Source organism: Sprattus sprattus, assembly GCF_963457725.1.
Source record: "Sprattus sprattus genome assembly, chromosome: 13".
Classification (NCBI taxonomy): domain Eukaryota; kingdom Metazoa; phylum Chordata; class Actinopteri; order Clupeiformes; family Clupeidae; genus Sprattus; species Sprattus sprattus.
In genome coordinates, this window is record NC_137911.1 from 5,818,334 (window position 1) to 5,947,500 (window position 129,167).

The 129,167-nt window shown below is 42.0% G+C and overlaps 11 protein-coding genes across 17 annotated transcripts in view; 5 read left to right on the plus strand and 6 right to left on the minus strand.

Annotated features, from left to right (window-relative positions):
* Positions 1-27,278: 27,278 nt before the first annotated feature.
* kcnk3b (potassium channel, subfamily K, member 3b) lies at positions 27,279-29,516 on the minus strand (the record flags this gene model as incomplete). Its single annotated transcript, XM_080849531.1, has 2 exons — positions 27,279-28,198; positions 29,234-29,516. 2 exons carry the CDS (start codon positions 29,514-29,516, stop codon positions 27,279-27,281), a joined length of 1,203 nt encoding a protein of 400 aa, XP_080705657.1.
* Positions 29,517-31,053: 1,537 nt separating this feature from the next.
* Positions 31,054-40,528, minus strand: ezra (ezrin a). Its single transcript, XM_080850309.1, has 13 exons — positions 40,493-40,528; positions 37,192-37,275; positions 36,216-36,311; positions 35,457-35,731; positions 35,197-35,280; positions 34,738-34,884; positions 34,282-34,378; positions 33,877-34,040; positions 33,532-33,662; positions 33,148-33,308; positions 32,537-32,629; positions 31,808-32,086; positions 31,054-31,431 (listed from the first exon to the last, which is right to left on the minus strand). The coding sequence occupies exons 1-13, from the start codon at positions 40,502-40,504 to the stop codon at positions 31,267-31,269; spliced, it is 1,788 nt and encodes a 595-aa protein (XP_080706435.1). The 5' UTR covers positions 40,505-40,528; the 3' UTR covers positions 31,054-31,266.
* Positions 40,529-41,584: 1,056 nt separating this feature from the next.
* tagapa (T cell activation RhoGTPase activating protein a) lies at positions 41,585-45,140 on the minus strand (the record flags this gene model as incomplete). The annotated part of the gene is given in 11 exon segments (XM_080849696.1): positions 41,585-42,705; positions 42,838-42,946; positions 43,192-43,360; positions 43,485-43,594; positions 43,693-43,854; positions 44,008-44,144; positions 44,313-44,385; positions 44,761-44,814; positions 44,956-44,999; positions 45,002-45,030; positions 45,136-45,140. Coding segments are annotated over 11 exon segments (2,013 nt in total).
* A 2,207-nt stretch (positions 45,141-47,347) lies between these two features.
* nenf (neudesin neurotrophic factor) lies at positions 47,348-50,233 on the minus strand. Its single transcript, XM_080849666.1, has 4 exons — positions 50,025-50,233; positions 49,874-49,934; positions 49,093-49,196; positions 47,348-47,664 (listed from the first exon to the last, which is right to left on the minus strand). Exons 1-4 carry the CDS (start codon positions 50,166-50,168, stop codon positions 47,488-47,490), a joined length of 486 nt encoding a protein of 161 aa, XP_080705792.1. The 5' UTR covers positions 50,169-50,233; the 3' UTR covers positions 47,348-47,487.
* Positions 50,234-50,845: 612 nt separating this feature from the next.
* Positions 50,846-53,621, plus strand: pacc1 (proton activated chloride channel 1). Its single transcript, XM_080849550.1, has 8 exons — positions 50,846-51,032; positions 51,565-51,661; positions 51,812-52,021; positions 52,261-52,415; positions 52,498-52,640; positions 52,775-52,916; positions 52,994-53,101; positions 53,183-53,621. Exons 1-8 carry the CDS (start codon positions 50,997-50,999, stop codon positions 53,345-53,347), a joined length of 1,056 nt encoding a protein of 351 aa, XP_080705676.1. The 5' UTR covers positions 50,846-50,996; the 3' UTR covers positions 53,348-53,621.
* Positions 53,622-60,769: 7,148 nt separating this feature from the next.
* Positions 60,770-73,671, plus strand: znf106a (zinc finger protein 106a). 2 transcript variants are annotated; one of them, XM_080850598.1, is made up of 19 exons: positions 60,770-61,605; positions 62,761-64,608; positions 64,917-65,334; positions 65,422-65,491; positions 66,114-66,268; positions 66,407-66,467; positions 66,552-66,908; positions 67,223-67,994; positions 68,305-68,351; positions 68,743-68,894; positions 69,089-69,223; positions 69,570-69,686; positions 69,783-69,974; positions 70,120-70,182; positions 70,346-70,465; positions 70,624-70,695; positions 70,836-70,907; positions 71,025-71,171; positions 71,488-73,671. In XM_080850598.1, exons 1-19 carry the CDS (start codon positions 61,364-61,366, stop codon positions 71,542-71,544), a joined length of 5,097 nt encoding a protein of 1,698 aa, XP_080706724.1. In that variant the 5' UTR covers positions 60,770-61,363; the 3' UTR covers positions 71,545-73,671. The 2 variants fall into 2 exon arrangements, with proteins under 2 accessions (XP_080706724.1, XP_080706725.1); XM_080850599.1 differs by having other exon boundaries at positions 68,746-68,894.
* A 1,110-nt stretch (positions 73,672-74,781) lies between these two features.
* On the minus strand, positions 74,782-83,066 carry capn3a (calpain 3a, (p94); the record flags this gene model as incomplete). 2 transcript variants are annotated; one of them, XM_080849585.1, is made up of 21 exons in its annotated part: positions 74,782-74,808; positions 74,905-74,963; positions 75,221-75,337; positions 75,479-75,557; positions 75,635-75,703; positions 75,987-76,051; positions 76,159-76,216; positions 76,419-76,496; positions 76,938-76,974; positions 78,098-78,306; positions 78,529-78,540; positions 78,672-78,841; positions 79,087-79,247; positions 79,455-79,532; positions 79,653-79,747; positions 79,986-80,069; positions 80,229-80,397; positions 80,646-80,779; positions 80,883-81,001; positions 81,604-81,673; positions 82,815-83,066. In XM_080849585.1, 21 exons carry the CDS (start codon positions 83,064-83,066, stop codon positions 74,782-74,784), a joined length of 2,142 nt encoding a protein of 713 aa, XP_080705711.1. The 2 variants fall into 2 exon arrangements, with proteins under 2 accessions (XP_080705711.1, XP_080705710.1); XM_080849584.1 differs by having other exon boundaries at positions 76,383-76,496.
* Positions 83,067-84,171: 1,105 nt separating this feature from the next.
* Positions 84,172-92,981, minus strand: ganc (glucosidase, alpha; neutral C). Of its 3 annotated transcripts, none has more exons than XM_080849788.1 (24): positions 92,771-92,981; positions 92,488-92,550; positions 92,295-92,397; positions 92,072-92,199; positions 91,589-91,765; positions 91,304-91,325; positions 91,140-91,191; positions 90,964-91,060; positions 90,671-90,854; positions 90,432-90,576; positions 89,616-89,851; positions 89,399-89,525; positions 89,074-89,153; positions 88,852-88,995; positions 88,653-88,749; positions 88,427-88,528; positions 88,000-88,243; positions 87,587-87,651; positions 87,346-87,422; positions 87,189-87,263; positions 86,867-86,980; positions 85,706-85,818; positions 85,295-85,398; positions 84,172-84,571 (listed from the first exon to the last, which is right to left on the minus strand). In XM_080849788.1, the coding sequence occupies exons 1-24, from the start codon at positions 92,803-92,805 to the stop codon at positions 84,465-84,467; spliced, it is 2,691 nt and encodes an 896-aa protein (XP_080705914.1). In that variant the 5' UTR covers positions 92,806-92,981; the 3' UTR covers positions 84,172-84,464. The 3 variants fall into 3 exon arrangements, with proteins under 3 accessions (XP_080705914.1, XP_080705913.1, XP_080705915.1); XM_080849787.1 differs by having other exon boundaries at positions 91,140-91,200; XM_080849789.1 differs by lacking the exons at positions 84,172-84,571; positions 85,295-85,398 and having other exon boundaries at positions 86,801-86,980; positions 91,140-91,200.
* A 319-nt stretch (positions 92,982-93,300) lies between these two features.
* LOC308374275 (transmembrane protein 87A-like) lies at positions 93,301-100,564 on the plus strand. Its single transcript, XM_080850013.1, has 20 exons — positions 93,301-93,424; positions 93,987-94,047; positions 94,148-94,242; positions 95,410-95,526; positions 95,628-95,675; positions 96,099-96,152; positions 96,272-96,383; positions 96,528-96,589; positions 96,739-96,922; positions 97,077-97,176; positions 97,386-97,479; positions 97,694-97,765; positions 97,912-98,020; positions 98,164-98,222; positions 98,348-98,451; positions 98,981-99,063; positions 99,185-99,249; positions 99,482-99,534; positions 99,837-99,867; positions 100,045-100,564. Exons 1-20 carry the CDS (start codon positions 93,320-93,322, stop codon positions 100,084-100,086), a joined length of 1,650 nt encoding a protein of 549 aa, XP_080706139.1. The 5' UTR covers positions 93,301-93,319; the 3' UTR covers positions 100,087-100,564.
* A 796-nt stretch (positions 100,565-101,360) lies between these two features.
* On the plus strand, positions 101,361-121,580 carry vps39 (VPS39 subunit of HOPS complex). 3 transcript variants are annotated; one of them, XM_080849582.1, is made up of 25 exons: positions 101,361-101,475; positions 101,948-102,066; positions 102,408-102,473; positions 102,591-102,655; positions 103,101-103,143; positions 103,242-103,336; positions 103,475-103,573; positions 103,663-103,755; positions 103,901-104,084; positions 105,597-105,717; positions 106,629-106,749; positions 107,155-107,284; positions 107,387-107,529; positions 107,666-107,806; positions 107,922-108,063; positions 108,875-108,961; positions 109,997-110,070; positions 110,336-110,552; positions 110,724-110,852; positions 111,621-111,723; positions 111,917-111,962; positions 115,837-115,986; positions 118,331-118,465; positions 118,569-118,660; positions 120,132-121,580. In XM_080849582.1, the coding sequence occupies exons 2-25, from the start codon at positions 101,994-101,996 to the stop codon at positions 120,211-120,213; spliced, it is 2,631 nt and encodes an 876-aa protein (XP_080705708.1). In that variant the 5' UTR covers positions 101,361-101,475; positions 101,948-101,993; the 3' UTR covers positions 120,214-121,580. The 3 variants fall into 3 exon arrangements, with proteins under 3 accessions (XP_080705708.1, XP_080705707.1, XP_080705709.1); XM_080849581.1 differs by having other exon boundaries at positions 101,376-101,855; XM_080849583.1 differs by having other exon boundaries at positions 101,376-102,066; positions 107,158-107,284.
* A 3,731-nt stretch (positions 121,581-125,311) lies between these two features.
* Positions 125,312-129,167, plus strand: part of galnt16 (UDP-N-acetyl-alpha-D-galactosamine:polypeptide N-acetylgalactosaminyltransferase 16) — a gene marked incomplete at its 5' end in the record, with an annotated part of 19,775 nt that continues 15,919 nt past the window's right edge. Inside the window, one exon of the mRNA XM_080849891.1 lies at positions 125,312-125,518. Coding sequence (XP_080706017.1) covers positions 125,312-125,518 — 207 coding nt within the window. The remainder of the gene's footprint in view (positions 125,519-129,167) is intronic.

Consider the following 129,167-nt stretch of genomic DNA (forward strand, 5'->3'; position numbering starts at 1 on the left):
CTTTGACGTTAGCTATTGTGATCTGTCCTATGTCGATAAAACAACGAAAATGTATGTATTGTGATGTAAATCCCTGCCGATGTAATTTCTAAAAGAATAGGCTGTATCTTCAGACTAATCAGTTTCAGTGTCATCCCTGTCTCAAGGAGATGTGTAAAGTTAGCCTTAGTAGTTTACAACCATGGGAACCTAACTTGGCTAGCTTATAATAAATGACACGTTCCAATGTCATTACACTTTCTAATGAAAATTCTGAATTTGTAGCTTTTTGGTGTTATAATATAGTATTAGATCGCACGTAGGCGACTCCACATTCAAACACTTAGAAAACATTGTAGGCTCAAAACACGATCTGTATTTCTTCTAAATGTAGGATATTTTCGATGTAAAAAGGTGCCTGGAGTGTCTTTGCTAAACTGAACAGAATGGCCAGACCTAAGAAACACTTGCAAGTTAAGGGGTCCAGGAAAGTCCCTTTTCCCTGGGAAACTCCCTTTTCTAAAGTTTTAGCAAGACGTGCACTTGTTCTGTTGGCACAGAGCCATATAAGCCATCTGGATTTTATAGCAACCTTGCAATATTTAGATAAGACCATTCTGATTGGGTTTGGCAAACATGGAACTCAGGCCACATGTAACAACCAATCAGAATAGTACACATGTATTCTGAGGCCTTTAAAAACAGCCTGTTGCATGTGTTTCGTCAGAGCTCTCCCGGGAAACCTCTCTTGTTGATATCTTTTAGTGAAACAATAAATCTTCCAGATTTATGCAGCCAGCCTCCGTCTTCTGATTAAGAAAATGATTTGAAACAGATAAAGAGATTTTAGCTACAACATAAACTAAATGTTGTCATTCTTTTGGTTGAATTAGCATTCATATCCGATATCACAATGAATAAAACTATGCAGTCATATTTCTGTAAAATCTTTGAATATTCTTACCTCGGTTGACATAATTCGCTGTTTTCTGATCACGTCTTCACTGACTTGTACGGCATACAAGTGAATGCAACGCGAATTCGAACATGCACCTATCGTAAATGTGTTTTTACGACACTGGAGTAAATGTTAAATACTAGTAAAAACCTTTAGGGGGAGCTCCAAGGGAAACCTGCATATTGGGCCTTTAAGACTCTCAATATGACTGTAAACAACCACCTTAGATAATTTGCAAAGTCATCAAGCCACAGTTAAGGCGTGTGTCCACCACTGTGTTGATTGCTTAGAAAATAACCTCTGTCGGCGCAAAAAAAAAAAAACGTGTTTGGTGGACACAGGCCTCTAATGTGAAAGGCCTGATGTCAATAGAACGTTTTGCATAGACTCAACAAACATGCATATAATCCCTTAAATGTTCCTCCCTTGTGACATTTCCTCTCTGTGTTCTCAGATTGATAGAAGTGCCATACTTCTCATGACTGACCAACAGCTCAAACCCTACAGCCCTTCATATGGCGATCGACTGGCGGTGGTCAGCTTTTGTATGCGGTGTGAAGGTGGCAGTGGAAGAAAAGCCAGGCTTTTCGACCGTTTACGCAGCAAGCTGCAGAGGAGGACAGAGAGAGTAGATGAAGAAGAAACCAGTTCAGGGCAGAATTCTGCATCTAAAAATGCTTTGAAGACGATGAGGAAGGTTGAGTTAGGATGGATGAATTTCGATTAAAAAATGGATTGCTTCAAGCAAGTTAGAACGAAACGCGGAGGGGGCACAAGAAAAGTAACTGTCTCCAAAGATGCTGAAAGGGAAGATTTGATCAAAGAAGCCATTAAGCTGTTCTTTCCCTCCATTTTGGGACCAATAACTTGTTTTGATGTGGACCTCAAAGACTAACAACGGATAGCTGTTAATGAGGGAGTAACAGTTGGCCAATTATACTCCGACACAAAACTACCTCTTCTGAGGTTCTACCTCACCACAAGAGAGACAACCGACAGTCATTCCAATCAGAGGGATGAGTGAGACCCCTCTCTCTCAGGATTTTATCGTACAATCACCACCTGCAAGACAACCACAAACTTTAGTTGTTGAACAAATACAAGAAGAGGTTGTGGATCTCTTGGACTATGAGGATTTGGAGATTGAGACTACTTTAGTAGACAGCGACATTGGGCCTCATTCTCGATCTTTTTCTGTAATTCTTCAGAAATGTTTCTTACACGACTTCGCAAAAACAACGTAAGAGAAACGCTTCCGCTGCATTCCCGCACGCTTGAAAATGTGTTCATAAGCAGCCGAAGTCTTCTCAGCTGTGTTCCTTCCGATTAGTTTCTTAGATTGATGCGCGTTCTCGTGAAAGTGGATTTGCATACATACACGCCCCGCCAGCTCCTTATTAGGGCATGCAGCCATTAACCAAGTGTGCTGTCGGATTTTCCCAAATCCACATGAAAGCAACTCGTAACAGGTGTTCATTAATAAGGTGGAGATATTTTCTTACGTTGAACTTCCGAAGTCCGTAAAACACATTTAAGAAGTCACTTTTTTGAAGCCAGGTCACGAGTAGGCGTATAAAATGCAGTAAGTGCATGTGACAGTTCTTAGAGATTGAGTTTAGTGTTTGTTTAATTATTCACTTACATTTGCAGTGTTCGTGTACATTTACATTCACATTCAGTCATTTAGCAGACGCCTTTGTACAAAGTGACGTACAAGGGAGAGAACAGTCAAGCTACGAGCAATAGAAACCTAGTGTAACAATAATGTAACAATTCTACCTCGTAGAATCATGACTATAAATGTGAAACGTAATTGTTTATGATACAAATATTCTCGTGTTTATTATTATAATAATTATTTTAATCCGAGGATGTCTGTAGAGTTGACGTGAACGCAATCCCCAACGGGTTCTCACAAATTCAACCGTTAGCCTAACCCTTTTAACACAGTTTTTTCAAACATCATTCCTCAACGCGATTCCTCAAATAACCACAAGAGGGCCCTGTGGAATCGCATTTGAGAAGATTCCGGAAGAGTTACGACTACTATTTCGCGTTCTGAAAGTCTTCTAAAGTTCCGAAGAAATCGCAGAAGAAAAAACTATGGAGAATGGCAAATGTTTTCCTAAATCCACCGAAGTGGAGATCCTTCTGAAAGTCTTCCCAACTAATGTCGAGAATGAGGGCCATTGTCCCTGAGTTGGAACAAATCGAGACATCAGAGGACTCCTGTGATGGTGATGAGGACAGTGCAGTTGCCTCTTCCTTTAGGGAGCAACTTAAAGAATGGGCCATTGATTTTGGAGAGATGCTGTGGATGCCTTATTGAAGGTCCTGAAAAGAAATGGTCATCCAGAGCTTCCTTCCACTGCAAGAACCTTGTTGGAGAGTACCAATGAAGTGGATGTGGAGACTGACTCTGGAATGCAGTGTGTTCAGTTTGATGTTAGAGGGCAGATTCTGGAACATCTTAAAAAGTACCCCCAAGCAGTGCTTGAAGAAATAGACAGTGGAGACATCTCCCTGAATGTTGATGGCTTGCCTCTTTTTAAAAGCAACAACCAATCTCTTTGGCCTGTTCTCTGCTGCATCAATTTGTCACCCAAATCTATTTCCCCCCTGTCTCTGGCTTTGGTGTCATCCAAACCAACCTCCCTCAACTTCATCAGCGAAACAGTCAGCAAATTGGAGAACGTGATGCAGAATGGCTTGGAGTGGGGAGACAAGGTGATACGTGTCCAGATAAGGTGCATAACTTGTGACGCTCCTGCGAAGGCACTTGTCAAGTGTATCAAGCAGTATTCGGGGTGTCAGGCGGGGATCAGCCCGGGTCGCTGGCGTCGTGCACCAACGAGCTACGGAGTGAGCTAATACACGGATCCAATTGTGGTTAACTGTCAATATACTTGTTTTATTAAACAACAAAAAACCAACGCACAGGAGACAAACTAGAAAGTTCAGACAGTTCCAAAAGCACAGAAGATAACTCCAGAATGTAAAACCAAGCAGCGCAAAAACGGCAGTTCAAAAATCCCAAAAGATACAATGTTCAAAAACGTCAGTCCATAAATCCCAAAAGATACAGGTGGTCAGAAACGGCAGTCCATAAATCCCAAAAGATACAGGTGGTCAGAAACGTCAGTCCAAAAATCCCAAGAGATAAAGTTCAAAAACGGCAGTCCATAAATCCAAAAGATACAGAGTTCAGAACGGCAGAGAAAATCCACAGGCAAAATACAATTCTTTCACGAGGCAAAAAATGCGGCAGAGAACCGCAAACCGAGAACAGAGAAACCAATAACTCACTTGACTTGACTCCTAACATCGCAGAAAAGAACAAGTGAAAAAAGCCCAGTACTTATACCCCGCTTAACAAGCACCAACACAGAACAGGTGAGAACAGAAAATGAGAATCAGGTGGGCAACAGGTACACAAAGTAAACAATCTCCACTAGATGGCGCCAAAGTCATAGAATCTGTCACCGAGCGTGACATGGGGTACTTTGGTTGTGACAGGGGTTCTGGGATGGACGGATGACCTATCAAGAGGTTGAGAACCTCACACTGAGGACTGACCAATCCTTCAGAGAACTGGAACATCACCATGAAGGAAAAACATCACCTTTCTCCAACCTCTCTATTGACATGATCACATCCTTTCCTGTAGACTATATGCACCAGTGTTGCCTTGGAGTAATGAAGAAGGAGACAAGAATGTCCTCAGGGCAGATTAAGGAGGTGAGTGTGAGACTTGAGCAACTGAAGACATCTATTCCAAACAATTTCGCAAGAAAGCCAAGGGGTTTGGAACATCTTGAGCGTTGGAAGGCCAGAGAGTTCCGTCAGTTTGCTCTTTGCACTGGCAAGTTGGTCCTGAGGGGAGTTCTTCAAGACGACCTGTTTGAGCATTTCATGGCTTTCAGCGTTGCAATGTGCATGCTCATTTTTCCAAGCCTGGTGCAAGCCCACTGCTTGTATGCACAAGAACTGCTCTCATTTTTTGTACAGCAAGGAAGGTTTTTGTATGGGGAGTGCTTCCTACACTGTAAAAAAAAAAAATCGTAAAAAAACGTTTTTTTTCTGGCAGCTGGGGTGCCAGAAAATTACTGTACCATAAAAATACGGTTATTTCCCGTAATTAAAATACAGTTTTTAGTTGTAATTTTACCAAGATTTTCCGGTTTTTTAACATTAAATAACAACATTTTCACATTTTAAAACAATTAAATGACCTAGAAAAATGGTAAATAACCGTTGTATTACGAACATTATTCGTAATACAACATTTATTTTCCATTTTTCTAGGTCATTTAATTGTTTTAAAATGTGAAAATGTTGTAATTTAATGTTATTTTACGGTATTTTTTCTGGCGCCCCAGCTGCCACAAAATTACCGTTTATTATAATTTTTAGTGTATAGTCACTTACCTGATCTTTCAGCCTTTGAGAATATGCCTCTCTCTATCACTTGTTCACACACTAAATCCATTTATTGGTCTCATAATTACAGAAATGTGCTGTTAAATTAAATTACCCATGAAGATGGTAGATTAACATTGTTATACGAGTAATAATGCTTACATTTACAGAAATGTGCTGTTATTAGTTGGTTTTAATGGCATTATTTGTTTAAAAATCCTGTATATAATTTTTTATGAGATGTAATATAATAGTATACAACAATAATTTGATTAATCTTTAAAAACAAGTTAAAAAAAAATGAATATTTAAAGCACTTTCAACTTTAAAAAAAACTATACTCACCTAATAACACCATAATTATTTTAATTTTAAATGGTTTGAACCAGTTTTTGGCCAGTCGGAAAAGGGCTTAAATGAATTGTGTTTGAACAAGACTAAGCTGAACAAGAACAACTGCAACAAATTTCCCATTCTCTGTATTTTTATTCTGTATATATATAACAAAAATAACTAACAGGTAACCATACAGCAACTGGTTCTGAAACAAACAAAAACAAATATAACTGAATTGGAAATGAAAGAAAAAAAGGTTAAAAAAAACTAAACAAAAATCCACAGACTCTTGATATCTTCTAATATCATTTCCAACTCGACTGCAAATGTAAATGTTTTTTTCAATAAGGCCCAATACATCAGCCCTTCATCTCCAAGTGGCATAGCAATCTTGTCACTTCTTGCGACGATCAGATACTGCTGGGCAGCTCCGCTTGGGTGTCCAATGCACACAATGCTATGCTGGTGGCCTCTCGATGAATCAGGATTCTCAAGCAATGATGAAATGCTCGTTCTAGGCTGTAACACAAAACGTTTGAATTACTACATTATTAAACCAGCATGGGGAGGAGACCACAACACAACATCAGGAGGTTCAGTGATGCAACCAATAAGTCATAAGTAACAAACATACTTGCACAAAGTCCATGAGGTAGGAAATGGCTGATTTAACACGGCAGAGACTCCATCCAGCCCCTCGTCCTGATGGCATTGGTGGAAGAAGGTGTGTGAGCATCTGAAGTGCTTTGAAGCAAAGCATGTCTACATGAAAATATTAGAATCCAAATTAGATATCTACCATTACACAAGGTTAAAGTGCATATGACACATAAAACATAGTACTTTGAAGTCATGTGTAAACCCGATGATTGAAAAATTAAGTTTGTACACGATTTCAAAGTGTGGTTTTCGCGACGCTCTTCGACAAGCAGTGCCGGCTTATCTGAAACCTGAAGTCTGTGGCAGAAAATTGCTCAAAATTGCTGAATTCTTCACCCTCCATCGATAGCTGTGTGGTGTGGGAACGAATGAAGTCTACCGCCACTGCCATCACAGGGTCACCTGGCGGTAGACTTCATTCGTTCCCACGCCACACAACTAGCGATGGAGGGTGAAGAATTCAGCAATTTTAAGCAATTTTCTGCAACAGACTCAAGCAGAGATGAGATTGAGGAAGACTTCGATCCGGATCAGTTTGTAAAGGTAATTGTGAGCATTGAGCCGTATCTGGAAGACGAGCCAGCAGAAGAGCCGAGTTCTGACAGTGATGACATAGCTAGCTAGCCTCGCTGCTAATAAGTATAACGCCCCCCTCATTGAGGCAGATGTACTGTTTGCCTCCAGTCTCTTAGCTCTTTCACAGCTGTTGTTTGTTAGGTCAGCCATTCTAAATAGGTTCTACACATACGTGAAATACATTCCCTATTTAATGGCTAGAGAGCAATGCTCCCAGCATTACTTCACAGCAAATTACTTTAGTTGTCATTTCAAGCTTGCTGGAGAAGGCACTCTTGTGCGACACACATTCTGCACCCACTTCTCGCGTACTTCCTCGTCTTTTGGAAATTTGAAAAGGCTAAAAGAATGGGAACTGACGTTCGAGCAATATACTGCAACACACCGTGAAGGCATATTTACAACTGATCCTTAAGAAATAGCCGGTGGCTCCCTGAGAAAATGTGTTTTCTGTCAGGAAAAATGGCGACCAAGTGCAACAGAGTACCTCCGTTTACGTAATTTAAGTTTTTTAACGCAGGGTGGAAGTGAGTCGCTTGGGAAGTCGGTAGCTCAGTGGCGCTGCATTCAAATGATGATTTTAACAAGTCAAATGTGTATATTTTTCCTCAACATATATATATCGATTGTGAAATACCACCTTCGTTCTATTTATTAAAAAAAAATAGTATTGAGGTGTCATATGCACTTTAAGTCATCTTGAACAATTAAACTGGCTTCAGTTATTATCCATTGCATAAAAGTTATAAGTGCATTTTCCCCCCTATCTTTCTGAATGCGAACCAACATACCATCACTGTTGCTCCTGGTGGTTGAAGGATTTTCCAGATCCTCAGACAACTCCAACGCAGCAACCTTCATTAGCTTAGGGATGATGTTCATCTGCCATTTGCGAAGGAAAATATCAGCTTTCCCCTCAAACTGGCTGGGGTGGGGGGGGGGGGACAGATTCACTGTAGCTAAAAATGAATGAATCCGCTGTGTGAGGCTGGATCAAAGTAGTAGTGATGTGTCGTTCGTGAACGATTCGTTCATTTTGAACGAATCCTTACAACGACTCGAGTAACGAATCCTCTCAAAAAAAAGATTCGTTCTTTTTCTCGTTCATGACCGCGCATCGGGACAACTGGGACTGTTGCATTGGCTAAGCCAAGGAAACAGAAATGATTTGTTGAATGCAGGTCACGTAAAAATGATCCAAAGACCCGTATCCAAGAGACCCAGTCGGAAAAAGAACGAATCATTTCTGTTTCCTCTAGCTGACTGTACTGAGCCTATGCAGGTCACGTGGAAAAGGATCCAACAACCCATACCCGGCAGATGAACGAATCATAGATCCAAAGACACGGTTGTCAAAAGAACGAATCATTGAACGAAACAGACACGTTTGGCAAAAGAACGAAGCATTGAACGAAAGACCGATATCCGTCAAAAGAACGAATCATTGAACGAAATACCCATATCCGGCAGATGAACGAATCATAGATCCAAAGACACGGTTGGCGAAAGAACGAATCATTGAACGAAAGACTGATATCCAGCAAAAGAACGAATCATTGAACGATATCCGGCAGATGAACGAAACGTTGATCCAAAGACGGTCGGGAGGTGAACGATTAGGTCATCTGCCAGATACAAGTATTTGGATCATTTTTCACGTGATCTGCATAGGCTCAGCATGGGAAGCTAGAGAAAACCGAAATGTTTCGTTCATTTTGACTGGGCTCTGGATATTTTTTCACGTAACCTGCATAGGCTCAGAAGAGGAAACAGAAAGGACTTATTAACCTAGTTCACTTTCGAGTGTCTATGTTTAGTAAGACGTGAATGATATTCGTTCACAAGAAATAATTACAGGTTTAGTTATTTTAACTTTTTAAAACTTTACTTACAGTTCAGTGCAGCGTAATTGTTTGCCGTGATCATTAAATGCTTATGTGATAATAAATGACCATTTCATCCAAACTTTCATAATATATTATTTGAATGCAGGAATTAGTATCTGCTGGTTTACATGTAGTAACCTCCATGAAAATATGATACGTGTTTGTAGTGGACGTATTTACGCCAGTGAATTGGCTATAAAATTTAAAAATGTTGAGTAGCCCCCCCCCCCCCCCCCCCCCCGTTAAAATGAACGAGTGACTCGAAAAAAGATTCGTTCATTTTACTGAACGAGATTCAAAGATTCGAGTCGGTAAAATGATCCGAACTTCTCATCACTACAAAGTAGTGTTCCTTTTCATGGGTTGAAGGTAGAGAGTGGACATGAGGCATTAGTCAATAATACCAACAATACAATGGCCCTTATTTCTGAAACAATAAACATTTGGTACATCAGTAAAATGTGGGGTGGGAAGGTAAACATCATTTTTTTTCACTTACATATCCCTTATTGTGTTCCTGGATTTTGACACTCAATTTAGGAAACGTGGTGACAACATTCTTGTCAAGACGCACCTTGTCATCACTGGATGGGTAACTGAAAATAACAGACAGCATCAACCAAACCATTTCTAAACACACATTGAAGAGTTCAGAAGTCCACCTGACCTTTTTTGTGGTAAATTGGAAAAAACACAGCTGGCATGATTATCGTATAGTAGGCACTGAGAATATTTCCCTTTATATCATACCTACATTTTCACAGAAGTGGTTTTTGCACCTGAACTCTTCAATTAGAAACATGTATTGCCATCAGTTATACTCACACTTCACATGTATTGACTAAAATATTAATTTTAAGTATGAGATATATAAGAACAAATTTCACTCCACTGTCAATACTTTTGAATCTCACACTTTGACAGTGTCGTCAACTTACAATCCTCATCTCTCCTCAAGATTGCTGACAGCAACCCTCACAAGTAGCACCCTGTTTTTTGTGCATATGGTACCAGATTTCTCATATTCTGTGAGTATGTTTGGAGCTTTTGATTGAATTAGTACTTTGAGTGCCTCCAATCCACTGTCGTCCAGCCTGTCATGGGAAGGTAGAAAATGTGTCTGTCTTGGCAGGGGAGGAGGCTGGAGAAAAACACAAACCAAAGCAAAAATGTATGAGCCATTGGTGCAGTTTAAAATCCCTAAACAAACATTTAAAACACATATTTTCAACAGGACTGCACAATTACTTAAAAAATTAGCAACAACTATTCAACCAAAGTTTTCTTATCTTACAGCCTTACCGGACATATCAGTTGAATTTCTGCATCCGCTAGCTCAGAACCCGTCCAGAAAAAAATAACTGAAATGTATCAAGTTCGTTGATGTCTGTGTTACGATCTGTATCAATAAACTCATTGAAGTCGGCATTATACATGAGAAATCAATCTATATATACACTTCAGAAGGTAGGCCATCTTGAGATTTTCATTCATCAAGTAATTTCTTCGCATTTCTTAGGTGGTAACTATCTTGCAGATCTCTCTGCCATCTAGGTAGATAGATGCCAGTATTTTTTTTAAAGCTAGCCTCCATTTGCTGATAAAGAGAAGAAAAACAAGGTTTTAGTCATTATTCACTACAGTAAAAAAAAAAAAAAAAAAACAGACAGCCACTTCTACCATTGCCATTGTTTTGCTAGCTAATCAAACCATGTAGCAAAATTAGATTGATAGATAGTGCCGTATTTGAGTAATGAAATCTTACCGAACTGTGTTTTATTTGAACCGTTCAAGGCTGGTTACTCTGTTGTAGAATTGAACAGAAAAAGAAAATGTAGCAGGTCAGGAACAGACAATACAATGACCAATACTCAAGCTATGCATTCAAGTTCACAGGAGATTGCTCCCGAATCCATTGTGCCTTGTCTGTGGGGGGGGAACTCGAACAAACTAAACTTAAAAGGCATTTCACAACCAAACAACACAATAACATGTAATGCTGGTGTGCCGTGAGACTTTTTTTCCCCATAGAATACATAGATTGTGCTTCGAGAGAAAAGGGTTTGGGGAAAACTGATTTCCACCACTGGCGTTGCCCCTGCTCTATGGTTATGATATAAAATGGCGCAAACTAGCCAACACGATATGCTAAATAGCTAGCCTTAAAGCTATGGCAAAAGAGTATCTATGATATGTGCTTAAAAGAGCCTTCGTCATTAGAAAACGCAATATGTTACTAGCCAGGTTTCTACTTTCTCTCAATCTGCATGTTTTCAATAGCAAATACAAAATGCCAACCCATTTTACAGATTAAATTATCCAGGTTGGCTAGCTAGCTAACTTGAACTGTTAATGTTACCTTAGCTAGCTACTATGGCTTACATTACCTAACGACTACGAACTGAAGGTTGTCAGTGCAAGCTAGCTAGACAAAGTTAGCCAGAGCCTCATATGGTGTTGGCTACACTCACATTACGGCCCCCATTCAGCACACCAGCATGACAACCTATACACAATGAGCCTTTCATCGTCAAATACAATGCCAGGGTATTAAGCTTTTTATTTTTGAGAACTCAATTAAAGTACAAAGACATTTACCTTTAGTCTTCTGCTGTCGTGTCAGTGTTGAAACTCCGTGGTGACCAGTGCAAGAATGTTCTATTTGGGCGCGCGCAGACCCTACATCGGCCTCAATGCGGGAGGCGTATGAGAGCATAGACATAATACATGTATATGTCTATGTATGAGAGCATAATCTGTATGCTAACGGTATACTTTTAGCAGAGAGGCTAGCTAGCTTAAGGTACTATGTGTCTTAATGGAGTTTTGGTCTACGCGAAATCAGCAACCTAAAATAATATTTGAGAGCTTCAGTTAAGACCACCAATACCAAGCACCATCCGTGTAGCACATAAACAACTAACCGAGTCAATGTAGACGTATAAAAAGTCGTGTAGATAGCTTAATTCACATAAAATATTTCCCACTAACAGGCTACACGCCGCCATCTTTGTTCAGTTTCGATATTTTTGAGTGACTCACTCTCAACCAATCAGAATGCTTGATTTCATCTACCCGTGTTACAACAGTAAATAAACTTATTTCTAATGGGTTTTTTCTGTGTAAAACAACAGAAATATTGTGTGTTTTCACAGTTACAGTGATTTCATGCTATTTTACATTTGTCATGTAAAATCAGTCTCTTTTTGTAAATTGAATGGTATTTTAAAAATACAGAAAAAAATCTGTAAAATAAACAGTGAAATTCTGTTTTATTACATTTTATTTTTACAGTGTAGTCTACAACGTCCACTCCATGCTGCACCTTACTGCTGATAAGGGATGGGTATCGTTTGGGTTTTTTTCGATACCGGTACTTAACCGATACTTCTAAAACGATACCGGTGCCTAAACGGTGCCAGAACCGATACTTTTTTTTTTTTTAAATTAAAGACATTAAAGGCTTATTTATTGCCAAGGCAAATAGTTTTCTTCAAATTTAACAATATATTAACTGTTTAAGGTATACTATAAATAAAAAATAAATACAAAACACTTGGGTTCAAACCTTTTAACTTCAAACTATGAACAATATATTAACTTTTAACAACTGTTTACAGTATACTTAAATAAATATCAATAAATACAAAACACACTCTGTACACCCACTTCACACTTCAGTAATTATTTTGCAGAAATATGAGCATATTTACCTTCAAAGTAAAAAATATATTATTTTGTTTGCATTTATTTAAACCCACTGCTTTCGTGAATGTGTACTGCCCCTTTAAGAGTTTAGGTTCAAGGCAGCTGTCATTTCCGTTTAGTCTTCAGTCTGCGATTTCTGATCTGCCTTTGCCTCTTGCCTTCTCTCCCCCTTTACACGCAATTTTGTTGTTGCATATGCTGCACGTCGCGTTGTTTGAATCTTTTTTGTGCGAAATACAGCCACACTTTTGATCGTTTACCTTTCGGCATTTTCTCCGTTATATTGATGGCTAGCTCTGTTTGTGCTTGCTCAGTGAAAGGCTGCCTGCTCTTCGCTGTCATTAGACTGTTGCAATGTTATTGTAGCGTCTGAGTTAGTGCTCTCTTAAGGACTCACACTGAGAAGGAATATCTTTGGATGAGACGGTAGCTCTCCGTTTAATAAAGCGTATCCAACTTCTGCTTAGAAGAACAACCACACTTATCTTGAAAACGAAACCACACACAAGTCAACCCATTACCATGGCAACTCCTCAACACAAATCCCGTTTCCACCAGTCCCATATGGAATGCTACATTATCACCAATGAGCGTGAGCGACACAGGCGAGAGTCTACATTGGGAGATGGAGCAGTTTTATATGTGCCCCACGAAATCTGTTAGCAACCCAAAAAAGTATACAGATCGTACTCAGAAAGATCTACGCCACTAACGTTACTTCTCGTTAGCTATCGCTAGTTTTGTTAAATTATTAATTTTTTAATTAAAAAAATATAAAAATCGGCTCAGGCACCGAAAGGAAGCACCGAAATCTGCATTGCATTTCGGTCCGGGTAGGTACCGGTTGTATGGAACCGGTGCCGTATTGGTACATTGGTACCCAACCCTACTGCTGATGCTAAAAAATTTGGCTGCCTGGACAACTGCAGTGCATTCCCCTTTGAGAATTATCTTCACCATTTGAAAAAACTGGTCCGCTCGGGAAGAAGTCCTCTGGTCCAAATTGTGAAAAGACTAAATGAGGGTGGAAGTCTCAGGAGGGAACTTACTGAAAAAGAAGGCAAAGTAAGTAGCAAACATCCAAACAACATTTACATGCTTAAGGCGAGACACTACAGGTGAATAGGGTAAAAATGTTAAATAATAGGTATCACCATGAAACTTTCTCAGTTGATTACTCATGTTTAGATTAGAAAAAAATGTATTACAAGTTTTTTTGTATTTTGATGTTTGAATATGCAAATTAGGTATTATCTCATTAAATATGCACTCATTTGCATAATGTTTAAAATAAAAAATCTGATCATGGGATAAAGCCAGGTTAAAAATTCCTTTTCCCTTTTGTTGACATATTAGATGGGGGAAAAAATTACAGAGGGATTTATGGATATCTACTTTTGTTTTCCTGTAAATCAGAAAATACTGTCAATAGCCTTTAAAAATCGAATTTCGCCATGTTTTGGGGGATATAATGTTATATAATTCAGGTTAGGAATAATATATTTACAAATCCCTCTGTAAATGTCTTCATAATATAGTTAGGTACAAGACTGGAAAGTTTGGTGTATATAGGTTGAACTGAAGTGGAGATTTTTTTCCTTGGAGTATAAGAAAAAACTCATTTTGAGAAAATCGCATTTAAAGATTTACATTGTAAAATTCCACACATTTCTATTAGAAAAGCATTCCTTGCAAGCAAAACAACTAGTCAGGCCCATAGTTATAACAATATGCAACATCCCAAGGACATGAAAATTGATAATTTATTAACAAAACAGGTCTTCCAACTGTAGACAACCACACACACACACACACACACACACAGATTTTCCACAAGAACGGCAACCAGAAATGCTATACAACACTTAACACAAAATGTACAAAAAACAGCCACCCTAGTGTTAACAGCCTAGCTGTCCATGCCTCTGATTGTATGGTGTCAGCTTTCGCCATTCTGTTTCCTTAATTGTGGTGATGGTGACAACAGTGCTTTCAAGCCATAGCTTTTCCATCACAGCAAGCATGGCAGAGGCCCCCTCATTAAAAGTTGAGATGGCCATGCTTGCTGCTGCCTCCACTCTACTCCTCCCAACAAACACTGTTTTGGGACAGCGAGCCCATATGACGGAGTTGAGGCACTCATTTGAATTTTGAGTGCCACCATGCTGCATGCGCTGCAGCAGGCTATCGCTCGACATGTGGTGGTAGACAGGGAGAAGCTTCTGGCCCACATCCTTGGACAAAAAGTTCCCTGCATGGGTACTGTGGCTCTCCGGTGTTTCCCCATTTTCCTCAACTCTCCTGTGCCATCACCAGGATGGGTTGCACCTGTTGTGCAATGGTACCTCATCAGTGGACATGACGTGGAGGACACCAGCCCATATCTCATTCTTCATGCTGTCAATTGACCCCTGGTTGTTTAAAATTGCCCCCCTGTAATAATTTTGTAAAGTTTTACATTTTTTGGCCGTTTATTTTCCCAGACCCTTCCCCCCAATTTGCGTTCAGCACTTAACTTTCGAAGGGCTGTGCCCATGCGCTTATGAGCGTGGTTTATGCATTCTAACTTGTCAACCTCATGCTCTGGGTATGGGTTGAGGGACACCACACCCCTGAATGCTGCGCTATCCCCATCTGACAGCATCTGGGTGTACCTCAGCTGGTGACGACTTATGGACCTGGCCCACATCCTCTTCGCTGCCTCCTGCTCCATAGCCTTGCTAGAGCCCTGAAAGTTCTTTGCACAATCGTGCTTTTCCCTCCAGCTCTCAATCTCCTCCTCTGTAATCTTTCCCTCATGCCTGGCAGTTTCTTTGAGGGCACATCCGTGGCAATATGAGGATAGGACCTCAAAGTCTATCAATAGACCAGTGAAAATGTCTATGCACACCCCTATGCCATAGTGTGAGGTGAAGCCCCTTTTCTGCCAGGTGCCATCAAAAGATACACTGATGTTTATGACTGCATCTTCATCCTCCCTCAGCAACTCTGCCGCATCTGGATTTAAATCAGCATAGGCCTGCCTGACTTGCTCCCTGGTCCTGTGCAAAGACTCCAGACCTCTCTCAATTTCCGCTGCTATAATGAAATTGATTTTGTATCAAGAACTGTTCATTTGGTTTGGTTTTATTGATACAGGTCACATTTCTTTCACTTGTGGCAAAAACCTTTTTGTTTTTTTGGATAGGACCAGGGATTAGGTCAAGAACAGTCACTGGGGCAGTTTGTTAGATAAGCTGAAAGTGATACATTGAATAAAAGGAATAAACGTCAGCTGTCCCTTATTTTACACTATGCAAAATTGTGTGATTGCTTGGCAAATAGCCTACTTTTATCCAGGCAGAGCAAGGCAGACCCATTACTCTGTGCCTGTGTGTGTATGTGCGCACGTGCGTGAGAGCGCCCTTCTCCCCCATAACTCCCTCCCTGTGTGCAACTATGGGCCTAGGTTTGCCCAGTAAACTAATGTTGTCATAAGGTAAAGATATCAGATGGAAAATAATTTCACTTCAATGTCCTGCCATGTACTCATTTGATTAGAAGGTTTATTTTCTTTGTTTTTGCCACTGAATCGAAACCTTAACTGTAAAAGTAAAACTGACCAACACAACATAATGAATGAGATGACTGTTTACTCTATTCTTATAAATCCATCCTTATTCCAACCATAGAAAACAAATACTGTTACAGAAATGTCATAAAAATTATGTCACAAGGTGCTAACCATACGCTGTCATTAGAAATTCTACAAACTGCTTAAACTTTGACACAATCCTGTATCCATACCTGTCACTCTTTTATCATGCCTCTGATACGTTCTAAGATGAAGGGCAGGGATCCCCAACATGCTGATCTTTTTCAGCGCTGCATAGCCCATCCCTAGCTCATGTGCCAACAGGACCATTCGCACATTCACGTCAAACGCAACATCACTTCGGGTCTCCTCCTGAAGTCGCGTCGACGTGTACACGCTCGTACGGTACGGATCCCCTTTACAAAGACAGCACTCTAGCAATAGATTACTGCAGAATCCATAATTCTGGGGATCTATGTGGATTGCAAGCCCTGATCCAGCACAATTTGGACAGAGCAAATCTTGTATGAGGTAATTTAAGCGGCCGACATGCACAAGCAGCCACTGCTGTGTGGCACCTGTTTGCGCTTCATCTTTCTGAATATCACCCCCCCAGGTTTCCCATTGGAAGCTTCCGTTCAGACGCAGACACGGCACAGGGCAATTCATTACTTATATTTTCTTTTTTTACTTTCTCTAGCGATCAACAACTGTTGACGTCTTTTTCTCAATGACATTGTTGCTTGCGTTGCTTTTCATTCATTAAAAAAAGATCCCGCGGAAAGCTAATCAAGGAAGTGTCAAACCATACCACGTGATGCGTCTGAACGAATCACGTTATCAGAAACCACCACAAACCAATGAAATTGCGTCCTTAGGTTTAAAGCCCCATTTTTACAAACATCATTGGTTACTGATGGAAAGGAAATGTCCTTATTTGGATTACATAGCGTTGTGTGGGAGAAACAGAGCTTTTCAATGATACCATACATGACAGGCATCAGAAAACAGCCGATATACTGCACGTTACGTTAGAATACTAACTTTCCGGGAAACCTAGGATAATTCTTACGCCGCGAACAGACAAAATGTGAATAAATATACACATTAATGAATAATTAGGATATTTTCTTTATGATAGTATGAAAGAATACATGTTCAGGGAGTGAACTAGCTCAAAATCTCAAAATTGACCACTGCTGAAAAAAACAATGTTTTTGCCAGCCGTGTCTCGCCTTAATGACAAAGCATGCTGTGAGGTATTGCCAACAACCCCAGAAAAAATGATGGCGCACAAATGTTCCTTTGTAGGGTGTATAACCACCTTGAACCCTACACCTCGAGTCCCTGTGACTCTCGCCTTTATGGAGCAATACGGACAAACATCCGAAACACAAGCATGAAGCTGTTAACAGAGATATGCCTCAAACAAAGGGCAATCATGTTTGAGGAGGAATATGGCTCACGAGTGTTCTTTACCATTCTCCACTCCTTTTCATGAGACTCTACCTTGGCCGCAGCATCGCCCCAGTCTCCATCACTGACGCATCACCTCAGTCTCCATCACTGACAGACCTGGCAGCAGCATCACCCCAGTCTCCATCACTGACAGACCTGGCCGCAGCATCACCCCAGTCTCCATCACTGACAGACCTGGCAGCAGCATCGCCTCAGTCACCATCACTGACAGACCTGGCAGCAGCATCGCCTCAGTCACCATCACTGACGCATCACCTCAGTCTCCATCACTGACCGACCTGGCAGCAGCATCGCCTCAGTCACCATCACTGACAGACCTGGCAGCAGCATTGCCTCAGTCTCCATCACTGACGCATCGCCTCAATCTCCATCACTGACATACCTGCCAGCAGCATCGCCCCAGTTTCCATCAAAATGTCTTTGTACTTCAGGTTCATCGTCTGAAGTTTGTCGTGGTGCATTTTCTTGAAGAAAATGAGGTGGATGTGGCACCATCATTATGGTTGGAGAAGAGCAATGGGGTACGGTGACTCATTGAAAATTGCATAATATTTTCTAAATTGTTCAATGATGGTGTCATACAAAAAAAAGCATACACAACAATTGCAAATATCGAACAGATTCTGAATTGCTATTGGCCGACTAATAATGTCAGCGTTCTTGCAAGACGCTGTGCTCTGCCTGACAAAGTACTTTGGAAAAAGTATAAAGTTCGAGTTTTCTCTACAACAGGTAAGATGTGTCTCACCCCCATAATGACAAATACATTTGTTGTGCTCTAATGATAAATAAAATAAAACAATTTAAACCTAGAATCGCCTTTGACTGATAGCATATCTGTAATTTACATTTAAATTCTAATTGTTGCACCTTTCCATTAACAGACAGCTACAGCCTGGCCAGGGAGAGGGCAAGAAAGGGGCAAGTCACCTCTCAGGTGGAAACGGTGGAGATGGTTTCGAGGAAGATAAACGTTCCTGCCAGGTACCAGGAGCCAGATAGTGACGGTAATTATCAGGGACGTGCACAGGAATTTTGAGGGGCAGTTGCTCTGGCCTGAAAAAAGGGCACCACCCGGACACCCCCGGCATTTTTAACTCTTTTCATTTGGAGAATAAATGGTACTGGTGGGGAGCATGCGCGGCGTGAGAGACCGGAGAGGATAGAGCTCTACATGCTGTGGGCACAATTAACTTAAATTTATGAATTGAAACTCTTCTAAAGCGATATGAAACATCATCCGACAATTACTCTACTTTGCGCAGAAAAGGAAGTCAATTTCTAGCATATGAACACCAGATCAAGTAAAAACCCAGACATGCCTACAACTGCGGCAAGATTTGACGATCTGGAGTCCAAGATGGATAAACTTTTGGACATGCAAACAGCAGCAAATACACCTATGGCATCATTGGTTAAACGATTAGACTCCAGCGACAAGAAAGTGGAATTAATTACTAGCGAGGTACATCAGCATGGAGTCCAAATAGATGTTCAACAAAATACAAGGTCAAAGTCGAAGTCAGAGTGTGTTTATTATTGCATGTACCAAATTGCTTCAGCACAGCAAAATTCTTATGACTTGGCAGCATCATTCATCTACGCAGTAGACGTCATACATATAACATATACCAACAAAATAACATTAAACTCTATAAACACTATGACAATAAAACTTATAAAATGTAACATTAAGATACAACAATTTAAAGAACAACATATATTATAACAATATAACATATAACATTAACATTCAACAGTTACAGTACAGTAGAAGGGCTAGCAGCAGTTTAAGTGTGAATTGAGAATAAGTTAAAAAGAAATGTTAAGAATAAGTTAAAAGTTTTTAAAAATTGTGCAAATATATCTATGAAGTGAATTGTATGAGTGGGGGAGCAGGGAGTAGGTGGAGGTGGCAACTGTTCAGTGGTTCAGTGTTTCTGATTCAGAAGCCTTACAGCCAGGGGGGAAAAGCTATTTGTGAGTCTGGTAGTCCGTGTTCGGATGCTCCGGTAGCGTCTACCAGACGGCAGCAATGAGAACAGTCCATAGCCTGGGTGGCTGTCCTTCAAAATCTTTTTTGCTTTCCTCAGGCATCTACTGTTGTAGATGCCTTGCACGGAGGGGAGATGGCTGCCGGTGATACGCTCCGCCGTCTTCACCACCCTCTGCAGGGCCTTGCGGTCGGCAGCGGAGCAGCTACCATACCAGGCAGTGATGCAGCCTGAGAGGATGCTCTCAATGGTGCATCTGTAAAAGTTTGTTAAGGTTTTTGAAGACATGCCAAACTTCTTGAGTCTCCTCAAGAAGTATAGCCGCTTCTGTGCAGTTTTGACTGCTGAGCCTGCCTGCATGGACCAGGTTAGGTTATCCCTGATGTACACACCGAGGAATTTGAAGTTGGAGACTCTCTCCACTTCAGCTCCCTCGATGTGTAGGGGGCCTGACCCTCCCTCTGCAGCTTCCTGAAATCCACGATCATCTCCTTGGTTTTGCAAACGTTCAGAGACAGGTTGTTGTCTTGGCACCATTCTGCCAAGACCCTTACCTCATCTCTATAGGCAGTCTCATCGTTGTTAGAGATGAGACCCAAGATGGTAGTGTCGTCTGCAAACTTCAGGATGATGTTGGAACTGTGTGTTGCCACACAGTCATGCGTGTACAGGGAGTACAGGAGGGGACTGAGTACGCAGCCCTGGGGGGCCCCGGTACTCAGGGTCAGTGAGGAGGAGGTGTGGTTGCCCATTCTCACGGCTGTGGAACATCGATCTACTCGAAAACAGGCAATGGGAGAAAAATCTTAAAGTTTTGAACGTACCCGAGAAGTCGGAAAATCCACTTGGAATGATCCCCTTTTTGGTGAATCTGTTCAAGGCCGAGTGGGGCCTGACGTTGGACCTGACAGATTTCGAGAAGGCCCACCGCCTGGGGTCAATGCAATCACGTCGCCCGCGAGCAATCATTTTCAGACTACAACACTTCCAGACAAAGTTGAAGATTCTCCACGCCATTAAAGAACGCCGATCTAAACAGCAAGATTCCGGAGAAGAGTCCCCGAAGCCTTATCGGATTATTCCCGATAGCTCGGTCCTAGTGAGGAAAAAGAGGGATGCGTTGTGGCCTCTAAGGGAGAAACTTCTCAAACTGGACATAAAAACTAGGATTTAAGTACCCGGCTATGTTTGGAGAAATTAGATAATTGGTTAGCTTACATTTCAGTATTTTACGGGAGCTGATGGACCTGGCTAGCTAGCTAGCTAGCAAATGAATTACACTTGTGTATCGTGTAATCGCTACCGGTAAATAAACGAAAACGTATTCAACCTGAATGACTGATTAATGATATATGTTACACATCACAAACACATGTAATCAATGTTTTTTTGGGGAGATTAGATAATTGGTTAGCTTACATTTCATTATTTTACGCGAGCTGATGGACCTAGGTAGCTATATGGTGTTTAGGAAGATCAAGCTTGTTATACTTTGTGGATAGCTCAAGCCAGCACAGACATAATCGATGGTTTTAGGTGAAAATTAGAGTATTGGTTATCTTAAACTACAGTGTTTTACGCGAGCTAATTGACCTAGCTGTGTAATATGCACCCTCTGTCAAACGGTTGTGGTCAGTTTGCGAGGGACTGAGGGAAATTAAGTTTACGCGCTTAAAATGTATGGATGAAATGTATTATGGTTCATCCTCGCAAAATGCTATGAAACCGAGGTTGATTTCTCCCCATACTATATTAATGGTTTTCCGCTAGGGTGTATGGCTGTATTGTTTGTTTCCTAGACATTACTATACTGTGTTTAGGTTAGCTAAAGCTAGCATTGTCACAGGCACAAACGCACGTATAGGCACACACACACAGCCCGCAAAATGCAAGCTGTTAATAAGTCATTGGGATGGCCCTTAAAATGACCGTTGGTTTGCTCAGAGGACTAATATGCTAATACTAATTTTACATGTTCAATTATATTAGCCATGAGCAGGGCGTTACCAGATGGGTTCAAATGAACTCTGTCCTTACGGAATATAGCCATGGAGCGGCTAATGTTTTTATGAGTTATAAAACTCATGCCCAATTGCCGTAAGAATGACCCCACCAATTTATTAATGTTCCTACGTGACTTATCGAGCAGACCTGGGGCGTCACAGGTACCTCTCATCCACACTCTACGTGCGCAGATATCCGAAAAAACGATCTGGGTAACTGGGAACATGGACATGACTAACGATAAATCATTAATCACCCGGCGTATAAGTCCAGTTCCCTTGCTATATCCCAGATCGTTCCCTCCGAGGTGAATGACAAGTACCTGTGGTGCAGTCCGTTTGCATTTCTCTGCTTCAAGCAAAGGTATTAGCTGGTCCCACTTCATACCCCTACGACCAAGCCAATTAACTTTACCGAGAAGAGAAAGCTCGGGAACCGGTACGGTCTGGCTATGTCTCTCGAGCCAGTGAACCCAAGAATCGCCAATCAACCAAATTGTGGGTAAAGCCGTCATGATGTATGTTTAAATGAATAGAAAATTCTTGTGACCTAGACCTTTAAAGTCCGTTGTGTGCATTCGTGGACATAAGAGATATGTATGATTGGATTAAATATTGCGTGTTTAATAGTTATTGGTGTAGGTAGTGTTCCAAGGACTGTCATAGGTACATACAATGTCACACATTTGATATAACATACTGTTGCTATCGGGTACAGTGTTGCCAATTTAGCGACTTTGTCGCTAGATTTAGCGACTTTTGGACACCTGGCGACAAAAAAAATTATCTAGCGACTTTCAGGCTCAATCTGGCTGAATCTAGCAACAATTTCACTTGTTTTGTGAGTGGCAAATCAGTTGCCCCGCGACACAGGGAGGGACAACGGTGACGCATAGTTTGGATGTAGTGACAAACATTTATGTGCTGTAACAAACAGTGTTAACCAGTATGTGAGTAATGTGGGTTTTATAAAAGCATAGCATGTGTAATGTGTAGCTATTTCACTCCGTTTGTTAACCTTTACGGCTGTCTGTATAACCAGCAGCAGACATAAAGGAAAGGGAATTAACCCCGAAGGTAAAAACATGTAATCTACTTCGACAGCGGAGCATTTTACTCCCCTGCAACCTCTCTACAAACTTCCATATAGACGCAGTGTTGATGTATTTGAAGTGCAAATAAATTACATTGGCAGTGTTGAGGCGGATTATCATCAAAACATTGGCCGTGCATAATAAAGAAGGAGAAATGCTGCCTGTACGAATTAAAATCCACTTCACGGTCAGATACGGCGGTCAGATGCAGGGTTAGGTCAAACCAAACCAAGTGAAACATGCTAAAACAGTGCCATCTATTGGTAAAATGTGGGTATAGCGCTATTTTTTTTTTTTTAGCATTACAAAAAGGTCAGTTCCGCCTGGCCACGTGTTTACGTCACACGCGGGGTGGGCGTGGTTACGTCACGCATGACGTCATGACGCAATCTGGCGACTTTTCAGTGAACCAATAGCGACTTCTTGTGATTTTTTTTTTTGGCAACACTGATCGCGTATCTTTCCACTGTACTCTTCACTGTACTCGAGTCACAACTCACACAGTTTGAAAGACTTGAAAACTTGGAGACCAGAAGACCAGACAATCCTTTTTGAAGACAAAAGCCTCTGTTGAAGTTACCCAACTTCAGCAGCTTACACATCCTCCATCCAGCTAAGGTCAGTTAATTTACTTGATTTCATCACAACTTTTACTTAATAGTAACAAGTAAACATAACGTTAGCGCACAGTCGCATAGCCTGCTGTTAAATGCTGTCAGTGTGCAAAACTACTATTGCGCGTTATATTAATATAATATTGCGTTATGGATGAAATTTAGCAACGCTCAGTCAAGTAAATGCAGCGACACGGGGATTTAAATCTATCCTACTGTAATGAATATTTCCGCGAGGGGATTATCGCTTTTTTTCCTGTTTTAGATGCGTGGTACTGTAGGTGTACAATTTCGGTCAGCGGACACCTGGGGTTAGATACCACCCACTTGGAGTTAGACGTGCCTTGCCTCTGTCACCGGTCACATGGGTTAGACGTGCTTTGCTGCCCTTTTAGTTGTGTTTCACTTGCTAGTCTGTGCCCTAGAATGTGCCTTGTATTTGTTGTCTTACAGGTGTGGTCAGCGAGCAGTGCGTTGCGCTTGTAGGAAGTCCTTTACGGTTCCCAAGTGCGGTGTGCAATCTGTCAGCGCGCACCTGGGTCTCAGAAAGATGTGCCTTGTATTTGTTGTCTTACAGGTGTGGTCAGCGAGCAGTGCGTGCGTTGCGCTTGTAGGAAGTCCTTTACGGTTCCCAAGTACGGTGTGCAATCTGTCAGCGTGCACCTGGGGCTAGTTGCAGGTTTACTGTTTAGATATGTTATATGTATATCATGTTATATGTATGTAACCTTGTCTCTCGTCTTGTCCTGTCTCACTAACACCCCACCCATAACCTGTACCTTGACGTGGTGAGTGGGCTTTCAACTAAACAGGTTTAGCTTTGAGTAGTGTTAGTTAGCAGGTTTTTAAAAGCAAGTTTATGTAGTATTATCTTGTATATCTCCACAGGTCTCCAGAATTAAACACATCAAGACTCAGTTAATTTTGACTGACCACAGCAGACCCTCCACCTGAAGACTGGCATCTATCTTCCTTCAATCACCTACACTAAATGTCTTACATTGAAATAAAAAATAAATCCTGTACATTTGCATAGTTCTGCAATATTGTCTATTCAATTTTAAGTAAATTGTGCATATATGGCATCAGCTACAGTGCTATATGAACATTGCTTGTTATATCTGGGGCATTGTGGCTCTCTCAATTTCCCCCTTAAAAAGCAAGCAAGCAATGTGAAACGTATTGACATATCTACTGACGGCTGTTATGTTTTAGTATGTTAGTACATAACTTCAATTTCCGAAAGAAATCGTCGGGATGCTGTTCGCCCTGTCGGGGCTTATTTTCCCGACAATGACCTGCGTTCTATACATTATCCCTTACGTAATGTTCTTCACACTTTCAGCTTTGAGGACAAAATAGTGTCGATATTTCGAGCCAGGAAAGCATTTTTCGAGGTCATCATATGGACTTTTCTCTGTTGTCTTCCCCTGACGTGTGGTAAAGTGGGCATGTGGATGATATTATAATGTTCTGCAAATCTTTGAAAATCTATTTTAAATGTGTAATCCCGTTAATAATCCCAATTTTTGCTAATAGTATCTGTAATCTTATTATTCTGCAACTCTACCGGAATACAGTAACCTTTTCTGTATCCTAATTACATAACGCCCTTTCATTCTGTTACTCCCCAAGCCTGCTCATCATAACATTAAATCGTTAAGTAATTTACGTCCTCATCACATTATGACCTATTTGTTTAAAATAAAAACTACTATGCAGACATGCATATTTTAATGCATGATTGTTTGTGTGGGACACACACAGACTTGCATGTTTTCAGTGTCTCTGTGTGTGTGTGTGTGTTTGAGTAGGATACATTACCATTAGCCAGTACAGTGAAAAGGAGAAAAAAAGAAAACTGAATTCATGTGTTGAATCGCCCTGTGTGACCCAGCAGTCAAAACTATTTTTATCCTTTGCAGGGATCTTGAGGGCTATGAGCGAGCCAGAACACAGCAGATGCTGTCGCTGCAGGGGAGCGATACAGGCATTTGTTGAAATGATGCCCCTCCTTTCACAGTTTCAAGCAGGTCTAATGGCTGAAGGTACCGTCCTGGACGCAGTGCCCTCTCCTTTTGGCTTCAAGTAAACATGGCACAGTCCCTCAATACACAGGCCAAACATAGCCTAATCTGCCCACCACCCTCTGCAGGTTTAAGGAGGAAATGTGACTCCATGACCCCCTCTGTTACATAAGGCCTGGAACAGGAAAAGGACCTTTCTGGACAGAACTGTGAACTGTGGATTCATACAGTACTCCTGGAATACATGGGGGGTTTTGAGAGAGTACAAGAGGTCTGGAGATGTTTGCAATTGAACATTCATTTTTTGGGGGGGGGTTGTTTGTTCAATTCCAAAATTAAAGCATGGCATATTGTAGGAATCCTCCTAATGTATTTGCTGTCATTAGATACTGGTAATAACATTTTTGCAACTATTCAATTATTTAGTACATTTTTAACAGCTGCACAAATGAAAGGGACACCATGCATACATTCCAATATTTTATGAGGTGGTTTAACACTTTGTAACATACTGATAAACATTCATATAGCCTACAGCAGGGGTCTTCAACAGGGGGTACTGCAGGGGGGTCGCGAAATCTTTGGTTGATAAGACATTTTTTTTTATATTTAAAAAAAAAAAAATCAACCAATTTTTTCCACCACAAATTTAAATGTGATCCGAATCAGAATTGTATTTATTCCCTTTAAATTTACATGAACATAAATCTAGCGAACGTATACATTGATCGAGAAGACGTTGTCTTTCAGTCCAATTGACACATTCAGCTACCCACAGGAGCTCTCAAGCTGGGCACCGGTTCACTCACAGCACCTTTCATCCAAATACAACAGCACAGGCAATAGCCAATCAGATCGCGTTTCTGCTCAAGTCTAAAGAGCACTAAGATCAAAAATAAAAGATGGCGGACCAAACTCCATAGCTGGTCTTGTTTGTACCTATACATTGTTAGTTTGATATTTCTTTGCTTGGATTTAAAATAAATAAATAAAGAGAAGTAGAGACTGTACAAGGTCAAAAAACGTTAATTGTAACTGGAAAATAAGTCTGAGAGGATTTGCGAGGTGTATGAGCCCCCTAGCTAATGTTAGCATGCTACTACCTACAAGCTTAACAACTTGCTAGCGGTGTGATTGGTTTGTTGACCTGTCAATCTCACTATAACATCTATGTTGTCAACACAACTCCATGCGCCAGACTCCTCCTCCGTCATCCGTTGGATCGTGTCAGTCAGGAGTTATTGAAAAGAAGATACATCTCACTAATGTGGGAGGATGTGTGCCATCCACAGATGCTTGAGGATTCACGGTCCCTTTTTTATGTATGATGAAATAAAAACATATATCTATGAATTATTTTAATAAGTTGTTATTAATTGTTAGCTCAGAATTGTTTGCAAGATGTATGTTTATAAATGGCAGTGGCACGGCCACCCTGTACCTTTCTGGTTGTTAAATGTTAAATTCAATTCAATGTTAAAAAATGTTAAGTTAAATTCGTTGTTCAAAAATGTTAGGTTAAATTCAATGTTAAAAATAAAAATGTTAATGAATATATTAACCTTTGTATTATTTGAATAGCTTCATATTGAATACACAATAACAGGGTAGCTATGTTTATTTGGCACTAGGCCCAGTATATTATAAACAAAATTTTATGCAATTTATATAGTTGGGGGTCTCTGCTCATCTCGCCATCAGTTTGGGGGTCCCTGGCCTGAAAAACGTTGAAGACCCCTGGCCTACAGTCTAGTGCCATTACTTACATTAATACATCAGGCCCTGAGGGCTACCAAAATACATGTCAATTGTTAGGTCATGGACAAATATTTAACAGCGCATGATTGACATATGTTTTGAGAGGTTATTGCTGAAATAAGTAATTTGAATCTTTGAATCTTCTTTTAGCATAGCACCTTTTAGCATAGCAAGTGTAACATAGGTGTGCACCACCTGTTAAAGTCTGTATTGTTAGACTGAACTGCGTCTCAAAGTGCACAGGCTGAAAGGTGTGATACTGTGCAGATCAGTGGACATACAGCTGATGGCCGAGCATCTGTGCGGGCTGCACACACATCCACTCACCCCCGGCCCGAAGAAGTCCCCGGGTGACACGTCACCCTGCTCCATGAGCGCCTCAGTGAAGGACAAGTCCTGCGGTAGTACCCCCAGCTTCTCACGGCTGCGATACCACAGGCAGGAGCACATTGTCTGGAAGTGGAGCACCTCAGCATACACATCCCTCAGGCCACGCCTCTTGTCCTCGGGCCCAGGATCAACCCGGGTGACCGGAGCAGCGTGGCTGGATCCTCTGGATCCTGGGTGGCAGTGCCTTGGCATGGGGACCGGGCTCGGGCCTGGGCCCCTCTTCTTCTCCTTGGACAACAGAGACCGCTGCTCTGCATCCCGGCGCTCATCCTCAGCATTCATGGTGAGGAAGCGCAGCACTACGAGGTTGAGGAAGGCTCCTATCACCGTCAGGCCGGTCAGGATGTAAACAAAGCTGAAGGCCACATAGTTGGGGTTGTTCTGAAGTGCGTTGTCCTTCTGCAGTGCGACATAGTCGCCAAAACCGATGGTGGTGAGGGTGATGAAGCAGTAGTAGTAGGCATGGAAGAAGCTCCAGCCCTCATATTGCGAGAAGGCGATGGCTCCAACACACAATGTGCTCATGCAGGCAAAAAAGCCAATGGTAACCATATTGGCCATGGAGACTTCTGTGTGCCGCATGCCCAGGCACTTCTTGGTTTTGTGCAGCAGGAAGCGGACGAAGGTGTTGATTCTCTCACCCACACTCTGGAACATGACCAGTGTCAAGGGGATCCCCAGGAGGGCATAACACATGCAGAATGCCTTCCCGGCATCTGTGCTTGGAGCCGCATGGCCATAACCTTGGAAATAAACAAAACAGACAGGTGGTAAAGTGACCCCTGCTTACTCTGATTTCGATTTAAGCACATTACGTTAATGCAGTCTAAAAACAAATGCAGTGGTAGTGATTTGAATTCTTTGAAAATGTTTCTCCTGTTGAATAAGTTGCTATTGAAGATGTGAGTGTGACAGAAGCAGACCCTGGAATGGAGTCTGCCGCTTCCTAGGACAGACATTTTACTGATGGTGTTTATCACTTCACAAACACTTTAGATTATATTGTCCTGAACACATTACTCGCATCACTAGCCCCTGGTTTATTGCCTCTGACCATATGCATTGTATTGATGCACAACCATGTTTTCCATTTCAACAGCATTTAATAATCTGGAAATATTATCTATAACTATAAGTAACCATGCATTATGCTATTAACAATATTAATGGTGTAGATATAATCAAGCAAAGGAAAAAAACTATTGCATCAACACTTATATTGTGTATTCTATGCGGGCAGATTAATTGGCTTTTCACAGAGTGGTGCTTAAGAAACAGGCTGGAAGAGGAAAGTGATCTTATAATGTCAACATCTTTTAAAAGGGCAATATCCGTTTCACACATGTCAGTGTACAATAGGTCAGACCATCTTTTCTAATTTATTATTTAATCCAGCCTATGTATAAACTTTGAAAAAGTAATTCACAGCTGTAGCATCTCACAAAAGATGGTAATTTAAAGTCCCGGTCACGGATATGTGTTTTTTGGTATTTTATATAATTAAACACAGAAAGCTGAAATGCCAGTGTACCTGGAAGGATAGAACAGGTGAAAATGGTCTCAGTAGGAAGATTGTTAACACCCGTGGCGGTGTCTTTCCACTGTACCAACACGTTTGAGATTAAACATAGCTTTCATAGTGTCCTTTACAAGAACAGGGGATTTGCATGTTTAAACTGTTCCGTAGCTAATTCTGAAGATCATGCATCTGGTTCATTCACCCAAAGAGCGCTGTATATTTGTCTGAATAAAACAGAGGTTTATATCAATCTCTTTACCTATTGTTGTTATCACAGTGATAGCGAAGTAAAACGATCCGGCAAACTTCCACTGAACCCCAGATTTGTGTGGCTTCAACTGCAGCACCACTTTCTCTAACTCATCGAAGCCAGTTCTGGACAGGTTGTATTTTCGCAGCAGTTCAAATTTGTGCAGATCCAGTTGTTTTTTCTGGCTGTTTTCTTGCCTGGATTCTAGTGCATCGAACACTGATGCACCGATGAGTAAATACGAAAAAGTGCAGATTATTAGTACGAGGGTCCGAACGTTTTGTCTCTTCATGATATAATTGACTTGACCCTGTCCTCGCAATTCAATCCTGGTCTCGGACACGAAACAAATAGCTGGTTCATGACTTGTTCAACTGCATTCGAGAAGTTGATGCCTGGAATTATTGTTTTCCATTCACTGCTGATCGAAAGCGTGTTTGCCCGGAGCTGTTCCTTCAGCACCACCCCCGTAGAAATCGGTGCCTTAGTCCGCCATATGGTCAGTAAGGTATATTTGGGTGCACTTCAGTGATGACGTGGTCTGAAAAGGACACTGTCATGCCACAGGTCGTGATGCTAACTATGCAAAACAGCATACAACTGCTTTTTGAAAACAGAAATATACTTCAGTAAATTGAAGTTAAATGAGCTCACGAAGTTTGTGTTTGGTAATTTTAAGCAAGCACGTTGAGCATATAGGCTATAACGATCTTGATAATATATAACAAAAAAAACCTACTGCAGCTTGGAGCCTAGTAAACTCTTGGTATTTAAAAAAAAATCATCTTTACATAAAGCAATGCTGAAATGTAAAGACCTTATAGTCGTTGTTAACAATAAATGTTATCTAACCTGCTGCAACAGAGGCTGCATTGGCTCTGAACAGTTTCCAAATGAAGCTGAACAGAAGCCACCGTCTATTCAAACAGATAAGGTTTCCAGGCTTCATAAGTTGTTGTCTAGCAACATAATTAATGCTCTCGTCCGTGAGTAAATATCAGTGGTCACTCAGCCAGTCCTTGCTTTCCAAAAGCAATTTTGTTGTCTAACTTCACTGTGAAAGGAAAAAGCTTTTTTCCTTTTATTGATAGCAAACCAATTTTCACTTCACAGGAGGATAATTGTATTCTTTTTTTATCACAGAAAAAAATATTCAATTTTAAAGAACTTGTTGGTTAATCTTTATTGTCTTTCATAAACTCAACACCTCAGCCCTTTTCATTTCAAATATACAACAGCAACGGGGCAAATGCTGTCATAGCAGCAGCTACAACACCAGAGCCTTCTAACATGGAGGACATATCAATTACTCAAAGTCAGATGCTTCAGAGATGGTAGGCAGGATAAAGGATTATGTGTAATTAAATAATTTTAAACATGGATTGTATCAATATTAATCGAGGGACAGGTGATAGAAAATGAAACTAAACACACAAAAACTTTGTGTTAAAGGAAATTCAGATATTCATGGTTCAACTGTGATAAAATAAAGTCAACATATAGTGTCAATGGCATTCAAACTCTGGTGCATATTCAGTAAACCGTTACATCATGTGTGGACAGTAGCAACATATTCACATCATTCACTTAAATTAAGATAGAAAATGCCATTGTGTTTTGTAACTGCAACACTAAGAGTTTGGTGTGATTGCTGTTTCCAGTTACCCTACTTCCATAGAAGGCATACTTTTCTTTCCTATTTTCTTGAGACACACATAAATCTTCATGTTCTACCAAGTTAACTCATGGGCTTTGATATGAATGTGCTTTAATTATTTAAAAATGAAAATGGTAGAATACTAGGATTTTGCAAAGATTTTCATATTAAGACAGACTTCAAAGAAATGAAAAAAATCTCTTCTACGTAGAGTGAATATACAACCACAAATATCTGACTCCTAATACCTTAACTTGACTTGTGTGATGAGGGTCTAGATCTGCTAGGTTGGTTTGTGTGTGGAAAGGGTGAGGGGCAGACAACTGGGTTGGTTCTGTGATGGAGGTTCCTACAACATGTTACTAGCTACCATCACAACACTGCATTACAGTGACTCAAACTCGTCTATCCTCTGCTTGGTGTTGCCCAAGCGGATTTGACGCAGCGTCTTGTATTTGTCTCGGCCGGCGCGCACATTCTCAGAGTGCAGCATGTCATTTGCTGTAGCCTTGGTGTCATCACGGGCTGAAGCCAGTTCAGAAGTGAGAGCCTGTGGACATATGATGGGAGAGTTTGCATGAGTTTTGCCTATTATATCTAGTATTTGCTTTCCATAGAATAAAATATGAAAACAGGGAGGTGCACTGGAAAGGATCCACAGAGATCTCACGTATCTTTTAGAATCTTTTATCTTTTCACCTTTGTAAGATACTATTGCTGTTTGGAAATGTTGTAGTGTTAAAAAATATGGATAAAGAAACCTGGAACTTTGTGGTTTGTTAACTGATCCTTTGTATATCCATTTACAATTTTGTCACTGAGATTTCATGTTTGTGTGTGCATCTGTATACACATATGCATAAAGGTGTCACTTGGCCTTCTCTGTGTAGGGCACTATAGGGAACCCCAGAGCAGACGTGTCTCACCCTGAGCTGATTCTGCACGCGCTCATTCTTCTCAGCCTCGGTGATGCGATCCTCCTCGTAGGGGTGGTCCTCGACGCCCTCCGTCTGCAGCTCAGCACTGTAGTTGCTGTTGCTCTCCTCGTGGTCCTCATGCTCCTCGTGATCTGGCTCGTGGTTCTCATGATTCACCAGTTCGTCCTCTTCTACCGCCGGGGCCGCAGCAGGGACCACCACAGGGGCTGTCATCACCATCTGCAGCTCCTCACGAGTCTTCACCAGATCATCCTGCGCCTCCCTGGCCTGAGCGGAACAGGTGGGAGGGATAAAACAAGAAAAGGAAGTCGAAGGAGCAACTTGTTAGAGTTGTCTTTAACGACCTGATCTCAGATAACTAGGTCGCTATAAATTCATTTGCATTATAGACATGAGGTGCATTCTAATTCCTAATTTTCATGCTTCTCCGTCCTCGTTCCTTGGTCACGTCATGCGTTGGAAATAATCCATTAAGGACGTCTCATGTTGTTAAATGCTCTCAGAGTAACCCGCGGAACAAGGAAAGAGCACCTATAAGCGAAAGAAGTGTGAATGAGCAATGAGCTTATTTTTCGTGTCTGTCCTTGATTCCTCCATCCTACTTGCATCCTTCCTTGTTTCCTGCTAGGACATACCAAAATGAAGGATGAAAGAGAGGATTGACAAATCAGGAATTGATATCTACCCATGGTGGCTGTCATGATGCACTTAACTCACCCTGACTTGCCATGAGTCAGACTCTTCCTCCTTTTGTCTCTTGATATCCTCCAGCAAGGCTATCTTTGCACTGTACTCCATCAGATCCGCAGCCTACAAGAGAAAAACAAGAATTAAACAAATATTAAACCGTTATAATTATTATTAATTTGGAAAAAATGAACTCTAGGAATACCAATTGGTCACAACCAACGACAGTAAAAACAATGGGCAGCTTATGCTAAGTCAAATGTGGAGCCACCAGAAGGAAATTTGAAATGAAGAGGATGCAAGCAAATATGGTTCATTCTGGGTAAACGGCCAGTTTCCTGTTAACTATGCATGCTCTGGCTCCCAAAACCACTGACTGCACACACTCTGGCTCCAATTTGGCAAATTTGACCAATTTTGGCTTAATTTCTTCAGAGGGTACGTGCATGACATCATGCTGTCATTGTTCACATTTTATTTCATTAAAAAGACAACACGGATGGGAAGGTAGTGAAAGTCCACTTTAAAAAGCCAAAACATTTAATTAGATTTACACCGATTTCAAGAGCCTCAGATTTGTCTTGTGTTTTCTACACATAAAGACCTCACCATACTATACTCCACTACAGTGTAAGTCTCACCAGCTGCTCTTGGTTCTTCATCTGGTCCTCAGCCTGTCTGACCAGTTCCTCTTTGGCCTGCATGGCAGCCTGCCGCTCAGTCTCCAACCGAGCCGCCTCCTCTTCTGCCTGCCTACGCTCTCCTTCCAACCGTATGGCCCGGTCCAGCTGATCCTTCAGATCTGTGCATTAACAACACATGGTCAGCAGGGGGCAACATGCAAGAACAAAGGGTGAGTTCATAACATCCAAACAGCTCTATAAGTAGTACACATGAAAAGTGTATTATAAGTGTATATTTTTTAGTTCAATGTCTTGTGAATTCTTTGAAAATAATTTGATCACTGGATGCAATTTAATATCTTCATCAACCATTAACTGTCATCAGCCCGCACAGATACTGACCTCTCTCAGCCTTTGCGGTTTGCTCCTCAAACAGTTTCAGCCTCGTCATCATTTCCTGTTTCTCCCGCTCCATCTGATCCTTCTCCTTCTCCATGGCCTCCCTCTTCTTTTTCTCACTTTCCAGCTGGGCCCTGGGGAAGAGGGTCAATAACAACAGAATCCATTACTGGCACCATAGATAAACAACAGCTTCCAGAAATTAAAAAAAGAATAAAAAAGGCTTGGTGTTGTAGCAAGCTAGGAACATACATGTGCAGCAGCTGGGCAAGTCTGTCTGTCTGTCTGTTTGTTTGTGTGTTGGTCTGTTTGTTTGTTTGTGGGTTATCAAACATCTCATGTCCTCACCTCTCCATCTGCTTCTGATGTTTTTCCTCCCGGGACTGGGCCTTCATCTGCTGCACCTCGATACTGTCAGGCTTCCTGCGCTGCATGTAGAGCTCATGGTTCCCTATGCACAGCTGAAGGACCCGCTTGTTGACCCGCAGGCGGATAGCATAGAATACAAAGTCCTAGAAGAGAATAGTTACAATGTTACACAAACTGCTCTTCCAATGAGAGAAAAAAAAACACAATCGACCTATTGAGAAAGTAATTCAGACAAAGTCATGGGATAGTATCTATGCTTGGATGATTTCTATAAGAGAACTGCCTACAGTATAAGTTTTGAACATAAACAGCCTCTAGATATGCCAGCATTACAAAGATACCCTTACATCACAGTATACAAAGCAGGTCTTGCCCATAACTTACTGGAGATTTCTTGTCTATTGGCTTGATGATGAACTTCTTGTCATTGAAAGAAATGTTCCTAATTTCACTCCAAGGGAATCCGATCTTTGGTGTCAGTCTAAATGGAAGGAAGTAGGACAAGTATACAGTATATGTGAGTGCACAGACACACACACACACACACACACACACAGTGAGAGAGAGAGACACAGACAACTTACTAATAAGACGGGAAGGTCTACATTGTAGTACAAGCTGGTTATGATGGGACTGAGGTAAATGAACTCTCCATAACAAATGACCATGCGGACATGTTTGCTCGGTTGGTTGGGGAAGAGACTGACTCAGGTCATTGACACGACTGAAGTGACTGCTGGCACACTGACCTCATACTCCAGACCTCTGTTGATACTGGTTCATAGCAGGTTAGTGGTGCTCATCTGATGCTGATTCATACTTCTAAAAGATTGTGTTTACCTGTCATCTTTTTCATAGATGTTCAGGCCAAGTGCATCTACTCCCAGCCAGAGCTCTGTGCCTTTTTTGTTCTTGATGTCAAAGTAGTTGATACCATACATCTCCAGATCCTGAGCGATCTTCAGATACTCAATCATGGCGTCCTCTCTGGAAAAGAGTTAAATGGTTCAATGGCAAATGTTCCCAACATTCCAACCATACCAGTTTGCGTTAATATGTACCATGTAACTGCAGGTAAATATACAATAGTTCACACACACCCACGGCTTATGCTTACCAAAAACACAGGTGTGTGTGTGTGTGTGTGTGTGTGTGTGTGTGTGTGTGTTTGTGTTTGTGTTTGTGTTTGTGTGTATGTGTGAGTGTGTGTGAGAGTTTGTGTGTGTGTGCGTTTGTGAGAGTGTGTATGTGCTTATGTTGGTGTGTGTGTGAGTGTGTGTCTGTGAGTAAATGACTCACTTCAGCATCCCCCTGTGTTCCTCATGCCAGACTTGAATCCTCTCCTGCCACTGTTCTTTGGTGAGCTTGTGCTGATCCAGAACTCTGCGGGAAACACAACCTGTTACAACTGCCTGCACTGCTGCAGTCATCACCAAAAATATAGTACATGCAGCAAAATTCACAAAATTGCCTCAACCAAACCCCTCCACACACTGACTTGTATTTGAATGTTTAAACTGCACCCACCACCATCACCATAACCTGAAAGATTCACCAACCTCTGTGGCAACAGCCGTTCTGTTGCCAGGTAGCCAGACTTGTGGACCTCCTTGTTGAAATCCCCAAACTTGGTCTGCACAGCATAGGATGCCAGCAGCACGGCAGACTCTGGGGGGCAGTACACCTCGTCACTCAGGATGCCCTCCTTCACCTGCAGGAAGAACTGCTTCTGTGTGATATCCTGGATCAGCTCCTCGGACACATCCTCAGGGTAAAATCTGGCGCGGAACTTGAACTGCAAGGGGACCTCCTTCTTCATGTCCTGGGACATAACCTGATGGTTGACGAGAGAAAGTGGGAAGAAGTGAGAGTGTGTTATTGTAAGGGGATGCAGATGGAGTGAGACAGACAGAGGCAGGGGGGGGGGGGGGGGGGGATAGTGAGAGAGACAGACAGACATAGAGATAGTGGAGGGTTATTTATGTATGTTGAAATAGCATTGGTGCATTAGATTAGCCTGATATGCATTCAGCTTGACTATATGCCTTCTTTGTCTATGTCATGTGTATCTCTGTGCCCTACTTTAAAACTAAGTTGTCCAAGAAGTTAAATTTGTCTGTCAGGCATTAAAAACAGACATGGTAAGTCTGATGATGGGATGTCAATCACATTTTGTATAAATCATATCTATCAATTACTCTTTGCAGCATTACAGCTCATAAAACGTGACAGTTTGTTAAATGCTACTTAGGAAGCAATAATGATATCTTGGCCATATGGTTGTAAAGGATAAACATGTAGAAAAGTCAGGAATCTACCTTCTTCTCAAGTTTCAGCCATGAAAAGACACCTTTGTTGTCCATGTACTGAAGCCCAAAGTACCACACCTCACGCACACCCACAGTCTTAATCACCTGTCAAACAGAAGATACACTCTGATAACCTATGACACTTTTATAACACAGTCCTCCTGAAAGGAATAAAACATGTCTTTATTTTTCTAGCTGAAGGATCAATACAAGGTGAGTCATGTCTAAGAATTCTGGTTTTTATCAGGATATATAGCTACCACCACCCTCTGGTTTATCAGAGAAGGCAAGGAGTGGTTGGACCTCCTGCTAATGGGTTTCCCCTTTAGAAAACACCTAATAGACTTTCTAATCGTAGCATTTTAGGAGGCTTAAAGTGTACTTTTAAATGTAACCAAACCATTGACACAAAATGGCCATATAAGGACTACCTTTAAGATACTAGGTTATGACGGAAGGAGACAATTTGAGACTTTATTGATCACCTTCTGTTTGTTCACAGGTACTTCAGTGATATGTGTCAGTGATAAATCAACATACAATACATATGCTCATAGTTTGGCCTTTATACTGCATGTGTGCCCTGAGAGACTTGTAACATAATAACATTGAGGATCAAGGATAACCCCAGAGTGCTGTGACAATTATACATATATATTATATATGTATATATATACAGTCATATTCTATTCTGTTTTCTCATGTGCAGCAATGTGTAGCTGGCAGAATCAAAGACTTGAAAACACTCATTACTGCACAGTATGACACTGTACACAAGCATGTCTATGTGGTCAAATTAATCCTACATTCCAAATTGATTCACAGTGATATTTGGAGTAAGCCAAGTAATTGTGAGCCATGTGTTTGCCCAGCACATTTGAATGAGATTGTGGTCAGCGGTGACATATTTAGAAAAATTCCATTTAATGACATGATAGTCACGTTTTCATGGTGTGGACATAACTAAATCCATCTTGGAATGTACCTGGTCAAAAAGTTGTTTGCCTGTTGTGGTGGACTGGATGGCAAACTCCAGCTCAGCGTCCATTGTAGTGACGCGGACATTGACCTGTAGAGAGTAAACATATGCACAGACATCAGATGGAAGATTGTGGCATTAAATTCAATTCGAAGCACACATTATAAAGAATCAAATTTGGCTATTCTGCCATCTGGGATTATGGCAGAATGAACTGCCATGCTGTGAATATTACGTGAAAAGGCCTGTGGTCGCAAGATGTCTGAGTACCTAAGATTCATAACCAATTTCTTCCATTACCCTAACTCCTGAGGGGGTAACCAGGCCACCCCTTACCCTGGATAGCCTGTGGTATACTGAGATTGATGTTTAGATAAATAGGCAGCTCACCATTCAGACACTGAAATAAACATGTTTAATCTTTTTTGAGGTGTATCTGTTGTGGTCCCTGGTATTGACATGTGTCCTAACCAATCATGAGTTTGGAGGGGGGTGGGCGGGGACACCAGACACCACTGTTGAGTTGTGGGCCTAATTCAATGAAACACTGATGAAGGAAAGTGCCCACTTGACAACCCCAGTGAAATGTTCACAAAGGCATCTTTCTTGTTGTTGTATTGTATTGTATTGTTAAGTATTGGTATGACGGTTGTAGTGCACCCTGTTCTTATAATACTTAAGCTAGGTTTTTGGGTATGAGTTATTGCATGTGACAGTGTGAGGTTGGGCCGCTCTGGGACGTTCCCGACCAACAACCTGAGGAATTTGTGTGAGTGAACTGCTTAATGGGTTGCTAGGCTGCGATTGTTATGAAGAATCAGAGTCTGTACATTTTGGGAAATATAAAATATGTATATACTAACAATATTCACAATCACCAAACAGTTTAAAGTGCCTTATTTTCCTTGTCATATCAGCATTTTTTGCACATTTCATAAGAGTCCATTCACCTTGACGTTTTTTTTTTTTTTTTTAATTGCTGTGGTTACACAACTCTTTTACAAACTCCGGCTCCTGTGTTGTAAAGATAAAACCACGTGAACTTGAGCAATGTAAACGAATCATGAGTTTTCCATGTATGTCCTGGCCATGTCCCCTTGTGAAGTGTGAGTTACAGTGTATGTCATTAGCTGGACAGTGAAAAGGGAAAGGCTTAATATAATGACCACAGATGAATGATAGAAAACCTTTCTCATAGCTAATAGCTCAAAGCTCATAGCTTATATCTTCTCATAACAAATGTCACAGCAGAAAGCACCACTAATACACATAAATAGCCTAGTCCTATCATATATTTTCAGAACTGATTCCCTAAACTAATAAGCTTTACATGTATATAAAGTGAAAAGAATATAAATGTAAAGATGAGTGAAAGTACACAAATGATTGCATAAGTGCTTTGCTACCTTCACATAGTAAAACTTGTTCTTGATATTGTTGGTGATGTTTGTAGTGTATCTCAGTCATATTCCCACTGCACTGCAGACAGACAGAGATCCTTTTCCTTGACAATCCTTTCAAAGAGCTTGCCTACAGTGGTTGTTTCCATGGAGAGGACTATGACAATCCAACCCTCACAACGCAGCTCCTCCCATGGCAACCAACTACTTATCACACATGAAAAACAGCAACTTTATCTTTAAGCAAAGAATATCACAGAAACTGCGTCAGAAGTCAGTTTGACCCCTGAAGTGTGTATTTCTCCTTCAAGGGAGGGAGAACTGGGTGTGCCTGAGCATATCCTGATTGGTATACATCGGCCCTCTCTCAAGTAACTTCCATAGCAATAAGTTAACTCAACACACAGACCCTTTTGTTTCCGCTGGCTAAAATATGGCTTCAGGTCTTATCTTTTACATCAAGTGACCAACACACTGGTAATATAATAGCAGCCTCTGAAGTAAACAGGCAAACATTCTGACAGTACATGAAAACAGCAAAAGCCGTTTTTTCCGCCACCTTTTGTAAAAAAAAAAAATAGTCATTATCCAACATTACTACAGCATATTTGTACATTTCTTACTGCCCTTGACGTTTACTTTAGTGTTATGCTGAGATGGAGGGGGACGTTTCTTATGTTAATAAATATAAGTGTACAACAATATGAAGACCTCTAAAACTCAGGTTGGTGATAAGGGATTATGACATCATTCGTGGACAAACCCAGCTCAGAAATATGCTCCTTGTGCCTCAAGGACACTTCAAGGCAATCAGGTATGTAGCCAATAGCACTACTCCCTGGCAGAAGCTTGACTGTAGCTCTTCACAGCTGACCTCGGCCAAGTTAATGAATACTTTTCAGGGGAAGTGAAGCATGCTGAATATCACACCACCAGTTAGGAGCTGTGGAATGTTTCAGTCAAGTTCTCCGCCTTAACTGTTTAGAGAAGACAATGCAATTTTATGTTTAACTTGGTTATAGGCCTACAAAGTGTGCTGTGTGAGACCTTGGTGAACCCCCCTCCCCCCCAGGCACACACACACACTCACACACTCGACACTTTGTTGCCATAGGAACATTGCTGATATACTGATAAAGTTATATAGTCATACAGCCTGTCTTTATCTTGTTTTTTTTACAACTCAGGGTCAATCCTTGCCATGTTACAAAAAGCCCACCCTTCGCTTATTAGCAAAACGTGCAATAGGCCTATATTATTAAGAAGTTCATGCTCTCCCCTACTAAACATAATTATACATAGTTTGGTCAAATGCACACCTGTGCTGCCAAAAATCCCTTCTAAATAATCCCACTGCATGAGGGGGAAAAAACCGAATGTCTTCTCTTACAAGTCAATCAAAGATCAAAACTACCAATGTGAAACACTGCGGTTGGGAGGACAAATGTAACACACACTCAATAATGATTACATCACCAACAGATTATTCAACCTCGAGACAATCCTACCAGGATCCTGAATGATAAACAACAATCGACCGTCTCATAATCTATTTTTTCTTTTTACATCTCGGATCGAATCAAGACACTGATCAATTTCACTCAGTTATCTTCACCGATGTAACAGCCTTACAACAATTTCCCAACTACTGATAGCCAACTGAAATTGTGAACCATTCCCTCACAATTAAGTTACAAGAACCTTTTTATCAAAAAATCCTGATGCTTTAAATCTAGTGGAATTATGCTGGAGTTCCCTCAAGCCTTAACCCACATGAAGCAGATACATAATGTGTTCAAAAGCGATACACCTTCGTGACACTTAGATCAACTAGAAGTTCAACAATCAAAAGCCCTCTATACTGTGTAAACTTTGAGCATATACAAAAGAAGAAGAAAAACACTTACCGGTCGTGGCATTTTGTTCAACTCTAGAAGCTCAGCGTTACTCTGGACAAATATTCGTAGATTGAAGTCAGTCCCTTGGTGTGACTAGTGAGCGCCCTGAGCGCGTAGGGTACCAATAGCGAAGTGGCTAGTTGTACGACGCTGCAAGAAGTAGTCGAGTCGACGTTCATTTCTGACTCATTTTTGATACGCTGTGTCAAAGCCTCACCCTGATGATGGCCACGATAAGTTCGAAAACACTTAAAGTTTAAGACTTTCAAGTCCCCTGTCTCCACCCTTTTGAGCAATTACCCACCTCAGCACCTTCAATGATACGACCTTTGAACGTGCACAGCAAGCGTCACATATGTAGCACAGGTCCAACTTTGCAATGTATTAACCACGTTTCAGCGATGAACGTTTTGAATAAAAAGGGAGCTGAGGAAAGGCGTGTCTAACCTAAGGTGTTCCATTCTAAAATATGTTTTCGCCATCGTGCTTTTCATATTATCCTGATTCATTTTAACGGTTTTGAGTATATACTGTATTTCACAAAGCAGTATGGTGACACAGACAGGCAGTGGTCCCTGAAGGCACAGGTTGTGGTGGGACCTCAGAGTGTCCCTACCAAAGGACCGGCTTCCAGGTCAGACTGAACATATTATTGGCGGCACACAGACAATAAAAGTGAAACCCACACAAGATTTAATAATGGCTCTTTGTAGCCTAATTGCAGGCTAAGGCTACACTACATTACTTTTTACACCTTTGGCAGTGTTAAGGGCATTTTCTGAACAGTGTATGTCTGTCTATCTATCTACTTATATAGTACCTGTAAAAACAGGTAAACGCTATGTAAACATTTGGGTTGACTACCAAATAACTGAGGCAAACATTAGGCATTCATCTGTAAACTTTAAGTTTAATATCAGAAGACTTGTAGAATTATTTTCATTTTTATATAATGATATATAATTTTTTAATGCACAGCATTTTGGCCACTTACTAGAGGCCTGGGTACAAAGAAATGTAGGCAACATTTGAAAATACATTCATTACATACAGTCAATTTATTTTCAGCTGATCATAGTCTTTGTATGAGTGTGTCTCATCTCACACATATGATTCTCGGGTGTGTATTAGTTCTTCAAAGAGAGGCTGGCTACATCGACGCACCACCTTCTTAGTAGGGGCTTTGTAAATAGACTCCGATACGGACCTTGTCCTGCACACCGTTGCAGGCATAGCTGGAATGACTCTGTCTGGTCCATTATTAACATTACTGGTGACAATGTCATTTAGGAAGGTATGTGATTGGTCTGTGGGGTGTGTATTCAGGCCTGTGTCACAGAGGCGCCATCCGTCCTGTACAGTCATTGAGTGGTGTTCAGGCACAGAGCAGGGAAATGGGCTGCTCTGGGTTGCCTGTTCATAGGAGGGTGGCAGGCCAGGGATCCTGCTGTCCACCTGCTGGAACACTTCAGCGGCGGAGAGAACCGGTGGTCTGCGCAAGAACTCTGTGTCCTCTGGGAGGGTGTTACTTTGGAGCAATGTCGTCTCTTTTCTGGCCAAGCGGCTGGAGCCCCCACGCCTGAGGACGGCACGGTTCTGGGAGGCTGTGTAGCGCAGTGACTGGGAGCGCCTCTGGGTGGTGGGCTCCTGGCATTCCTGATACTCCCAGTGTTGATGGAAGGAAGAGGTAGGGGCCAGTTCACACTGAAGGCTCCTCCTCCGGCAGGAGGGCGTGGCTAGGGGTGAGCTGTCAAAGACGGAGCTCTCAGAGGCACTGGAGAATGCACTTTCCAGGGAGCAGGAGGAGCAACAGGGACAGCCCTCGGACGCAGAGGGGACACGATACTGTCCATGAGCCAAGCTGCAGTCCAGTGATGTCCTGTCCCTTTGCACTATGCATTCATCTGAGATCTGTTTCTTCAAAAGTATGCTCTGACAGTAGCATCTGTCACTCTCTGTCTTCAGCAGGGACTCTGTGTTACTCCTGATGAGAGTGGGTGGGACACTCATCTTCTGAGGCAGGGTGATGGCTGGCTCTGAGCATCTTCGGATGAAGGGCTTTGTGAAGGTGTTAAAGGTTTCCTTTGCTGGGGTGGAAGTTCCTAAAATCAGATTCTCATCGAATTTGCCGTTGGCAGAGAACACCAGGTGAACCACACTGCCCTTCTCTCCATCAGCATCGGTTTCATATGCAGAGTCATGCTGGAGTGGAGACAGAGGATCTAAGTGGTGCAAAAAAAAGGTGAATTAGAGATCACAGGTGTTTGACAGATGATCTTTTTGCTTTAAGTACTCAAAAAACAGTGTTTGTTTTAGGTACTACTTCAAGTGCTTATTTGTATAATTTCCATTACCTTGGAAGTCATTTAATTCCTCCTCATCTGAGTCACCAAGGAGGTGCAAAATCCTCTCGCCAAACACTTCACAATAATTGTCAATGAGAAACTCGGTGAGGTATGTGACCTAAAAACAAAACAAAGATTTCTCAAAAAATAAGAAAATCATTCATAACAGAGACTGTTTCCACTTCTTGGAACTTGGAGCTATTTCTTTTTTCATACTGAAAATAGGCCAGTATGAGCACGGGACAGAAATTATTTGGTTTCACTTTTTTTGATGAGAAACTTCCCCATGTAGTCAGACTGCTTCTCTTTAACTCTGCCCACCAACAAAAATAAAACTCAAGTACTCCAGAGAAAATTACTCACCTTTTCAATCGCTTGAACGTGGTCAACCTGGAGAAGGTTGGGTGCAATGCAGACAGCAAGATTTCTGGGGTTCATTTTGTTTAGTTCTGCATTCTGGCTTATGTGATAAAGCATGAAGACTAGGTGCCTCAGGAGGAGGATGTTCTGCTCTGGTAGCTCTTTAATCACCCTAGGAAATCAAACACATAAACCTTAAAGTTCTGTCACAGGTCTGTGCAAAATGCCCAAGGATACATACAGTATGTTCAAATATTATTCTATTACTCCTACTCGTACTATTGCTAATTACTCACTTTTCCAGCTCTCTGCATCTCTCGGCAATACTGTTGGTCGCCACTGCAGTCATCCAGGATTGGTAGAGCTCCTCAATCAGTAAACCACCAGGGATTTCTCTTACAAAGTCCTTCAGTTCAAGTCAGAAAGTGGGCAGATTAGCTTTTAAGCTATTGCTTCTTTGACAGTTAATGATTAAGAGACTCATGTGTCTTGTCCTAGTCTTACCTTGAGAAGGGCAGCCAGCAGCAAGACTGGTTTTTCACTTAAGTCCACTTCTGCTCCACTGTTCAGCTGCTCCTTAATCTCTCTGATGATCCTGGCATTCCCTGGTCTCCTAAACACCCCCTCTGTGTCAGGGCCATTCTTACACAGAAGCATCAGGATCTCCTACAGAAGAACATCAGACACAATTACCTCCTACTTCAAAGAATAAGACAATATGGTACTGTAATAGAATTAACATGGTAGTTGTTAGGATGATTCATAAATAGTGTGTGTGTGGGTATGCTGGAAGACAAGAGAGAGGCAAACAATACTCACTGTTATAGGTTTTGGAAGTGTGTTTTTATCAACGAAGACATGGGAAAGTGGTTGTCCAAACAGAGCTGACTTGGGTTGGACACCTTTCTTTTGAATCTTCCTGAACACGCTCCGCCATCGCCTTTGACTGATATTCTCTGTTAAGGGAAAGGACACTGAGGTCATTAAATTGTCTATGGATATAGACAAATATAAAAAGTGTGAGAACTAGCAATGACTAGCCATTCATAATGCAGTATGTATTCTTAATGTAAACAGCACTGGCCTTTCACCTAAGAGACTTCAAAGGCTTTTATTGGTCTTACCATTCACAGAAACATTTCCAGTTGTTGTTTTGTGTGACTTTCCAAGGAACGTGTGTTCGAACTTCACATCTCCCTAGGAAAAACAAAAACATTTTAATGTGGTAACCCCACAACATGCCAAGAATGGCCCTTCCCTGAAATTGGTCATCTGCATCAGTTCATAAACACTGAGGTATAAATAGTACAGTATCCATATCCTTCCTACAACACAATGCTGCCAATTAGAATCAACATTGTACAACAGTACCATCCACTAACACAGGGATGGTAATTAAAAGGGCTATTTATATCAACTGGAATCTGTTCTAAATAACATTGATGAGTTTATCTGTCATTGACTATGAAGTCAGGTTCAAGGTCTCCCCAGAAACTTTTTAAATTCAAGATTTGTATGTTGGAACTGTCTTTGCATGAGGGGTCTGTCTCTTGAAGATAAAAGAATACTTACTGTTGTGGGCAAGATGATGAATGAGTCCATGCTACCCTCAGGAAGACTTTTAGACTGTGTGAAGTAAACATGCAAACAATCAGAATGGTCATCTTGTCAGAAAACTAAATAAACCCTTTGAAATGTGTTAACTAAATTACTTGATGGAATCATTAGACAATAGAAATGGGAGATAGCTCAGAAGTGTTCACCTACCACGTGATTGCTTAACACCTTCATGAGTATGTCTTCAGATGGTAACAAAGATTATCTGGGGTGCTTAGGATATCACTGTAAAAGATGACATTTGTTAAACCTTAAACGTTAACTTAGTAGTTCTTCAGGTTCAAATGTGACTTAACTGTATTAACAGTTAGTACAGATAGAGCCACATACACCATCATAGATCAAATCTCGCTTCATTAATAAGTGTAAACAACAACCCATGTCGTCATAAACAAACTAGCCCGACAGATAGAATACAAAAAGTAATTCCTGAAGCATGATTCTTACCTGTGGATTCATCTAGTTGTATTTACTCTTTATCACAACACAGTCACAACAGTCACAAGACGGGCTAGTAGCATCGATCTACTACAGGAGAGGCAGACAGACTAACCTGAAACAGCCCACAGCAGCTCACAACATTGCTGTGGGCTGGAAAGGGGGAAATTATGATGTGCAATGGAGACAGGAAGCAGCATCATGGACACCCACTGAGAACACCCCCTCAAACCATATAAGGGTTGACAGCGTCAGCAGTGGGTGGAAAGTGATAAATGTAAAACACATTCTGCTCTGGTTGACCTTATGTGACAAAGGTTAGATGAAGATTTTTTTTGTGACTGCAGGTTTAATATTTTATGTTAATATTAATATTACTCTACAAAGAAGATGTGACTTAACATGTAACATAAAGTCTAACAAGATAACAGAAGTGTAAAAGTGTAATACAGGAGTTCTATTTATATATTTTAGTTCCTCAAATCTTCCCCCAGAATGTTACATTTGTCCTGAAAGGTGTGGTTTTCCATTGTTGGTGTAATGCAGATCAATAGATAGATTTCTCTATCTTAACTATGCATTCCCACATGCAAAATGTCTGTAAAAAAAACATAGGAATCAAACTTGCCATGTACTTGCATGATAAATCTGTGGTGAAGAGAAGGGCATAATGCCCTTCATCATGCAAGGTAGGTCATATGTAAAACATGTATTCTGTTTATGTTACTGTACATGAAAGGCCCATAATAATGTGTGCCAACACAATTATCTTATATACCATATAAAAATGAGCATATGAATTTTACATGACTTTCATTTTAGTGATACTCATCTCTGATTGTCATTTCAAACTTTTTGTTTGATATTTACTGTCTTCTGATTTACTGTCATTGCACAAAGACATGAGGTTTATGGTAATCACTAACAGTTGAATTGTCTTCAGAAAAAAGACTCATCCTGAGAGTCAACTTCTGAGAAAAGAATATTATACTTATTGACTAACAGTGCTCACTTCAACATCCATCAACCCACGTGGATGTCCATTCTGCTTACAATAAACACAATCAGCCCAGGAAGGGGCCAAATGAGTGGGGAAATGTGTGCCTTAGCTTATCCTCCTACTGTTTACTGTTGGTTTGTAGTGCGAGAATGTGTGCCTTTGCCTATCTTCCTACTGTTCACTGTTAGTTTATAAGGTCAAATTCTTCGCCTTACACCTTGTTTGATGTTGGGCAGTAAAGGCGGTTTAAAGTAGGAGGAATTTCCGATGCCCAAGATGTGCTGTGAGACCAGTTTTGTCCCACCCAAAACCTTTCAACTCAGCAGTTATTTTAAAAAGTATTTTCTGTTGTGATATTGGCATTCAAGTCCTAATACAAGTATTTTAAATACAGAATGAAATGAAGATGCAATAAGATCTGTAGCCTCCCTTATGATTAAATACATTCTTCAGTTAAATGTTCAAACATGCATTTGCTGTAAAGAAGCAGAAACCTCCTCTGAATGACACTGCCAACACTCCCAACAAAACAAATGACATGGGACTGATTTATCAAATTAAATTTTAATCATCTTGTTCGTATAAATAAAAAAATAAAAAAATAATAGACAGATACCAAAAGAAGTTCACAGGTGTTTCTGCCACTCCCCACGCTAAGGGGGTGATCTGGAAAAGCCCACCAGGGGAAAAAACCCACATGCATCATCTAACCAGTGTGTGGGGGGAGAGACCACCACAAGACTTTCACCCTCCACCTCCATAAACAAGTAAACAGATGCAAAGGACAGTTGGTCTGTAAAGGACAGAACTAAACTAGTTCATACTAGTTAACTAGATTATTAGACTAGATGTCTCATTGACATTCTGGAGTAATTGCCTCAGCTATTTGTCAGAGACCTATGTATTACCATCAGAGACAAATGGAGATAAAAGAGTAATGTGGATTTTTCAAGGTACAAAGAATGTCCTCTCAGTGTTAATCAGTTCTGAACTTATTGATTTCTTAAATGTTTCTTTGATTAAAATGTCTGGCAGAGGGAACACACAGACACACTCACAAAGTACCCTTTGTCATTTCCCTTCCCACAACGATACTGCCCCTACTGGCCATCTAAAGTTCTGGGACATCAAACACACAGACATAATAACCACTGCACTCATATGACACAAATCCAAACCCTGATTTGACACAATGTTTTTACTTTGATGGTAACTCTGTGAAATCACACAATCATATAATTTAATCATAACTCATCGTTTAAAGTGAAATGAGGCTGGTCTTCTGGTTTGAAGTCCTTTTTGGGGCTGCCATCTTCATTGAGCATTCGTCGTGCTGTGTAGCCCACAATGGGATACTTAGCTTTGTAGGTTCCAGTAAATATACGGTCCAGAGACTCTAGCTGTTCCTTTGTCAGACCAATCTGACAGAAAGTGAAAGGCACACAAAGAGAGTGAGTGTATTTGAAAAACAACTCCCCAGTAAAAGGAGACCTTTAATACAAGGAAAAATGCCTTAGCAAAGGTATGGAGACAGAGTGCAATTATGTCCCTCCCACTACAGAGGGGAAAACAATCGATTCCTCTTGATTGACATTGCACTGCGTAAAAGTGCCTCTTTGTCATTTCTGACTTTTAAACAAAAAACTGAAACGTGTGTCTAAAAACTGATGTGTGACAGGGTGCACTACAACAACTACAACAACTGTAAAAAAAAAAACAGAACTTAGTTTTTATAAGCTGCCAAACTAAAAAACTGAGCCTCTAAGGAGACAAAAGTGGACACAGGCAAGAAGACGTGAGGCTTCAGCAGGAAGGAAAGGGGGAAATGTTTGCTGGTGGTTTGTGACTCGAGTTCTACAAATACATGTGAGCCCTCTAACGGGTTTGTGCCAATCAACATCACCCTGAGAAAAGACTTATCAACCTCACCCATCCAATCAGTTGATAGTGCCTGCCCTATATCTCACCCAACAACCTGTTCCTGGAGTACTTATTCAGCGCCTTGCTGGGCTAGCTGGTACAAAAGGTTAGAGGGCTTGCATGTATTTGTAGAACTGGGGTTACATGCCCAGTAACTAATGTGCTACTTCACATATGCTCTACCCTCTAACAGCTTCGGTTGTGGCAAAAGCAGAAGAGTCACAGCAAATAGTAACTGGCCTCAGAGCAGAGACCAGACACTGATCGGACAGATATAACCTGTGTGTCCTGACAAGAAAACAGGGAGACGTGCACACTTAACTTATGCACATGACCCTCAGTCAGTGCTGAAACTTAGAGAAGAGAAACACAAGGGCAGTGATTAAACAGTGCCACAGTTTGCTGCCAAACCAGGGACCGTTCATGACAAGCAAGCAGTAGCCGACACAGGGCAGGTGCTATCCCCTGATTGGCCGGACAGGGTTGAGAAGTCTTTCTTCTGGGTGATGCTGCCTACAGCAGGGGGGATTGGCACAAGTGAAGCTGTTCAAGAGCGGAACATGTATGAAGTAGAACTGTGGCATCCGTATGCCCACGTGTGCAGCATGCATTTTGTCACTGGAAGTCAAATAGGCTACTATATTTTAGTTAAGTTAAAGCTTTTTCACTGTGTGTAACTTGTGTTATAGTGGAATGTGGATGAAGCATGTTTGCAAGTGCCTTTAGTATAACAGCTAACTATCCACTTTTGTATCCACTTTTGTTTCCATAATGTTTTTTTTTTTTGTTCAGCAGCTTATAAAAACTCAGTTCTAGGTTATTTACCTTGTTAGTAGTGCATCCCACCACACAGCAGCTTTTCCCCTCTAACGGGCATGGTTTTATGCACTCTCTCTATATAGTAACAGGCTCAATGAGTAGCAGCTTACAGTGTCATGAGTCAAGTCCTCTGGATCAAGGGACATCTTGGCAACAGCCCTTGTAGAGTCTTTCCCCACCAAGGCATTGTACGGTGCACCCTTGCCATAAAACTCTACACAAGGGCAAAGTTTAATTATTTCAGTTGAAGCAATACAACACAGATAATGATTCTTTCCATGTGATTAAAATAGCCTACCCTCTACTTCAGTCCTAGAAAGTATGAAACATTTCTGAAAACTGCTGAAATATTACCAAAAACACAATTTCCAGGAATCTCTAATCAGTTCACAAACTTTGTAGGACTAGTGAATAAGAACCTGATGACATTGTTCATTCTTTTGAGATGTTGAGCACAGCACAATTTACACACAGCACGATTCTTAACCAATATAGATTTTTTCATATTCAGCATATGCCACGATTCCCTAGTCATATTCAGCGAATTGCTCTTCACAGTCCACTCGATGTTCATTCTGTGCCCACACAAAATATCTGGTGTTTGCAGCCTTGCACTATCGCTGTTACTGGGAAACATTCTGGCTTGGACATAAAGGCTTTCGCCTTCGCGGACGTATCATTAATAGCCTACGTGCGGGGAGAATTTTGTGTTATAGCAAGGTCTCTGGTTAGAGGCTTCTTCACTCTGGACAAAAATTAGGCAACATAAGATTCCTTTAACTTAAACCTCCTCTTACCCAGCCCCTATGCATTAGCCTATGTAACAAACACATGGGAATCTCTCACAGATAACGTTCATACTGCTCTCATAAACAATAGACTTTAGGCTACCTTTTCCTTTAGTAACATCGAACACTACTCCTTTTATCGCCATGTAAACAGGCTGCCCATCCTGTGAAGAAAAAATGTAACGTCAAATACATTCATTCATATTCGAAATGTATGTTAGCTGATGTAACAACAGCAACAGCTTCTTCTTTACCCGACTTCCATCGTAAATCTCCAACTCTTCTTCGGTTATCAGCCGCACGGGCTTCGAGACGGGTTTTGCTCTTAATTTTTTGTCACTTGCTAAACTAACAAGTAAAACTGCCGAGAACAAGACACACATTTGTGTACACTGCATTTCAACTTAAATGCAAAACTCATAAGTGAATAAATTGCTACTTAAAACGAATACGCTCTCCCAATGTTTCCTGCTTCCTAAAGCAATCAGTCTCAATAGCGCCTCCAGCTGATTTAAGGTCGCACATAAAGCAATAGATTCAGACAACCACTTTAAATTTAATCCGAAAGACTGCCCATAGTGTGTCAGCTATTAATGGGACCTGGAACAATTACAGGAGGGACTTTAGTCTTACTAAAGAGCATGAGAGATATAGATAGCTAGATTAAGGATACAAGGCCTTGACCAGGCCGAAATATGTGGCAATGACATAGCGTAGGCTACCCGCGGCTTCAGTTGGCTGTTTGAGATTTTTTAACATCGGTTTTCCCAATCTGTTCATAAAATGGAAACGGCCCAGCCTAAACCCTTGTATATGATTACCGCTACAAACATAGCCTATGTTGAATGGAGAATGTATTATAGACCAAATCTGAAAAACATTTACAAGTTAACACAGGCCCGGGAATAATTTGTAAAAGAGAAACCAGTAACCTGTGACAGAGACGTGTGATCAGACGACGAATAGGGACACCCAACCCTACGTCAGTGCATCCAATAGTTCCCTAGGTGTGATGTCACATTTCAGTCACCCAAGGAAGCAGGATCCTCGTGAAAACTTTCTGGATCGGATTGTCCTTACCTGACTTCCACGAAAGTCAACGTTGTTTTAAGCCATGGCACCACAATGCCAATGCGAAATGCATACTTTATCCTGTAGTGTGCTATAGTTACAGTTTAACGAAAAAATATCACCGAGGCTGTCTTTAGTAGGACTATTATGCTACAATGCTTAGAAGAGAAACATCTCGGTCCTATCAAGAGGTAAGTTTAAGTGGACGTTCGTCTTAGTAGGCCTACTTTTGTCTAGATTAAAGTCTCACAGTATTGACATTATTATATCGCCAAAAATGTTTTGTTTTCAAGTTGGAAAGGATTAAGGCATGCCTTAAATTCGGTGTTTTTTTTTTTCAAATGAACGCGAAGGTCTGTCATGTGATGCAGCAGCTGACACACGCTAACTAGCTGCCAACAGTCCTTCATAATTGCTTGTTACTTTAAGAGCACTTATTGATTTGTGTCTTTTAAACACTTACTTTTAGATCTTTAATGGCAATTTTCCCAGTCTATCTACACTTACAATAAGTCTATAGTAGTTCAGGTACAGTAACATTTACAGTTGTTAAACATTATAAAATGTAACATTTGGAAATGGACATGATGAATGCTACCCACTGAGGTGAGCCTTTGATACGGTAGGCCTAGGTTATCACAGGTTGCGGTTGCCTTTGCTATTTTGTGTTAGATAAGTGAATAGGAACACACTTACCATAGGAAAACCTGTTGTTTTTCACAGTTCAGTGATGATGATGGTGCAGAGCCCTCAGAAGCTTATCAGAATTGTGCAGAAGACAAGGAGGGATCTGAGTCCAACGGGTCTGCTGCTCTGCCTGGTCCGTAGGCCTTTATCTGCTTCAAATCTTTGCTAGTTTTCCTTTACGTTTTCTTGTACATTTGTATTTGCAAGCAACAAATAAATGATTAATTGCATGTTTATCCATTAAATTGGATCCTGATATTCCGACTTCACTTACATTTTACAGAGGATGATCCAACTGAGACCAACCCCTTATTGGCATTCGACAAGGCTTGTCTGAAGAGTGTTTTTTCAGTCGTTCTTATCCTTATATACCTCTCTCTGACAGCAGGTGCAGCGTTTCTAGTCTATCAAACAATATCTGATTTCATGGAGAAACTTAACCATCCTGTTATGTCAGTCAGATACAAAGAGGTAGATGAATTTGACCCCCCAGGTGGGTCTAAATATCCATTTCTACTAATTATAAATATATGTCTTTGTTAAATCTGAATGTCACTATAAAGGATGTTATTTTATTAACATAATTATTCTGTTTTACTCAGGTTTATATTGACATTTTAACTGTTTCTCTGCATATATTAACATATTGTCATTGTTCATATTTTATGTTGTACATAATACAGTACATGATAAACAGTAATATGGCTTCCTTCACTGATTTATTGTCATTAGGTATTGCCCTCTATCCTGGAAAGGCCAAGTTGATAAGCTGCAGGCATCACTACCATGACCACATTCCTCCACGGGTGTCTCTTGGGGAATTTGAGGAGGGGGATTGTGCAATGGAAGAGGTCATCTACACAGATCCTTACTCCAACTACACCAAGGTGAGAACTGGTGTCATGCTTTTCAAAATTCTCCAGTGGAGAGGACTGACTGTAAGTTGTACTTGTATGGTGTTTACTACAGAAACAAGCCTTGGTGGTCCAAGGCCCAACTGATGTCCAGGACCGGGAACTCATTTTTCTGCAGTTCAGTCGGAATGAAACCGAGGAGGATTTTAGTGCCATCAGTTACATGCTATTTGCCAAATACAATGACATGTCCTTGAGGTACAACAGAGATTTGACGCACTTTTGATTAATTGTTTATGTTGTAATAAGAGAAATATGTGTAATTCTGTTGGTAGATATTTTGTTACCATACATACATACTATATTTAGATTTTTGTGTATGTCTGTTCCAGCTTGGACAAGCAAAAGTTTATGAGGGACTGTGAAAGAAACTACTCCATGTGGACTTTCTCTGGAGGATTTCGGACCTGGGTCAAGATGTCTTTAGTCAAGACATCAGGGAGAAGAAATGAATCTGTGGAATTTCGCCAAGAGGTAATGTCCTGTTAAAGTTCCCTTGTGTTCCCTTCAAAAAATGCTATATCCCTAACTGTTAATGTTGCTTCCTTAAGTCCAGTGTTGTGAAGTACAATGACAGAAGACCAGTTGCAGAGAAAACAAATGAACTTTTCTTTGTCGTGTTCCAGTGGCGGGATCCGTTTATACAAGAAGTGAAAGCTGTAAGTAAAATTGCAACGGATAAGTCTTGAATTTAGAACACATTTTTTCAGACTAAAAGAGGTTTCCCCATTTTTCTACAGATAGTCACAGCAAACCCATGGAACACGTTTGCCATTCTTTGTGGAGTCTTCATGGCTCTTTTTAAAGCTGCTAACTTCGCAAAACTCACTGTTCACTGGATTAAGAAAATTCGCAAAAGACACCAGAAGGGCAGGAGAAGTAGAGAGCTAAACCAAATTAGCTGATTTGTTACCAGATAAAGGAACACAAAATGGCATATTGACTTCTTAGAACTTAATGAAGATACAATCATATCATCGATCAATCACCATTGAAAATTATTTTTATGTAATGTGAATATTTATTAATGATAAAACATTTATTTTGCATTTCATACCCAGTTTGGCATGTAAATATGGATTCTGGCAAATCCCATATTTATTCCATTCCATTACCTCACTGGTACAACATGACCGTCAATAAAAAAGTTGAATCTGTGAATGAATAGTATAAGTAGAATGAGTGTTCATTGATCATGCATAGAACTACTTCTGCTTTCACGGGCTGCTTTAACAAATGTTCAGATTATTAACAAGCAAAAAACTAAAAATGAATAGCTGCAACATAATGGATTGCCTGTTGATGTGACGATTATGTGTAAGATAAAGGGATAAAGGGAAGTGATACTGTCCTGAAAAACTGCTTGTGTATATGTTTCCTTTCAACACTGTTAATTAAAACCCATGTTGGATTTAAACAGCCAGTGTGATTTGTTTTGTTTTTGTTTGTATTGATAGTGTGTCCAACATTCTACCCCCTTGAAACAATAAAGGCATTCATACACCATGGCTCAAGTGAGAACAGACGATGAGGAGATTCCCGTCTTTGAGTAGGCTGATATCAGAGTAAGCCCTTGCCCCACTGATGTCCAATTATGTCTCAGGATTGTTTGGTTTGGTATGTAGAGCCATTTAACATAATCTGGTAGGTGTCCCTATACTTGGATTCCACGGTGTGTTGTGGCTGCGATTGCTGGCCAAAACAAGAAAGTGCTGTATTACAGCCTAATATTGCCTGGAATGGGAACACATGCTCCACCACTGCCAGTCACTGCTGCTGAATAACGAGCATGCCATTCCAAAAATCTCATTTAAGATGATGAAGTTTCACATGTGGGTCAAGTTTGAATCAAAAATGGAAACGGCTCCTGTGAAGGAGAGCCTACAAGAGTTGACCAGGAGTAAAAAAAAAAATTAAAAAAAATCATGGCAGACAGCCGTAGGAGCATCAATAAGCGGCCTCCATTTACAACAGTTCAAGTTGCAAGAAATGACAATGATGCCAAATTTCTATGCACTTCTCCACAAAATTAGAAGGAATAAGGATTGCTAATATACGTCAAACGCATAGAATTGTGGGTACGTTTGGCCAGTTTGCTGCTTGAAAACAATTGAAGTCCAAGCAGCAAGTAGCGAACTGGTCTAGTACGTATTGAACATACAGTAGCTGTAAGCGTTCAGTTAGCGGCTTCAAGCACTTCAAAATCACACCAAATGCAGCGAGAGAAATTAAACATTGTCGGGCCATACAGACTAAAATTAAATAAAGACGCAAAGACAAGGTATATCAAAAAACTCAAAGGAGTTGATCCCTATGAGCACAGCGACTGGTCCGGGGACATCAACCTGTTGCCCAATTTCCAGCATCCATATATCATGTCTATGCTCGCGACGACTTGTTTGTGCCGCGGATTCCCAAAATGCGTTGCGTTCATGACGTCACATTAGCAATCTCTCCCCCCATTCCAAAGGTCTTAAAATGCCTCCTTCCTTCCTTCCTTCCTTCCTTCCTATCAAGAGAGCAAGGAGTGTCCCATTGCTCTTAAACCTTCAGTTCCGCTTTTGTCCGACTCCTTGAAATACGTCACATAACGGTCGTTTTTCAAGAGAGGATCTGAGCTTCCTTGATGCCCTAATGGCGGCATTTATTACCCATAACTCTGTGCGCCATTCCCAACCGGAGATTTTCGTTTTATTTTGAAAACAATGGCGGACATAATGGTTACGGTGGCTATGATAGCAGAGTCAGAAGACCACAAGGCTACAGACCTTAAATGTACATATCAGCAGTAATTAAACAACTGTACTGATATTAAATGTACTAATAACATGCCATTCTCAAATTAAAGCCAGTGACATGAGTATTTTGGTGGTTATTCACGATGTATACCGACAGTTAGCATACCTAGCTAGCCTAGCTTGGTTGCATTACCATTGGTTCTGAATGGCAGTTATGCTAAGCAGCTGGCTATCCCCCCACCTGGGACTGTACAAAGGGCTATTTTACCACCCGGGAATAGCCCATTAGTGCACTTTTAATCGGACACTTTTCGCTTGACTAGCGGGGGCAATTATGCCGTGATTGATTAACAAAGAATTGTCTGAAATCGTTGGGGAGGTATACGTTAGCCATGTCGATGTCAGTAGCTTATTATGATTGCTCGCTTGCTAACAACGTGCTTGCTAACGCACAGAGTGACGGCACCACATACTGCAGTCTGACAGAGCGCGCTAGTGCGAGCAGATACGTACACACAGCGTGATGATGCCACATCCTCTCTGTTTAGAGTGTCCCGAATGTTGAAAATGAACGGTCTCTTGATCTCTCGTCACTGACTGGGCATCGAGGAGTCGAGGAGTCAAGAGAGCTCTCTTAGGTTCGGAACGCACGGCCAATACTCTTAGCCGTGGGGACTGGGATGGCATCCGTTTGAGAGCAGCGGTTATTCTCCAAACATTATAGGTCCCTGAAGACGTTATGTGTAATTTGTCAGCAGTGAAGAATAGGAAGAACTTGAAAAACAGTTAAGAGAGGAGGGAGAATCAGTCTGAATGTAATATTAATTTGTCACATTTTGAGGGCATAGGGCCTCTACATTTACATAAATAAATCGATTGTTGTTTTTTTAACCGATGTTAGAAACGATGCATCTTTTTTATGCCGGGGTCGTTCTGCACACATGCCGTAAAATACACCCCCACGAAAAACTAAAAGGTTATGCATTAATGCTAATGCTTTTGTTCCACGGGCTAGTCAGTCTAACCTGTAGACTAGTTTTACAAGTTTTATCAAAAGTAATGCTTGACAACGGCAATAATAGTCAGAGGTAGGTTACTACTTATGTTCCGTGTTAGCTAACGTTGGTTTCAACAGGTTAAGAAGAATGCACACCGATTTTAATTGCAATATCCTCAAGAGTGGTGCAGACACAGGTGCATTGCTACCATCCCCGACTGTCTGTCGCGGAGGTTTGCGCTCACTATTCTGTAAGTGGTTTCATGAATGAATATACAATGCACTTTGCTGATTGTCGGCTCAGTGAGAATGGCAGTTCGCCGTCGATAACGGATAGTTTTAAATCTGATATTGTTACGGGTTTTCAGATGTGAAACAGCCTTAGCATTCCCATGCAAATTTTACACCATCTCCTGCGGAATCCCTTGAAACACCCGGAAGTGAGAAACATTTTTGATAGGTAACTGCAGATTCGACGCAAATTGCATTTTACTGTCTATGGTCCAGAGCTCTGCGCCTGTTTAGCTTACCTTAGCTAGCAAATCCGAACTTTTCTTGGTTCGTGTGCTTAACTATAAGGAAAATACTTTGGAATAAATCGATGGACATGTGCTGTTGTACAGAGGTATTTCTTGATTATGCTTCCCCACTCCAGATAAAGTTGATAGAACATAAGTTGAACATCTGTTTATTGTAGCCATGCGAATCTGGTAACATTAGGCTAAGCTAGGGAGACCGTTAACGTTAGCTGGACGCTGAACTCTACATTTCATTGTAAATGTAATTAAATACGTTTAGGCAATCCTCTTCACAGCATATGTGACAACTGCAGCGTAAAAGCTAATTCACCTGCCTGATATTTTTTGGAAGGATTGCAATGCGCAACGTTACTCTAGCTACAGCTATCTTCTCTAGTGGTTATATAGCGTGATCTAGGTAGCCCGTAGCGCGAGAAAGTTGGGCGAGCCAGGTTTGCCAAGTTACACAATAATGTGAAACAATACAATTCAGAGTTCATTCTTTATTTGTAAGTATAAGTTCACTTGGTCTTGCCTTGTATAATTGACTTACATTAGCCTAACATAGCTATGATTGCAATTAGCATGATTGCGATTAACAATAAGTTATCTTGGCTAACGTTAGTTGTGCAATACTTGGTGCTATTGAAAGTTAATTCTTGTAAATGCTTGATTGCAGCATTTGCAGTACATCGTCGTGAAACATTTGTCGTCGTGTTTCGTCAAACAACCAAACGCTGTCCTGTGTTTGGCCAACTTTCGCTAGCTAGATAGCTAACCTTACAAAATAAACATCTGCCCGTGTTCTGAAATAGAGAATGCTCCGCGTTTATGGCGGGTCGCACAGTAAACTGCTGTTCATTACACTTCAGTGTTGCATTGCTATTAAAGCTATGGGGTTGTTTACTTAGGTAAATAAGCTAACCTCCACTTAAATATGACTCTGTTCATTGCCACAGTTGTCCTCTTGCAGAATGGTTGTCAGCCTGTAAAGGTCATTCAACTAGGCAGACAATGTGTTTGTAAACAAACCGATCCAGCCGGAGCGTAGATTGTATTTAGACACCTTTGCCCTCCCTTTCACAGGATTTAATATGCAATCCTCATAGTCAAACTGCATGCCCATAGCAAACGGAGTCCAGGGGGATGGAATTTTACATGCCACTGCTCTACTTGTACAGATTATCGAATGTAATACAACTCCTGTCATTGCACAGCACAGTGCCATTTGTGGGGTCAGCTGAGGAGTATTTCCTTTCAAAGTGTGTCAGTGGGCAGCAAGCCTACATGCAAGACGTTCCCTTTGGTGTTGGGAGGATGTTAGGCTGCAGGATCTCTCATCATTCCAGAGGGCCATAAATAACTGCCTTTGTCGTTGCTGGGTAGAGGCAGACTCATACTGTAAGCGTTGATTTAGTGCAGTTTTATGATCGAATATAATCATCAAGGTTTTTGCCATGCACTAGCTATATGATCACACATTTCACCCAGCTCATTACTTTGGGTATTCAGTCTCTTACCTTTTTACCGAATTACATCAAAGTTGCCCATGCTTTACTTTAGCGGTAATGTTATACTGTAGCTATATCCATGCTATTATAGCCCATAGTCATCTGTTCTTATGATGCTAAAGGTGTAGGTCAAATTCCTTTGCCCATTTATGAATCATACCTCATTTCATGTGCATATGCATTTTTTTCTTTATGTAGTCTGTTGCAAGCAGCAATAAGTACCTCTCCCCTTTTTACCATGAAATTATCACATGATTTGTCCTCCCTTGTATTTTATTTATAAAATATATGTAACCTCTGGTTATAACAACTTAAACTTGCTCAGACACAACTCTGCAATGGTAAAGGGCAGCCTTTGGCCAGGGTGCTGCACTATCAGCAGGCCTGAATTAGCCCACAGTCCAGAATGAACTCTCCTCGTTGATGCCAGACTTGTTGGGTAGATGGGGGATGGTGAAACCGTAACGGTCATGTCCTAGTCCCACAAATGGAGGTTGCAGTCTCCCATAGAGATACTCTTTTTAAGTTAGCTTCGGCCCCTTGGTAAACCTGATGTGTGGCAATGTAATCTTTTGTATGTCTGTTTGTATTTATATATCGTATGTCCATGTAGAACAATTATTAATCCCCTCGCTCCTTTGCTTTTTCCTCTGTCCAGATATGTTTTTACTAAGTATGGCGTGACCTCGACATGTCCACCATGGGGAAAGAAAAGAAGTGCATTCTGTGTGAAATTGTTTACAGCTCCAAGCAGGTAAATCTAGCCAAATTAAATTTGGTTTTCTTGAACCTGCACCTACTCTCAGAGCAGAGAGCTCTGAACATAACCCTCTTATTTTGTCTTTTGTTGTTACAAACATGCTTGAGCAATATTAGGCCCCGTTTTAATTGTCTCTTTGCTTTGGAAGTTTCCTTAATGAGTTGAATGACATTGTAAGGTTCCTTACTGAGGGCTTTAGTGCCTCCTCCCGTATCCTTTACAATCTGGTACACTGGACCATCCTTTACGGAAGGAAAGGAGATGGTACTACCCCACAATTTCTTGCAGCAGTAACAACCGATCAACGTTACCCACAGCAATAACATCTGTCTTTGCATAATTAGTAGCTAAGTCGAAGTGCAGTAGTATTCTCTTAGCACCACAGTTGTCTTTTCCTACATTGTTATGAATTTTCCTTCACATTTTTCCATCAAAGTGTGATTAGGAAAAGACGACAGAACAGACTGTCCAACTGCAGCCTTAGTCTTCAGCAGGTTTTTCTTTTCTCAAAGCATCATGCCCATGGAAGGTTAATCACATTTTCCAAATGTCCTGCCTTGAAAAGCTGTCCTAAACACACCTGACAAGACACAACTTGACCACTACGAGTTAAGAACATAACATTAGAGTGAGAGGAGTCTATATGAGCCTGTTTGTCCTTGTTTGTCTCCAGGAAATGGATGAGCACATGAGGAGCATGCTGCATCACAGAGAGCTGGAAAATCTGAGGGGCAGGTGAGTTTTTACAGGACTTGTGAAGGCTAGACACACTAGGCCACTTTTGGATAACAATATTTAACACACTCTCTCCCTTCTGGGTGTACTCAACTAGCTCTTTAGCCCACCAATCTCTGGACCATTAAGAAATCCATTGGCATTGATGTTCTCAGTAAAGGCCAGGTAGAGGCAAGGTCATTTGCTGTCATGTAGATGTTATTCATGTTGTCTTTTTATGGTTGGTCTGTTTTGTCTTGTGCTTTATGGAACCTAGTATGGAAACTATGAAGCACGTGTGCTGGTAGACACGTGCCTTGTTGGTTATTCTAGGGAGTACTAGGGCAGCTGTCTGCTCCAGGTTATATATAGGCACTATACCATTGGAACAACAGGCGAGGGATACTCATGATAACTGGCTATCTCAAATGTCTGTTGGAGAGATCACTGACAAGTATTTGAAAGAGTGAAATGTCATGATAAGGTGTGTGTGTGTCTGTGTGGGTGGGTGTGGTGTGTTTTCATGCAGAACTTGTCACACTCTGAAGTCATTTTAAACTGATTTAATTTTCATCTCCAGGGATATTTTTAAGAGTCAAGGGTAAGGTGTTGTTTTTGAGCAGCTGTTCAGTCTCTCGTGCAGAAAAGAGAACTTTGCTGTTCCTATTTGAAACAGAAAAAGAATGGTTATTGGTATACTGAATGAGACCTTTTGGATTTGATTCTATTCAGTGCATAATTGCTGTATAAATACCCTTTTATATATGGATTTAGAAGATAACATCAAAAAACAGACACTACATAACAGACAATCAAACAGGCAGGGCTTGCTATGGGCGCGATGCCATGACACACTTTGTGGAGAGACACACTGCCCAAATACCAGCATTCCCTCATCACTGCACCAGAGTGGCATTCTAGAGGGGAACTTGAGAAGGGATGGGTTTAGGGGTGTTGGTGCAGCTGCAGCAAGCTCAGATTGCAGCTAATGCCGGATTGGATGCTTGTTCCTAAAGCTCTCTGAAGGAGAGGGAGGTGTAGGGGAAAAAGGGAGAGGGAGAAAGTTAGAGAGAAAGAGAGAGAGAGAGAGAGAGAGAAAGGCAGACAGTGAGAGAGAGAGAGAGTGAAGGAGGGGCAGCTCAAGGGGAAAGCAGAGCCAGGGATGAAAGAATAGCAGACGCTGCCCTTCAGCAGCTGTCAGAGCCAGGCAGAGAGACACCACCATGACGGCGTGCTAGAGCTCCGGCCTGCGGCTGCCACACAGAGGCCTGGGCACCACTCCTCTCCTCTCCGCACTGCCCCACTCCGACAACCGCAGTCTTCGCTCAACACCCGGCATGCGCCAGGCATGAAGGCAGCCTTGGCCTGTTTGCATCACCCCGCCTTGTTCGATCAAGAAGACCCAGCTTTTGTTTTTTCTTTCATTTTTTGGGGGGCGTTTTGACCTTTTTGCCTTTTTTCAGTTTGAAGTGTGTTTGCCTCCTGATTGAAGGAAGATTTTTTTGGTTTGTTTTGTTTTTCATGGAAATTGCCAAGTGTTGGAGTCCTCACTTTGTCTTTTTTAATCTCTCTATTTTTTCTTTGTTACTTTGCAAAACCTTTTGTTTTTGAATTGGCTGTTTGATAATCAAACACAGTCTAACCATACCTGACCGAGAGAGCCGTGGGAAGCAGCAGATAGACATGCCAGAAGGTTACATTGACCGCCCGATGTCCCCCTCCGTCCCCAGGGACTGTGGCCATGAGTGTCGCGTGTGTGGGGTGAAGGTGGCGGGCCTGACGGACTACGCTGACCACATCTCCAGCCCCGTCCATAAGCAGTGCGTGGAGGCTCACGAGCAGCAGACCAGAGCCAGTGACCACGAGGAGGAATATTTCGATAAGGAGTTGGTGCAGCTCATAGAGAAACGCAAGGAGCTCATAAGGTACCATTCAAGTCTGTCTGTTTTGATTTATGACATGCTTTTTTCTTAACCGTTCTGTACTTTTTATATCCATTATTTTTATTTGTATCCTTATTTTGTGTAGCAGTAAATACATTTTAAGGCAACATTTGGTATCTATTCAGAACCGCAGTGTGTTTCCCCCGCTGTACACATGCAAACAAGGAGTTAACAAAACTGCGGCTGATAGTGTGCCGTCTTGTGGCTGTGCTGGAAGTTCCTGCATGCGTCATGGTGCTCTATTCTAAATTAGATCGTGCTGCAAAACAGGGCCGACTCTGGAGTTAGATGTCAGGTGGCGAGAGACTGAGCCTGAAACAGCCATGACTGCCTGCTCTCTCACAGCCTATATTCTATACATATCATCTCACCTTGGCATGAGAACCAGGCTCTATACGCCATATAGTAAAGGTTTCACACATTTGTATTCTTTTAAGAGGAATTATTTAATTTAAGCAAATAATTTTAGTAGGTGAGTGAATGTAAATCCTATTGAAGAAAAGGAAGCCAGCGCTTCTCTAAAATATTATGCAATATAATTTAATTTGAGGTGTGGCTGTTTGCAACTGAATATCAGGAACAATCCATGTTTACAACTAAAAGCCACAATAACTGTATCCTGTTTTTTGGTTCCATGTCTACATATTTTAAAGCTACACAGTTCCTCATTTAAAGTAATTAAGGGTTTAAATGTAGAAGTGGATATTTTTCTGTGCCTTTCATACTGTGCCTTATTTGAAATTTACACGAAGGTTACATTTGGCAGAGAAAGTTGTTTGACATCCTGTACTTGTAGTGGGGGAGGGTAACGGGGTGGTGTGGTCGTCACTAACAGGAGTTTGGGTGCAGCTGCTGTCTTGTCACATGCCAAAGTCTATCCTTCTCTGCTCAGCCCCATGAGGTCAGGCTCTCCTGGCAACGGCACATGGTTCACTTTCATTCTTTCTCTTGACACATGGTCCTGCAGTATCACGCCTCCCTTCTGCATTCTTTATAACAAAATAGCAACTTTTTTTGCTGCTGGGAAGGGTTTGTTGCAGACAGAGACCTAACTTTATAGGTCTCTGTCTTGTTATCTCCAGGTGTAGACACTAACTTGTGACTGTTGTGAATGTTTGGCTTTGTTCTTTTACCCAGGATACAGGAAACTGCGGCCAGACAGGAGCGTGAGGAAGAAGAACAACGGAAGGAGCAACAGCGGAAGGAGCAACAGGAGCGCCGCGGGTCAAAGCCATGGCTTCGTCAGAACAGGGCATCATGGGATTGGAACTTCTCTGAGGTGCCTCCACCCCCTAGAGGCTGGTGGGGGGATATGTCAAGTTGGCAGAAGGCATGGGGAGGCGGCAACTCGGACAGAGGCTGCTGGAACCACCACCAAAGCAGGCATAACAAAAGTGCAACATGGCATGCAGAAGTGCCACCTAACTTCCAGAACTGGAGCAGAGCGGATTACTCTGAAGGCAGCCTGAATGGGCAAGCCCACAGCCATGGTGGCAGGCAGAATGACTACAGGGAAAGTCCTGAGTATCTCAGAGGCAAGAACTGGGGTGGTAAGGATGTAGGCAATAGCAGAGACAAACACCAACAGTGGCGACCCTCCAAGGAACCCTTCAAAGTGGGGCAGCAGCCTGAGACTTCCAGGGATCTCTCCACCAAATCCCTTAAGTCATTTAAGTCAGCACAATCTTTAGGAAGAGATAACCCAAAGTATTCCCGGGGGCAGGATGGCCCAAGGAAGGTATACCAGAGCAGGGAAGGTTCAAGTGGAGAACTAGATCAGAACAAAGGACCTGGTCCGAAGGGAGACAAGCATTATCGCTGGGCGCCATACCCTTCGTCCAAACTCAATGACGTACCACCTTTGATGGATGGTCAGAGTTCCTCCATGGAGAATGATCCAGGCCGTGGTGGTAGGCTCCCAGAGAGGCACTTGCGATCTAGACTTCACCTGCCCTCAGAACATCACAACTTGGACCAAGATTATAGAAAGAAAAGGCACAGTTTTCACCAGAGCAGTGGCAGCACCACCAGTGGAAGCCCCACTGCCACTTCACCCTGCAAAAATAAGAACAAAAGGCCAGAGCACATGGAGAAAGCACCTCTACCCTACCCCTCCAGGGCTGACCTTAGTCGAGCATCCAGTCAGGACTCTGTCCACCTCAGAACAGCCAGACACGAAGAGTCAGGAGTCTTAAGTCCCACTTGTAGAAGCACAGCCTCCGCGACAGAGCAAGAGCGTCTGCTCTCTGAAATGCTAAGAAAAGCCAAAGAGACTCTTCTGGACAAGAGACCCTCTGCAGAACCCTGGAGAGAGCAGAGCACTGAGACGGTATTGCACATTCAGGAGCTTGATGAGTGTGTGCCGAGCCCCAGAAGTGAAGCCGACCAAGACCAGAGAAAGAGTGCCAACTGTCAGGTTGAACTGCCTGTTTCTGAAGGGGACTCTGCTCCTGATAGAAGCCCACCTGGCATGAGCTATGCTTCAAGCCAGACCGAATGCCTGTCCCTACAGTCTGTGCAAGTTAGTACCTCCACTGCTGACCGAGAGGATGAGGAGGAAGTGAAAGAGGAAGATGACGAAAGCATGATTGCTACAGCTCAGGCATTGCGTACAGTGGACGAGGGCTTCAGCTCTGATGGTAACACACAGAGAGGGGATGCAAGCACTCAAGCGCCCTGTGATGGTAATGCCACAGTGCCCAGTCTAAGTAAGTTGGCACTGCCTGCTTGCCTCAAGCGGGACCTGAGCCGACACATGACAACTAAAGGGAAGGCCGGTCCGGGGCATGAGCCAAATCTGAACATCGCACGCCGCATCCGCAACGTGAGTGGCACACGTAAGAATGAAGCCGAGAAGGACTCCAGTTTGAAGCCCATCCTTAGAGAGCTCATCAGTTCCACCGGGTCCCGGCGCAATGTCAACTGGGACCAGGTGTACCAAGAGGTCAGCAGGAAGAAACAGGAGAAAGGCAAAGGTTTACCCAGGTACATTACATGAGGTTTGAGGAGTTTGCCAGTATAGAGAAATATAAAGATTGGTACATTTTTAAATATATACACAAAATCAAAAACACCATTTTCAAAGTTTATTTGTATCTTATAATAAACTGTAGACCACTCACAGAAAGGTTGTTTTCTTGTTTTCTGCATTTAAAGTCGATAAGGGGGTTTATCCAAATGTAAAAAAAAAAAAACGGTAAACGGGGAACACTAAGTCTTACTTGTCTGTTACGATTCCATACAATATTTATTGTCTTGTGACGACTCAACTGTCACTTGCTTTGACTGTTCAGGTTTGGCATCGAGATGGTGTCTAATGAACAGGAGAATGCCGTTCAAATGGAGGGAGAAGAGCCCCTTTGTGAAGGATACCAATGGGAATCCCTGTTGGGCAGCACCCTGGCTCCCCTTCCATCCCGCAAGCGCAGCTTATCAGAGAGCAGCCTTGCTCCTGATCGCACCTCCACCAGCTTGTCACTGTTTTCCACAGCCAGCAATGTTAGAGATGCCAGACCGAGCTTCTGCCAGTCTGTCCCAGGACCCAAAGAAATCCCAGGACAGAACCTCACAGAGCTTCTTCCTGGGCCGACCCAAGCCGCAAAGGACACCAGGGCCAAGGCTCCTGAGTCTGTGGAGGGAGACAGCAGCTGCATGTCGGGTGCGGAGCTGAATGAGAGTCACAGTGGAGGGAAAAAGAGAAGAGCAGCAGGGGTAAGCTGAATGGTTTCTTCAATATCTCAATAGTTGTTGCTAGTTACTGGCAGGCTTCACACCATGTTTACTCTCTTCTTCCGGCAGGAGGTTCCAACTGTAGAAATTGCATGTGCTGAAAGAAAGAATAAGAGAAGAAAGCTCAAGGGCAAGAAAGGTACATTGCTAGTGTCATTTCATGCACTCAATGTGTGAGTTCATTATACTTGAAATATTACTCCATTAAAGTAACACTATGGAGTTTCTGGGGCCGCCAGGTAGGGGGTTACTATCTGCTGGACTATTCAGTAACTTATTTGCTGTCTTGCTTTGTCTTGTGTTGAAACACTTGCTTGATGTTTCACTGCAAAACTCGCCAACATAGCTTTTTTACACTTACATTACAAATAAGCCAACGCGAGATAACTTATTACTAGCATCAAGACAAAGCGTGTTAAAACAAGCTTGCTAACAACTCTAACGAGATGTCTTGCTAGCGGCTAAACTTAGTGAAACCTGTTGAAATTAACTTACTTTGTTTATGACAAACTAGCGAGTCAACAACTTTCCTAACACAGTCAAACATCAAGCAAGTGCAAAACAAGACAAAGCAAGACAGCAAATAAGTTACTGAATTGTCCAGCAGAAGGTAGCCCCATACTTGTCGGCTCCAGAAACTCCATAGTGTTACTTTAAATAGTGCATTGGTCTTGTGGCAAACTTGACACTGGGGCTATGCAACGTTTAATTTAAAAGGGCTCTAACATCCTATTTTTCACAATCTTTTCATGTCTCTGTAGAGCGCTCTCATGTGGACCAGTTATTGGCTGTTTCTCTAAGAGAAGAAGAGTTGAGCGGGACTCTGCAGGGAGTGGACCAAAATCTGATCCATGCTCGTGCTGCCCTGCAGGCTGCATACATGGAGGTCCAGCGCCTCCTGGTGGTGAAACAGCAGGTATGCTTCTCCTCTACCTCAGGGATCATGTGTAATTTATCTGGGAAATACCTGCTGAATCAAAAGATTACAGTGAAAGTTAGTCCCATCTGTAAAGTCATTAAGGGTGCTATGCCCCAATCCTGTTGACATTTTCAGGTTACAATGGAGATGAGCACACTGAGAACACGCCGCATTGATATTCTCAAAGGAATGCAAGGTAACATGAACACGAACATGATTTCTTCTCATGAAATTCATTAGGAAAGGGTGGTGTGTAACAAAAACATTTTTTTTTTTGTAGATGACTTGCAGCACACAAGTTTGCCCAGAGGAGCGAGCATTGACGAGATCCCTGGAAAAGTGCCAACAGCAGCCATCTCCATGGCAGTAGCTGCTTCCTCTCCATTCTCCCCCTTGCCTGAAACTCCTTTGGCCTTTGACAAGGGCCAGCCTGTGTGCCAGAACCGTGCTGCTCCTCTCTCGCCCCTCTCCCCTGCCCAGCCCACCCCTGCCACCACCACCACCCAGCCCTTAGTCATCAAGCTGGAGCCCCTCTCCCCCTGCAGCGTCCCTGAGGAGCTTAAGTCAGCCCAGAGCCCTGTACCAAATCTCCATAGCACCACGCCTGAGCTCCCCGCCTTCACTGCACCGCTCTCAGGTATTACCTACCCTGCCTTCACAATGTTTGGTCTTGGGTGTTGAATAATATTTCCATGTAAGAACCCAAATTAAATAAATGTGCTGAAGTGCCGTACAAGTAGAGCCCTGTGACATGATGAAAAGTGTAACATTGCGTGTTCTCTTTTATTCTTATTTTAAATTGTCGTTGTTGTTTTTGCACCCATCATTACTTGGTAAGATATGTATAGACGATCTGAGAACATATTGGGCATCACGCTTCTAAACTTGCGCGGGGGATTGAACGTGCCTCAACCTCAAGCCTCAAGTTTATTTTTTTCTATTCCTAATTAGGTCTGGACCTTCAGTCTACATCAGTCGAGATGGTGGAGCTTCGTCAGTCAAGCATGGACCTCAGCTCTGCCCTGTCAAGCTGTGCCCCAATGCTTCAGAGCTCTACCGCGTCCAGCCGCAGGAGCTCCCGCGCCCTGGATGCCTCCCTGCCACAGCCGCTGCAGTCTCAGCTAGAGCAGGCCGTGAAGGGCGTGAAGAAAGTGCGCAAGCTGAAGAAGAAGCGCATGCTTCGCCAGGCTCAGGGCACCAGCCCACCAACGGAAAACAGTGACTCTGAGTCAGAGGGCGAGTCGGCGGCATCCAGGACACTCGTGCGCAAACTGAGGCCCAAACGACGAGCCAGCGCCTCCCACGTCAGCACCTCCACTTCCCCCTCCGCAGACAAGCAGCAGCAGCAGCAGCAGCAGGAGGAGGAGAACAACGGCAACGATGACAGTGAGGTCAAAGGGCAGTCTGCAGAGGGTCTCTCAACGGAGAGGACTTCTCCACCTACCCTCACACAGTTGAAGTTGCATGCCTCCGACTCCTCAGAGCTGGAGATGGTGGAGCTGCATCAAACAGCAGCAGCAGTCGACGAGGTGATCAGGATCGACGTATCGGACCAAGAGGATGTGAAGATGGAGGTGGGGGCATCCAAGGCCACCAACACGTGCTGCCCAGTCCCAGCCACGCCTGAAGCTTGCCTGAAAGAAGAGCTGCCAAAGGTGGCCTGCAATGAGGTGACCTCCACCAGTGAGATGCCAAAAGCCAGCGCCGCCATCAAGACTGACGAGTAAGGCTCACTGCCATGGGTTGAGTTTAGTGTGCAAATGTTGTCATGGGGAAAAGACGTCATGCTGCCATGAGAACTGTAATGCAATCTCTGCATGAGAACTTGAGTCGCCTGAACTTGTTAGCCTGAGAATGCCTTTCATTTTGGAGTGTTGATGAGGAGGGACGGGGTGCTGGTCTTGTGCTTGTACTTTGAACTTTTATGTGGGGTCATTTTACAGACAGTTATAGAATAGGAATGCGGACTGGAAGAAAAAGAAGTTTGCAAATGCAGATTATTCTTGACATGCTTTTAATGTTCTTTGTTCCAGAAAATATTCGACCGTCTTGACTGGGAAGCTGCGCAAAGGTTCAGCAGGTAGGTCTGGACAGGAAGTTAACACTTCTGATTCTCATCTCTACTAAACCAAGGCGATGATTGAACACGTACCAGAATCAGAGTATGCTTTGAATAGACACTGGATGACTGTAAAGGGCAAGGTATTCTTAGAGCTGAGATATGACCTAATAAGCAGAATTTGAATGCAGTTCATTAGGGTGGACCGGGTATCAGGACGATCCTGATGATTGAAACATTTGACTCTCCATAGGCACTACACGTATGTCTGTATATGGATGAGCTAAGACAAAGTGACATGGCAGCTAAGGAAAGTGCACAACCATTGGATGGGAATGTCTGCAGCCGTGGTGTATGGTTACGTGTGTGGGTGTGCATGAACCCTTATACGTGTGTTCTCATGTGCTCTCAGCAGATGTGTCTGAAGCGGGGGAGGAGCAGAAAGCCGAGCCGACGGAGGGCATGTTCGAGGGCCACCAGGAGGCAGTGCATGACATGCAGATCCACGAGGGGCTGCTGTACACCTGCTCTGGGGACAGGACCATACGAGCCTTCTGCCTCAGCGTGAGTTCCACCATCCTGTTTGATTCCAATCAGGCACTTCACTTTTTGGCCCTCCCCTTACACTGCCCTGTTAGTTTGTGTGAGCCCATACAGGTACCATTGCCAACACTAGCCCCTGTGAAGTTGTTATGCTGTCAGAGAAATGTTAACATTCACGGCGGTTTTGTCTTGTAAATGTGAATTGTCTGGGGCAGACTCGTCAGTGCGTGAGCGTGTTTGAAGGCCACAGCTCCAAGGTGAACTGCATCTTGTTGTCGTCAGGGCCGGGTGTGGCCCCGCGGCTGTACTCTGGCTCCAGTGATCAGACTGTCCGCTGCTACAGCCTCAGGGTAAGGCTCCCAACTGCACAGTCTGCTACCAGACCTTTCCCTATTTCATTCATTTTTATTTATTTGTATTTTACGTTGTGCATTAAAACATTTTGTGAATCACAACCAATTTGAATGTAATACATAGATTAATTGATCATCATATAAAGTTACTCCCTACTTGAGTTTGATGAGTTCTTTTACTTCTACTTGTCGTCATTATTATTATTATTATAAAGTAACGGTACTTTTATTTGAGTACAGATTTGGCCTACTCATCCCACCTCTGGAGTCATTAAGCTTTTCTCCCTCCACTGTCTCTTCTGCCGTCATTGTCATACTGCTAATGGGTTGTATTCTGTTGCAGACGGGTGATTGTGTGGAGCAGCTCTCTCTGCCAGACCGGGTGCTCTGCCTGCACAGCCGCTGGAAGGTGCTGTTTGTAGGCCTGGCCAATGGATCAGTGATGACCTTCAGCCTCAAGGTCAGAGCACACTTCATCTCTGTTTAGAAGTAGGAAAGAAACTGGGATGGTAGGTAACTAGGTGTTGGTGACTTCCTGTCCCGCCTCTTCCAACAGACCAATCGGCAGCTGGAAGTGTTTGACTGCCACGGGCCCCGGGCAGTAAGTTGCCTGGCAACAGCACAGGAGGGCGCGCGGCGTATTCTGCTGGTTGGTTCCTACGACAGCACCATCAGTGTCAGGGACGCCAAGAACGGACTGCTGCTCCGCACACTGGAGGGACACTCCAAGACTGTGCTCTGCATGAAGGTGAGGGGTGTGTGTGTGTGTTGGATGTGGTGATGTGTGTGTTTGTATGTGTCGTCATTATTGTTGTTGTTGTTATTATTATTATTATTATTCTTATTATTACTTTTATTGTACCAGATCTGATCTGTCCAAATGTCTCCATCAGGTTGTGAATGATCTGGTCTTCAGTGGTTCCAGTGACCAGTCTGTCCATGCGCACAATATCCACGTATGTTTATCATTCTTTCATGCAACATTTAATGTGCTCACTACAATTGATCAAATGAAAGTCCAGTACTGTAATTCTGATATTATCCATTCTGTATGTTTGCATTTTGAGGTCTTATTCTCTACTTAAGAACTTTATGGTCTTCTCTCATCTGTGTGTTCAGACAGGAGAGCTGGTGCGCATCTATAAGGGCCACAGCCATGCGGTCACTGTGGTGGCCATCCTGGGGAAAGTGATGGTGACTGCCTGCTTGGATAAGTTGGTGCGGGTCTATGAGCTTCAGGTGGGTCTCTCTGGGAATCAGATTATTTTATTAAAACAGATGGTTGGACCCTTGCTGTGTTTAGTGATCAGCTTTACCCAGGCGTATACAGTGCCTGCAGGCCTACTGGTAGGGGACGCATCCACTGGTTGTCCTCTTACATTTGCTCTGTTCTGCAGTCTCATGATCGGCTGCAAGTGTATGGTGGACACTCTGACATGACGATGTGTATGGTCATACACAAAAGTATGGTGAGTCCATGGCAGACAAAATGTGTTACACTTCCTTATTTCTCTTATCAGTGTTTTTTGTTTTAAAAAAAAAATAATAAAAGATAATAGTCTTGTTAATAGCCATTTTTGGATTGTGACGCATTACCTCTGTGCTATAGATCTACACAGGCTGTTATGACGGGGCTGTGCGAGCTGTGAAGCTCAACCTGATCCAAAATTACCGCTGCTTGGTAATACTGATGACAGTGTATTTTCTAACTTTGTTTATGCACAAGTCTGTGTGTCATTATTTCATGAAATACCTTAGAGCTATGCTTTCAACTGTGTGTGTGTGTGTGTGTGTGCAGTGGCACGGCTGCTCTCTGATCTTTGGAGTGATGGAGCACCTTCAGCAGCACCTGCTCCAGGACCACGCCACGCCTGGCCTGCAGATACTCAAGTGCCGCTGGAGGAACTGTGACTGCTTCTTCAGTGCCCGAAATGGCTCCAAGCAGGTATGACACCAGAGGCACCAACCAGTTTAACATCCATTATCTATAGCACAGTAACTCTTCTGCCCATACATGTGTGGTAGGGTCTCCGATACACCTTTTAAAAGATACAACCTATTACAATTATATTTGTCTCACTGTGCTTGCAAATTCATTTAGTCTTTTTTTAAGTTAATGTTTGTACTAGAATACAGAATAATATACATATATATTGATAATACATAGTATTGTATATGATTATACACCCAGTATATTTCTGCTGTGTAGTGTAGGTGACGTGAGGGCTGATTTGTGTTTTGGCCTTTTTTCTACCATGTAGGGGCTTGAGAAGCACATGCAGAAGCATGCAGAGGACGACAGCAAAATGGAGCCTTGAGGGGCCAAAATTGAGGTCCAGCAGGAGGGGGTTTACTGCAATGCGCTTGATCCCCTCCCCCCATACCCTCATGTTACTTCTCCCATATTGGGAAGATCCCATAGCAAACTCTATACTGGAGCTCTTGCTCCTCCATCTTGTATTTCTGTCATCAGACACCAACAGTCTCCACTGAGAGGGGGGATTCAGACACACCATGAGAATGCCAGGCCCAATTAATGAGACCTCTCTGGATAATCCAGCTGGGGACCTTGTGGGCAGATTATTTTTGTCTTGGTGAAAAAAAAAAAGATTTAATTTTGAAATAATTGCAAGGAAGTGCTTTTTTTCAAGGGCATGAAGTCTTGCCTTCTCAGTGGAGAGGTTTGTGTTTTGGTTGACCAGTTTTAGAGACTCATGTCACATATTTTCCATGTCTGTCTCCATGATGTCCTCCTAAGCGTATACTCTCTGTGGGAGACAGGCCAGAGCCTGCACACCTTCTATTGCCATAGCAACTCTGTCCATTTCTCCTGAGAAGGGATGTTGTGAATCAGTTTCTGGACAGTATGTCTGATCTTTTACTACATATGTTGATTCTGATCTGATCTACTCTGATCTTACATGATTATGTGCATATGAAGGATCAGAAGAATAACTGACCAAAAAAAGACGAAAAAATGACTTTAAAGATAACTTCTTTAATGGAAAGAAACTTAGGACCTGGTTGAAGAGTTTGCTCTCCCAGCTGCACACACACACTTTAACATTTTTTTTTTTTTTTTTTTCCGTGTGCTATTCCATTCTTAAATAATGCATATGGCATGGGTTTAGGGATATATTTTTAGTTGGAGTATTGTGAGTTGTCAAAGCATGGTACTTGTGTATGTTGTTGAGCAACTATGTTGTGACTTTATCCCCGGTCAGTGGTACCTCTTGGAGAGAATAGAGAAACTCCCACTGTGCTTTGAGGATGTTTTTGGTTTTGACCTCTTCCCCTCCTTATTTTCAAGTGGTCTTTTTCAAATACAGTAGAATACTGTATGGGTGCGTTGACAGTTTTAAGCATTTACTTGAGTTTATTTTTCTAACTAAACTTTGTCACCTAAAGATTTTTTTAATATGTTTAGTTTCTCGGCCAGTTGAGAGCTTCTAAGTGGCGAGAAGTGGTGGTGTTCACCGAGAAGGAAAGTGGAAGGTCTGTGGGGCACTGTGTAGTGATTTCTGTCTGTGGATTAAGCTCTGAAAGACTTGAGTTTGCAGTGAGGGTGTCCAGAGAAATGGCACTTTTTGCTTATCCTGGTGTGAATTATGTGTGTGAATGTGTTTGAGCCTAAGAACCACATTTAACTTGTGGGGATGTTTCCTGGCTTTTTGTTTGTATCAGTGGAATGGGAGGTATTTTTTAACTTTTAGTCCCACATATTTGGGGTAATTGTTTTTGTATGTGGTCTGATTTTTACAGTTTTCTTTTTTGTTTTGGTGTTGGTGATGACAAGAAGTGTGGGACGATTCTGTGCCAGCAGGAAGGCATTTTCTAGTTGTGTAGTGTTTGTGATGGAGGTTGCCAGTGGAGGTGATTTTAAAAGGGAAGTGGTTGAAAGTACAAAGTACCATGATCCCCCTCCCATGCCATACCTCAACCCAAGAACTAACACACACACACACACACACACACACACACACACACACACGTCGATGGCTTACAAATCTGCCACCACAAGGGTGGACTCTACTGCCACCATGAGTAGCTGTAATTTGATGCAGTCTCATGTTCAGTCATTCTTCATGTGACTTTATAAAAGGGAGCTATTTTACAGCTTTTAAAACACCCAGTGATCCTTTCTAGCACATTCTTAATGGTTTGTCACAGAGTTTGATACCATGTCTTGCAACAGTTTTTTTTCTATATTATACCCAGTGACCCCAAGAGTCGCCCTGATTACTGGAAGTCTTTTTTGGGTTGTTTTCTCTGTTGTGTAGCGCTGGGTTGAGCATTCACTTGATCTCTGAACAAGTGCTCCTGAGTTTCTTCTTTGACAGAATTGTGTTCATTAAAGTGCTGTGAACTTATAACATGTTTTTGTAAGAACTAAATTGTTGAGAGATAAAAAAAAAAGACTGAAATAAAAGAGATGTTCTGCAGAATCATGGTTTGCTCCATTTTTGCCGTGTTAAATTCATCCAATGTTTTCATTCCAGTGAAGACCCTAAGAGCAGTGGGTTTCACAGTAACACTGAAAATATAAAAAACATCCAGAATTTGCAATCCTCGAGAAGCACTCCAACCAAGAACAACAGTTATTTATTAATTTAAAGTGTTAAAAATCCAGTACACTCATTCGACCCAAAGCTTTTAATAGGAAACCACAACAAAAAAACCTTAAGTCCAAACCCACGTTTGTCTCCATGGTTAGGTGATTTTCTTTCCTTCCCCCAAGCCTGAATGCTGCCCCTTCACCATAATGCTTTTCTACGTCATCCGCTTACAGTAATGGGAGAGAGTTCACAAAGACTGCTGAAAATGTTCTCATTCAGTCTGAAGGTATGTCTGATGAACTTGCAGAATCTGGCATTGACTAGGTAGCAAAACCAACGATGAAGACGTAACTCCCACAAGAATAATGGGTGAATACACTGGCCTGAGTGGAAGCCCTGCTGCATCTATGGCCCTTGAGGACACACAGAGAGAGACCTTGTGGAGAGCAAGTGGGTTTGGGTTTAGACACCAAAAGAAAACTAAAATAACAATATATGGTGGTAGGAGTTGTGGAATCTAGCTTTGGTAAAACGGTGTCAAGCAAGTTCCCACAGGATGTATAAGATAATAATTCGGGGGCTAATAAGAAGAGCTGATGGTGAGGTATGGTATTGTGACAGGAAAAAAATAGAGGTTGTATGTGTGTATGGTGTGCCTGAGAGAAAAGTTGAACAATGCTGGGGGGAGAAAATAAACAGTCCACAAATTTGAAATGAATGGGTGATGAGAGGCTGCTGTAAGGAACCTGAGAGTTGATCACAGAGGGAGAACTTCCAAGAGGGTCGAGGAAATGGTGAATGATGGTACGTGCGGAGAAGGGAAACTACAGGATGCTCGACACAGAAGAGACAGATACTGTGTTGTGCTGAGATGTTTTCCTGGTGGTCTTGACTGGCACATTGAGTGTTGAGGTAAAGGCAGGTCATTTTCTGGTCCTTGCAGAGAGGAGATGTGGCTCACCTGGATGCCCAGAAGGCCACAGGGGCACAGGGGCCCGTCTAGGCATACATGGTCAGCTGGAGCCACTGTATTTTTGGAGAAAAAGGACATGATTTAATCCATTGTCAGCTATGAAAACATTGACCTAAAGAGGGTTTGCTCATGCATGGTTTTCTTCTCACCTCAAGAACACTGAGCCTGATCATGCCATCACCGTCCTGGTCGAAGGCCTGGAACGCCCCTAAAAGAGAAAAGGTGTTTCGGGTCAGGCTAAGGCCAAGCCCAAGGGATCAGTGCAGGTTTCTGTGCCTAACAACCTGTCATATATATCCCTGAGTATTTATGTGAAATACTACTTGACTATGCACCACAAGATGTTCTGCATCTTCTGCAGACCCTAGGGTGTGTGCAATGACAAAAAACAAGTATTAGTACACAGACTGACTGACTGACTGCCTGCTGTATGTCTCGATGAGACAGCCTTGGGCTCACACTTACTGAACATTCCCTCCAGCCGCACCAGACAGCTGACAAAGCTGTCAAGGTCAATGTTCATGCTCTCATTGGCATAGCGCATGGTGATGATGTCATACAGCTGGTTGTTGAGACGGAAACCTGAATGGTACACAAAACGAATAACTGTACAGCGACAAGTCCATTAGAGTCCATTTGATGTCAGTCTCTAGGTAATATACTATTATAGCCTGGTAAGGCTTGAGTTGAATTCATGTTTTAAAAATACCAGTTTGGTCTAACCTGCATCATTCACGGCATTTCTCATCTCATAGCTGTTAATGCATCCAGTCTGCTCAGCGTCATAGTGCTTAAAGATTCCCTACAAATACAAAAGAATAACGATAAGTGAGATCAAAGAGATTGACAATGAGTGAAGGTAGCTAGAGACATACATACCTGCCACTGTTTAATTTTGTTCCACAGATGCCTAAACTCCTGAAGGTTAAGTCTGCCTGTCCCATCCATCTGGACCGATATGGTTAAGAAACAAAACAATGTTAAACCAATTACTTCCATCAATTAGTTAAATGGCTATGTGTACAGAGCAGAGACATGCACAATATGATTTAATCTCTGCCTGCCAAGTACAACTGTGATGTAGTGGAATCTGGCAGGTTATGTGTTTTTTATTGTTTTACTAGTCTTATCAGTAGCATCAGCGCAATATGCTCTGACTGCGCAAGCAATCTCATTGTAATAGAGTGACCGCGCAGATAAAGCTAGCTGATGTTCTCGATACTAAGGATACATCCATGAGGGCAATCATGCTCCGACAGCTCTCCAAACTAAAGCCCTCCGTGTTCATTTCCTTATCTGTGTACAGAAAATGAAAAAGGGGGAAAAAGAAACAAAGATGGGGAGTTAAAAAAGACATGGAATTGGCATTAGCATGATGTTTGACAGGGAATCATCTTACTCACGTTTGGAAACCACCCTGTTCAGAACATTCTTCAGCTCATTGGCTGAGATCTCCATTTCCTGTGAGGTGGAGAGGACAGAGCAAGTTTGTGTATTTGCAGACTATACGCTATAGATGGCATCTCCACATTTTGCAGTGTGAGTCAACATCCATCCAGGAGTACTGAATGTAGGTATGACAGCAACAGAAATGAAGTAACCACTACCCCATTACCACCATACTCACAATCCCCCCAGCACTCCCTGGTATCCAAGTACTCACATCCCCCGCAATCTGCTGGAAGATGGTCCGGAACTGCTGGTCCTCCTCACTCTCCTCGCCTGCTGAAGCTGGTGCTGGCTGAATGGCACGTGAGGCAAACAGACACAGAAATAGTGAGAAGTCATGCTCTTATTTGCCCTGTTATGTTTTTCCTTCATTATTTGAGGTTTGTGGACACTAATTTTAATATGAAAAGAGGGATAAAAACACAATACGTATTTAAAAAAAACAGTTTTTCCATTGTTGGTTACTAATGTTTTGATATCTATTAATGTTTTTGTATCAATAGGAAATTCAAATAAACAGACTGCTAAAAATAATTCCATTGTGATATTTCCATTTTCATGCTAGTAAAACAAATGTTCACTACAAAGTTGACAAGATAATAAAGGTCCAGGCATACAACCCTGATGAGCTCCATATGTTCTTAACAAGGATATATATTGAGTGAGATTGAGTATAACTGCAAATATATAAGGGCAGACACTAAGTTGAGGGTGTTAATATAAGGATACTTACCACCGGATGGTCAGCCTCGATCCTGTTCTCTATCTCCCTGAGTAGAGATCAATGAAAACAGTGATCATCATAGTAACACACACAAGTTAAAAAGCAAATGGACTACAAGACCGTGTCAGAGCCTTCTTTGGCATCTTCAGAAATTGTGATTTAACAGCTGGTGGAATATTTTTTCACTTTGGTAATGAAGTGTTACTCCTTAACATGTGCCGTTAGTTATTGAAGTTTACTTCAATGTCAACTTCAAATCACAAACACTTACCGTCTTTAATAAAACTGTGAAGAAAAGCTCATTTGTTAGCATATTTAAAGAGAAATTAAAGATTTTAGATCCTGAAGACGTATTTCCTTTGAATTCAGCCTTTTCTCCTGTAGTGTTCTTGTTTCTGCTGGTCGTCTCAGTCGACAGTCCACTCTGCCAACTCTGGTTCAGAATGGTAGACCTAAACAGTGTCTTCCATGCTTCCATGTTGACAATTCCTCTATAATAAAATTCTCTATCTATAACACCAAATGCCCTATGACTGAGGAATTGATGGTTGCATTGATCTCCGTCTTCCCAAGATTCCTGACACTGGAAGCACGTCTCTGGTGAATCCACAGTAGGCCACGTCTTCATTATTCTGGGTCAATTTGGGTGCAGACCAGATGGAAATTTAATTCTGAAAGGGAATGTTTACCGGATCGTGCCCAAATCTGAAGTCGCTTGTCCTAAAAAAGATTCCATTACAGCTTCGAACTGGGGCCGATTTCTTCCAGGTCTACAAATCAAATCGCCGTTAAAATTGTTTGTCCTTGGTGGTTTTGTCCCCACACCCACACCCCCAATCGAACCAACCCTTACCCGCACTCTTCCCCTATTCAACCCACTCCGTTTTCTTTGCCTTTCTTCCCACCCCCAAAGAGACAAAGTTTTCAAATCACTACTAAATAGACATCACATATTACTCATTAATCACTTAAATACACCATGAAATTAGAACTAGCCCATGATTTACATGAATAATAAACATTAATATACATGAATACATGCAAACAAATCTGAAAGCACCGAACGCTTCAAAACACCCCAGCACAGCAAGAGACCTAGATAAAATCCCGGTCACCAAAGTCAGAGATACTCATAGTGAACCCTTTATTCTCCCTCCGCCCCCACTCACTCAGAGGTGTTCCTTTTTTCAGAGAAAACGCGGAGGATGAACTCGCCCTCCTGGTGGGGTTCATAGGTGGAAGGCACGATGACATACTCCCCAGGACTCAGTCGGAAACGCTGGGTCACCTCTCTCAGATTGATGTAAGACTTGCAGCGAGCCTTGGAGGAAGTGAACAGGAAGAATTCCTTCTGCATGTGCTGCTTATTTCCGTGCATCTGGCACAGGGGTGGATGACAACAGGGGAAACATGGAGGAGGTTGTGATATACAGCGTCTAAACAGTTCAATAATTCATTCATGTAATAAATGGAGTTTACAAAGGAATGTAGTGACAAAAAATGAGGATGGCAGTTTGTGCAATCATACGCATACACTGAGGTAGCCGTGATACTGAGCAGGTCTCAAAACATGTTGATGGTCTCAGACAAAATACCATACCTCTTTTGGCACCTATGGAGACAGGAAGGACAAACATATTAAAACAAACATTCTAAAATGTCTTTGTTTATTGTGAATTTCAATAACTTAACTTATCTCTCTCTGACATGGACATTTTTTTGAAAAATGTGCAGTAGCAGCACCTCATAGATGGCAAATCCTATGGTGAACAAGTTTGCACCCATCTTGCGCTCTTTTCTGCGGTTCTTTTGCATCAAGGACACGACAAACGTGCAGGCAACCTCATTGTCCTCTGGGTCATCGTCCTCTTCCAAGAGTCGCAGACGGTACTGGGGATTGGTCCAGAAAGTATCTACAGAAAGGAAAATATATTACCATGGATCTTGCTGCTATTCAGACAGTGAACACATTTATTTCCTTTACACTGCAGAATAATTTGCATTATACACTGCATACATATGTATGGCTCTCTAAGGTGTACTAAAGCTTCACATGCAACATTGTGCTGGGCAGGGGCTGTGTAACTTTTCTCTAATGGTTATTTACACTGGCATTTTTACATTTTACAGTTTTGTGTGTGAGTGTGTTTTTTATTACCTGGGTAGTTCCTACAGCCACCTGCTGAACAACCTCGCACCCAGCGTCCCTCATTGACAGACACGGTCCACTTGTGTATCTTGTCATCCTCCAGCGCATCAGGGGTGAGGTTACAGATCTCAATCTTGGTGTAATTCTTCTTAAAATCGTCAAATGACATCCTGAGTATCAAATGAAGTTTGTTTCAATAGATAGTATGCTACAAAGTCCAGCTTCAATGTGCTAAATTCAAAGTTCAAAGTACTTTATTGTCATTGCCAAATTGAACACAGACATACATTTGAATAGACTATTTTACATGTTAAATTGAACACAGGCATACATTTGAATATACTATTTGACATGTTGCTATTTGACATGTTGCTCACCAGAACTCTCCATCCTCAGCATTCTGATGCTGAAGCTTCTCCTTCTCGGTTTTAGAGATGCTGGTCCACTCCTTAGAGCTAAACAGATGAGGTCAAATTACATTAGAATGACTTTGTAGAGATAACAGTAAGTGGACTTTAGACCCTTTAGCTTTAGCTTTGCATAGAAAACCTAACAAAAATAATTTGATGGCTCACTTGTCACTCCAAGGTCCATTCCACTCCACCTGACCCCATGGGTTGCGGAGACGCACCAGGCGTACTTTGGATTCCTTGTGCTGAGACTGCTTACACTGAGCAAAAACACACCATGCCACAATTTAAAATTCAAGGTTCATGATACATTAAAATACACATCTTATGGTTGGTGAAACACAGAACAAAAAATATTGCTAAACAATACTTACATCACAAATCAAGGGATATTAGTCAAACATATTATTTGGCCTTGTCTCAGTACCAGCTCATGTACTCCCATACAATTCATTTTAAAATAATAAAAGATATTAATACTCAAACAAAGCATCTTACCTCTTCAACAGCTGTCACAGAGTAAGCATGTCCTTTCACAAGCCCTGTAACTGTGCGAGTCTCAAAACGAGCAGGAACCAGAGACTGGGAATAAATACATCAGTTTTACTCTACACATCTATCCATTTTTCCATCTGTCCTAATACTATTCATCTTGGCCATCCAACCAGACCACCAAATAGAAGATGCATATTTAGCTGTGAAGAATGGGTTTCAGTGCAGGGGGTCCAGTAGCTCTCTTACATCAATGGAGCAGCCCATGAGGGACCCCCTCTCCAAGGCCTTCTTCATGATCTTGAAGAGCTCCTTTGGGGCTTCCTTCATCTCATAGAACTCTGTGACTCCTCCAGTGAAGTCCTCCATGGCCTCTGTGGTGTTGCCTCCTTTCAGAGCCTCATAGGAGCCATGCAGCCTGGAGAAGGGGACAGGATGTCATTTTAATTATATATTAACCGGAATTACCCCCCAAATAAACCCAAAACACTCATATGCTCATGTACACAGATTAGGCCACAAATAGGGAAATGAAAATGTGATAGTCGCAAAAGCTTGTGGATGATTGATGGTGCAATACAAAATATACCATGGCCCTATCTAGTGTAGACTGATTCATAAGAATGGATTAACAACTTGTTTTTTCAAAATCTGGAGAAAGCTCACTTGGCATAGGCCTTTTCCAAAAGGGCACTCCAGAACTCATTTCTTTCGGCAGACTTGGTGAACACCAGCTGATTGTTGAAGGTGGGGATGCGGTCATCGATGACAACATCCACCCAATCACCATACCGCCAGAACTACAGTGAACACATGGAAGACAGAGGGATTTTTGGAAGTAACAGAGTCGCACAGGTGACTATGCTTTCATACAGAACATCACTGTTGGTGGCCAGCACTCACCTGGAAATGGAAGATTCCTCCATAGCCATCACTGAAACTTTGCTCTATTGGGACAACTCTGTAGAGCAGCTTCTCATGGAGTGTCAGAGAAACAATGGCAGCCAACAACCAGCAGTCACCTATTCACACCATGGAAAGACCTGACAATTAATCACAGTCACCATAATTACTCTCTCACTAACAATTAGTCAAAAACTTTCATATTTCGTATTTGGACTGCTTTTGCAATGGCCAAAATAACACGACCCTGCTGACATCAGTATTTTGTGGGCCCATTTTAGGGGGGAAGGGGGCACCATGTCCACACCTTTGTCCCCTTGGATGCCTTTTATTTTTCATGTTCATGCAGGAACAATGAGAAGTGCTGCAGCCTAGATTCCCTTCCAGTAGAGTAAGCACAATGTGGAGTGGCCCCAGGTGAAGAGGCCTATGCAGAGGGGCCCAGAGAGAGGGTCTAGCCAGGGCCCCAGAGAGAGGGTCTAGCCAGGGCCCCAGAGAGAGGGTCTAGCCAGGTCCCATCAACCGCACTTTAGCCTGGTCAGACAAGTTCAGCCGCAGCCTCTCACTCCTGATGACCTGGGTCACTCTTGGCTCTGTGCACCTCGTCACCCACCTCTCTCTCACTCATACATAGTCTTTGTCAAGATCATTGGACTTCATCTAATCTGGACATTGCTGTTGTGTCTGCACTAAATAAAGACATTGTGTATAAGTCTATTACCCAGGTCTCCTTGACAAATGTCTGCCCTGTTGGCTCCTCCAACAACGAATTCGGGATTATCACAAATTTCCTGTAAAATCAAAGAAAATATTAGAAGTGAAAAGTTAATACTTACAAGAGTTATCCTAAATTAGCCTGACAGTTAGGAAGGAATGAAATGGTTTGTTTATCTTTTTTAGGTGCAAAGTCTGAAAGAAATCCCCATATATTGACAAGTGTGGACATCTCATGTATAGTTAGAGTGATGGTATTTAGTCTAAAATAACAGAAAGGGAGATTAAGATTCCTAATTCACTGAGTCTGCCCTCTGCTATGGTAAGTACAGACTAAATCAGCATACAAATGTATTTATGAGTCAACTGTTATGCTGTAATAATTGACTAGTGATGGTCATTTTGATTGCTATTTGGGCCAGTGGATTCTCTGCTGCTTCTTTTTTTTCTTCACTATTATATGTACTATATTGTAACATGTTTTGCAAAAGAAATTATACATTTAGGTCATAATTGTATCCAAGTTCCGTTGTATGTGGATACAATGACAATGAAGGCTTTTCCAAATATATATAATATATAATTCAATACGATGCTTTAAACCCTTTAGTGACTGAATAATTTGGGCATTGTACATTGACAGTTTAACAAAGCATTTGACTCAGTTCTTGTGTATGAGATCACACAGTGAGTTATCCATACAATTATCCATGATGACATGAAAGACAAATACAACAATAAGCCCTTACCCCCAAACATATAGATTTTAAAATAACAATTAATTAATAATAAAAAAAATTAGTTCTTTGCTCTTTCACCCATCACCTAGTAAGTAACAGACAACCAGCATACCTTTTAGCTGCCATATTCATCAGAGTTAACAGGAGAAGTATTTAGTTGCATTCTCCCCAAAAAAATTGCTAGCAGGTTTGAATCCCCATTCCACGTTTAACTCCAAGCTCATGCGCAACACTGAACTGTGCTTTTGTTACGTTTTTATATTCAAAGATTATTCAAATTTAAATTCCTAGATATCCAAACAGTGTTTACAAAAGTTTACAAATGCACAAATCTTCCTGGGAGTATAGCTCTCCCTCTGTTATTACATTAGCTTAATTTGAGCTAGCTAACACTTCCATCAAAGGAGATCCCAAACAGGAGAGCAGCAGCTCCATGTCCTCCTGCGACCACCATGTCTCTCATACATGCCCATCCTACCTTGGGTCTCTTCCAGACGATGTTCTTGACTTTGTTGGATTTGTGACCCAGTTCTTTGTATCCCAAGGACTCCACGGTAGCTGGAAAAGTGTCATCCTCAAACAGGGTCTTCTTCTGGAGGCACTCCTGTTTGAGCAGGTTGAAGTCCTGTCCGCTGAAGCGCAATGGCTTGCTCAAAGATCCTTCCCCATCCCTGCGTTCTCTCTCCCGGATCAACCGGTCGCAGAAAAAGCCAGCCGGAGTATAGGGCATCACGACTCACCAGATGGACTTTTTTTGTTGCTGATAAAAAAATGGCTTTGGCCACCTCTGGTAAAATCTTACAAGCCTAAAAATCTCTGGCATAAATCCAAACAGCTAATCTCTGATTGGCCGGCTCTCCAAATGACGTCCCTTCGCACCTGGTTATGGAGTGGACACTGCCACTAGAAGAATGAGACATTCATCTAACGTATGTTAACATTCCCTTGGCCATGCACACACACCTACACACAGACAAACACACAAAAACACACACATACACACCTAACTACATGGGCATACATACACACTCATAAAGTGGGTTCCCATTGGCCACTGAACAATGAGGGTTCCCTAACGATGCCCTCGTGCCAGCATTGTTGGGGGACACAAAGGGGGAGTGAGCCACGGCGCAGTGGCTGCAGAGTGGGATGGCTGGTGGGATGGCCTGCCTCAGCAGAAGGCATTCAAGCCCTTTAAACCTGTTCTCAATGGAGCCCTGCATTGAGCAGTCTCAGCACAACGCCACCAGGCTAATCCTGAGAGACAAACCAATGTTTTTTTCCATTTTCGGTGGGAGGGTGGTGACAATTGGGAATCTAACATTGAGACTGACGTGTTATCTCCCAGTCAAAATTACGCAGCTTTTTTTTTAAGTGAGGGAAATTTGGGTAGCCAAGGACAAGACAACATGTAACGCAAATCATCCAATTCAGGGATGGATCTCATTTCATCACCCATCAACTATACTGAGGGTGGTCATAGTCATAGGGTTGTCTGCCAAGGTGTAACATCACATGACCAAACTACTCTTTTTGGCATGACATGCTTTTGAAAGTAAAATGGAACATTACGTTGAACATTTGGGCTGAAACATCAGTTCCTGCTCTGACTTCATTGTCTGCTTTGTAAGGTATCACACAGGTCAAAAGTCACAGGTCAGTGACCTAATATATTCACCGTTTCGCTAAAAAAATGCATTTCAAAAGACTTTCATTGATCATTTGTGAAGCCATTAGGCATCATCAGCATTTAAAAGTTTGTTTTCATTTTGTGATTTTTTCATTTTGTATGCAGCCCTAACAGAGAATTGATTAACAAAGTAGATAATATTTGATGTACTTTATTAAAAGAACAGCAGATAAACTATTTTAAACATTTGACAGTCTTTACATTTCCTGTCAGCATGAGTGTCCTCTAGAAATTACCAAAGAGGTAGGTTAATGATCATCCTTCTGTCATTTAACTAGCACAACCCTTGGAAGATTACTTTAACATGTGTTTTTGGATCCAAGGTAGAATATCACCTATCAAAAGCAGAATATGTCAACACACATGTTTAGCCAGCAGAGAGGACCTTTTCTAGAACAATGTCCTACCTCATGCTTCATGCTAGAAACAAAACAATCCCTACTGCATCCTGATTTCCCAGTCCCTTCCCACTTCCAGATCAAGCCCCCCCAAAGTCAAGGTGTGTTGGTCTTCTCTATACTGGAACATCAGTGTAACTTGGATACCTGTGAACAGGAATGGCAAAATGTATTCTCTGCTTAACATTACAGCACAACAAACATAAGCTGACCCTTACTGGAGTGCCAGTACAAAATCCGATTTAGGCATATCCAGATTGTTTATATATTTTGCGAATTTGATTTGGAGGTGGTTTCAAATGCGATTCCATTCGGATTCCAATCCAATGTCTTTTACGTCATTTGCAATGCGACTCACAAAGAGGACGTCAAATGTAGAGTGACGGGAGTGCTGGTATTTATGGTGCCAGTGAACTTACACCGTTTGGAAAGAAAAACGCCAAAGAACTTACATTGATTGATATATTGTTTCATTACTGTTTGACGGCGCTATTGGGAAGCCGTGGAGAGATGAATAAGTACAAATATATCAATTCTGCCGGCACTTTGAACTCACAAACCCGATCGGATCACTTAAAAATAACAGTTTTGTCTCAAAACTTCTAATTTGAGACACAAATCCAATTTGCCTGCAGTATGAACATAGCCTCGTCCTTTTGATGTCATCTTTATAAGTGAATACATATCATATCTGAGTATGTGAAATAGCTGGGCCATCGTTTAACTCTTACTCTTTCACAACAGGTGGAACAGCTCATAACAAAACTGGTGCCTTAAGTGACAACTAGGCCTTACTGATACAGACATACAAAAAGAATAATGAGGTAAGACATTAAAAAGCTGTGTGAGTATTGTGATAATGTGGGATACCTGAGATGTGAGCTGTCACTGCTGACGGCCTTCTCCTCACGCCCAGGATGAGAACCGACTGCACTGAGCTCTCTGAGACGAAGGTGCTGTCCTCACACACAGTACTGGGGAAGGAGGGAAGCCATGACAATATATACCTTTCAGATGATGCTTAACACCAGCATCCTGGTACTGCTTTGAGAGCTGATCTGGAAACAGTGTGGACTCTTGCACTGCTCTTTAATCCATAAACCTGGACATGTAATAGTCTGCTCTATGTGCTGCTGATGTGTGGTTATAGTTCAAAAGAATGAGCATGTAAGTATGATGAAAATAGAGGGAATAGTGTTGATGAAACCTCTGAAAATCATCCTGAAATTAGTTTCAATAGAAGATTAACCTGGGTCAGTTTACAGTAACAGTCCCTCTTACCTGCATGCAAAGGTCCATGGCTTCATGACAAATCTGCGCAAGGAGAACTTCATCCTGTCACGGTAATTAAAGGAGTGCCCATCATCCTCATAGAGCAGCCCCTCAGCACAGCCCTGCCAGGAGAAACATGACATGACTCAGCAGAAACATGGCATGACACAGCCCTGCCAGGAGAAACATGACATGACTCAGCAGAAACATGGCATGACACAGCCCTGCAAGGAGAAACATGACATGACTCAGCACAGCCCTGCCAGGAGAAACATGACATGACTCAGCACAGCCCTGCCAGGAGAAACATGACATGACTCAGCAGAAACATGGCATGACTCAGCACAGCCAGGAGAAACATGACATGACTCAGCACAGCCCTGCCAGGAGAAACATGACATGACTCAGCAGAAACATGGCATGACTCAGCACAGCCAGGAGAAACATGACATGACTCAGCACAGCCCTGCCAGGAGAAACATGACATGTCTCAGCACAGCCCTGCCAGGAGAAACATGACTCAGAACAGCCAGGAGAAACATGACATGACTCAGCACAGCCCTGCCAGGAGAAACATGACATGACTCAGCACAGCCAGGAGAAACATGACATGACTCAGCAGAAACATGACATGACTCAGCACAGCCAGGCGAAACATGACATGACTCAGCACAGCCCTGCCAGGAGAAAAATGACATCAGCACAGCCCTGCCAGGAAAAACACGACATGACTCAGCACAGCCAGGAGAAACATGACATGACTCAGCACAGCCAGGCGAAACATGACATGACTCAGCACAGCCCTGCCAGGAGAAACATGACATCAGCACAGCCCTGCCAGGAAAAACACGACATGACTCAGCACAGCCAGGAGAAACATGACATGACTCATCACTTCCTGCCCGAAGAAACATGACATGACTCAGCACAGCCCTGTCAGGAGAAACATGACTCATGACAGACAATCTCTTACAGCTTCACATGCTCATGGGATGTTTTCTTGTACACAGTTTAAAATTCTACAGAAGTCCGCCAGTGGTATACAAAATGTAAACAAAAATGTGTTTAACAAATAAACTCATTTTTTAAAGTATTGTTGATTACCAGGGGTTAGCAATTGTTCCATGTTGTGTCCAAGCTGTAACAGAAATGGATGTTAATCCTCCTCACCTCAGAGTCCAGTGCCACAGTCAGGATGAGGGGGAGCTTCTGAAAGTCAGAGGAGCAGGAGCCACAGCCCACTCTCCTGGACACCACTGTGCCCCCTCTCTGGAACAGGGGGACCTGCAGGAGAGACCACAGTGTAATGGAGACAGAGTAAAGCAGAGAGAGAGAGAGGGATGGGGGAGACCACAGTGTGATGGAGAAAGAGTAAAGCAGACAGAGAGAGGGGGGGTGGGGTGAAGAGAGCAAAAAATATGATGTGTAGCAGTGGGCTGGCCATGCATTTCAATGACTGCTTGAGGGGACAAGCTATGAAAATCTGACTCACAGTGTCCAGTGTCACAGGGTAACTCAGGTTTCTATCTCCACTGAACACTCGAGCGGACTCAACATCGTACCACAGCTGATAAAAGAAATGCATACATTTGAACTTCAATGACTGAAATACATCTTAAAACTCACTGACTGAGCAGAATCTCACACACCTCTTTCGAGCCTGGGAGGAAAACCATGACTTCTTTAACACCTGGTGCAGTTACAGGACAAGCAAGTAGTGCACTGCCTATGAAGGGAAACACAAGGCTCAACCACAGGAATCCACAACCAAATATATGGAAATCATAAAGGGAATATCATTATATAGATATAATATAACAGTAATATTTCATCTACAACAGGAGACTAAATACAGTTAAAATAACGTAATATATTCTGTGTCATATTTACCAATCATGTACTCATGGTCCACACTGAAGGTGCTCTGTTCTCCAGGGAACTCCACCCACAGGGGTCTAGTAGAAACAACATTTGTTTGGCTAGGGCACTAGAACTTATCACTGCGCTAGTGTCAATATGTGTATTTATGCTATGTCCAAAACTGAAACTACTGCTCTTAATGAAGGTATGCACACTGGTCCTGTCATTTAGTTATCACAGATAGCATCAGGTAATGGCTTCTGCACTTCAGTCTGAATGCCAGTTACCAACTCTTCAGCTATTTCTAATATTAAACCCTAACCTAGCCCTAAGCCATTGCGAGTAACACAATGCTACATGGATATTATTAACATCAAAAAACCTGAATTGATACTTTTCAGAGTAAAGAGTCATCATATGTTCTATATAATTTGGTTTCCTACCTCATTGGAGGCAGGGCAGAGGTGTGAGCCTGGTGGAAGAGGGTGTACCAGTAGGGCAGAAGACTGTAGCGTTGCTGGATGGCTGAGCGGATGCTGGCGGTCACAGCCTCACCGAAGAGCCATGGCTCGCGGCGCTTGGTGCTCTTATCAGAATGGCCCCTGAAGAATGGCTGCAGGGCTCCTGCCTGGTACCAGCGCACCAGCAATTCTGGCTCTGGGTCCTTTACAAAACCTCCTACATCAGCTGAGGGCGATGTGATGTGAATGTACAGCAAGTACTGCTTTAAAATAAACGTAATAACCTCCACATGGGATGTATCCTTCAGCGTTTGTGTGTGAATTCAACAAGTCTCTCCTAAATATCTGCCTTTCATAAAAGTGCATTGTTGTTGTGTGGGCCAGAAAATGGTAATCTTGTGCAATTTACCTCCACAGAAGGCAATGCCTGCCAGACTTAAGGACAACAGCATAGGGATGCAGAACTTCAGGTGATCCCATGTGGCCTCTGTGTCTCCTGTCCAGACTGCACCTACAACACACAACCAATGCATAATACAGATAGATGTAAAAACATGCATACATCCACCCACTAGCCCACACTTACTAACCAAGCCACATAATTCAGGATGCTCCGGATGGTTTTGCTGGCTTACCAAGCCTCTGAGATCCAGCGAAGAAAGAGCGTGATAGAACAAAGGGTCTCTCAGTTCCACCAGAGCGGGTTGTCAGCCCGTCCACTGTGGCCATGTGCTGAAAGAATCAAGAGGACATGAGCTTTTAATCCACTGTTAACTGGGCATCAGCTCCATATCTTTCTGGCAAGTCTTTTTTTAATGGAATGGAGCCACCCACCTGGTAAAACCCATAGAGATTGTGTAGATCCCGGTGCTCCCAGCCCCCACGATGCACTGTGTTCTTGGGCATGGTCTGCTCTGGACCACCGAAAACCGAGGGCTCGTTCATATCGTTCCAAACAAATAAAGATTCCGTTGACCCCTAATACAGAAACATGTCAACTGTGATGAGTAGAATTGACTAAATGAGCTGAATGATGTCACTTGTTCTGAGACTCACTTTGTACTTGTCCAGAGAATAGCATCTGGCATACCAAGACCTTGTCTGTGGACAACTGAAGTCCAAGTAATTGGAGTCACCTGTGAAATGAGGCAAAACATCTATGAGAAACAGTAGAAGTACTCGGGTCCAGAGCAATGCAAGATGTCAACAAACGTTTGCATGTCTTGTGTTTCTTGTGTTTCACAGATATGACACAAGGCACATTAAATTAATTTGCACATTTGAAAACATTTTTTAACTGCTAACTACAGTTAGCTGAATGTCTGTAAAACAGTTGGACTGGTATAACTGCACTTATAAAATGAAGCTGCTCAGACTTGACCTGGCCAACAGGAGCCTGTGTAGACGCCTCCATCTTTGACCCTCACAAAATGATCTCCATCTCTCGCCTCACAGTAGAAGGGCCAGTCAGGGTCAACCTTAATATGGGGGTCACTGATTACCACCAGCTGAAACAGACAGAGATTACTGATACTTAAACATTTGAAGATGACTGATTGACTGACATGTATTTTAAAAGGAAGTGTGAACAGTCTTGCCTTTCTCTTCTTTTTTTCCAGGTGTTGTTGGAGTTCAACAGGGTTGGGAAAGAGCTTTGAGTCCCAGGTGAAGTAGCGTTTCCCATCTGTGTGCTCAATGTCCAGCCATATCACATCATAGGGGATGGAGTGCTGGTCAAAGCCTGCATCCACAGACTTCACATCTGCTTCGTCTTCGTAATTCCAGCGGCATTGGTGGTATCCAAGGGAAAAAAGTGGTGGAAGAGCTTGGTAACCTTAGGGAAGGAGCAGATTTGGTTGCACACAAAAATCATTTAAAAAAAAAAAAATGTAACCCTTGTTTAACCAGGAAAAGTCCCATTGAGCCACAATGGCTCTTCTTCCAGGGAGTCCTGGCCAAGAGTGGCAGGCAGCAAGTTAAGACATTAACAGAAAATACAAGGACAGAGGACAAAACTAACAGGACTACAGACAAAAAAAAACAAAGTACAGAATCACATAGAAAAACTAGACAACTCTCACTTACACAATTGACAGTACAATCAAGGACAACTAAAGAAAAACACTGCATGAAGACAGGATTCTGTACATGTAGATCCTAACTAAATGGCAATAAAAGAATTAAAGAAGTGGACACATATTTAAGAGCAATGGCAATGCTCTGTAAGAGCTGACTTCAAAAGATTTTTAAAAATAGTAACAGAAGGAAGTGTCTCTAAATGTAATGTGTTCTGGAGTTCATTCCAGACATATGATGCATAGTAAGAGAATGATGTTTTGCCAATCATCATCGTGGATGCAAGAAATAGTGCCTTCCTTTTAGGTAGCCATTGGTACATTATATGAAATCCACACCTGTCAGCTGTGCATACTGAGAGAGGACCTGTGAGGGCATGGGCCCAAGGAGGATGAAGCAGTCAATCACTCCACTCTCTGAGATCCAATGGACGTCTGTCTGGATGGGCACTCTTCTCCTTTTCACTGGGTCAGCCATGTCTTCCTGAGAAGAGTGACAGATCTGCAGTTAGTAGCTTAATAACAGGGGTCAAACCAGATGACTATGAGATGAAGGCCATCACCAACATTCATGTTACCTCACTATCTTTGGGCTTGTAGTGCAGATCCACAACGGTCTCAGAAGCATTGAGCCAGAATATTCCCAAGGTTCTGTCAGACTTGTGTGCTAAGAGCAGTGGCACAGTGCCATAGAGGCCTAGCCGGCTGTCCGTACGGAAGGCAAACACATCCAGATTGTACAACCTGTATGGCTCACCATCGCTGCAGAAGCCCAGACATAGACAACAACATTAAGCCTTCGTACAGCACCATCCATCCTTATTTAATTAAATATCATTCATCATTTTTATAAATGTCAGTACTGTATGACCTGGTGTCTTTCAGGTGTAGTCGGTCTGCATGTTCTGGAATGCCATACACATGGTTGAAGCCATGAAGGCAAAAGTCCATTCCCACAGAACCTGGACCTAGGGTAGAAGACCAGCTGATTGCCTTATCAGACGTCACTGATTATACAGGAAGTGCAACACATAGGAGATCACCTACCATTGGCTTTTACATCTACAAACTCTCCAAAGGTCTCTTGCCATTGGCCTGACTGATCTCCCTAATATAACAGAAAATAAAGTCACTGAATAAACAAACAAGACAATTTTGGTCAATTTACAAATGAATGCATGGCTAATGAAAACTAATGAAAGGCACCTGACCTGCTTTCCTGAGGAGTTATTCCTGTCAAAGCAAGGAAAAGGATGAGTGAGTGAGTTGAAAAACTTAGAACATTGACAGTCATTTAACTGTGATATAAGACACCTTTAAGTGTGTCCGGTGCTACTGCTGAAGCGTTGATGTATCCAAAATATACCACACAGTCACATGCTATGACTAAACCTATGCACCAACATCTTCTAAATAAAACTCTGAAGAAAGAACCATGTGCCAGATCCCCGTTTAAAGGAACAGCTTCCTCTAACTCTACTCTGGTGTAAACCCACCTTAGAGGATCCTGCAGGGTCTCAAACAACAGCCGCCCATTTGGATTGAGGGTGGCTGTCACCTCTCCCCCACACAGAACCTCCAGATTGAAAGGGACCTCATGGATCCACACCTGGTGCTGCCCCAGGCCCCAGGAGAGTGTTACAAAACCTGGACCTTTCCTCTCCACACGTAACCTGCCACACAAATACTATGCATCAGGTGCTGAACTGAATGACAGGTAGACCAGCAGCACTTCCATAGACGTGGATAACTGATCAATTGATCACCAATAAAATATGCCGATTTCCTAATTTCTCTCATTGGCTAACCATCTTGACAGGGTGGTGAGTTGTTTGAAGTAAGTTACCATTTGGTTTGACTCCTGAGAATGATTATTGCTATTTAGAGTAAAACCAGGAATTCTGTTATCATAATTTCTATGCCTTTGCAGACTTATGTTTATCAAATTAGGTAATTGAACCAATTATTTTCAGGCTTACTGTTCATACACCAGCTCTCCAATCAAAACATCTGGAACTCTGTAGCGTACTTTAATTGGGTGGATCTCATCTATTGAAATTCTTACAGTTCTCTCCCGGCAGGCCCTCACTTGCAAAAGCAAATGCAGCTGTGACAGACACATATTGCAATCAGTTACAGGACATACGTTTTTTTCTTCCTAACACATGTGTGTGTCCTGAAGCATATGTGTATGAGGCCTACCTTAGACTTTGGCTCAAAGAGTTCCAAGCTGGCCCCGTTCTCTGTCAGTACTAAGCTTTCAAGAGAGACACAGTATTGCACTCCAGGGTTTTGTTTATGCCACCTAGAAAGCAGCAAATGTAGCCTACAATGAATGCACATTCAGTTGGAATATTATAAAAATGTGCATTCAGATGGGGTAACTGGACACTACCTGTAAAATGCTAGATGTTCACTTTTCTTGTACTTTTCCTTACACTCATCATCAGGAACGACGCTGAAACAAACAGAAAAATCAGTATTTACTGTTTTGGTCCAAGTTGGCATAATGTTTGTACTTACTTACTGTATGGTTACATTTTATTTTGATTGGTTACATTGTCAAATGACGTTGCATGCATCGAAATACTTTGGACTACGCAAACTAAAAGAACGTTTTCCGTTACTTTACTGAAGACAGTTTTTAAGTTCATATGCAGGTAATGCATGCATGCTACCTCTTCGTCTTTTCTGTAGACGCTTCATTTGCCATTAACTTATTTCGGTGAACGTGTCGGCACGATCTAACCTAAAAGCGTACTGAAGTTTTGCCAATAACAAAAATCATTTGGCAGAAACGGTCATGTCAGTATTGCGTACTAAAGACGCACCAACGCAAAGGTGAACAGGCCTGAAAGGCAATTTCCCTGCGTAAATGCATGTCCTTCATGAATTTGGCAAACAAACCATTGGTACACGCAACTTTCATCATCACACTGCGCCAGAGTACCCGCTTGGTTAATGTAGTGTTTGCATTAGGCAGGTCTGTTTTTCTTTTTCATGTGATGCAATGTCGTAAAGACCATTGCTACTATTTCAGTTCATTTTGCATGCACAATGGTGACAACTAACGTAATCCTTCATAATCAAATTTGGTCAAATTGAGTTTCTTATGTCTATGTAAAAGATCCTTAGCGAACATCTGGAAAATGTCAGAAAGTCGCCCTCTACTGATGCTTTGTTGAAGTACCCGGAAATAAGACGGAACTGATTTGTGTAAAGTGAAAATGCCATATGTCACGGTATGCCTGTCATGCTTCTTGTATTTTATTTCCAATATTCCTTGCGATTTTGGAGCAGAAGTATCCCTGTGGAATGTAGAAATAAATACGGTAAGTGCAGTGATTTTAAATTCAACCGTTGTTATTTAATGATAACTTCCAAAGAAAATGCTTCAGCTGCTTGTTTTCGTTTCCTGAAGGCAAACGTTCGCGTATGGGTGAATTTCCACCTGTCAGTGTAGTCGGTGCATAGCCTAGGCTACTGTTGTTGAATTTGGTAGCCATCTCCTTAAAGATGACAGTGTTCAGCCTAATGTCTGTAGTTCATTATTGAATGCAGTTTATTCATCTCGGACATACGAAAAACACAAGGCAGAAACTCTTACTGTCTACGAGGGTAATTGTAACAGTAGAAACAAAGCAGTTATCAGGAGTGCACCAACCAGTCTGTGCAAAGCAAGCAGATCCCGCAACATATTTGTAACATGTTACCTTTCATTCTATCACGAGATGGAGATTCCTTTGGGCCATGTTAAATAAAATAATGGATGTTTATGTCTTGCTTTGTGGCCTCTTCCTATCATAATGCAGTGGTGCAAAGCTATTGACAGAGAGATACCATGTTGGTTTTGCTCTGGCTACTTATGAAGTACCTTAACTGATCTGCTTTTAGGATGAGGACTCTGCAGTCTTCCGAAAAACCCTCTATGCTAACACCACGATCTTCATGAAATGTGAGTCATGGAGATCGATCTCAGCTGTCTTTATCAAATGAATGACATTCTTTTGAAAGAAAAAATACTTCAGTAAAACACTCGATGTCCTCTCTTCTAGTTACAAGTGAAATGCCATGTGATGAACACATGACATTCAACATTTCCTGGTATCTTCGCTCCTCTGTTTGCTTCAATGAAGTATTTAACACACCAGTGAGTAGAGAAATGTTTTTTTTCCAGATATGTTTATGCATTGTCTTTTTTGTTTTAAATTATTGTGTTTCACATCAGAGTAATGCATCAAGCTTTAAGGGCTGTCCACATTGCCAACAACAACTACAATGACAACTGTAACTGTAACAATAACAATATGAGTGTCCATACTGACCACCTATAGGGAAAACATCACACCTGGCCTGAATAACCGCACAGGCCTATCGGGCACAAGCCTAGGGGCCCAGAGGTCACAGTGGCAGTAAAATCGCTTCTTCAGGGTAAACCCTTGCAAAACATAAAGGGATACATGGGCCCCCAGCCTGAATGCCAATGGTTTAGTGCTAGCGATCATTGTAGACATGTGCTGGTTTAAAAGCATGTTATGCATGTGAGGTCCTATATATCCATAAATGTCTAGCGTGTTTTTGTCTGTGACAGGGGCACTGTAACGAATTCCAGGCCCCCTGACAGAATTTTCAGTTCGGTTCCCATCGCAAGAGTTTCAGATTCTGATGATCAGGCTTTCTGTGGGCCTCTAGTAGTGATCCTCAGATTTGGAATACCCTTTGTTGAATTAACATTTTATAGCCTACTTGGTTGTATCGTGGTTATTCTTATCCATCTAAGGAATTAAATATATATATATATCATATTGCATATGTTGTTGATGATATAATTATGCAGATTAAGTCTTTATAATCCTTTATTATGCCTGGCTATCAAACTGGGAAAAAAACATAGTTTTTTTTTGTAAAGGTTACAATTAGTGTGATTTAAGTAACGCTATAATATGTTAGGCAAGCCTGCCTGGTTTGATTGGTTGTGAAAGGTCAAGTTGGGAAAGGCATGCCAGGCCAGGAACAAGATTAACCGACACGGCTACTGCCTGTGATATTGATTTCATTATCCTTCCATACCTTTCAGAAATATAACTTGTGTTTTAATGTGATGCTTTTAAAATGTGATGGATTCTACTTGGCTGTCAAATAGTGTGGGGTGTGAATGTTGCCTTTGTTATGAGCTAGAATGATTATTTAAAACTAAAGTTATTGTTATAGTTATCGTTGGTGTTGTGGACAGGCCTTAATGATAATACATTGCTTAATGACACAACAACACCAGAGTAACCAAACTGACAAACGTCCTGCTGTGTCTCACTTGCAGGACTCCAAGGCCATGGGCTTGTTTGGAAGGAATGACATGCTGAAAGAGGGATGGAGTGGCCATTACAGCCAAAGCTTCATCTACTTTGACAACTGCTCAGCCCTCCTCACTCCTCAAGTTAGTAGGGGAGAAACAGGCACACAGATCCCAGTGCCATAACCATTTAACCCATTGCTGGTCTGATGGCTTATATATGTGTCTGTTTGTGCTCCTCTCAGTCATACTACAAAGAGTTTGTGCCAGCTCACCCTCTGGTCAGTCCTGTGGTGAGTCTTGTTGGGATTACATTTATTAGAGCCCATTTTGTTGTCACTGATTAGATTTGATTTTGAACTCAATATTCTGAGGAGTGTTTATCAAGTCAGTGTCATTATAATTTCAGGAATTTTATCTTAAGCCAGTGATAAAATAATATGTTTTACTCTTGAGTACTAAAAGTTTTTTAATCAGACTCAGCCTTTGTAATTAATAATTGAGGAATAACTTATGTAAAGTATGTTCTATATTTATGTTGGTGTTTTGTGGTGAAGCTTTGAACTTTTGGAATATGAATTACCAACATAAAATACCTGGTCTTTTGTTTACACATGGTCTGTGTTAAGACATGGTTCTGATATGTTTTGGGTAATAAACACATTTTAGTGAGAGTAAGTATTCATGCTTTTCCCCTTACTTGGAATGTTCTACAGGCCGTTGAGAGTACACAGAATCAGAGTGGGACAATCCTTTTTGAAGACAAACCAGTGAGTTCTTACTCTTTGCTTAACATGTTCTTTTTACAATGTGTGCACTGTGTTATGTATGCACAACCATAGTTATGTGTGCATTGAGTTAAGTGAGTGTTAAGTGTGTATCTTGGTAGACCATAGGTGCTGTGGCCAAGGCATGGTCAGATAGTCCTTACCTGTTCATAGTGAGTGTCCAGATGGGCCGGCGAGAAGGTGATAGTAAACAGGCTAGATATTCTTTCATAAGTAAGTGAGACACTTCTTTCTTACCTTGTTCTTCAGAAAGCCAATTACACCATTTGTAACTTTACATGCAGCTTGTGTTGACCCCCAAGTGTGTGTGTGTGTGTGTGTGTGTTTGTTTGCATGTATACTTGCATTCATCTTTAGTGAATGTTGAGATGAAGGGTCCCCGTGAGTACTCCTCACCTGCAGACTGGCCCCTCATGATGGTAAGTTTTCCATTGGATCTCTCCTTGCCTGACCTCTGCCATGTGGCGGCTATGTGTCTTCACAAAGACACCCGTCTGAAACATTCTTTAGGCCACCAGCCTCCTTGTGTCTTTTGTCTGTAAACACATATGACCTCCTTCCCTGGCAGTTCTACATGGTCATGTGCATCGTGTATGTGTTCTTCGGGGCCCTGTGGCTGCTCTGGTCAGCGTGCTACTGGAGAGACCTACTGAGGATCCAGTACTGGATTGGTGCCGTCATCATTCTGGGAATGCTGGAAAAGGCTGTATTTTACTCTGAGTACCAGAGCATTCGCTACCATGGCGATTATGGTTGGTCCAAACCCTCCTCTGGTTTTGCTAGCTACAATTACTTTTTTTCCCTTATTCCATATCTTTTCTGTCCCTAGTAATTAATACATATAGAAAGATGATTTTCTATGTCCTACTGCTCACTGTCTCTTAAAACTGCTATATTTTCCTAAAGTCCAAGGCGCTGTCATATTTGCTGAACTGCTCTCTGCACTAAAGAGATCTCTAGCACGAATCCTGATGCTCATTGTCAGCCTCGGCTATGGGATCGTCAGGTGAGTCTGCCAGCATCTGAATCACATCACCCAAAGAAATGGCCCAAGACCAATTTAACATGACACTGTCACACCCATGTGTCATATCTGACCTGTCATCTCTCTTGCTCCCAGTGCTCTTCAATGCAAGAAGAGGCTATTGTTTATTTTTGCGAGAGACAGAGAGAGATGTTGGTGCTGAATACTTATGCAGGCATTCTCTTCCACAGGCCTAGACTGGGGACCACCGTCCATCGTCTGGTGGCAGTGGGGTTGCTGTACCTGCTCTTCTCCTCAGTCGAGGGTGTCCTCAGGGTGACGGGGGTGGGTTGCAGCTCCTCATAGTTCCTGACACACGTGATTTTTTCAGTGTTAAGTCAGGATTAAATGACTGTAAGATTATAAAATATTAGTTATTATAACATTGGATGAGGATCTATGACTATGTGTTTGCTTTTTATGTGCATCTTACTTGTTTTAAAGTTGGCCTGTGATGGTGATGAGTGAATGTGTGGCAAATGCTTTTCTCGCCTTTCAGGGTTTCTATGGCACTGTGGCGCTGGTGGCCAATCTGAGCCTCTCCCTCATTGACTCCTGTGTCATGTGGTGGATATCCTTTCTAAAGAATGAGCATTAAGGAGCACATACGTGAAAATGTCTGATATGTTCTTGTTTGTGAATTTGCTTGTTTGTAAAAACCTAACTAGCACCAGATGTGTGGTGACTGTTTATGTTCCTTGACTTAGTAATGTGCACATCTTCATCAGTCTGTCCCAGACAACAAAACTTCTTAAACTGCGCAGAAATGTAGTGAAGCTTTCTTTATATCGGCACTTTACCAACACACTCATCTTTTCAGTGTTAGGTAAGGATGATTGTAATGTTTATGTGTTTGTTTGTTTGTGTGTGTGTGTGTGTGTGTGTGTTTGTGTGTGTGTGTGTGTGTGTGTGTGTGTGCGCGCATGCATGTATGTTTGAGTTTATGACGCTGATGTCCATTTTTTGTAGCCTCCATTGTATTTGTTATCTGGACAACCAAAGTCTTCAAACTTGTCGATTGCCAAACTGTGAGTATGAATTAACTGAAGTAATTAAGATATATTTCAGTGTATGGAAGGGGTTTTATTTGACTTCAGGTCAGCAAACTGTATACATGAATGTGCTGTCTTGATCATCTCTGTGTGTTTGTCAGGGTTGGAGGGATCTCTGGGTAGATGATGCCTTCTGGAGGCTACTCTTCTCATCCATCCTGCTGGTCATCATGGTGCTACTGCGGCCTTCAGTCAACAGCCAGCGGTTAGTGTGTGTGTGTGTGTGTGTGTGTGTGTGTGTGTGTGTGTGTGTGTGTGTGTGGGGGAAAGCATTCCAGTTATGTTACATATTAGTCAAATGATCTTAAGCAGTGTGGTATGGTACCAGGGATTAAATGTGGAAGAACACATTTATTGGGGCTACGTCAGTGTGTAAATGAGTGGTCTGTGCCTGTGGTTTGGAAGGAAAGGAAACAGAACTATTACAGTCAAAATAATCGACAAATACGGGCAAAATATTGTACACTTAATAAGCTGTATAGTAATAATAAACACAGATAAGCTGTGTAACTGGATAGGAGCTGCAAGAGTAGACTGAGTTGGACATGGAGGCAGCATCAGAAATGGTGTCACTGGAGCCACTACAGGACATCATAACGGATGATACAGCTTTAGATATCGCTGCTTTAGCTGACTGTAGACTGAGACTGGAATGTAGATAACATCTCACTCAAGCTCCTACCTTATACTATAATATTGACTGTTGCACTGGTTCTTTTCCGTGCTTCTATCAGGTTCTCCCATTCTCCTCTCATAGACGATAACGATGAGGAAGATGAAGATGAAGCCAAAGAGCCCATGTTGAACACAGCTTTTGGTGAGTTACTACACAGACCAACAACTTCGAGAACTTTTAAACATTTGTGATGCATGGACAATGCTTGGTCACACTAATGTGTTTCTCACACAACTAATGGCTTTGATTTGATGGCGGTCAGAGGGCATGAAGATGAGGGGCTCAAAGCCAGAGCCAAATGGTGCCCAGAAACTTCTCAGTAAAGAGGTGAGGTTCATCTATGCATCTATATAAAGGGCCAGTATCAGTGCCTTTCTTATACTGTTTTACAATATGTACAGTATATTCTATGTTAAAGTAAACACATCTACTTGTAAACTGTGGGTTTATTAACTTTACTAAAGCCAATTTTAGCATTGCTTGATGTATTTTTGATTGGACATATTTGTAATCTATGAGATAAGATGTGGGAAATGCCATTTTCTTTTTGTGGTGACAGGATGAAGACCTCAAGTGGGTGGAAGAGAACATTCCCACAACGGTTGCTGATGTGTGAGTGTCTTTTGAACACCATTGAAACAGTAGTAGTCAGTCAGAGTGTCTTTTCAACACCATTGGACCAGTAGTGGTCAGTCAGAGTGTCTTTTGAACACCATTGGAAAAGTAGTGGTCAGTTAAATAACTACTGTAATACAGCTGCACATTTTTCACAGTGTGTAAAGACATTTGGGTAAAGATTTCAGAATAGGCACATTGTACTGTATATTATATGACCGGATCTACGACAGATAGTAATACACAGACAAAAATATTGAGGCTATTCTTGTTGATTCTCTTGTTTCTTTCGTTCACAGAGCCCTTCCTGTTATGTTGGATGAGGAGGAGGTAAAGGAATGTCTTTCTTCGTCTCCCACAGTCTCGTGATCTCTAGTCACATTCTTATCTATTAAAAGCTTGCAGTCAGATGTTCTGTTGTAGCAGTCCTTGCTAGACCATACCTAATTGTACATTATTCTCTCACTTATTCCGTTATAATTCCTTCCTCTTCTTTTTTCTCTGCAGGAAATTCAGAAAACTAAAATGGAAAGATCAAAAATGGAGTAGACACAGAAGAAGATGAAAAGCAGGAGTGACACATCAGTACACTGAGCAGCTGTACCTTTTATGTGGTCTGCCTGGTGCCTAGAAATATTACTGTTTAGATGCACATGATTGGCATCTGGTCATTTTATTTTGTATACATGGTATAGCAGTGTCAATGCTGCCAGTTAGTTCACTTCGAAATAGGCTGCCAAGATTTTCTTACTTGAACCTGTGTAACATTATGCCTTTTCTTGTTTGCAACACCATGCATTATCACTTATACGATTGTAACATTTTGGTGCATCATGTCTGTCATATAATGTTTCATGTCACTTTCTCTTCAAAATTCCCCCATTCTTAATGATACTTTGTGTGCAGTCTATTACAGGGATGGTCAATAGGGTGATTAACTTATTTATTTTTGTGTCATGTTTTAAATGGGCAGTAGGCTATTTATATTGTTTGTAATGATGCAGTTTCTTTATGTGACTTTCTGTTGTTGGGGATTAAACTTTCTATCAAATACTATTTTGTCATGTAATCTGTTGACTTCTTTTATTTTACACACATTGCTTCTACATTAACCAATTTAAATAGTAGGCCTAATATCTTTTTTTTGTTATGCAGATCTGGTCAAAAGGTAATTCTGGGGAGTAGGCTACTTCCTATACCCGAATGAAAGACTTTTGGTCTAATTTCATATATCCTTTATAACATATGTCGAATCAATTAATTAAATTACTTAATGAAGTAGTATAAAATGGAATATAAAGTAAGGATTATGTATAAAGGATTAGCTCACGACTAAACATGAAGATGCCACAATCATATACATTCACAGACAGTACAGATAGTTACAGATAAATGCTACAGACATCTCAAGATTTCAGGCCTCATGATGCCTTGTGCCCATGAGGAAGCCCAATGGCAGAGACCGCAAAAGAAGGGATGTGAAACTATGGTCAGTCACTTCAGACAAACATGAAAAGACAGAGGTGCATTATAATATGAAAATTACTCTTCAAAGTCAACATCAGATGTTTATCTCATTGTTTGCCCAAGTAAAAGGTTCCCAGGAACAAAGAGGAGATCAGAGAATTCCTCTGTATCCTGACTTTTGGCTTTCTGGTCAATTTTGTAGATGTGATCATTTGCAGAGTGCTTTCCGCTTTACAATTTGTAAAAAAAAAAAAAATTGCCATGAACTGTATGCTGTAGACACCTCCACGTATAATTCGTCTCTCGTGAGTCCATGGGCGGGGATCACGTGCCTGTCACAACAGCATTAGTGCATCACTTCACTTGCTGAAGACTTGCTGCCTGGCCTGCTGCCTGTGTGGACATACTCTGCATTTGAGGCAGCGCCCACAATAACTTTATTTACTCAGTTGACGGAATTAAATCTTCATGGTACAAGACGACGGTTGTATTTAGAAGAATGGGCTGAGAAAGTGGCTGTTCATTTGTTAGCAATTTAAATGTTCGTTTGTGGTTGAGTAGCTAGCTAACTAGCATAACAGCTAACGCCAGAAGCTGTGGGCTAGATAGCCTAACAAATATTAACTATTGAGAACCTTTCATAAAGTGACACAACGATGGTGTAGATAGTATGATGTAATAGAGTTACGCAAAGTAAAAGAAATGGGCAAGTTTCGCCTTGGACACTTTGTTTAGTCAAAGGCTACAATTAACGTTCGCTCGTCTGTGGTGCTGGTTTGACAAGATGGCTTGCTTGATTAGTTGACAGTCCGTAGTTGTTTCTTCAGTTACCTTGAGTAGTCTTTGCGAAGGTTAGCCAACTAACATAAATTAATGCCACGCTGTTCTTTAAACTGCGTCTTTTAGTCCAGCAAACGTGACTAATTTACAATTGAAATCATAGCTAGCCAGCCAACGTTAACGGAAGCTACGCCCGAGACTCCTCCACCATGCATGATGCCTATGAGCCTGTCCCTATTTTGGAGAAGTTGCCGCTCCAGATTGATTGCCTGGCGGCTTGGGGTAAGTTCCTTTACCGCTGTAGTACTTGGAGACAATGAAAACAAAATGTAATTGGGCTTGGTTGCACTTATGTAGGAGACAGCACAGGTGTCAACTAGCCTGATAGCATACGGTGTTTGGGTTCCACACTTTTATTCTATATTTCGTATCGTGCTTCCTTCTATTTGTTTGAAGTAGCCCTTTTATTACACAGATCATCTGTTTTTATCACAGTACACAAATACTAAGGACACTTTGTGTTTTTGTTTATGGCAACGTTAACATGAACAAGGCAGCATTAGTCATTGTTTTATACCATTCATTCCTGTATCTTAATGCTGCTGTGGATATCGTATTCACAGAGGACTGGCTTCTTGTGGGGACAAAACCAGGCCATCTTCTGTTGTATAGGATCAAGAAAGAAGCAGGTAAAAGGGTGTGATGCCGCCATAATGTACAGTACGAAGGTTCCATATTGTTTTCTATTTGAAAGCAGCCTGTGGCCCATGATGAAGTGTCTTCCCAACACCCTTCATATCTCACAGGTACCAATAGGTTTGAGGTGACCTTAGAGAAGTCCAACAAGAACTTTTCAAAGAAGATTCAGCAGGTACATTCATTGAGCTCGCAAACATACATTCAATTCTTAAATTTAAGAACTTATTTAGAATAACACACATGTAGTTAGTGATGCTACATTAATAATGGTTTGTTACTGACTGTGTAGCCTATGGGATGCTATGATTCCAATCACAACAGGATATAATACTCTTCACCAGACATCAAAAGCTAAATTTAGATTTACATCAAAATCTGTATTTTAAACCTGTGTACCAATTAGTGACAAGTTCTTAGTTCCTCCACATAGTTATTTTTATAGTGTGTTTCTTTTTTCCACCTGTCAGTGGCATATCATATATTCATTCCTATTTAGGCAAGAAAGAAGATATCATTGATTATCATTCTGATTGTTGAACATCTGACAAGTGTTGAACTGGTCTATCACACATGTACAACAATCCATCAATGAATTCAATACATTCTGTTCCCCCTAGCTCTATGTGGTGTCGCAGTACAAAATTCTGGTCAGCCTTCTTGGTAAGATGACTTGATATTGTTTGCACGATTGCTGTTCAATGTACAAGACCTTTGGATGTTGATTAGCATTATTGATTATATGTTTGTTTCCTCTACAGAGAATAACATCCATGTTCATGACCTCCTGACCTTCCAGCAGATCACTGTCGTATCTAAAGCCAGAGGGGCCACACTCTTTGCTTGTGATCTTCAGGTCTGTTGTAGATGTGTCTTGTCCTTGCTGTACTGTACATTTTATAACTCTGACTTGTCAACTAATTCTATATTTTTTCTTTCTGTCTTATTTCAATCTCCTGTCCCGTTGTCAATATGTTCCTCTATGTTCCTGTAGCATTCCGCATCTGGGGAGGCAAAGTTAAGGATGTGTGTGGCTGTGAAAAAGAAACTTCAGCTGTATTACTGGAAAGACAGAGAGTTCCACGAGCTGCAGGTGAGACAGAAGACTTGAGCGGTGTCTGTCTGTGAGTGTATTCCTGTCAGAAGTTTCATAATAATAAGCTAGTGACACTGCTTTCCTAGGGGGATTTTGCTGCCCCTGACATCCCCAAGTCCATGGCATGGTGTGAAAGTTCAATCTGTGTAGGATTCAAGCGGGACTACTACCTTATCCGAGTGAGTTTTCATATTTTCTCTCATACTAAAAATATCCAGGGTAAGACGTTGTAAGATGAATTGCTAATCCATTAATAAGGGTCAAATGCCCAAATGCTATCTGTGATGTAAAACTTCCTTTAAAATCCCTGTGCCTGTCTTTCAGATGGATGGTCGTGGTTCTATCAAGGAGCTCTTTCCTACTGGAAAACAGTTAGAGCCCTTGGTTGCCCCACTGGCTGATGGCAAAGTGGCAGTGGGCCAGGATGATCTTACAGTTGTACTAAATGAGGAGGGAGTTTGCACCCAGAAATGTGCACTCAATTGGACAGACATTCCCGTTGCCATGGGTACTGTTCCAACTTTTATATATTTTACAAAGTGAAAAAGTGTAACCTCCTGCAAATCATCCTTTGTTCATGTTTTTTGTCAATTGTGAGAGCCAGCCAGCCAGAAAGAAAGAAAAACTGCACAAAAAGACACACTTTTCCACTGTCCTTTTTGGTCTATATGCAGATTTGATGTACAATATTCTACACCCACCATGAAAGCAGCTTGCACACCTACTCTGCAAAAAGAAAAGCATCAATATTTTATTGTTGCTCAGATCTCTGAGTTTTTTGTGTGTGTTTCAATGATGATATATTTCCAGGTTGATTACAAGTGCTGGAACATAATGCGTTAAATGCTAGCAAAAACTGAATATCCTGCAGGCATTAATCACATAGACATAAAAACACTAACTAAAAATAGAAAATATGATTTTAGGAACAAATTTCTCATTATGACATGCTGAGAAGCCTTTGGAGCATTTGCTGGCTTTGTGGGAATATGTTTTGTGTTAATGTTTGTGTTTAGTATTAAGTGTTGACAAGACCTTCCTGCTGCTGTTTGATAGAGCAGCCAAGTGCTACGAGAAATGACTGATTTATGTAGTCTGCACTCAGTAGTTATATTACAGCAGTTCCCCATTTGCTCAACAGAGGGAGCATATAACTCCTATTATGAGTTCTGTTCATTGAGTGTGGGAAAAGGCTGTGGAGCCCCCATGTTGTGATGGGGATGCTCTTCCAGACAGTAACTGCTCGTTGGCTCCTTTGCTCCTTTATAATACTCATCCAACCCAGTAAACCTTTGACCCATCCCCTTTTTATCCCCCCTGTCCTATCTGTCTTTGGTCAGCTACCCTTTCAAGATAAGCCTGTGGGCTGACAAGAAACCATGCTAGTGGAATTCTCTTGAACACAAATGACAATACCAATGTGAAAAAACAACATTGAAGTGTGCTTATGTGTATGTCGGCTACTAAGAAAACAACAATCACAAAACAACAGTTTTGCCTTTTCTGGTTTAAATAAATAAGAATAGGGAATGATCTGTCATTGTTCAGGTTTCAAATCACTATCCACTTCCCCATTTAAAATGCAAGAACAGAACTAGAGCTGACCTCAAAAGTGACCTGCAGTCATTTCCTTACACTGTCCAAATGGCAGCCTGATGAAGGCTCAACCCCAGGGCTTTGGCCCTCTGTCTCCAATCACATTTCCTGCCACTCGCCAGCCCAGGAGACTTGGATGTCTCTGAACCTTCAGTTTGTTGCAGAGAGCACTGATTCAGTTTTGCCAAATCCCTTCCTCTCAATTCCAAACCATCCTTTTGTTGAAGAAGGGTATTGTTTCATTCTCAATACCTTGTGTTGTTCTTATTGTCCCACAGATTTAATTAACATCAGTAAGGAAATACTTTTGAAATCCATTCAGTGTTTTTTGTGTGTGTGTCTGGGGGGATTATTATGTAGCACTATGTGTACTGTCTTCTGTCTTTTGTCTCTTCACCTCATCTCTCTTCTCTTAATTGTTCAGAGCACCAACCTCCATACATCATAGCTGTGCTTCCACGCTACGTAGAGATCCGCACCTTTGAGCCGCGCCTGCTGGTCCAGAGTGTGGAGCTGCAGAGGCCACGCTTCATCACCTCTGCAGGGTGAGAGACACCTCTTCACTACACATGGGCATGCCTCACATATGTGGAATACACATTCTTTATGAAATCATCAATAATATCCATCCATGCAGGTTTAGGGTGAAAAAAATGGAATGAGAACCTTACACAAATAAGTACTGGTTTAAGTAAAGGAACACTAACAACCGTTTGACACTTTGAGCAACTACTTTTGGTTATCTTCAAATTTGTATTTATTTTTGGTAAAAAGTCACGTGAAGGATAAATAAACACACTTTCCCACTAGCTGTGCAGGCTATGCACTATGTTGTTTTGTGGTTCGCTTTTAAACTCCCCTCGAAAAAGTAAGAAAAGCCTGTAGTAGCCTGTAACTAACCTATTTGGTTGTCAAAGGGAAAGGGGGCTCTTCCATGAAAAGTTAGGGAACGACTGATTTAGGGAAATGCCAGGGGCATTAGTAAGTCAAAGTAATATGTGTGTTAGTCACATAGTCATCATTATTGGTGCAGTTACAAATTCTACTTACAAATTCAGTGAACTGATTCAGAAACAGTGATTTCCATCCTCTCCCAGCTGGCACTAGGAACCTCAGTATCATGGGTCATGTTCCAGGCAGGAGATGTGCTTGTAAATGTATGCATTGTCATGTGAGTGGTATCTACTGAATGACTTAATGTAATTACTGGGACACCAGCTGCTAAGGGGAATTAAACCCCAGCAGGATGCCTCAGGTGTCTTTCCATCTTGGATTAATGCATTAGCTGCCTTGTTGTCTGGTGCTTTTATAAACACTGAGATACAGATGCATGTGTTCTCAAATCTGATTCTGTCACTGCTTTTCTTTGAAGAAAAAAAGACTTGTGCAGTTTCTCCCCTGTGGATAAGTAAAGCTGAAGTCTCTCTCCCCCACCTCCATTCTCTTCCTGTTTCAGGCCTAACATTGTGTACGTGGCCAGCAACCATTTTGTGTGGCGTCTTGTGCCCGTCTCCATTGCCAGCCAGATCCGGCAGCTCCTGCAGGACAAGCAGTTTGAGCTGGCTCTTCAGTTGGCGGTGAGCAGCCCCACACTAAACCCCCACGGGCCCAGAATGCAAATGTGCACTGCAGAGTGATTTCTCATTCAAATCCTCCGGCTCTGTTTCATATTCCCTGCTCGTAGCAGAAACAGTACAGTTTTATGCCAGACACTGCACACACAATACCCGGAGAACAAAAGTGTTGACAAAGTACTGTTCTGCAAGTCTTCTTTGATGAATTGTCAGCTTGATAAAATGAACACAGACAAACCCATGTCAAAATCTATAGAAAGAAGAATATGAATGTTTGGACTGCTTGCTGTTGTATCGTGGTCTCCATCGAGCATTCAGTCCAATGCTTTACACATTGTTGAAACAGCTGTGTCTTGTTATGAGACCTCATACCTCACTCTCCCTGTGCTGCTCTACCTGTGCCCCCAGAAGATGAAGGACGATTCGGATGGGGAAAAGAGTCAGCAGATCCACCACATCCAGAACCTATACGCCTTCAACCTCTTCTGCCAGAAACGCTTTGATGACTCCATGCAAGGGTTCGCCAAACTAGGAACAGGTGGGCTAGCGAGCAAGTAGTATAGCCTATAGATCCAGCAGTTAATTGTTAGTTTTTTTGGAATGGGACGAGTTGTGAAGAGCTCCCCTGTTGTGTTTCCAGATCCCACTCATGTGATTGGGCTGTATCCAGACCTGTTACCAGCTGACTACCGCAAGCAACTGCACTACCCCAACCCACTGCCTACACTGTCAGGAGCCGAACTGGAAAAGGCCCATCTCGCTCTGATTGATTACCTTACTCAGGTGTGAATTTGTTTGAAATTATAAAAAAAAAGTATGCTTCAACGCCTGGGTCTGCAAGGTCATGCATGCCTGTTAGCATTACAATGTGTTGGTGTAAACCCCTCTTAAATCCTTCCACCTGGTGCTCTCCATGCAGAAACGCAGTCACCTAGTAAAGCAGCTGAATGACTCCGACCCTTCTACAACCTCTCCCCTTATGGAGGGCACACCCACCATTAAGAGCCGCAAGAAACTGCTGCAGATCATCGACACCACCCTCCTCAAGTGCTACCTCCATGTAAACCTTTTCTCCATAGTTCTGCTTCATCTTACTGTGAATGCTGTTACTCATAGTTCCTTTACAATGAACAGAAGTGCTCTGTTTAAACATTGCATACTTTGACCCCCTCTAGACCAATGTGGCTTTAGTGTCGCCTCTTCTGCGTCTGGAGAACAACCACTGCCACATTGAGGAGAGCGAGTATGTGCTAAAGAAGGCCCACAAATACAGCGAACTCATTATCCTCTATGAGAAGAAGGGCTTGCACCAGAAAGGTACCCAAAGATCTCCCCTTTGCTGTCTCTTTCCCCCTCGTACTCCATTGATAGTGGTACTGCCTCTTGATATTGTCATTTCCTCCATCTAGCTTACACTGATTTTGTTGAACACAGATGTTCAGTATTTTGCAAATTGCCTAGCTTCAATATTAGATTAAAAAACCGCTGGAATAAATCAACAATACAAGTACCACATGTTTAAAACAAACCTCAATGAGGGAAAGCAAAATAAAATATGGTTCTCTGTTCTCAGCTTTTATGAAAGATTAAGAGCTTATACCTATATATGCTTCTATTGAAGAGCTGACTGGCTCTTGAAAGCTAATAAGCTGCTTTGAGGTCCAGACACGTAGTGGCCCGTGGTGGTTCTTCAGCAGGAGAGAGAGCCAACTGAGTGTTGGGCCGATCCCTGTTGTTGGAGGCGATGGCTTGAGGCCTGCTCTTGTTCACAGCGAGTGGTTTTAATCAGTAATTCTCAGCTGCTGTGGTGATGTCATGCTCCTCAGAGCAGGCAGCTGTGGATGAAGCCCTCTCACTCTTGCTCACTCACTCACTCTCTGGCTTCCCCCGTGTAGCCTCATTGATCAGCCTGTAACTAGCGGCACTGCCAAGGCAAAGCTCCAATTCAGCACCCCATTGCATATTACATCACAGGGGTCATCCAAAATCCTCTTTTCCCCATGTTCTTCTCAAATTGCTCTGCTTGACCCCTTTCGCTCACAACGCACTAATTCCTTCACTCTGAGCCACCACTCTGTTTTCTTTTCTTTTCTTCTTTCCTTCATCTCCTCCTCCCTCTGCTCTGCAGCCCTGCAGGTCCTCTTGGACCAGTCCACCAAGGCCAACTCACCACTGAAGGGCCATGAGAGGACGGTGCAATACCTACAGAGACTGGGTGAGAACCGCACAGGCGACTTCAGACCCATACACACACTTCTTTTTTGCCTCTAGTCTTGTTTGTTTACCAAGCACAAGCATACTGCATATCCCACCAATAAACACAGGCAACTTTGAGTTCACTTCTCTCCCTCCTCTCTGCCAACTCCCAGCTTCAGACCTGCATTCAATCAGCATATTTATGTTCCCAGTGTGTGCATTTAGTCTGAATGGCTATTAGATGCTCTGGAAAAGGTTGTTGTTGGTCTGTTTTTTTGGCATTAGTTTACATGGATATTGTTAACCCTTCTACTGTGCATACTGCAGTGATATTCTCATGCATACATTCTTGGGGCTGGTGGCGGCCATCTGCTTGGTACAGAGGTAGAGATAGAAAAAGAAGGGGAGGAGGGGCTTGTGGCAGAAGGGGAGAGAGGAGGTGGGGAGAAACCGATCAGAAACATGGCATGGCAAACCAGCATAGGTATCACCATCCTTTTTCACTAAGGAGAAGAGCCAATGGGTCTGTAGCGGTCTGCAGTGTTTTCCAGGCAGATGGCCAAGGTTCCTTCTTTTTTCTTGAGATATTCCTGTTAGTGCTAGCTTGAATTATGCTTCATTAATGGGAAAGTCCACTTATTTCAGCTGTTTACAACCACTCAGTCAACCAGTGCTTATTGTAAACTATGTATCTTTGGAGAAATGTCCAAGTCTTAACTGCTTACTATTCTTATATACAGCAATGTGAACTAATGCCCTGGCTCCGCCTGCTTGTTTTTACCAGTTCAATATTAACTGCACTTTGTATATTGTATAGTGAATCTGTGTTTGGATTTACTAGGCACTTATGCCCTGGCATCAAAACAGTCAAAGTCAAAAAGTCAAGAGTCAGTGTCTGATTTGAATGGCATTGCACACTTGAATACACCAGCCTTGACCAAGGATATGCACATACGCACAGCTCTTACAAGCATACCTGACTCTCATTCACTTCTATTCATCCCAAACACTATGCATGAGCCTACCTAACCATTTCTACTGTGTATTTCTCCAGGGGTGGAGAACATGGGCATCATTTTTGAGTTCTCTCCTTGGGTGATGAAAACCTGCCCAGAGGATGGCTTAAAGGTACAAGAATTAAGTAATATGTCCGTTGTGAGACATGGTGGTGATATGATATAAACTATTATTATAATAAACTATTAATCTTCCACTTTTACCAGGAGGTTTTTCTATTTTTAAGAATGTAAGCCTTTTAAGCTCAGTATAATTTTTAATGTTGCGCTTGTTGTGAAGGCAGCAACTTTTTTATTCATCATTATTTGTACCCATGCTCCAGTAAATAAGCCTTGTGAGCTAACGGATATCTGCCTTGAATGTGATCTTGGGTCAGATCTTCACTGAGGACCTGCCAGAAGTGGAGGCGCTGCCACGAGACGGAGTGCTGAACTTCCTGAAAGAAGGCTTTAAGGAGCTGGCTGTGCCCTACCTAGAGCACATCATCCATGTGTGGGAAGAGACGGGGCCCGAGTTCCACAACGTGCTGATCGAGCTGTACCTCGAGCGTGTGCAGGCCCTCATGAAGGAGTATCTGGGCTCTCTGCCTGAGGGTAGGAGCCCAAGGAGATTCAACACTAACCTGAACCCCTTTTTTAAACATTTGACAGTTTCCTTCACCTCTTAATTGGTTGGATGTTTGTTTTTGTATTTATCAGCTTTTATCCTCTGTTTCTCATCTCTCTCTTTCCGTCTCTCTCCCGCCTCTTGCCTCTGGTTTGTAGGAGTGACTGCGGTACCTGCAGGGCAGGAGGAAGGCCAGTTAGGGGAGTTCAGAAACAAGCTGCTGAACTTTCTGGAAATTTCCAGCAACTACGAGCCAGGGCGCCTCATCAGCGACTTTCCTTTTGATGGTGAGTCTGTGGTCCCCCCCAAGGAGTTCCCTTTAGAGAAGTGCCTAGCATAACTAGTTTCACGTGATGTTTCACTGTTTGCTATTGTTATGAAGAAGCATGAAGGCTGACTGTTAGTGTCAATGAGGACTACTGGCAATTAACAGGTTGTACTGTCCAGCAGCTTAACAGACCACCTGTTAAGAGCTACAAAGAAGTTTCATATGGACTCATTCAAAGGATTGGACACATAAAGCTAAATATTCTTCCAGGTCCTTTTATTTTAAAGTTGCTCATTTGTTATCTGCAAGATAAGCATGAGGATCTGCATTAGGTGCTACAAAATTCACAGAGCAGAAGCGGCTGTGGGGTTGCATTATGTTTAGTGACGATAACAGATATTAACAAAATGTGGCTGTGATGAGCACATTAATTAAAAGGTTATGGTCTTGGCTATGTGTGAACACCATCTTACTGTCACATCACCACATTCTGAAGAACAGCCTCCGAGCAAAATGCTGTCCAATTATACAGTGTTTTGAATTTCAAGCATAAACCAGGCTAAACTGTGGTCTATAGAGCTTTCATAAAAATGGAAAACGTTCGTTCAAGGGTAATTAGCTCATGGTTTTGGTGTCTTCAAATGTAATGAGCATGGAGTGAGAAATGCTTTGCTCATGAAAAAGAAACAGTATTGTGTTTTTTCAATATGTCTGTATTTATATATGAACAGTGAGGTTACAATACGTGGTGAATTGTTCTGTGTTTTTGTGTGTGTGGTTTTGTCAGGTCTGCTGGAGGAGCGTGCTCTGTTGCTGGGCCGCATGGGGAAGCACGAACAGGCCCTCTTCATCTACGTACACATCTTGAACGACACGCGCATGGCTGAGGAGTAAGTTGCACAGCGTTCCCTCACCGCTCCCTGTCCCTGGCATCTCAAGGCATCCTCTATTAGCTTGCCCAGTGTGGCCACTGCCACCAAGACTGGCCTTCTGCCACGCTGACCTTGGAAAGTTCTAGAAAGCTGTTCTTGTTGTGACAGAAGTTTGCCCCCTGTGCTCATCTCTTTTTGTCCTTGCCCACAGGTACTGTCACAAGCACTACGACAGGCTGACCGATGGGAATAAGGATGTGAGTACAGTACACTGCAGGGGGCGGCTGGGTTGGGGCACTGTGCCAGATCATTTCAACTCAAGAGAACATAGGGGAAACATTTGGCTCTTAGATAATAAGAAACCAGGGCCCTGTTCGGCGTACAACTGAAGCTAAGATAATTAATTTAGCTCGCAACTGGAGATTAACTAGCTCGCTAATTGAGAACAGGCCAAGCCCGTCTGGCGACGGGCGCTAATTTTTTTTAACCTCTCGTTAATTTATCCCAGGCTAAAATCATCAGCTAAATTGCGCGTGCACGTCCTGCTTTAAAAGGCATGAAAGGTCGATAACCAAACCAGGATTTTTTGAACGGCATTATAGTCTAAACTCAAAGAAAAAGGCAAATTTTTTTCTCCGCTAAGGCGGGATATGACCATGAACGCATTATGAAGAATTCAAGACCATAATCATGTCAAAATTCATCACTGTCGCGACTGCAACAGCATTAAAGAAACTTTCCATAGGCTGGTGCAGCGGGTAGAGCGTAGGGCTTGCATGCAGTAAATCGCCGGTTCGACTCCCTTCCCCTTCGTAAGAATTGTAGTTTTAAATCGCTTTGAATAAAACCGTCTGCTAAATGACTAAATGAAAATGTATTAATAAGAAATTCAATACATTGAAGCAATGCAAATAAATTGTGTTTCTTTCTCTCTTCTTATCATGCAACCACCTTACCATCCACTTCCACCATCCACCACTGCACAAAAACTAGACACGTTTGCAAAACTAAATGTTTGCAATGATGTAAGATAAAGTAGGTAAAACAACTTTAGCCAATATCTCCGTAATGGAGATGGGTTTTGTGCTCAAATTTCCTGGGATCAAAGAAAACGTTAGTATTCATGTGCAAACTAAAAATCACGTCTCATGGCTGAGCATGAAAGTTATTTCGGGGTTAATCAACTGTACCAATGTCTCAACTGTACTAATAGGCTACCACTGTCACACTGTGCTTTGTTCTCCGCATCGCCGACATTACAAAAATGAAGGCAACAACTTGCAAGAAAGTGAAGACATTCAATGTTCTACGGTGGTGGGCTATGCAATAAATGACTCGAGAAGGTCTTCTAAATTCATTATTCCTTGTCGGGTGGATCGGTAGCGCTCATACAATAACTCATCATGATGGAAAAATGGATCTTCTTGGCGATCGCAAAGAACTTTTCCTACGCTAATCAAACTACAATATGACTCCTTGTCAATGGGATCCCTCCTTTTGGCGTGGATGTGGCAAGTTTAGCCAGCTAAACTTTGGTTAGCCTGCCCTGGAGCAGGTTAGTGCTAAGTGATTAATTACCATGGTGATTGATAAAAAGTTGCTTCTGCGAACTGGCTAAAGCGGTGTTGTCTTTTTTTTAGCCTGGAATTTAGCTCGCTAAACCGCTTAGCGAGCGTCGCTGAACAGTACCCAGGTGCGACCTTCTCACATCAGTGTATCAACCAGTTTATTTATTATATATGTGTATATATACAGCCGCGGAAAAAATTAAGAGACCACTTCAAAATTATCAGTTTCTCTGGTTTTACTATTTATTGGTATGTGTTAAAGTAAAATGTACATTTTAGTTTTATTCTATAACCTACTGGCAACATTCCTACCAAATTTCAAATAAAAATATTGTCATTTAGATCATTTATTTGCAGAAAAATGACAATTGGTCAAAATAGCAAAAATGATGCAGTGTCTTCAGATCTCGAATAATGCAAAGAAAACAAGCTCATATTCATTTTTAAACTACACAATACTAATGCTTACACTTAGGAAGAGTTCAGAAATCAATATTTGGTGGAATAACCTTGATTTAAAATCACAACTTTCATGTGTCTTGGCATGCTCTCCACCAGTCTTTCACATTGCCGTTGGGTGACTTTATGCTACTCCTGGCGCAAGAATTCAAGCAGCTCGGCTTCTTTTCATGGCTTGTGACCATCCATCTTCCTCTTTATCACATTTCAGAGGTTATTTATGGGATTCAGGTCTCGAAATTGGGCTGGCCATGACAGGGTCCTGATCTGGTGGTACTCCATCCACACCTTTACTGGCCTGGCTGTGTGGCATGGAGCATTGCCCTGCTGGAAAAAACATTTCTCAGAGTTGGGGAACATTGTCAGAGCAAAAGGAAGCAAGTTTTTCTTCCGGGACAACGTTGTACTTTGCCTGGCTGAGGTTTGTAAAAGACCATAAGGATTGAAAAAGCGGACTGGAGGTTCTTCTTAGTTCGTCTTCTCTGATGAGTCCGATTTCACAGTAGGTGCAAGACTCTCTGGCTTGTAGGCCTCTCCAGGTCTCCGTCTAACCATCAGACGACCATGTGTTGGGCAAAGCTGAAAATTGGACTCATCAGAGAAGACGAACTAGAAAACCCTCCAGTCCCCTTTTTTCAATCCTTATGGTCTTTTACAAACCTCAGCCAGGCAAAGTACAACGTTGTCCCAGAAGAAAAACTTGCTTCCTTTAGCTCTGACAATGTTCCCCAACTCTGAGAAATGTTTTTTCCAGCAGGGCAATGCTCCATGCCACACAGCCAGGCCAGTAAAGGTGTGGATGGAGTACCACCAGATCAGAACCCTGTCATGGCCAGCCCAATTTCGAGACCTGAATCCCATAAAAAACCTCTGAAATGTGACCAAGAGGAAGATGGATGGTCACAAGCCATGAAAAGAAGCCGAGCTGCTTGAATTCTTGCGCCAGGAGTAGCATAAAGTCACCCAACGGCAATGTGAAAGACTGGTGGAGAGCATGCCAAGACACATGAAAGTTGTGATTTTAAATCAAGGTTATTCCACCAAATATTGATTTCTGAACTCTTCCTAAGTGTAAGCATTAGTATTGTGTAGTTTAAAAATGAATATGAGCTTGTTTTCTTTGCATTATTCGAGATCTGAAGACACTGCATCTTTTTTGCTATTTTGACCAATTGTCATTTTTCTGCAAATAAATGATCTAAATGACAATATTTTTATTTGAAATTTGGTAGGAATGTTGCCAGTAGGTTATAGAATAAAACAAAAATGTACATTTTACTTTAACACATACCAATAAATAGTAAAACCAGAGAAACTGATAATTTTGAAGTGGTCTCTTAATTTTTTCCGCGGCTGTATATATATATGCACATTTTGAAATATTGTCTATGTCTTCGGTGTTAAAGCATTGCTATCCACTTATCTCTAAAGGAAAAATAGGCTAATTCTCAAAAAAGAACTCTGATTATGTTCATGTTTGGTTATGATAATTGTACAGTATGTGCTAATAGGTATAGTCTATAGTTTATTGTAGTCTATAGTCTAATGGGGGGGGGGGGGGGGGGGGACAATGGCCGTATATAGAGGTGGACAGTGTGTCTCTATATACAGTTGATGGAGGAAAAGTAGCCAATCAAGTTCCCCCTGGTGGTAGCGTACCTAACATCTAACATCGAAAAGTTAGTGGAATGGCTTTCAGTATGTATACTATGTATACTGTATTACGTATAGAGTAACATGAAAGACAAGAGATATGCTACAGTAAGCAGCGCGTGTCTTGAGTTGTGGTCCATTTATGAAACGAAAGGAGCCATTTCAAAATTTTAAAATTTATAACTTCACTGATTTCCATTTCAAAATTTTAAAATTTATAACTTCACTGATATGGCTTTGTAATGTAATATATATATGTACACACTTTATATAAACATCTTATTTTTATTTCATTTATAAATCCAGTCTATGGAATTTTAATGTAAACTGCTCTCCAATAGGAATTCAACCACTAAGGACATTGGTTTACATCTTCCATCCCTAAGGGTTGATTTTAGCCATTAGTCAGTGCAGTCTACTCACATTTGTGTTTGTATATTTGTATGTGCAGGTGTACCTGTCTTTGCTGCGCATGTACCTGTCCCCTCCAGATGTCCATTGCCTGGGCCCCATCAAGATGGAGCTGTCGGAGCCCCAGGCCAACCTGCAGGCAGCACTCCAGGTGCTGGAGCTGCACCACAGCAAGCTGAACACCACCAAGGTGAGAGGATGCTCACCACACACACAGGTTCATCATGGCAAATCAAATCCAATTGCAACAAACCTGCTTATAAACCCGCTTCCATCTACCAGCGCATTTCACCTTATGCAGATTGAGTGTTAATCCACCCCCTTCCAACAACTCTATTTTTTATTTGTCTTATTTCTTCTTATTTCGTATTTCTTATCATGTTTCCTGAGAGACTGGAAGCTCACCTGGGTTGCCAAGTTAAGAACACTGAGCCTACACGATTGATAACCTAGCTGCACATGGAGTATGAATGTGAGTGCTGGAATGTTGAAATCACGTGAAATGCCCACCAATGCCAGTAGTGATTAATTAATTAAGGTTAGCTAACCATGACTGAAGCTCAGTGCTAACCTTTTCTGGAGAAAATTAGCCAACTCAGCACCCAACATAAAATCCTTCTGGGTTCTAAGCTGTCTCCATCTTTCAAACGCATCTCTAATATTTACCTTTTACTACGCCTCTTATCATGTGGCTTTTTAGAAGGATGCCGAGGCTTTGAGGTCGGGTAGAATCTACCATTATCCCTGTTGATCCAGTTTGTTTGCTTGCTTCCATGGCTGCAGCACGCTGTGTTTGCCTGCCAATTTGTTTCATCTGGCAACATGGAATGTCGAAATGGTACTGGGAAATGGGCAGTTGGTGGGATCACACAAGCCAAAACACAAACAGACAGTCCTCTCCGGAGCGGAAACTTCAAAGGAGAACATCCTGGCTGTAGCATTGGGTTCAGAGAAGCCAAAATGTCCTTAATCTCGGATGACGCGTCATGGTCATTCGATGCTTTAGTACAGCAAATATATTGCAAATGTATAGTCACATTTTACACACAATTTATTTCTACAAACCTTTTTCACCATCATAAGTGTTATACATGTCAAGCTCTTAACATGGTGACGCAAAGGGAACACAACATAAAGGTGTCAATCAGTGAATTCAAACATTGAAATGTAACTGTGGAGTGACACATTTTTCCAGACGTTGATGTATAATAATAAGTAGGTTTTCACCAGTTCTCCATGAAAACCATAGTTATCGAACCAGTCAGCGTTTTGCAAAGTACATCATAGTCATAATAGGTTGTGTTGTGTTGGTCACACATGGTAAACAGCACACAGATGTAATACTCTGTGGTTGGTTATGTCAACAGTCAAAAGTTTGGCCCTTAGAAGCACCCAAGGGAGGGGCCCTCCTTATGGTATAGTTCCTTGTTCAGTGTTTAATGCCCCTGATTTTATAAGCTGTACTTTCTCTTCACTGTGGTTTGGAGGATTCATGTGCATATTGAATGAAGAGCTTTGTGTGGCGCCATAAATCCAATACAAGATTTATTTATTTTTAAACCTAGTCAGGGGTACAATTTTGGAGGAACAATTAAGTGGTTCACATATTTGGACATATTCCCAGTTAAGTTGATTAAGATGTTGGGTCCAAAAGCATTTTCAGAACAAGTGATATTTTTTTTTCCCCAAGTCATCATCTGGAGCTTTTATGGAATGATGAAATTGATTGGAATCAGAGGTATTTGTGTCCCCCCTCTTTGGGACTCCCTTGAGCTCAATAATAAAGGGACTGCACTGTACAGTGAGAGGTTTGTAGAGTGGAGCTTCCATGGGTCCTACCTGCTTTTTTCTTTTTTTGCCCACTCTCCCTCTCCCTCATTGGCTCTAATGCTTCTGGTCTTTTATTTCCCTTGGTGCTGGGCCAGGGGCCTGGGCTGTGCCAGCGGTGCAGAACAGAGCAAAGCCACAACAGAGCGGCGGCGGCAGCAGGGGCTCCAGCACGCGTCAGGCCCCACTGCAGACCAGCCCACACGCCAGCCCAACACATGCTGTCCCCCTCACGCTTAATGTCTATGCTGTCTCTGTTTCAGCTCATTTCCTTTACATTTCTGTCTTCTGTCATCCTCCCTACTCTACCCTTTAAATCCTTATCCTTTATCTCATTTATTTAGCTAGTTTTTCACTCACATTTTCGCCCCTCTTCTCTCATTCCTCACTGGCTCCCCCCTGTTTAACCCTTTATAGTTCCTGCCCCACCCCCCCATCCCCTCTTTACAAAGCTCTCATGAACATGGGATGGACTGGTGCCATAACTGCATCATTGAACTATTTTTATGCTGCAATAGTTGAACGTTTTGAACTGTTCATAGTGGGAGAACCAAGTGAGGTGCATGTCACAGAGTTGGGGATGTTTGTGTTCTCCAGCCTGTGCAAACTAGCGGAGCAGTGCCACATTTTTCTGCAATAGTTTGTTTTTGTCCGTCTTGTCTCACCCTCTTTTCCTCCTCTTCTTCACTCCCCTGCTATGGGCTCAGGCCATCAACCTGCTCCCAGCAAACACCCAGATCAATGAAATCCGTGTCTTTCTGGAGAGTGTGCTGGAGGAGAGGGCCCAGAGAAAGCGCTACAACCAGGTGCTCAAGAGCCTACTGCAGGCAGAGTTTCTACGGGTAAGCCCTTCGTGTGGATGTATGTTTTTTTGCCTTCCTTTGTGTATGCTTTACATATGTTTATTTGCATAAGATGTGTGAAATCGTTTGTTCATGTGTGTAGGTCCAGGAGGAGAGGATCTTCCATCAGCAGGTGAAATGTGTGATAACAGAGGAGAAGACCTGCAGAGTTTGTAAGAAGAAGATTGGAAATAGGTTGGTACTCTGAATACATGCAAAAGTACACAGCATTCATTACACCAACATCAACATCATGTCAGTGGTCATTAACACACAGGATAATTCCTATTGGGGGAAATTGGAGGAATCTTCATGATGCAATTTTGTTGTTTCATGATTGATTTTAAAATTGATAATAGAATTGAAAGGGTCTATTTGATGGCATTGTGGTATATTCCCTGAACTCCCTGAAAAGTTATGTGTAGTTTTGGTGTGACAATCTCTAACGTAATTAATTAAGTGCCACATCTCAGCTGGCTTCAACTCAATTCGATAAAACCTAAATGAGAAGATGATCGCAGCTTTTCAGCAGGTTTTGCAGGTGTTTGCACGTTTGAGACTTTCTTGCTTTGGTTGATTTGTATTATTGTAGAACTGTTGAATAGAAGCAGCACAGATGTCCATTCATCGGCTTCATTTACACTGTGGTCGGAGGTAGTGAGAGGTGGTTGCACACTCCTATGATAGTGCCACCAACTGATGGCCCTACTACATTTTCTGGGTAGTGTGAGACTGCTTCTAATACAGCATATGTTATGTTACAAGCAGGATGAAGCTTATATTGTTATCAATCTGTCAGGTAAGGCTTTCTAGTGTGCCAAAGTCTGTTGTAAAAAGAGAAAGTGGTCAGGAGAGGGCCAGTTCTCCAAGGAAATATATGACAGTTCCTCACATCTCACTGGGGAGGCAAAAAACAGAGGGCTATTACAAAATGTAGGATAATTGTGACTAAAGCTTTAGGTCTCACAGGGAGTCCTGGTGGGAGTTTGAGCACCCAAAGGGTCTGCAGTAGTCCCATGCAATTCATCTGCTTACCTTTCCCCCCCTCAGTCGTACAAGTAAAAAAGTGGTTAGTATATAAAAGAATTTAATTCATGCTATAAGCTTGTGATTTTCTGTATGTTGTCCCAGCACATACTTAATCCATTGCACATGTTGCTTCTCAATAAACCCTGCCTCCTCCTGTTTTCTGTCTACCCTTCCATCGACAGTCTGGTCAGGTTGTGCATTATTGTCAGCTGACAAAGGAGAAAAGCTAAGCACAAGTATAGAAAACCACAAAGAAAGCCAAGGAGACCTACCCACCCTTTTCCAAAATGTTCAAATACATGCTTCCCGAAGTTGTCTCAATTGTGACTGTACATAACTTAGTTGATAGGGCTCATTTCTGTGATTCCACGTAGCAACTTTATATCAGATATTAACATGTTTGAGCCAAAAAAATTTGAATGTTAAGTTTGAACCTTGAAGGTGGACTGGAGTCACTAGAATAATAAAGTTATTTTTTTTTTTTTAAACTTCACTAATCCCCCTTTTGTCCCTTGAAAGCTTGGGTACTTCAGCTGCTGACTTCTACTGTGACCTCACACTACAATTCTGCTCTCATCATTTGTTTTTGTGCTCCGAATGAACAATAGTGGTAACAAATATGTACTTGTATCCACAGTGCCTTTGCCCGGTATCCTAATGGTGTGGTGGTACATTACTTCTGCTGCAAGGACCGCAGCGTGTGCCCCACAGAGCAGTGATGTCCATTTGGCCAGGTGGGCACACCAGTGGTATGGGTGCACCACACCTCCGCCTCTCATGACCACTATGTGGATTTCACTGGGACCCACAGATCTCACAAGAACCTAAAGACTTTATAGGGATTCATTCATGTGTGGGAAACAGGTATTCTGACTAGTCCACTGAAGGACATGGATCTCCGGCATCTTGTTAGCCTTTCACGGAGTCATTTCAAGCCTGTTGGAACGAAGCCTGTGTAGTCTTGGGCGGGGGTGGGGGGATGGGGCCAGACTTTAGTCTGAACTGGAAGGAAATGAGCCAAACCCTGACCTTTGAAGAGAAGAACAGGTCTGCCAAATGCAGTGAGAACATTAACTCTGAGAGGCCTCTAGGGAAGTCTAGAGGCCCCAAAGCACCCCTGTCTGTCTGTCTGTCCTGTATCTATGCTTGGATGTTCTCTCAGCTCTCCGTGTCTCAATTTGCACATTAACACTCTCTGTCGCGCTCTGCAGTGTGTTGCTCTTATAACAAGTGAAGTTGTCCTTTCTGTTGTCTGCCTGCTCTCTGTCTTGAGCCCTGGGTTCAGCTGATGGCCAACAGCGTTTGCGCTGGACTCAGTGTTCCATTTCTATAGCTTTAGATTGGGCTACACTGAGCAGGAAATCCGACACCAGACAGCAGCTTTATCTGCAACTACACAATAGAGGCCAAGAGAGGCCCTTCAGAATGGGCTGAGGCTCGTGGCAAGGTTGTTGGGCTGAGTGCCTCTCTCTGCCTGCCCTGCCACTGTTACTTGCATTTATTTTCTTCCTTCCATGCGTTTTTTTTTTTTTATATCTTAATTGAAGTATGTTTGTGTGTATGTGTTATATACAGCCTTTCTTTTGTTAAAGCTTAAAGCAGAAATACTCACTTCAAGCAGCTTCACTAAACTGCACAGTAGCATGGCACTTTAAGCCTGTGTAATCTAATTTATGGTTTCGTATTTATTTGTTACAAGATCTAACCCCACAAAGGGGCCGAAGGTACAGGAGAGAAAATGATGAATATGCAGGAATGTCTCCCTTGTGATCATTGGTTGGTTTTGGGGAGGGGGATGACCCTTAGGGGGCAGCAGAGAGCAATACTGTCCTCAGGAGGTGTGGGTTGTCACACTAACCCTGGGATTATTTGCTGAGCTTGTTGTCCATCTGCGCCCATCTGTTTTTGTTTGTTTGTTTTTGTTTTATTTTTGTTCATATCTCTCTTCCTGCACCTCTCGACCTTGACTTATTCTTGTTTCGCGAACATGCAAAATGCCGCGGTTTGTAAAGAGAGGGTATCTGATGGAAATGATTGTATTTTTAAAACAAAGTCTGAAGCTGTGGCAGTTGCTAATAAACTTGCATCATATTCACACTTCATAAATGGTCTGTTTTGAGTTGGTTTTTTAACTCTGTTGAGATTCAGTTATTGTGGACACAAAGTGACAAAACTAGAACATCAATCCAGGGATGGACAGGGGCAGATCTATCCATTTAATCATTATTGTTTTAATATGTAAGACCTAAAATAAGAGAGATTTGCTCATATGCTGTTGGAAAATCAAAAATTAGTTTTAAAAAAAATATTGCACAATTAAAATGTCTACAATATGACAGCACTTTCACCTGTCACTCTTACAGTACTGACTACACACTGAGAATATCTTTGACATTCGTGACCAAGGAACTGCTGATATCATTAAACATATTTGTAATTATCATAATTATTGTAATACATAAAACGGTAGATTTAAAGACACTTTGCGAGGTTGTGAATAATTGTAGGCATTTCATCTTGATGAGGTGTGGGAAACGTGATTTCTGAGATTGTTTTGGGTCCCTAGTGCATGTTTGCCTGAACAGTTGAGTGCAAGACAAGAGCACACAACGTCCTCCACTTCTGGGTCCAGTCTCTCGAGCACCATCTCTCAGAGTTGATGCCCTAAGTGCCGTGGTGTATTAGAGCAGGGTTGCATATCCCCTAATGGACTTTCACACTACACTGTGCCAGACGCAGTAACAGAGCCACAGTCAGCTCTCCACAGAAGTGTTTTAGTCACGGCTACTCCTATGCAGCTTGGCCTGGGTTTACTCATCCAGCTACTGGCCAGTGTGACCGACACAGCCAGAGGAAGAAGAGAGGAAGAGGAATGACTAGATCTCCCAAAGCCATCTTTTCATTTGAGACAGTCCTCACCACACACAAAGACCCTGACTTGAAACTGTTGATGTTGTTCAAATCTGATGGGAGTAGATTGCAAATTACTACATTTCTAAATGTGCAAATGACCTCATCCCCTCCTTTCCCTTCCTCTTCAAGTGTATTATTCTTGCGGGCTTTGCTTGACTGAACTGTGCTAAACAAATTCATTATGGTTAATATTTATTTCAGTTGCATGCAGATGTGGAAAGGAAAGCTTTTGCCTGAAAGTGGAAAGACAAATAAATAAGGTTGAACTCTGTCAGCATGACCTGTTCAACCACGATTTATGGGACATTTCTAGCCACACAAACACTCACCCACATCTGTCAGAGCAGTGACTCACTCTTTCTTTGTTTCTCTAGCTCGGTCACATCATTTAGCCCCCTTTAAGCCGTGGGATTCGTATAAATACTCACACCTCTGTAGTCGTTCCCGTTCTCTGATTGGGGGATTAAAGGGTAAGCTTTACTTCAGGACCCGCTAGTTTCGACTGACACTGAAACTTGTTGGCTCAGAGTATGGCTAGTGCAAAGATGGTATATCAGATAATGATATCCTTTCTAATAAATGGGGCTGTCTATTTTGGCTACAGGTTTTTATGCATGTTTTGTGAGTTTACAACTTTCTGTTCGTTTTACGTTTTAAAATGTTTGTGACTGGTAGATATCAGCCTAAAACGTATTGCTTGTGATTCTGTTATAATAATAATAAATAATAATGCATTATTTGTATAGCACACTTTCACATACAAAGATGTCTCAAGGTGCTTAACAGGGTCACAATAGCAATTTAAAACCGTGCATTCAAAACAATACAGAAAAGAAATTAAAAAAAGTTATGCATGCAGAATCTTTCCATATTTGGCACCTGTTGAGCCACACAGATTTGATCTCTCCACAATCTGAAGCCAATCTGAAGTGATAGCAGAACAGCTTATGGGAGCTCTCATTACCATGCACTGGCACTCATTCCTCTGAATAACGCATCACTGTCGCTCTGAATGTAGTAGTTCTACAGTGTTTAAAACCAGTTTATTAATAAACCTGTCAATTTCAGCTGTACTACATGGCAGGCCTGGAAAAACCATCCGCCCACTCTGTGGTGGGGCCAAGGAGGGACGATTGGGCTGGCCATCATTTCACAATAACCCCCTATTGTTCACCCAGCCCACTCTCACATGTGTTCCCTTCTTACAAAGACGGGGCCTGCATAAGTCACTCTCCAGACCCCTCTCCTCTACATCTTAAAATATTTTATGGGCTCCATAGGCTGGCCAGTCTGGCGCTTCACACTAAGAGATATGGCACAAGAGACCAACAGGAGACAAGGATGTTCGCTGGCTGGAGGCTGGACAGTTCCACTGTTATCAAAGTGGAATTCCTTAGTAACATGGAATGGTGTGTGTGTTTGTTGGAGAGTGAAAAAGAGCAAGGACTCTGTGTGTTGACTGTGTGTGTCTTTGTTTCCCTCCTTCTGGGAATTCACCATTTTGGCATAGATGTCTGAAATGCCAACAGGGAGACTCTGACGAGGATAGCAGGGTGTAGTTCATCAGAGGAAGGACGATGGGGCTTTGTATACCATCGCGTCACTGGAGAATCGACAGTGTTGATAAGAAAGACGCGGTGCCATACATTACGCTGCAAATTCCAGATGTTAATTCGTTTAAAAGGGGGCACCCCTGTATGTTTTCCGGTTTGCTGTTCCCTGTGCTCCCATCAAAGCAGGTCTCCCATACAAAAGTGATGACATTCCCATTTTACGGTCTGTATTTCTCCTCTTCCTCTAAAGAGGATCTGAACCATTGCTGAGAAGTCTTCATCCCGGGATCTCCGTGTCAGGCAGCTCTTGGCTTTGTTTCATGCGCCACTTATGCAGGGACGCCGAGCTCTAGGCTTACATGTATAATTGGATTTGGTGCACAAACAGAGTAGGCAGGCCAGAAACAGATACGCCGCACCAGCGAGAAATCCGACCACCTCAGTCAATTATTAATTATTAATTAAGGAAGTAGCATGTTAAAGCAAATAACTCGTGACATATTTGATAGTTTACTTCTCTAAATTTAGATTTGCACGTGTCTCGACTGTAATATAGGTCAGTGGACTAAGTCATTTCATTTGGAAAAATGGAGAGTTTAAAATCACTATTCCTATTCTGTATGGTGCAGACTGATCTATTCTCTCTTTCTCTTTCTTTCTCTCTCTCTCTCTCTCTCTCTCTCTCTCTCCAAGTTTTAATTTCACTGAAGGAAAGGCACTTTCGATTTTCTGATACTGTAGAGACAGCTGTATAGTATTAACTCTACATTGTAGGTGGGGTGCGAATGACCTCATCCGAAAGCATAATCCCCTGAGCGCAGCAAAACATTAAAGATTGAGAATTCATAACTAGGATAGTCCATCCATAATGTGTCTTACACTTATATGATGAATACGATGACTTGGAATAAATATATTATGGATCCTCGCCGCTTTGGGCATTTTAGCAATTTAAGCTCTCATTGTGTAGTCTACATGACATGTAGCCAGCACTACGAAGAAGACCACATATTGAAACGCATTGTTTCTCGGCATCTTAAGATGTTGTAGTTCAAAATGCTTTGTAATGCACAGATCTGTAAACCTCAAGAAGAAACGCGAAAACCTTTGACCCCGCACTGCCAATGATGAGCGCATTACGTTGATCAGGCAAATCTCACGGCGCTAGGACCGGGCTTTTCTGAGTGCGGAAAATTCTATAGGGATCTCGGTTCCATCAGAAGAGCTTGCAGGCAGAGAAGCTGACAGCCGCTGCGCAAAGCATCACAGAGCAGCGAGCACACACTGCCCAGAACACAAACCAACCGGAACCGCCTGGGCACAAGTCCGGAGCCCTCCATATGGGCTCACAATGCGCAGGATTCGGGCCAACGCCATCGCTATTCTGACCGTCGCTTGGATCCTGGGCACATTTTATTACCTGTGGCAGGACAATAAACCACGTTCGTCCGCCTCCTCCGCGTCGCAGCCACGGGCTGCAGGCGTTAAATCTCATGGGCAAAAGGGATCTGCTGGACGCGTGGAAATACATCGAGAAGACCGGACCATTCCGCTTATAGTAAGTGAGATGCAGATGAAAGCGTCCGGTGATTTACAAGGCTGGCAAGACGCCACGCAAGCAGTGGTGAACTGCAGGAGAGTGTGTGCTGCATGTTGATGTGCCAGTGTTCTGTGTTTGGACGGACGCAAAACTGAAGCTTCGTCCACACACAAATAGTGTGGCAGACTGGCTAGTCAAAACAGGGCGCCATTATTTGGCAGCACCACAATGAAATGTCACATTAAACATAGAGTATTTGCTGCCGGTTGTTTTCGGTCTTAGCTTGGCAAAATAAGTGCTAATACTGAAATCCATGTTGGCTTTTACGTGGCCCTTGTAAGAGGCTTAAGACCGGTGCAGGTGCGAGCTATGCGCGTGCTTTCCCTTTTCTTCTGACGTTTGTTTTGAGTAGAATCGCTTTAAGCCATTGGACTAGTTTGCGTTTGTAGAGGTATCTTTCAATCATCTATGAAAATATGATAGGGAATTGGTGTGGAACACAATTATATATTGTATTCAGTGACACATGATAGGTTGCTATATTTTAACCAAATTAATGTTTAACGGGCAGTTGCAGCCAAGCGAACTTTGGGCAGATTGCGCGCCTGCTCTCATACACACTAAATATTTACACTTAAAATTCCTTCATACAGAGACGTACTATAGCCTATCTCAAAAAGTCTAGAGATAGGCTATTGTGATTTAATTCTACTTCGTCAGTCGTCCGCAATCGAAAGAACTAGGCTATTTGTCTGTTTCTTATTTGCATCGTCGTAGACTATGCCTTTAGTTTGTCGTGATTAATGTGGCCCATTTGGCAACCGATGACTTAATGCCAACTAAACCTGATGGCCGGCCCGGGTTTTTATGTAGTATATCTCACTACCTTGGCATTTAGTGTCGTTACATGTTTCATTTCTCTAATGAGCTCATAAGGGTATTATTCAGGCATTGACTTGTTAGCCCACTTCTGATTGACAACTTTATTATATCTATAAATTATGTTTATTTCGCTAATAAGGGGGAGAACAAAGCCGTAAAACATAGATTTTGGATGAAGTCTTTTCAGAGACGAAACATTCTCCGTTCCTGGTATTTAACAAGCCTAGTAGGCAGTGAAAGGCGACAGCTGTGCAAAAGGACGCCGTGGCGGATATCAATTCACGGGAACGAATTTGGTTGACCCTTCGTCTGACATTCATACGCCAAATTCTTAAAATGGACGGAAATATATAAAAACCCGTCGAAAGCTTTATATGAAGATTTCAGCATGTATGGCTGAATGGCTGTCCTATTGAGCTACGTGAAAACCAGCATCTTTGTGCCACGTTAGAAAGCTCCATGGTAACAGAGCAGTTTTTCTCCAAAACCGCTGGAGTGTGTCATCATGACTAATGGCCGCTATTTGACACACAAAAAAAACACTGACTTTTCTGTGTTTACAGCATGCCAGCATCAGAGTACTGTCTATTAAACCTTGCTAAATAGGGTGTGTTGTAATGACGAGAGAAAGTTGCATAGATGAAAACAGTGTCATAATTTCAAGTCTCTGTTGGTTTTAGGTTGTTTTACATCTTTAGTAGGCTAAGCCTTATCACTCCTGGTTTGCCACAACTCTTCGATACATTCTTGGTCGAGGAGTGGTGGGTAAGCAAATAGCATGGCCCAGTCCCACTCAGTACAGTGCCTGGCTGTTGCCCAAACCATGTGACCCGGTGAGCACGGTTCCAGGCCAGTATGGCTCCAACTTTAATAAGAGACATGTTCCCAAGATCCAAACAAGCGATGTAACCTAAACCGTCCTGTTGCTGTTTCACTGCACGCTTTGATATGTAATAAGCGTTTTAGGCCTGGCGCTGTGCCACAATTGTGAACACATCTTCTGATGTATTCCTGAAATGTTTTGTTTTCTTAAAACCTTTTATCCAATCAAGAGTTGTCAGATAGTTTTGAAATATATGGTGTTTTGAAAGGACCAACTCTATTCTAGTCTAGGCTGTTAAAAGCTGCAGCCTAGAACATGTAAAGCTTCTTTGACATGACTTTTCACCTTAGAAAATCCTTGAAGATTGTTGGTTAAGCGGTTCTTTGATCAATTTAGCAGAAATTAGGAATGAGAAAGGGTTTCTTTCTTTCTTTCTATCTCAGGCAGTCACATGGCTATGTGCAAACCTTTGTAATCCAATGTGTTGTAGCCATGGAGAATAACCTAATTCTGTGATAGTCACACATAACATTGCGGTCATTACAATGTGTTTTGTGAAGAATGTACTGTCTGCATTGTTATTAAATAAGTTAAGTTTGTTAGATGACCTGAATCTTTGCCTTCGTGCTCTCTCTTTCTTTCTTATTAGGATATTTCTTTGAAACTTCAGAAACTGGGGGCTTCTCAAACTCAGATCAGCTAAGAGAGTCTCCCATGATTTCTGTCTAATTTTAGATGTAATTGGACATCTTGCAATTGCCAATATAGTGTGCTAAAGCTAGAAAAGGACCCCTGGGGCTGAAGTGCACTGCCGTGTTCGGCATATCCTGCCCTAGTATCGAAGGACTTTTATTTTAAGACTTGTACATTCACAATGTAAATCTGGAGAGATATGCATGTGGCTTACTGTCAGCAGCTTTTCACTTTTGGCCTCCACAAAAATGGTCCATAACTCAACATATTCAGGCACATCTAAGACCATGAGTGATGTAAATCTCATACTACTCTTTGTTTCAAACACACACTGTAAGGAAGATCTGTGGATTTGTCCTTACCCCAGTGCCATTTCTAAAAGCTCCCAGTGACTATGGAAGCTCCCTGATTTGGAATGATTTTTTAAAGTGTCTGCTTCTGTCAACCTGCCCCTGTTTTAAATATCCCTTGTTTACCTGAGGCACACAGACACCAGCTGCTCCAACACAGGAAATAGCCACAGTTATTCTTGTCTCCTTAAATGGAATTTTAAGGCTGAAATGCCCTCTTAGAGCAGTATCTCAAAATATTAAGTTTGCAAACTAGGACAGCAAAGAGTTACATTTTTGAAATGCACTATCATATTGCTAAAGGAAGTCAAAGCACAACTAAAATATGGTACATATGGTACATATAACTCAAAACCATCATAGATCAGATGCATTTGAGGGATTGTCAGTTTTTTGTTCAGATAAGCTTGTCAAGCTTAACTTCAGACTTCAAAGGAAACGGGTTTCATAGCAAATGTAGCGTTGTGGTCTTCAGTGGAAGTAGAACCAGCCAGTCGTTTCTTGAAGACAAGCTCTCGTCTAACCTCCTGGATTAAGACTTAAACATATAGCATTGTAAATAGAGTCCAAATATTGTACTCAGTGTACTTTCTCCACACAGTAATGAGAGTGTGGTCATGCCATTTGAACAACCTGGTTGTGAACTAAGCCACCCCTCTGACAGCCAATTAATAACACTTCGCTGAGGAATGCCACCCCCCTTTTTCTTCTCTCTCTTTCATTCACTTCATTCCACCTCTTTTTCCTTGACCACTTCTTCATGGTCTCTTTGTTGTCTGTTGCAGATCCGTGTTTTCCAGATGAATCAAATATTTTCCTACATCCATCTCTAGAGTTTGGATGTCCTCTCTAGTGTTTTAATTTGGTCTGTAGACTCGGCCATGCCCAGATGTTTCCTGCAACAAGTTCAAATCTCATG

Bases quoted from the DNA above. Each gene is read 5' to 3' on its own strand.
- vps39 (XM_080849582.1), top strand. From the start codon at position 101,994: ATGCATGATGCCTATGAGCCTGTCCCTATTTTGGAGAAGTTGCCGCTC. The intron at 102,474-102,590 runs GTAAAAGGGTGT...CATATCTCACAG, and splicing joins TAGGATCAAGAAAGAAGCAG to GTACCAATAGGTTTGAGGTG. The intron at 106,750-107,154 runs GTGAGCAGCCCC...CTGTGCCCCCAG, and splicing joins AGCTGGCTCTTCAGTTGGCG to AAGATGAAGGACGATTCGGA.
- nenf (XM_080849666.1), bottom strand. From the start codon at position 50,168: ATGCAGTGTACACAAATGTGTGTCTTGTTCTCGGCAGTTTTACTTGTT. The intron at 49,197-49,873 runs GTAGCCTAAAGT...GCCCTTGTGTAG, and splicing joins CGATGTTACTAAAGGAAAAG to AGTTTTATGGCAAGGGTGCA. The intron at 47,665-49,092 runs GTAAGCTGCTAC...ACTTTCTGTCAG, and splicing joins AGGACTTGACTCATGACACT to ATTGGTCTGACAAAGGAACA.
- znf106a (XM_080850598.1), top strand. From the start codon at position 61,364: ATGCCAGAAGGTTACATTGACCGCCCGATGTCCCCCTCCGTCCCCAGG. The intron at 64,609-64,916 runs GTACATTACATG...TTGACTGTTCAG, and splicing joins AAAGGCAAAGGTTTACCCAG to GTTTGGCATCGAGATGGTGT. The intron at 65,335-65,421 runs GTAAGCTGAATG...TTCTTCCGGCAG, and splicing joins AAAAGAGAAGAGCAGCAGGG to GAGGTTCCAACTGTAGAAAT.
- LOC308374275 (XM_080850013.1), top strand. From the start codon at position 93,320: ATGCCATATGTCACGGTATGCCTGTCATGCTTCTTGTATTTTATTTCC. The intron at 94,243-95,409 runs GTGAGTAGAGAA...TCTCACTTGCAG, and splicing joins ATGAAGTATTTAACACACCA to GACTCCAAGGCCATGGGCTT. The intron at 97,177-97,385 runs GTGAGTCTGCCA...TCTCTTCCACAG, and splicing joins CTCGGCTATGGGATCGTCAG to GCCTAGACTGGGGACCACCG.
- ganc (XM_080849787.1), bottom strand. From the start codon at position 92,805: ATGGCAAATGAAGCGTCTACAGAAAAGACGAAGAG. The intron at 92,551-92,770 runs GTAGCATGCATG...TGTTTGTTTCAG, and splicing joins TCTACAGAAAAGACGAAGAG to CGTCGTTCCTGATGATGAGT. The intron at 89,526-89,615 runs GCAAGACTGTTC...TGTCTGTTTCAG, and splicing joins TGGAAAAAAAGAAGAGAAAG to CTGGTGGTAATCAGTGACCC.
- ezra (XM_080850309.1), bottom strand. The intron at 34,885-35,196 runs GTGAGTCATTTA...ACTCTTTTCCAG, and splicing joins GAACACAGGGGGATGCTGAA to AGAGGACGCCATGATTGAGT. The intron at 33,309-33,531 runs GTCAGTATCTGT...GTTAATGCACAG, and splicing joins AACCGCAAAGGCTGAGAGAG to ATCTGAAGGATCAGCTGGAC.
- pacc1 (XM_080849550.1), top strand. From the start codon at position 50,997: ATGCTTAGAAGAGAAACATCTCGGTCCTATCAAGAG. The intron at 52,022-52,260 runs GTGGGTCTAAAT...TATTGTCATTAG, and splicing joins AGATGAATTTGACCCCCCAG to GTATTGCCCTCTATCCTGGA. The intron at 52,917-52,993 runs GTAATGTCCTGT...TGCTTCCTTAAG, and splicing joins CTGTGGAATTTCGCCAAGAG to TCCAGTGTTGTGAAGTACAA.